General features: G+C 41.1%; 2 protein-coding genes and 1 long non-coding RNA gene across 3 annotated transcripts in view; all 3 read left to right on the forward strand.

Moving 5' to 3' along the window:
- LOC136885198 (uncharacterized) overlaps positions 1-16,159 on the forward strand; it is a 386,625-nt gene extending 370,466 nt beyond the window's left edge. The window contains exons 2-3 of the long non-coding RNA XR_010861499.2: positions 11,450-11,608; positions 16,041-16,159. This is a non-coding gene — a long non-coding RNA (uncharacterized lncRNA). The remainder of the gene's footprint in view (positions 1-11,449; positions 11,609-16,040) is intronic.
- Positions 16,160-32,606: 16,447 nt separating this feature from the next.
- On the forward strand, positions 32,607-56,797 carry LOC136885516 (uncharacterized). Its single transcript, XM_067158117.2, has 4 exons — positions 32,607-32,690; positions 39,851-40,009; positions 46,586-46,744; positions 56,242-56,797. Exons 1-4 carry the CDS (start codon positions 32,607-32,609, stop codon positions 56,509-56,511), a joined length of 672 nt encoding a protein of 223 aa, XP_067014218.2. The 3' UTR covers positions 56,512-56,797.
- Positions 56,798-63,551: 6,754 nt separating this feature from the next.
- Positions 63,552-113,331, forward strand: LOC136885468 (uncharacterized). The gene is made up of 4 exons (XM_067158031.2): positions 63,552-63,635; positions 101,335-101,493; positions 107,815-107,973; positions 112,976-113,331. The coding sequence occupies exons 1-4, from the start codon at positions 63,552-63,554 to the stop codon at positions 113,243-113,245; spliced, it is 672 nt and encodes a 223-aa protein (XP_067014132.1). The 3' UTR covers positions 113,246-113,331.
- The last annotated feature ends 26,108 nt before the right edge of the window (positions 113,332-139,439 follow it).

Here is a 139,439-nt window from a genome sequence, read left to right on the forward strand (position 1 = left end):
ATCCATCCATCCATCCATCCATCCATCCATCCATCCATCCATCCATCCATCCATCCATCCATCCATCCATCCATCCATCCATCCATCCATCCATCCATCCATCCATCCATCCATCCATCCATCCATCCATCCATCCATCCATCCATCCATCACTACTAATCTGCATTCAGGCAGTCGCCCAGGTGGCAGATTCCCTGTCTGTTGTTTTCATAGCCTTTTCTTAAATGATTTCAAAGAAATTGGAAATTTATTGAACATCTCCCTTGGTAAGTTATTTCATTCCCTAACTCTACTTCCTATAAATGAATATTTCCCCCAGTTTGTCCTCTTGAATTCCAACTTTATCTTCATATTGTGATTTTTCCTACTTTTAAAGACACCACTCAAACTTATTCGTCTACCAATGTCATTCCACGCCATCTCTCCACTGACAGCTCGGAACATACCACTTAGTCGAACAGCTCGTCTTCTTTCTCCCAATTCTTCACAGCCCAAACTTTGCAACATTTTTGTAACGCTACTCTTTTGTCGGAAATCACCCAGAACAAATCGAGCTGCTTTTCGTTGGATTTTTTTCCAGTTCTTGAATCAGGTAATCCTCGTGAGAGTTCCATACACTGGAACCATACTCTAGTTGGGGTCTTTCGTTGGCTGAACGGTCAGCGTACTGGCCTTCGGATCAGAGGGTCCCGGGTTCGATTCCCGGCCGGGTCGGGGATTTTAACCTTAATTGGTTAATTCCAATGGCACGGGGCTGGGTGTATGTGTTGTCTTCATCATCATTTCATCCTCATCACGACGCGCAGGTCACCTACGGGTGTCAAATAGAAAGACCTGCACCTGGCGAGCCGAACCCGTCCTGGGATATCCCGGCACTAAAAGCCATACGACATTTCATTTTTTTTAACCAGAGACTTATACGTACGTATGCCCTCTCATTTACATTCTTACTACAACCATAAATACCCTCATAACCATATGCACAGATCTGTACAGATCTTTCCTTATGACTTTGGTTAATCCCTGCTACCCCCTGTGGGTGGGGGTGGTAGAATAACACCCACGGTATCCCCTGCCTGTCGTAAGAGGCGACTAAAAGGGGCCTCAGGGGCTCTGAACTTTGGAGCGTGGGTTGGCGACCACGGGGTCCTCAGCTGAGTCCTGGCATTGCTTCCATTTACTTGTGCCAGGCTCCTCACTTTCATCTATCCTATCCGATCTCCCTTGGTCAATTCTTGTTCTTTTTCGACCCCGACGCTATTAGGTTTGCGAGGGTTAGGGAGTCTTTCATGTTCATGCCCTTCGCGGCCCTTGTCTTACTTTGGCCGATACCTTCATTTTTCGAAGTGTCGGACCCCTTCCATTTTTCCCTCTGATTAGTGTTATATAGAGGATGGTTGCCCAGTTGCACTTCCTCTTAAAACAATAATCACCACCACCACCTCCCCTGCCTGTCGTACGAGGCGACTAAAAGGGGCCCAATGGGCTCTGAACTTTGGAGCGTGGGCTGGCGACCACGGGGACCGTTCCCCCTGTGGGTGGGGGCAGTAGAATAACACCCACGGTATACCCTGCCTATCGTAAGAGGCGACTAAAAGGGGTCCCAAGGGCTCTGAACTTTGGAGCGTGGGCTGGCGACCACGGGGACCGTTCCCCCTGTGGGTGGGGGCGGTAGAATAACACCCACGGTAACCCCTGCCTGTCGTAAGAGGCGACTAAAAGGGGCGCCAAGGGCTCTGAACTTTGGAGCGTGGCTTGGCAACCACGGGGCTCTTAGCTGAGTCCTGGCATTACTTCCACTTACTTGTGCCAGGCTCCTCACTTTCATCTATCCTATCCGACCTCTCTTGGTCAACACTTGTTCTTTTCCGACCCCGACGCTATTAGGTTTGTGAGGGCTAGGGAGTCTTTCATTTTCACGCCCTTCGTGGCCCTTGTCTTTCTTTGGCCGATATCTTCATTTTTCGAAGTGTCGGATCCCTTCCATTTTTCTCTCTGATTAGTGTTATATAGAGGATGGTTGCCTAGTTGTACTTCTCTTCAAACAATAATCACCAGCACCACCACTAATCCCTGCTATGAAATCCAAAACAATGCTGGAACACTTGTTGTGTGCGTTATTGTTGAGGAGATATTCCAATGTATTTACCTCTGTGACAGTTTTTGGATTCACGTAGTGCGTGACCCAGAAATGACTCCGGAAGTAAATGTTAGTTTTTTGTACATTGATCTGTTTTTTATAGGAATATGATAGGCTTATGTTAATTATTTTCATATTATGCTTAGTAGCAAAATAATATCACAAAAGACGAGGCTGAACGTAGGGTCGTCATCAGTAAAGCCCGGATTTTTATGCAGTAACAGATTAGATTGCAAAGTAATTTGATTAGTAGGAAGAGTCAGCCACTCGCTCTTCCATAATGTAGCAAGAGTAACATAAATTACAGGGGTTCTGATAGGCCGTACCCCTATGTTTTATGCAGACCCCATAGCATAATCGTTATGAAGGTAGAGTACATTTGCTACTCGCTTCAGTAAGTTTGCATTCTAACCTATTAATGCATAAAAATCCGGGCTCTAGTCATCAGATACTGAAGAGAAATCACCGTCACTGTCATCACTTTGTTTCAAATCATCAGTAATTCGTGCGGGATTCAGTGTCGTCCTAAATCTATTTCTTTTCCGTGCCACTGGTGTGTCAGAAGGTGAAGGCTCCATACCTAGCAAAAAGGTCGTAAACTTGCTTGTAAATATTATCTAAGGAAGATAATAAACATATCAATAACCACTCCAATAAATAAAAGTCTGAAAACTTACTTCAGCTTACCTGAGAGCGATGTAGAAAAGAATAGGTTACAAGAAATGTCAGAAAGGTGGTACCCCTCGTAGTAAATAACAATCTTCCATCTAAAGGCAGCAACATTGTAGGCTTCATTCACCGTAACCACCTAAGTGTTCCCGCGTAAAAATATAGCTTAGACAACAATCTAAACACAGAATGACCCGAAGAGATATGAATGGAAGATGCAAAAATAAATCCTCGGGTCACCGGTGGGCCGATCGAATCTAGCAGTATGTCTTGATCCTTTACTTCAATAACAATAATATGTTGCCATTAAACCAAACCCCACCGCTGCTCAGCCCGAAGGCCTGCAGATTACGAGGGGCCGTGTGGTCAGCACGACGCATCCTCTCGGCCGTTATTCTGGGCTTTCGAGACCGGGGCTGCCATCTCACTGTCAGATAGCTCCTCAATTCAAATCACGCAGGGTGATGGGATCTCGAACCAGCCCTCAGGTCGAGAGAAAAACCCCTGACTTGGCCGGGAATCGAACCTGGGTCCTCCGGGCGAGAGGCAGGCACGCTACCCCTTACACCACGGGGCCGGCAATATATTGCCATTACTTATCGGAAATTTGTAACTAGGACGTAGTTACTTACACCGGAATTTTAGGGAAGTTCGCACCGAGAGATAAGCATAACATGCTTCGGGATACATGGTGATCCGAACCTCAAGGAACGTGATAAGAAACACAAGCAAATAAATTAAAGGAATGAAATTTTTGACCTCTGCACTTAAGAACTCACCTCACAGTTTCGAATTGTAGAAATGGAAATGATGAAAGTACTGTAACATTGTCGGGAAACACGTGCCACACACATTAAAATATCGTTACCACCCAGAGATCATTATGAATGGATTGTATTGTGTTGTGTTATTATTTCGTGGTGTACACATAATGTAATACCAGTGGATACAAGTGTAATCTAATAACCATTATCACCACAATTGTGTATATAAAAGGCCGGTGCCACGAGCTATATTCTACATGAACCAACTCCAAGTAGCAACGATGAATTTCTCTATTGGTTTGAAGGGAATATCAGCGGGACTTGTCCTAACATACTTGATCGTTCTCCTCAATGCAGAAGTGAGTATAACCATCTCTGATTCATTATTTTCCCTTTGATGTGTACTTGTGGCAGTGGTACATATCCTTACGGAGTGCGTGGACCTGATCGATCTGCGCCGTAGTCTAGAACTTCCGAGTATCATCACTAAAGCCCGGATTTTTATGCAGTAACAGGTTAGATTGCAAACTAATAGGGAACATGCATGATCCGGGGTTTTAATTAAAAATATGCTAATCTGATTCAAAATTTCATGCAGAATTCAAAAATGAGATCAGAATGTACAAATAATAACTCCAAACATGATAAAAATCTACGAAAATGTCACGTCACGCAAGTACGCGATCTCATTGGTCTGACGTCATCGTACAGGTTGACTGAATTAGCAGACGAAATAACACATAGTGTGCTGTGAGAAGCAGGATACACTTCGCGTATTTCTACTTTACGTTAGTGTCTAGTATGGTTAAATTCGAGGTCTATACATTGGATAATAATCTGAGTGGTATATTTTAGACTTAAAATGAATCCTGCGCAGGCAGTGAGGCAGAAAACTTATAAATGGTGTAGAGTTCCGATGTGCAATAGCACATCGCATACCATACCAAACAAATTGTTTATAAATGTTCCAAAGACGCTAAAACTAGGGAGAAATGGATTTTGGCGAGCCGGAGAAATGCTGGTGATATATCGGAAAAGTCTACAGTTTATTTTTTTGAAGATTTTAACGTATGATGAATTTGTTTGAATTTTCAAATCACTTTTCCATGTCAGCTGTTCTAGTGGTAAAACTTTAAATTTTAATGTATGATGTTTTATTTAAATGCTTCAATTACATCTTGGAATATGAAAGTAATAAACAGTACATTAAATAATGCTGATTATTAAAGTATTCTCCAAACCTAACCTATGTTTTGGGTGATCCATGTCAAGATAATAAATCAAAGGGGTTATGAACCATTTTGACAGCTCTAATTCTACCAATATATCTTGGCATGGGACAGTTATGTATGTCTTTATTGAAGAGCTTAATTGGTAAAGAAATTTAGGCTATATCTAAATACTCTATAATGTAACAAAGAATAGGCGTGTACATCATGAAAGGAAACAACGTGAATTTAACAAATGTATAACTCTACACAAAACCAATGCTTGTCTGTTGGGGTCTTATAAGTTAACAATGCTCAGTTATAATAATTATCATAATATTAATGAAATAAATAACATAATTGCACACAGGTGAAAATAGTGATGTAGGTGTTTAAAATATTATCCAACTTAGCCTAAGTTTCAGGTTATACAAGCCAAGTCAATAAACCGAAGGGTAAAAATACCGCGCGAGTTGGCCGTGCGGTTAGGAGCGCGCAGCTGTGAGCTCGCATCCGGGAGATAGTGGGTTTTGAACCCCACTGCCGGCAGCCCTGAAGATGGTTTTCCGTGGTTTCCTATTTTCACACCAGGCAAATGCTGAGGCTGTACCTAAGGCCACGGCCGCTTTGTTCCCATTCCTAGGCCTTTCCTGTCCCATCGTCGCCATAAGACCTATATGTGACGGTGTGACGTAAAGCAAACAGCAAAAAAAAAAAAAAAAAGTCACAGCACCCAAAGACATTCCTGTATTGAGCGACTAAAATGTCACCAGGACACTTTTCTTTCCTGATATGCTCAGCTTGTTAAAAGCCAAATGTAATTAATGTTATTGGCTTCACGCCCCGCTAACTACTTCTACGATTTTCGGAGACGCCGATGTGCAGGAATTTAGTCCTGCAGGAGTTATTTTACGTGCCAGTAAATCTACCGACACGAGGCTGACGTATTTGAGCACCTTCAACTACCACCGGACTGAACCAGGATCGAACCTGCCAAGTTGGGGTCAGAAGGCCAGCACCTCAACCGTCTGAACCACTCAGCCCAACTTGTGAAAACTAGATGAAGTCATATTTATCTTTATCATGTTTAACTTTTTCCCTCCACAAAGATATTTAATTATCTTTCATGGGCCCGGGAAATGGGTAGGCCAGTTGCCCCAACACCACAGAAGCGGACTAGTACTAAAATGCTACCTATATGTTTATGTTAGTGCTGAATTCCGATTTCTTACTTTACTAATGCTGAAAGCCCGAAAATGTAATGTTATTCTTTAATAGGGGAATCAGTCTAGAAGGAAATGTTGAAAGTGATGTGAAATCTATCCAGGTTCGTTGTTATCCTAATACTATGGTTTACAGTACATTGCACGTATAGAAGAACGCCACTTACAAACTTGCTTGTTATCCGCTAATTTCTGCGGCCACAAAAGTCACATTTTTCAAGAATGATGACATCTACACATGGTAGATTGTCTGACTGTGCTGTTTTGAACCTTTCTTCTGTCATTTCGAAGTTATTCGCGATCATGAATAATAAACAATCGGCTTTTAGCAACGGCTGATGCACAACGGCTGGCAGAGCTCCATGCGGTACTGGATCGTGACGTCACAGCGCGCCGCTTACGTCAGAGGCCGTTTCACTCGCCTTGCGGAAAGGCACTATTAAATATTTTTTAATGGTAGAAAACAAGGCAACATACCACAATGTAATACGTTTACGTACTATTTCATTGGTGTACTTTTCAAAAAAAATATTTTTGAAAATGATGCATGTTCCCAATTTGTTTAGAAAAAAGTGTCGGCCACCCGCTCTTCCATAATGTAGCAAGAGTAACATAAATTATAGGGGTTCTGATGGGCCGTACCCCTAAGTTTTATGCAAACCCCATAGCATAATCGTTGTGAAGGTAGACTGTACTTGCTATTCGCTACAGTAAGTTTGCATTCTAACCTATTAATGCAGAAAAATCCGGGCTCTAGTAATAGTGATTTTTTTTCTGTGACTTGATCCATTTTCTGTGGTTCCTTTTTTAATCCAAATTCCATTTTCGTACTTCGGGCCGACATTTTTTGAGAATTTTGCTCTCTTGTGTTTTATTTATGACCTGCCACCAGGTATTACAGTTTTGAATGTCTCTGGTTTTACGACTATTTTGTATTGTAGCAATTTTGCCTTTTTATACAGCATTTTTGTTCCAGGTGATTTTGTGAGCTCTTTGCGGTTTAGTAATAGTTTCTTTATTTGCTTCCTGATTTCTCCATGATGGCTAAAGAATTTCGCTTAGATACTTCTGTGGTACCTGGAAGATATTTCCGAATTTGGTGATTTTGATAGTTTTTAAAGCCGGCCCCGTGGTGTAGCGGTAGGGTGCCTGCCTCTTACCCGGAGGCCGCGGGTTTGATTCCCGGCCAGGTCAGGAATTTTCACCTGGACCTGAGGGCTGGTTCGAGGTCCACTCAGCCTACGTGATTAGAATTGAAGAGCTATCTGACGGTGAGGTAGCGGCCCCGATCTAGAAAGAAAAGAAGAACGGACGAGAGGATTCGTCGTGCTGACCACACGGCACCTCGTAATCTACAGGTCTTCGGGCTGAGCAGCGGTCGCTTGGTAGGCCAAGGCCCTTCAAGGGCTGTAGTGCCATGGGGTAATAGTTTTTAAAAGTTTTAATAGGTGATCTTACCTAACCTTATCCCCCTGTGGGTGGGGGCGGTAGAATAACACCCACGGTATCCCCTGCCTGTCGTAAGAGGCGACTAAAATGGCCCCAGGGGCTCTGAACTTTGGAGCGTGGGTTGGCGACCACGGGGCCCTCAGCTGAGTTCTGGCATTGCTTCCACTTACTTGTGCCAGGCTCCTCACTTTCATCCCCCTGTGGGTGGGGGCGGTAGAATAACACCCACGGTATCCCCTGCCTGTCGTAAGAGGCGACTAAAAGGAGCCTCAGGGGCTCTGAACATTGGAGCGTGGGTTGGCGACCACGGGGCCCTCAGCTGAGTCCTGGCATTGCTTCCACTTACTTGTGTCAGGCTCCTAACTTTCATCTATCCTATATGACCTCTCTTGGTCAAATCTTGTTCTTTTCCGACCCCGACGCTATTAGGTTTGCGAGGGCTAGGGAGTCTTTCATTTTCACGCCCTTCGTGGCCCTTGTCTTTCTTTGGCCGATATCTTCATTTTTCGAAGTGTCGGATCCCTTCCATTTTTCCGTCTGATTAGTGTTGCACCATCCTGAGGGGGTTTCTTTCTTTTTTTTAAAAAAATGCTTATTTTCATCATTTACAAATTGATATTCTGTCACTATCACGCGTTTCTTCTGATGTTATAACGTTAGCAATCGCACGTAAGTTCCAAATATATATCAGCTCAAAATAGCCATATCAAATATATATAGTTCCTTAAATGAGAAATATTGGTCACCTTGACCATGTCATTTGGTTAAAATATTCAAATAACACCTTTAAATTAAATGTAGGTATCGTGTAAAGAATAATTATTAATCGTAGTTCAAACAAAAATTATACCTAACATGATTTATGATTTTAACCATATCCAATCAGATATCAAAAATTCCGTAGGAATGCATTTGGTAACCTATTTTATTTAATTGTGGTAGAGATTTAAATTATGAAATTGTTCTATGAATTAAATACATTCTTTCAAATAATATTCAGTACAACGTTGATATACTCTCTATGAAGACAACAAGTTTCCCTTCTTTTATTTCTTATTTGGATATTTAATCTGAAGACAGTTTACGGTAACCCATATACGAAATCTGCGATGTATTTCATTGTATTCGTGTACCACTAACCCAATATATCTCGCATTACCATATTAATATCTTGCCGCATATGTCAAACATCACCATTGGCCAGTAATACGCCGTATTTACCGCCAAAATTATCCATAAGCATATCTATCTCTCCATTTACCAATATTAATTACCATAATATAACATTATTCATTCCCACAAACATATCTCAGCGAATAATTATTCGTAAATCCACATCAACATGCCACTCAAATCATAACTTCCCTACGTAAACATTTGTCATTTCCAACAAAACGGCAAATCATCTTAACATATCATTAATGTACTGCAATGGTATACTTTTGGGTTAGATTTCACATATAATACACATAAACACGTTAACCTGAAAATGAAACACATATATAAACCAAACAAGTTAATATTTACTCACATGTCATCGCGTCGTAACAGCAACCAGAAATTAGTTACTCAGAAATCAACTATCTTCTTTAAAAATATTAAATTTGGGATACGTCTCTTTGTATACGATGTTTCAATCCCATAATGGTTGAAAATCACACTCTAAATCTCTCCTTGTTCAATTATAAACATTCCTATATTATGACATTGATTGTAAACTCTGGAAGAAATACCTACTCCCATATTAATAAATCAACAAGGACAATCTCATTGCAAAGATGGCATCGACTGAGATTTTATCACGAAGAACTACGTAAAAACAACATACCAATGTTCACTACAAATATATGAATACTACATCTACGACACGTTAATTTCAAGATAATAAAGTAATTCTTTGGAACTTAGCTTGCGATCACTGACGTTAGATGACTGGCTTTGGCTTCGATGTTGTCACCTTGGGACTGCGTAGATCGTCTCCAACATCCGTTACGTCACCATCAGGTTGTAGTTTTGGGACCCGGGATAGTAGAAACAGCTGGGCGGTCCACGTCGGAAAGTCGGCTCCATCTCCGATTTAGCCTCTCATGTTGTAGCCGTCAGTCATATGTGAAAGAAACATTTCCAAAATGGCAATTAATTTCACGTCCATACTCTTGAGAATGAGAATCTAGTTTATGTCTTTGATTCAGGTTATTAAGACAGTAATTCAATGTTAATTCCTTGCGGCAGTTTAACAGGTAAAAATCATCAAGTTAGCTTTCTAAAAATTTCTTTTGTCCAGCTAATCAACCTATAATGCGTTAAACTCGACTTGATTTCTCGTAACGGCCTTCGGTCAATACTCCGACTACTGTTCGGATATTTTTCTACTTGCTCTGATTTTCCGTCACGATATTTGTTCAAATATAGGTGTGATTTAAATATTTCTTCGCTGTGCAGGTTCTTCAGCTCGTAATAACTGCAATATCTCCCTTCTTCTTTATGCGAGGATTATTTTTTTCTCGTGGATAAATTTACGTAATTTTGCGTAACAGATTTTTTTATTGTTCACCTACTTCTTCTTTTTTAACAATTTTAAAAACCTTCTATTTTTTTTATCACGGCCGCATAGATCCTTTATAACTTTCCGTCTCACTCCGTAACCTAGGCATACTCAATTCGCCAAATAAACATCTTTGCCGTCACGTGCATGGCCTTCTTGATTTTATACGTTCGTATTATATATATATTCCGAAATCACGGCCTATTTCACTTAATATATGCGTTCTTTTCAGATGTGTGGCCCAATTACGTAATCTTCGCGATCTCATTACCGTGCATGGCAAACTTTTAATGTCGTATGACAACCTTTATTCCGATATCAGGATGATGAAAACGGTACAGTGTTATATAGAGGATGGTTGCCTAGTTGTACTTCCTCTTAAAACAATAATCACCACCACCACCATTACCTAACCTTATGTATGCTGAGTTCAAATTTGCTTTCCATTTCCCCATATCACGTAAGGCGGTTTCACAGTACTGTAGCCTCATCATTTTTTTAATATCATGATTTTGATCACCTTTCACTAAATTCTGACACTCCTTAAAGATCTGCAACAAATTGTCTTAACAGGTGACCGTGAATGACTTGCCAGCAAAAAATTTTTTTTTCAGAGATCTAAGATGATACAGGTGATTGTAAATAATTATAACACACTGAATTCAGGTTTTCTTACAGTATACAAAACATCCAATACAATATCATATTGTTGAGGTTGTATTTTATTTTCACTTAGGGGTGCATTACCCCCCCTACTGACCTAGTATTTTTTTCAGATAGTACGTCATAATATTATGTATTTTACCAATTGTTATGACTGACGATTTTTTTGTATGTGATAAAATTATTTTCATATTTCCGTAAATTTGCATAATATAAGAATTTGGGATTTCTTTTCTTTATTGATATCTTGTAAACGGTTCAGGATAAATCATTTCTGTTTTTTCTCCACTGAATTCTATACACTAATATGAGTGATTTTCATGTATTTAGATGCCCCGTAAAACATTTGAAACATGATGATATGAACTCATATTTCTTTACATTTACATTAAATCTCGAACATCGATACATATAAAATATATAATTTCATAAAATCTGTACGTGTTACGACAAAATGGTTGGTGTTTTCGAAATCAGGACTTCGTTCCCATATGAACCACCTATTTTCACCAAAATCGGGAAATCATTACAGGCTAGTGTAATCGAATGTTTATTTAGTTCCTCCCATGCACTGTGTCTTTTGAAATGAAATTTGGAGTCTGTTTTTGACCGCTATTTCATGAAGTTGTTCTATCGAATGGATTGCTTCTTGTCTGTTGTTGGAAATGATTGCAAGGTAATTTGCAAAAGCTAAGCAATCGGGGTGTATTTCTTTGTCAAGAAGTCTGCCAATGTTTATCCCTTCAGTTTGTATCATTATTATTGTTATTATTATTATGCTGCTGCAGCGTGATTACGAGATCCTAGTGAAGGACATGGATTGGTGCATCAGTTCCGAAGAGTCCATATTCCAGATCACCAAACTGAAGGCCATTAAGTGCGGCGACAACCGGTATTGTACCACGGTGGAAGGAGACCTGAATATAGATTTTCCGGAAGATGCTACGGTAAGTATGAAGGATAATATCTTTATCAGGTGTAGTACTCGTCATTGACATAATTATTATTCTTTTTTTCAGTATAACTGCATCGTTTGTGCAGAGTTTCTTCTTCCATACGAGTCTGTCGTGTACTATATCCTTCTCAAATACGTGCAGCTCCATGCTGGTTTTCTGGGACGTCTTCTACTCCTTTTTACTGTTTATGACATTTCCAGCATCCTCCTTCCTACATACGAGGGGCGTACTATATTGTTTTACACTTTATTTTTTGTACGTCCGGGTATAGTTCACATTTCGCGTTTGAAGGTGGTGACGTGTACCTAGTGTCTTGTTCCACCGTTTGGTAGCAACACGCGCACAGGGGCCAACGAATACACTCACCATAGCCATTTCATAACAACACTGTTAGCGGAGGAGCAGACAACATGGAAAGCAACCGTCAGGGACAGCGCTATACGACTTGGTTCCTATGGAAAGAAGGCGTGGCCACTGCAGAAATTCATCGGCGCTTGGTGGCAGTCTGTGGAGAACATGCGCCGTCACGGGAAGCAGTTCACAACTGGGTGGAAGTTTGGAAAACAGGGTGCTCATCGGTGGACAAGGGAGCTAGTTCTGGAAGGAATATGACAGTGTCAACACCAGACAACATTGCCCGGTCGAACAGGCCATCCAAGGAAACAAATGCATCACATATACGGAAATGGATGCAGCCACGGAAATTAGCCGAACACCCTACAGCGGATCATGCACGGCCACTTACCATTGGGGAAGGTGTCATCCACGTGGGTGCCTAGACTCGTGTCTGCAGTCGAAAAGCAGAGGCGTGTGGACGTGTGCAGAAAACTTTTGCAACGCCATGATCAAGATCCAGACAACTTCATGGCTAGGCTTGAGGACTGATGATGAGAATGGCTCCATTACCATGAGCCACAAACGAAACAGCAATCGATGCAATGGAAGCATAAGGGCAGTCCAACGCCAAAGAAATGTCGAGCAGTGATTATTACTTGTTCGGGAACATGAAGAAACTTCTGCGTAGTCGCCGTTTTGCGGATTTTGCAGAACTGAACACAGCTGCCAAGGCATGGGTACGCAGCACTCCGAAAGAATGGTTTCAGAAAGATCTGGAGAGACTGACACGTCGATGGCAAAAGTGCGTACGGTTACAAGGAGATTATGTTGAGAAAGTGGACGTAACAACTGATGTGTAATGTCCTTCATTTGGATAGAAAAAATAAAGCGTGAGACAGTATAGTACGCCCTTCGCATTTCTACGTGAGCCCAGATTTCCTGAAATTTTCGGATTCTTGAACCACTTTCAGCCTTCGTCTCACAACTTGGTTTCGTACTTTATCAAGCCTTGTCTGTCCAGTGCTGCAAATATCGTTATTCCCACCGTATTTTCTTATTATAGATAAGGTTTTTTCTCCGTAAGTTAAAGCTGTTCTGACGGCTGTCTTGTGGATTTTCCATTTCAGTTTGTCTAGCAACTCACTAGACACATTCTTCCATTTCCACCATGGGAACTGTATTCTAATTTCTACCTTGTTTCCCCAATTAGCCTTCATGTTGGAAAAATTAATCAAGGTATCTGAATTTCTTAGTCACTGAGATATACGTTCTACTTTTCTTCACACCTCTCATATGAACTATGTCTTCGTTCTCCTTATCCTTATTCCTCTACTTTCCAGAACCTCTCTCTATTCTTACAGCCATTTCTCTGTACAGAACACCAGGTCATCAGGGAACGTTACCAACCGTACTGCCTCTTTCCTTACACCCTCACTAAACACATTCATAAGTATTGTAAATAATAAGGGACCGAGAACAGAACCTTGAGGAACGGCTAACAAAAAATATGGTTGTCGTCCCACCTACCCATCTGATTATCGTTCGTCTCTTCTCTGGCACCAGCTATCGTCACTGGCATATCCAGATTTCTGATCTTCGCACACTACCATATGGATTCTCATGGCCAATAAAGACCATGTCCTACATGCACTTTTCTACTTGTCGGTGACATTAGGATCATTTGTATCAATAAATACTGTATTTACTCGAACCTAATGTGCACCCCAAATTCAAAATGCTTGCTATAAAAGAAATATTTGCTGGAGATTGAAATGCTCATATGCAAAATTTAATTTTACTGCCTACAACAATGAGTTCCATTTATGGAATTTAATTTTATTACCAGTATTACAATATACTAGTACTATTTATTGCATGCTATTTATTTATTTATTTAGAAGACTCTTCCAAGCACTTAAGCTGCTCTGATTGACAGAATATACTAAAAATCTTGGTACAAAAGATTATAAATAATGAAACCTGATATGAGCTTGATCCAGTGTGTTTCTTTCATTGATATATCTAAGTCTCATCTTTGGTAATATGAAAGTGACTGGGGATGACTGATGCCATTCCACATGCAGCCAGTTCCTGTTATGAATGAAGTGAAAGTATCTCTTGAAGGCACATTTCAGTGGGTTTGACAGACTGATATGTAATAGCAGTTTCTGACTCGGTAAGGAAAGTAACACGAAGTTAACTCAGTCCTCATTTCTCTAGCATACTTCTTTGTCCGTTACGGTCTTCTAAAGACTACGAGCCAATTTCATTGCCCCATCATCCTTTGTTGTTCCTTCTTCTTCCTCCAATACTCCTTCATCTTCTCACTATGGCTCCTTGTCCTCTTCTCGGACCATTTTGAGCCTGCTTTCTCTCCCTTTCGACCTTCCATTTTGAACACTTTCTTTCTAAAAATCTCTTCTCTCTGTTTCTTCTTCTTCTTCTTCTTCTCCTATAGTGTTTCTTTCCAAATCTTTCTTGACTTTATGATACCAGGTTGATGTTGACTTCTTGTTCCAAAGACATTTGAAGATGATCTCTTTGGTTAACCTGTTGTCATCCATTCTGTATGAATGTTCAGAAAATTGTTAATCACCTCTTCCTTATTGTTTATGTTATGTTTTCTATGTTATGAAATATTTCATCTTTACTTCTTGATTTCCAGAGTTCTGTAGTTCTTAGCGGACCGAGTATTTTCTGTATAACTTTTCTTTCCAGTACTTCTAATTTATTCAGCCTGTAATTCAGTACTAGACACTCACACGCGTTTAGGCATTCCGGTTTGACTACTGTGTTGTAGTGTTGTATTTAGAGGTTTTTAGATAACCTTGTGTATAATTTCTTCTACAGCGGGTTTTTCTAAATTGATTTCTGGAATGATTTCTCCCAAATATTCTTCTTCTTTTCGTTTTGGTTATCTGAGGACCACGTTAATTCGTATCAGCTTCGTTTCTTGTGGTCTCTCTCCTTGTCCAATATTCTTTCATTCTCATAATTTGCCCCCCCCCCTGTGGGTGGGGGCGTTAGAATAACACCCACGGCATCCCCTGCCTGTCGTAAGAGGCGACTAATAGGGGCCCCAGGGGCTCTGAACATTGGAGCGTGGGTTGGCGACCACGGGGCCCTTAGCTGAGTCCTGCCATTGCTTCCACTTACTTGTGCCAGGCTCCTCACTTTTATCTATCCTATCCGACCTCCCTTGGTCAACTCTTGTTCTTTCCGACCCCGACGCTATTAGGTTTGCGAGGGCTAGGGAGTCTTTCACTTTCACGCCCTTCGTGGCCCTTGTCTTCCTTTGGCCGATACCTTCATTTTCGAAGTGTCGGACCCCTTGCATTTTTTCTCCCTGATTAGTGTTATATAGAGGATGGTTGCCTAGTTTTACTTCCTCTTAAAACAATAATCACCACCACCACCCTTCGTGGCCCTTGTCTTCCTTTGGCCGATACCTTCATTTCTCGAAGTGTCGGACCCCTTGCATTTTTTCTCCCTGATTAGTGTTATATAGAGAATGGTTGCCCAGTTGTACTTCCTCTTAAAACAATAATCACCACCACCACCACCACATAATTTGCAACCTTCTTCGTTCTTATGTCCATGATGATTTTTTTCTGGTCCTAGTTCTGTCCTGAAAACCTGTGCAAGCCTGAATTTTTTATTTAAATATCACTCTGTTGTATATCTCCAGTCCCTGTATTCCAATGTCTTCTAGATCCCTTTGTACCTCTCGGATCCAGCGTACTTTGGTTCTCTTGTTCACGTTCCTTCTTTTCCGTATGATCTGCGAGATTTTCTCTATCTTCGTACACAGTTCTTGGTTCGCTCGTCTTCTAAATTGAGCGTCCTCTGTTCTTCGCGGTCCCAATATCTTCCTGAGAATCTTTCGTTTCACCATTTCTAATCTCTTAAGTAGTCCTGTTCTTACTAGGTTAAGAGTTTCTGCTGCCTATCAGGCTTCAGGGTGGATCACTGCCCGGTAATATCTCAATTTTGCATTAATCGAAATATTATTCTTATTGTAGATGTTCATAGCTAGTTTACATTTTATTATTGTAGTCATGACTGTATTCACTTATCTTCATTTCAGTGCGAAGTCCAAGGTTTTGAGAGGTACGGCAATGACTATGGTAGAAGCACCCTTAATCTCCCCGCCACGAAATGTTGTGATCTGATAGCTAACGACACCTGCTTCTATCCCACTGTGGTTGAGAAGAGCAACCTGCCTACAGCTTGTCCAATAGCAGCGGTAAGTACAACTTGATATTCTAAAATTATAACAAATTTTCTATTCCCAAGAGAAAAATTAGAAAAAGGTATGACTATTCTTGAAAAGTAGCTCATATATTAAATATATAAAAAAATAGAAAATGATCAAGCTAAATTTGTAAGATTTCTGTATCTCTAAACCCAGTGAAAAATATGCGGCATATAATGATTTAACAATACGTGCCAGGCTCCTCACTTTCATCTATCCTATCCGACCTCGCTTGGTCAACTCTTGTTCTTTTCCGACCCCGACGCTATTAGGTACGCGAGGGCTAGGGAGTCTTTCATTTTCATGCCCTTCGTGACCCTTGTCTTCCTTTGGCCGATACCTTCATTTTTCGAAGTGTCGGTCTCCTTCCATTTTTTCCCCTCTGATTAGTGTTATATAGAGAATGGTTGCCTAGTTCTACTTTCTCTTAAAACAATAATCACCCCCGCCACTTACGGATGCGAGCACACAGCTGCGCGCCCCTAACCGCACGGCCAACTCGCCCGGTCATTAACGAGTTTAAATACCTAGGGAACATTGAATTCTGAAAGGTAAAGCAGATAACCGAGAATAACTACACCAAATAAACCTGTATGCACCGTTAGGAAGTAACATAAATAATTTAATGACACATGTACTTTCGATTATTACATATTAATCTGTATCACTTTTATTAAAATATTTTGATATGGTTATAGTTTACAACTTAACTTTAAATACTTGAATACTATATTTTGGACTGCGTAATAAAGAAAAGATAACTATTTTAAAGAATACGTGGACCTCGAACGGATGGCTTCGACTAGACAACACTGCACGGCCAGCGTTGCCAATCTCCGCTCAGAGGTGACCGACTCTCGACAATCTGCGCCACTGGTTTGGTGTACATTCAGTGAGTTTCTCCCATCGGTTGGCCGGCAGGAGTGCCCAGCTTATCTGCCTCCCGTTGACTCATCACTGCCCGCTCCACGGTATAGCAACAACGACAATACTTCGCTCACTTTAGCCCCAGGGGCTCTTAACTTTGGAGCGTGGGTTGGCGACCACGGGGCCCTTAGCTGAGTCCTGGCGTTGCTTCCACTTACTTGTGCTAGGCTCCTCACTTTCATCTATCCTATCTGACCTCTCTTGGTCAACTCTTGTTCTTTTCCGACCCCGACGCTATTAGGTTTGCGAGGGCTAGGGAGTCTTTCATTTTCACGCCCTTCGTGGCCCTTGTCTTTCTTTGGCCGATACCTTCATTTTTCGAAGTGTCGGATCCCTTCTATTTTTTTTCTTTCTGATTAGTGTTATATAGAGGTTGGTTGCCAAGTTGTACTTCCTCTTAAAACAATAATCACCACCACCACCATCGCTCACTTTATCCGTGCATGACTTGAGATAATTAAAATTAACAAAATAAGTAATTAAGAATTATGACAGGAGATGCTGGAAATGTTCTCCTTATATGGTTTCAATTTTAACATTTTCGCAGACCACCAAATAAACCTGTATGCACCGTTCGGAAGTAACAGAAATAATTAAGGACACAGGCATTTTCGGATTACATATTAATCTGTATCAGTTTTGTTAAAATATTTTTATATGTTATGGTTTACAACTTAACTTTAAATCCAGGCATCTTGTTCAAGTTGTCTTAGAGGGATTTTATAGGGGTATGTTCTAACCTTTCTGTGATTTAATTGACTTTTTCCTCGTTAAGTACACGTTTTTTTAACACTTCGCTTCTTATCGTGTAAAGAACCCGTTCCTCTCAATTTGTTTACAAATCGCCTAACGACTTCCCTGTAATACTCTGTTTTCACATAATTATCGTACATAAATACCCCTACCTAATTATGATAATTATACCCTGAAGTAACACTTCACAACTCGAGAACAGTTAGAGCGACAGATCAACCCTTAATACACGTTCTAAACACGGACCTGAACTGCGAAGTGCGGGCATTCCAGAGTTGCCAACTATTAAGTTCAAATTCCCCCATATCACTTCTAAAATCTCTCTAAATGAAACAATAACACCCCAAAATAATAATAATAATAATTGGAGAAAAAAGAGCGCAAAATTGTGAGAGGAATCTTGGGATCAAACTACAGAAATGGAATTCATCAAAAGAGATCCAACGAGGAAGTCTGCAGCAAAATATAGAAAATTACCGACACAATCCGAAAAAGACGGGCGCGATTTTACGGTCATCTGAAAATAATGGACGGAAGAAAGTTAACTAAAGAGATCTTTCACTTTTTTTTATTCAAAGCCCGAAACTACAATTCCTTGGTTTAGAAATACCAAAGAAGACCGGCAAATGCTACATATCTCAGCTGAAGACGCCCTTAACAGAGATCGCTTCCGCAAGAAAACATTGACGAACGGGCTAAACCGAGACGAGCAACTGCCCCTTGGACAGAGGAGCGTAAGCAGGCCCATTCACAAAGAATGAGGGAAATTTGGGCTCTAAAGAAGGCCAAGTTCAGTGTCAAATGAAACAAGACTTAACGTGGTCCTTGATGGCCTCAGCGAATAATAATAATAATAATAATAATAATAATAATAATAATAATAATAATAATAATAATAATAATAATAATAATAATAATAATAATAATAATAACACTATCATTATTCACAATCAGGATAAATCACTCCACAGAATTATTCACATGTCACAGATATCGCGTTACTTTGTTAACACAGCACGCAAATGACCTTACCATTGCACAGTGAAAACTGCATGGAGTTACGTTATCAGACTGCTACGTGCACGTACTATGGGCATTTCCCTCCTACATGACGTTTAGTCTACAAGCGGAGCAATTAACTATGTGCGAGACCCGAAGTGCTTAATTCCTCTTAACATCTACCAGAAACGCTCCTGCAGTTACCGAGAGATATGCAATGCATGTCTCCAATGTTTTGATGAGTCAACGTGAGGCAGATAAGCTCGGCGGCCTGCCAGCCAACCGATGAGAGGAACTCATTGTAGATGACGAACATTGGTTACCATCGTTATAATGGTGTCGGGAAATGATGATAATTCCTGATAGATCAAAAACATATCCAATTTAAAAGTGGACTCAAGTCCTTTCTGCAATCATCAATTCATACAAATTGTATTCCTTCTCCTGACAGGGCCAATATTCCGTGGAAGATTACGTCCTAGACGTCTCGTGTCTCCCTGACTCTATCCCTGGCTCTGACCAATGGAGGTTCGATGCTCTGGTAAAGGATGGCGAAGGCAACGTGAAATACTGCATCCAGCTCTTCATCCAGTTCGAGAAATTGGACGATTAATAAGCAGTTCTATTGGTTATTGGTTCATCTGCACTGTCAGTAATGTATATGTTTTAAATAAAGGTATTCTCACTTCTATTTTCAGTGTTATTTCCTTTGTTTTATGGGCCAGACTTCATCTACAGGGTGTCCCAAACTGAACGCACAGTGTTTTATACTCTGGGCTACGGCAGCTGGAATATGTGAGGTGCGCGTGTAGTTCTTGACCCTACAAGCAGTCTGTACGTGCTCTATCTGGCCAGCATGAGTCGCCAGTTGTTCAACTTAATGGTCGTGTGAACAGTCGTAACTCTCGCTATTGGTGTACAGATAATCCTAATGGTGTTCACGAAGTCCCTCATTATGATAGGAAGATTGGTGTTTGGTGTGCTGTTAGTGCAAGACGAATAATTTGGCCTATTTTCTTCGAGACGACAGTAAATGCAGAAGAGGTATCAAGATTACATTTTGATGCCGTTCCTCCATCACTGGGTTATTCATGCTATCCGTTTGTACTGAAGATTTCAACTTACAAAAGTTGTAAATAAAATAGTGGCATTACAGTTAGAATGCAATATTTAATGAACGAACAAGTACACCTGCATTACTGTAGTCACCCGCCAAGTCTGTTAACTTTTGCCAAATGTCGGGAAGCCGTTGAGGACCGTGGCAAGGTGTTCTCTGTTGATAACAGCAATGGAGCGCCCTACCTCGGGGAATACAGATGTAATGCCAGAAAATCGGTCGCCTCGGAAGCGATTCTTTATAAACAGGTCGAAGTCACAAGGATTCATGTCCGGTGAGTACGGAGGGTATTCTAAGACCTCCTAATACCACTGTTGCAATAAGAGCTTGACATTGTTTGTGAGATGATAACGCACGAAAGGGCGATCGACCCGCAATAAACATGGACGTTTGCGCCGCACAGCCGGACACAGTTGTCGCTCCAGAAATCCCTCGGGCACAGCATGCGTAAGAATAACACCATCGTAGTCGTATGCCACAATCAGTATAAGCTTCATCCGACTGGGTTCCTGTCGAAATTTCTGTGGACGTGGCGTACCTGGGTGACGCCATTCATTCTATTGACGCTTTAATTCAGGCTTGTACACTCGTACCCACGTCTCATCAATGGCGACAATACGCTGCTGAAATGCGTCTCGTTCGTTGCGATATCTGTCCAGGTGGATGCCAGCCAGTGCATACCGGTGCCATTTCTGTACGTCGGTGAGTTGATGTGGTACCCAACGGGGGGCAACTTTCCTCATTTTAACATATTTTGTCAGTATGTTCCACACTGTTTGATGGCTCAAGCCAACCTCTACGGATAATTCTTGGGCAGTCCATCGATGGTCTACGGAAACGAGACCACTCACGATGTAAATCTGATCTTGCGGCGCAAATCTGCAGTCTCTTTCCGACCCGCACGAAACGCCTTGACCCATCGTGCAGCCATCTTATGTGGTAATGCATTCTCGGCACAGGCCCATAATCCTTGATAACATTCTGATGCATTTTTGCCACAGGCAACCTCGATTGCAATCAACGAACGCTGATCACCTTTTGAAGACATGCTTTAGAGCGGTGAAAATGACACTCTTCACTTCAACGCCACACAGCAACGACAATTCCAACTGGATGCCCGATCTCCTGCGAGTGTCTGGACTACGTTGCTACTACTTTAATTACACCCCCCGCACGTTGGTAGTACTGCAACAATAATGAGTATCTTGAGGAAAGGTACCTTACATTCATTCATTTATACATTTCAGGTGCGTATGTATTTTTATGATGACCGGGTGCCTCTCATTCGTCCAGCCCTCCGAAAACTTTAATTTCCTAAAAAGCCAAATGGACATAGTGCCCCCGCCCCACATAAATATTTCCCACTAGCTGATGTACCCGGGCTTCGCTACGGAATTCTATATTGTATACAGAGTTGAAGGTTAGGTAGTGTACACGTTGTGAGCAAGATTGTATTAAATTGCATAGTTCTTAACGTTACCCTAGAAATGCGACGGAGAAATCACCAAACGTCTTCATATGAAGACTGCGTTAGGGAATTTTCATTGTAATGGTAGGCCCGCTTGCCTACCATCAATCACAATCAGGTTGGAGAATTTCATTATAATGTCAGACACTTACTCTCCACCTGCCTGTTTACATCATCTAAAAGACTTTCTGGGTGGTTTTCCCAACTGAAATGAACATAGGTCATTACAATGACGTTAGTAGGAATGGCGCGAGTAAAAGCAATAATTTCACATGAAATACCCAATGAAATGAAAAACAACACATTTTCTGTCTTCTAACGAACAGTACTACTCTGCCGATCTAACAGTCAAAAGGCCGCAGACAGCCGTGGTCCGTGAGCACTCTTAGTCTTTTCTCCGTGGGGGGTGGGGTTCGAATAGTGGAGTGTCCCAGGGCAAAACCTATGGCCTTTTACTAATCTGTTTCCTAGAAATACCCGATGAGGCGGAAAATCTCAATTCACTATACTGGCGGCGAAAAAATCTATCTGACTTGGAGGCAATTTTTTCCTCTAAGCCAGAGGAGAAACACCCTTTTCACTGCTAATTTTGAATAAAATGAATGTAGAATTTAATAAAAGTGAAGAGGAAGAAGCTCTTTTTAAGAAACGGCTCTTTCCAGGGCTGAATTTTGAGTTATTTAGTGAACTGTGGTGCTATATTTAGGAATGTGCCTAAAGTGTAATTTTTCACCAGGTCATACTATTACTGCTACTATTACTACTACTACTACTAGGTGATCCTCTGCCTTAAGTGTGCACACTGCTCATTCAAAACAGCGCGCCAGAGTAGGAGTGAGTAGCTGAATACTATGATGAACCAGTGAGTTACGTACCAGCGGTACGGTATCAGAAAATTTATGAACCAGAAGAATGACATGCTAAAGAAGAACGTTTTCTAACTCCTCAGCTATTTTTCCTCCGGTGGAGGGGGCGGTAGAATAACACCCACGGTATCCCCTGCCTGTCGTAAGAGGCGACTAAAAGGGGCCTCAGGGGCTCTGAACTCTGGAGCGTGGGTTGGCGACCACGGGGCCCTAAGCTCAGTCCTGGCATTGCTTCCACTTACTTGTGCCAGGCTCCTCACTTTCATCTATCCTATCCGACCTCTCTTGGTCAACACTTGTTCTTTTCCGACCCCGACGCTATTAGGTTTGCGAGGGCTAGGGAGTCTTTCATTTCCACGCCCTTCGTGGCCCTTGTCTTTCTTTGGCCGATACCTTCATTTTTCGAAGTGTCGGACCTCTTCCATTTTCCCTCTGATTAGTGTTGTATAGAGGATGGTTGCCTAGTTGTACTTCCTCTTAAAACAATGATCACCACCACCACCACCTCCGTGATATTTACAATGTTTTCTGATGTTCTAAGGACTAGAAATTGTGAGAAACTAAACTTCCTACGCAATGTGCCACTAAATTTGTAAAAAGGTAAATGCAACGCTTAGTAGTGTAAATTAGCAATTTTATTCTGTAAATAATACATATAGTAATCATATACCAAATCAAGATATATCTTAAGTCTCTAAAAATACATTATTTTAATATCCTGAATCGTAGTTTCTTGTTTTGCCCCGATATTCCATCCGGGTCTGTTAGACCCAGAGTAGCTATAGAGTTCCATTTTCCATACAGTAGCAACGCAGGGTTAGCAGACACACTGATTTAAAGTCTGCAGTCATAAGCGTTACTTTGTTGTCAGTAGTCCCCATATACGTAACAAACAAAACTCATCATTGGACGTTATAGCCGATACATTCCTCCGAAAATACGGCGTATTATACAATATGTCATAATAAACAAAGTCGTACTAAACAATTTTTTAAATTAAAAGTTTTATATAGGCTATAGACGTGACCTTTAGATTCGGTCAATCAATCAATCAATCAATCAATCAATCAATCAATCAATCAATCAATCAATCAATCAATCAATCAATACTGATCTGCATTTAAGGCAGTCACCCAGGTGGCAGATTCACTAGTCCTTTCTTAAATAATTGCATAGAAATTGGAACATGTATTGAACTTCTCCCCTGGTAAGTTATTCCAGTCCCTAACTCTTCTTCATATAGAGGAATATTTGCTCCAATTTGTCCTCCTGAATTCCAACTTTCTCTTCATATTGTAATCTTTCCTACTTTTAAAGACACTACTCAAACTTATTCGTCTCCTAATGTCATTCCACGCCATCTCTCCCCCCTGTGGGTGGGGGAGGTAGAATAATGCCCACGGTATCCCCGGCCTGTAGTAAGAGGCTACTAAAAGGGCCCCAGGGGCTCTGAACTTTGTAGTGCAGTTTGGCGACCACGGGGCCCTTCGCTGAGTCCTGGCATTGTTTCCACTTACCTGTGCCAGGCTCCTCACTTACATCTATCCTATCCGACCTCCCTTGGTCAACTCTTGTTCTTTTCCGACTCCCACGGTATTACGTATGGAGGCCTAGGGAGTCTTTCATTTTCACGCCCTTCGTTGCTCTTGTCTTCCTTTGGCCTATACCTTCATTTTTCGAAGTGTCGGGCCCCTTCCATTTTTTCTCTCTGATTAGTGTTATATAAAGAATGGTCGCCTAGTTGCAATTCCTCTTAAAGCAATAATCACCACCACCACCATGCCATCTCTCAACTCCAACTTTATCATCATATTGTGATCTTTCCTACCTTTAAAGACACCACTCAAAGTTATTCGCCACCTAATGTCATTCCACGCCATCTCTCCACTCCAACTTTATCATCATATTGTGATCTTTCCTACTTTTAAAAACACCACTCAAAGTTATTCGTCTCTTAATGTAAATGCACGCCTTCTCTCAACTCCAACTTTATCATCATATTGTGATCTTTCCTACTTTTAAAAACACCACTCAAAGTTATTCGTCTCTTAATGTCAATGCACGCCATCTCTCAACTCCAACTTTATCATCATATTGTGATCTTTCCTACCTTTAAAGACAACACTCAAAGTTATTCGTCTACTAATGCCATTGCTCGCCATCTCTCCACTCCAACTTTAACATCATATTGCGATCTTTCCTACTTTTAAAGACACCACTCAGAGTTATTCGTCTCTTAATGTCAATGCACGCCATCTCTCGACTCCAACTTTATCTTCATACGGTGATCTTTCCTACTTTTAAAAACACCACTCAGAGTTATTCTTTTACTAATGTCATTCCACGCCATCTCTCCACGTACAGCTCGTAACATACCACGTAGTCGAGCAGCTTCTATTCCGTCGTTAAAAGCGATGTCGCAATGAACGGTTTCGATAATATTCTGCAATGAAGAAGCCTTTAACAAAGGCGCAACATGTCTCCTTGAATAAATAATACTCCACCTAATAGTTTTGGTTGGATGTAAGAACTTAATCTAAGAACAAAATCTCTGCCACTATAAATAGACCGTGAGAAAATGAAGTGTTAGCATGCAGGCATGACATTTATCAGCAGGTTACCTCATGAAGAGACCTTGCACTGGCAATAGAGGAAGCAGGAAGTGGTTGTTTCCATTGCTCCTGCTCACAGGCCTGCTCAGTGTCCAAGGCTTAACACGATGTCACTGATAGCGGAATATCTAGAGCACTATTAATTACGATCATTGTTGTACTCCACAAATTTTGCTGGAACCAAACTCGCAAAGCCAAAATGTGTATTGTTTTAAACAATCATTCACTTCTCATCTGTATTTAGGGCAGTCGTCCAGGTGGTAGATTCCCTATCCCCTATCTGTTGTTTTCCTAGCCTTTTCTTAAATGTTTGCAAAGAAATCGGAAATTAATTCAACATCTCCCTTTGTAAGTTATTTCAATCCCTAACTTCCCTCTTATAAACGAATATTTGCCCTGATTTGTCCTCTTGAATTCTAACTTTATCTTCATATTGTGATCTTCCCAACTTTTAAAAACACCACTCAAAGTTATTCGACTCTTAACTTCATTGCACGCTATCTCTCCACTCCAATTTTATCTTCGTGTTGTGATCTTTCGTACTTTTTTTTTTGCTCACATGACCCCACCACCGTAGCGGGTTTATGCGTACAACTTCATTTATCAAGTTCATTCCTAACTTAGCCTTTATCTCCTAATTCCGAGGACCCTCCTGCCATTGTTCCACCTGTTTGTACCAGCAATCATTCTCGCTACTTTCATGTCTGTTACTTCTAACTTATGAATAAGTTATCCTGAGTCCACTCATCTTTCACTCCCATAAAGCAAAGTTGGTCTGAAAACAGACCGATGTAAAGATAGTTTCGTCTGGGAGCTGACTTCCTTCTTACAGAATACTGTTGATCGCAGCTGCGAGCTCACTGGATTAGCTTTACTACACATTGATTCAATCTCACTTACCATATTACCATCCTGGGAAAACACGCAGCCTAAATACTTGAAATTATCTACCTGTTCCAGCTTTGTATCACCAATCTGACTATCAGTTTTGTTGAATTTCTTTCCTACTGACATTCATTTAGTCTTCGAGAGGCTAATTTTCATACAATACTCATTGCACATATTTCTAAGTACCAAGATGATTAGACTGCAGACTTTCGGCACAATCTTCCATTAAGACCAAGTCGTCTTCATAGGCCAAACTGCTTACTACATCTACACCTAACTGAATCCCTCCCAGCCACTTTATACCTTTCAGCAGATGATCCATGTAAACCACGAACAGCAAAGGTGAGAGATTACAGCCTTGTCTAACTCCTGTAAGTAACCTGAACTAAGAAATCATTCTACCATCAATTCTTACTGAAGCCCAATCGTCATCATAAATTCCTTTGATTGATTTTAATAATCTACCTTTAATTCCATCGACCCCCGTATGCTGAACAACATTTCCTACAGTACACTGTCAAATGCTTTCTCTACATCTACGAAACATAAACACAACTGTCTATTCCTGTCGTAGCATTTTTCAATTACCTGGCGCATACTGAAAATCTGATCCTGACAGCTCCTCTGTGGTCTGAAACCTTACTGGTTTTCATCCAACTTCCTCTCAACCACTGATCGCACCCTCCCTTCCAAGATGCCAGTGAATACTTTGCCTGGTATACTAATCAATGTGATATCTCTATAGTTGCTGGAATCCTTCCTGCTCCCTTGCTTATAGATAGGTGCAATTACTGCTTTTGTCCAATCTGAAGGTACCTTACCAACACTCTATGCTGATCTTACTATTCTATGAAGCCATTTCATCCCTGCCTTCCCACGATACTTCACCATTTCAGGTCTGAATTCATCTATTCCTGCTGCTTTATGATAATGGAGTTTATTTACCATCCTTTCCACTTCCTCAAGTGTAAATTAATCAGCATCAGTTTCCTCCTCTCCATGAGCTTCGCTGTTTGCGACACTACTTTTACGTTAAGAAGATTTACAAAATATTCCCTCCACCTGGCCAGTGATACCCTGGGATATATTATGAGTTCTCCTGAATTACCCAAGACACCGTTCATTTCCTTTTTCCCTCCCTTGTTAAGATTCTTTATTACTGTCCAGAAAGGTTTCCATGCTGCTTGACCTAGCCTTTACAGGTTATTACCAAAATCTTCCCACGACTTCTTTTTTGATTCAACAACTATTTGTTTCGCTCTGTTTCTTTCATCTATATACAAATCCCTGTCTGCCTCGGCCCTTGTTTGGAGCTATTTCTGATAAGCCTCCTTTTTACTTTTACAAGCTGTCCTCACTTCATCATTCCATTAAGATGTTCGCATTTTTTCCCCCCATCTTTACACACAGTCGTCCTTAGGCATTCTCTTGCTGTTTCTACTACAACATCCCTGTACCCCACCCATTCTCTTTCTATACCTGAACCTGCTTACTATCTACTGTTCGAAACTTCTCACTAATGATATCCATGTATTTTTTCCCAAAATCCTCGTCCTGGAGATTTTCTACCCTTATTCGTTTGCAGACAGATTTCACTTTCTCTACCCTAGGCCAAGAGATACTTAGTTCACTACAGATCAGATAGTGGTCTGTATCATCGAAAAATCCCTGGAAAACTCGTACATTCCTAACAGATTTCCTGAATTCAAAGTAGGTTAAGATATAGTCTATTATGGATCTGGTACTCCTAGCCTCCCATGTGTAGCGGTGAATAGCCTTATGCTTGAAGAATGTATTCGTAACTGCTAAACCCATACTAGCACAGAACTCCAGCAAACGCTTCCCATTCCCATTAGCTTCCATATCTTCCCCACATTTACCAATCACTCTTTCGTATCCTTCAGTTTATTTCCAACTCTCACATTCAAATCGCCCATTAGCACTATTCTATCCTTGCTGTTGACCCTGACCACGATGCCACTCAATGCTTCATAAAACTTGTCAACTTCATCCTCATCTGCACTCTCACATGGTGAATACACTGAGACAATTCTCGTCCTAATTCCTCCCACTGACAAATCTACCCACATCATTCGCTCATTTACGAGCCTAACAGAAACTACGTTGCGTGCAATGGTATTCCTGATAAACAGTCCTACTCCATACTATGTCATTTTATAATCTCCTATCTCTTCCTCGTTATCTCCCCTTACCCGAATATCACTTACTCCTAGCACATCCAGATGCATCATCTTTGCAGACTCAGCCAGTTCTACTTTCTTTCCTCCATAAGCCCCGTTAATATTGATAGCTCCCCATCGAATTCCATTTCGTTCGCCAAGTTGTTTCCAAGGAGTCCCTCGCCTGTCAAATGGGAGTGGGACTCCGTTACTCCCATAGGTCCAAGGCTTGCTTAAAAATTTCTGAGCTCGGAAAATTTATGAAGCAGGATGCTACCCTACTTACTCATAGTCCGAGTGAGGATCTCTCCTCTAACGGGTTAAGGACCACCGGTGGATTGTATAGTCCTAGCAGTCTAAGCGCAAAGTGGGCCATGAGTCAGAATATGTCCGAGATGCCCACTCCCATTCCATAGCAACTGGTATCCCGACTCTCAGGACCACTTACTAGGCCACTCAGCCGTTGCCCATGGTTCACGAACTAGGACGTGACTACAGTAACCCACACCATGAACCATATATACACTTCCTGAGGAGTTGTGGCCCACGCTTGCTGCACTGCACGGATCAGTTGTTCCAGAGTTGTGGGTGGCTGAGGACGGTTAGCCAGTTGTCGACCCATCATGTCCCACACATGCTCAATAGAACTGAGGTCCGGGGATCTGGCGGGCCATTCTAAGGTTGTGATGTCGTGGAGAGCTTCTCTGGAGATGCGTGCAGTGTGAACCAGGGCATTGTCCTGCTGAAACATCCCATTAGCACTGTTCGCCATCATAGGGACAACCACTGGATTGAGTACCCTATCAACGTACTGTCGAGCAGCACTAATTGTGATTTCACATTAAAGCCTATAGCTCCCCAGACCATAATGCTTGGTGTTGGCCCTGTGTGCCTCTCGACAATAAGATCTGGGCGGCCCCTCTCCCCGGTGCGTGGGCGCACACAATTCCGGCAATCACTGCGGGCAAGACAGAAGCGCGATTCATCACTAAAGACGACCCTATGCCATTCGTCGACCCACGTCCATCTTTCTCGACACCTGGCCAGCCTTACACGTCGCTGTTGTGGGGTCAATGGAACACCTTCTGCAGGGACACGGGCTCGTAAGCCTTCTGCACGCAGGCGATTACCAACTGTTTATTGTGTAACGTGGGGTGCCACAGCTGCTAGAATTTGCTCTGCTGTTGCATGGGGTTCCATCCGGGCCATCCGAATGATGCGGCGATCCTCTCTCGCAGTTGTCTGTCGCGCTGGGCCTGTGCCAGGTCTACGAGTGTGGGTACCTTCATTTGACCACTAGTGTTGCCTACTGAATGCATGATTCGAAGCAGTGTATCGATTCATTCAAGTGTCCGAGTGAATCGTTTCACAGCAACGGCGAGCTCACGGCACACGATTCAGCTTACTCCCAGCGAACAGTGCTGAGTGGCGCACTCACTGGACGTTGACGGGGAGCCGAGCTTCCGCTGCAGCGAGACAGTGAATGATGGCACATCGAAAGAATCGTGAACGAGCGCGGCTCAGTGAGACACAAGATACACACGGCTCCTTATCGGCTCACTGGACACGCGGAGAGCCGAGCTTCCGCTGCAGCGAGACATACAGTGAGCCATAGCACCCCGAAAGAATCGTGAACGAGTGCGGCTCAGTGAGACACAAGATACACACGGCTCCTTATCGGCTCACTGGAGAGTTGGACACTGGCGGGGAACCGAGCTTCCGCTGCAGCGAGACATACAGTGAGCCATGGTACAGTACACTGAAAGAATCGTATGCTATAACGGATTCTCGAGCTCAACTCATTTGAAAATAATACCCATTTGCATTCACTGTCCTCTTCTTACAGGGAGGTTTAAATTATATATGGATTTATTTGCAGTGTTAAAAAGGTAGTCAAAACATAATTCTGAAGTAGCTAGTAAGTAGGTAGGCTATTAGGTTATACTATTTATTAGTTTAATGAATCTTAGTATTATAACTTAAATGACATTTGACAATAAAACTCTACTCTAGCCTGCCCTATGACTATGAGTCATGCTCATGACCACTCAAAAATACCTGTTTTATATTGCGAAGAACGGCTCAGTATTCTCTCAGTTCATATGTCACATCGTTGCTCAAGACTTCAATCATATGTCGACAGACGCAATAACTTAACCAACAGTAAGCTGAATCAGAAAACCAGCGGGCTACTGTACATCTCGGGTAGCCTATACAAAATATGACGATTTTAAGAAATCCTCAGCTGATAGAAAAATACATATTTTCAAAAATGACTGAGCGAGTTGTCGTGCGGTTAGTATCGCATAGCTATGCGCTTGCATTCGAGGGATGGTGGGTTCGAATCCCACCGTCGGCAGCCGTTAAAATGGTTTTCCGTAGTTTCCCCATTTTCACACCAGGAAATGCTGGGACTGTACCTTAATTCAGGCCATGGCTGCTACCTTCCTAATCCTAACCTTTCCCACCCTGCGTCGCCGGAAACCTTCGATATATTAGAGTGACTAGCATTTTTGTTCTAATAAAGGAGTTCATAGTATGAAGACCAGATGGCAGCTGCGAGCACTGAATGCTGTTGCTGCTGTCTTACCAGCACATACTACACAGATGCAGTAGGAGCGGTGACTAATGTGCCGTGAATCAGATCACTGTATCGAATCAGTAAAGTGAACGGAATCAAATGAATCGATAAAGAAAAATGAATCGAATGTCCCATCACTATCGACCATTGCTGCCATACACATTGTACCGTAGATGCCCGTCGGCCAACACGTGCAGCGACAGTCCTTAGCGATAATCCAGCCTCACACAGCCCCTCCCCCTGTGGGTGGGGGCGGTAGAATAACACCCACGGTATCCCCTGCCTGTCGTAAGAGGCGACTAAATGGGGCCTCAGGGGCTCTGAACTTTGGAGCGTGGGGTGGCGACCACGGGGCCCTTAGCCGAGTCCTGGCATTGCCTCCACTTACTTGTGCCAGGCTCCTCACTTTCATCTATCCTATCCGACCTCCCTTGGTAAACTCTTGTTCTTTTCCGACCCCGACGCTGTTAGGTTTGCGAGGGCTAGGGAGTCTTTCATTTTCACGCCCTTCGTGGCCCTTGTCTTTCTTTGACCGATATCTTCATTTTTCGAAGTGTCGGTTCCCTTCTATTTTCCCCTCTGATTAGTGTTATATAGAGGATGGTTGCCCAGTTGTACTTCCTCTTAAAACAATAATCACCACCACCACCATCACACAGCCCAATTATCCGAGCCCTCTCAAACGGCACTCCCCCTGTGGGTGGGGAGGTAGAATAACACCCACGGTATCCCCTGCCTGTCGTAAGAGGCGACTAAAAGGGGCCCAGGGGCTCTGAACTTTGGAGCGTGGGTTGGCGACCACGGGGCCCTCAGCTGAGTCCTGGCATTGCTTCCACTTACTTGTGCCAGGCTCCTCACTTTCATCTATCCTATCCGACCTCTTTTGGTCAACTCTTGTTCTTTTCCGACCCCGATGCTATTAGGTTTGCGAGGGCTAGGGAGTCTTTCATTTTCACGCCCTTCGTGGCCCTTGTCTTTCTTTGGCCGATATCTTCATTTTTCGAAGAGTCGGACCCCTTCCATATTTTCCCTCTGATTAGTGTTATATAGAGGATGGTTGCCCAGTTGTACTTCCTCTTAAAACAATAATCACCACCACCACCACTCCAAACGGCGACAGTTGTTGATAGCGTACTCTTCTCTATCGTCGAGGCATGTTTGACGGGGAACACTTCACTGCACAGACTGCAAGTCAACTACGCTACACCAGAGTCCCTATACCGGAGTTGATTCCTCCACGACCAATCACGTGGAGAGACCTGTAGCAACAATCCAATGGATCTGAAACTTTGATCGTTTACATACCTACGTAGCATCGTTCCATATCTTGGAAATTAACACAAACGACCAATGCCTTCATGGTGTTGCAGTTTCCATTTTCTTCAGTGTATCAAATTACGAAATCATTGCGAGCGAAGTCGCGGGTGACGGCTAGTTTTATATATATATAGATTTTCTTCTTCTACATGTAAGGATTGTCTCCTGAAAGCTTGATCATGACTTATTTTTACACCCTACATAGAAGACAAAATGAACTGTTAACATTGCACATTATGTTCAAGTATCTTATAAATGGACTTACCAAATTCACCGCCATCGACATACGAAGGGATTCGATAGAAGCGCATTTTGTTAATCTAGATACGACTTTGAACTCACCAGAATAGATACAGTCCATGTTAACCAGATCCATAAGTTCGAAATATCCTGTGGGTAGTAAAGGTATTCAGCAAGATTTATTTGGTGATTTATGAAATGGCTATGTACTCCAAATGAAATTAAAAACATTCGCTTTAATATGCTGTACAAGCAGATGATATTAATATGCATTCAACCTGCCTGATATTTATCGCATAGTGCCTGCCAGGAAACCATTCATTACCTGTAATCTTTTGTGTTATTGTAATACGAAATCAAAAGGTACCTGTTCTTTTAGGTCAACATAATTGCGGATAGCGTTGGATATAAAAGAAAGAGAAGGGACAGAGATTCGGCCATAGTTTTAAAATGAGTGTCGTACGTGTGTTATATCGAATATTATGTGCGAGTTTTATATCCTTGGCGATATGGGACCTGGTCCAAGGTGGCGATGTAAGTACTAATTTTAAAACCTAAGTGGTGTGAAAGGAACAGTATGGATTTCGTTATTCTTTTATTTATAACCACGGTCCATTTATTCTGAATATTACAGACTACCAACGTCAGTTACTTTTGCTATTATGTTACATTTCCAATATTCGGATAATTCCATTTTCTCGGATAACGTTCACTGCTGAATTCACCACAGAATTCCTTATCTCGGATTACCAAAACTAAGTTTTCGTTTCGATCTGATTTTTAACCTTAAGTTTTTCATACTGAGGCACGGAAAACAAAAATGACTACGAGCTTCTGCCATTGTCGAAATATAAGCAAGTTTTTGATTCCTTTCGTAAATAATGTCCGCTACTGACTAGAAACGGAAAAAAGAAGCGTAAGTTGAATTTCCAAGAGAATGGATTCTTATTGAATTAGGTGGGCGAAAGCATTAACATAATCGAGAATAAGCAAACACATTATAACCTACACTGTGTGCAGGGACATTATTTTATCGATTCAGGGAATTGTCGTTCACCCGGTCGCCTGCGCTGCGAGCCTGTCTCCCGCCAAGCACTTTGCCGTAATGCGCTACTCAGCGCCAGAAATTCCCTTGTTTTGCAGGCGCTTTATCAGGTTCAAACGCGATCACAAGAATTCCGGGTGGAAAAGGAAACAGGTAACGTTTGGGCGAATATTTTGGCCAACCCTGAGGATGAAGGAGAAGTAACCAAGGCAACGTCACATGTGTTCGTCCTCCACGAGGTGTGGCTTGCGACTCAAAGGTCACTACCAACTTCATTTTTTCGGAAATTGATTACGAAGTTTCTATGGTTGAACATTCAGGCTATACTAGCTTCTTCTAATCAAGGAAAACAATTAATCAACTGTAATTTAATTGATATGAAGTATGCACGATGTAATTCCCCCGCCCAATATATGCTATTTAATTGTTTGATCAGCGCTGACGATAACTTGATAGCAACGGTTTTCCAGACGCTCTTGCGTCTCTGACAATCATAATTATTTAATGCCAGGTTATTTTTACTTTGGTTTATGAGGATGGAAATTATTATTATTATTATTATTATTATTATTATTATTATTATTATTATTATTATTATTATTATTATTATTATTATTATTATTATTGGTAGTAGTATTTAACAGGGCCTATATTGACGAAAATAAGGGTCATTCTTTCTTACAATGGTTGAGCGCGATGCCATTTGGTAATGAAGTCATAGTCGAGACCGCTAACAATTCAGCCAAACCTCGCACACAAGAATTAGAAAGAAACTGGAGAATTTGACCCTCATTGAGTTCACATACACATTACGTCTGTTGCCTTGAAGAGGGGGTCTGGTTCCTCCCTTCATTTTTCCCTGTGGGTGGGGGCGGTAGAATAACACCCACGGTATCCCCTACCTGTCGTAAGAGGCGACTAAAAGGAGTCCCAGGGGCTCTGAACTTCGGCCCCCTGTGGGTGGGGGCGGTAGAATAACACCCACGGTATCCCCTGCCTGTCGTAAGAGGCGACTAAAAGGGGCCTCAGGGGCTCTGAACTTTGGAGCGTGGGTTGGCGACCACGGGGCCCTTAGCTGAGTCCTGGTATTGCTTCCACTTGCTTGTGCCAGGCTCCTCACTTTCATCTATCCTATCCGACCTCTCTTGGTCAACTTTTGTTCTTTTCCGACCCCGACGCTATTAAGTTTGCGAGGGCTAGGGAGTCTTTCGTTTTCATGCCCTTCGTGGCCCTTGTCTTCCTTTGGCCGATACCTTCATTTTTCGAAGTCTCGGACCCCTTCCATCTTTCCTCTCTGATTAGTGTTATATAGAGGATGGTTGCCTAGTTGTACTTCCTCTTAAAACTATAATCACCACCACCATCTGAACTTCGGAGCGTGGGTTGGCGACCACGGGGCCCCCAGATGAGTCCTGGCAGTGCTTCCACTTACTTGTGCCAGGCTCCTCACTTTCATCTATCCTATCTGACCGCCCTTGGTCAACTCCTGTTTTTTTCCGACACCACTGTTATTAGGTTTGCGAGGGCTAGGGAGTCTTTGATTTTCACGCCCTTCGTGGCCCTTGTCTTCCTTTGGCCGATACCTTCATTTTTCGAAGTGTCGGACCCCTTCCATTTTCTCTCTGATTAGTGTTATATAGAGGATGGTTGCCTAGTTGTACTTCATCTTAAAACAATAATCACCGCCACCATCCTCCCTTCATTCCTATCTCCCTTCATTGTCGAACCAGTGGAACGTGTGGGCAGGCTGGGAAGCAAGTACCTTCCCCTCCGCGTGTGTTTCATTCATGCTAGATATCCTCGTACTTCCGTTTTCTCCACCTCCCCTCACTCTTCAGATGTGTGCATGTGTTAACGCTTCTGATGCATTTGACCATTGAGAGAGAGTGTGTAAGCAGGTACTGGGTGGTTCTGAGGGCTGTACTGATTTCTTGCCTGAAATGAATATTTCTGGCCACTATATACTAAAGATTTCGAGTGTACAGCAGTATATACTAGGAAATGGATACATGATATATGTTTAGTGATCAACACGACATAGTGGGTCATTTGACAGTGTTAGTCAAACCCTCACTCAGGTCCGTATTCACCAACGGCTGTTACTTTTGCTTTGACCTTAGATTCCGAATACGAATTACTTCATATAACGCTCACTTCTGTATTCACCACACAATGTATTATCTCTGTTTACCGAAACTAAGTTTTCGTTCCAGTCTAAATTTGAACCTTAACCCTTTGTTGCCTGATGCTACTTGAAAGTACCATATCATATTTCACCCCCCTGTGGGTGGGGGCGGTAGAATAACACCCACGGTATCCCCTGCCTGTCGTAAGAGGCGACTAAAAGGGGCCCCAGGGACTCTGAACTTTGGAGCGTGGGTTGGCGACCACGGGGTCCTCAGCTGGGTCCTGGCATTGCTTCCACTTACTTGTGCCAGGCTCCTCACTTTCATCTATCCTATCCGACCTCCCTTGGTCAACTCTTGTTCTTTTCCGACCCCGACGCTATTAGGTTTGCGAGGGCTAGGGAGTCTTTCGTTTTCATGCCCTTCGTGGCCCTTGTCTTCCTTTGGCCGATACCTTCATTTTTCGAAGTCTCGGACCCCTTCCATCTTTCCTCTCTGATTAGTGTTATATAGAGGATGGTTGCCTAGTTGTACTTCCTCTTAAAACTATAATCACCACCACCATCTGAACTTCGGAGCGTGGGTTGGCGACCACGGGGCCCCCAGATGAGTCCTGGCAGTGCTTCCACTTACTTGTGCCAGGCTCCTCACTTTCATCTATCCTATCTGACCGCCCTTGGTCAACTCCTGTTTTTTTCCGACACCACTGTTATTAGGTTTGCGAGGGCTAGGGAGTCTTTGATTTTCACGCCCTTCGTGGCCCTTGTCTTCCTTTGGCCGATACCTTCATTTTTCGAAGTGTCGGACCCCTTCCATTTTTCTCTCTGATTAGTGTTATATAGAGGATGGTTGCCTAGTTGTACTTCATCTTAAAACAATAATCACCACCACTATCCTCCCTTCATTCCTATCTCCCTTCATTGTCGAACCAGTGGGACGTGTGGGCAGGCTGGGAAGCAAGTACCTTCCCCTCCGCGTGTGTTTCATTCATGCTAGATATCCTCGTACTTCTATTTTCTCCACCTCCCCTCACTCTTCAGATGTGTGCATGTGTTAACGCTTCTGATGCATTTGACCATTGAGAGAGAGTGTGTAAGCAGGTACTGGGTGGTTCTGAGGGCTGTACTGATTTTTTGCCTGAAATGAATATTTCTGGCCACGAGATACTAAAGATTTCGAGTATACAACAGTATATACTAGGAAATGCATACATGATACATGTTTAATGACCAACACGACATAGTGGGTCATTTGACAGTGTTAGTCAAACCCTCACTCAGGTCTGTATTCACCAACGGCTGTTACTTTTGCTTTGACCTTAGATTCCGAAAACGAATTACCTCATATAACGCTCACTTCTGTATTCATCACACAATGTATTATCTCTGTTTACCGAAACTAAGTTTTCGTTCCAGTCTAAATTTGAACCTTAACCCTTTGTTGCCTGATGCTACTTGAAAGTACCTTCTCATATTGCATGGCTTTGGAATTATTCAGTAAATCCTACCCTTGTATTTTCCTCATGGAACATTCAAGTAACTAATTCTTAAAACAGAGATATTTCATTTTTGAGGTTGGTATTGATGAAAAACGCGGGAGATCGTTTTATTCTTAGGAGTGTAGTCATAGTGTTAGCACTGTAAACAAATGACATTTTGATTGATTATTTCTTAGCTCCTATTGTTACAGTCGACCTGCAAGTAATCTTAGTACATGTAAGTTTGCTTCTGTAATGCAATAAAATACTGAAATTGATGAAATTTGCAATTGGTGTAGATATATAGCTAGTAAATGGCGAGGTACTTAGAAGTACCGTTAGGCCATATGGAGTGTCTCATGTTAGTCATATCCAAAACCGAAAGTAAAGCTTTCCTTCGATGGACATCAGTGTTTTTCTATGGAAAGACAGTAAAAAGGTGTGTGCTTAGCACCTAATTTCCATGGAACAGAAGCCACAACTGTTTCTAGGAAACAGAAGGATGGAAGTAATGTTACTGTTGATTGCCCGGTTGTTGTGCAAGACTACAATGCACACATGGGTGGAGTGGACCATGCTGACAGACTTCGAGTCGTATATGGTTTAGACCGTCGATCCTAAAATGGTGGCATAGATTATTTTGGGGAATGATTGAGATAGCATTTGTCAGTGCCTACATCATATACTGTAATCTGCATGAAAAAGTCCCTCTAATGGCATTCCGGCGTAATGTGGCCCTAGGACTGATGAACCAGAAAGAAATTCCTCTTCCAGGAAAACTTTCACGTCATATGAGGTCACCAGAGCAAAAATGTCTACAAAAATCAGGAAAACAGAATATTCTGTGCCCAGTGATGTCAGACTAAGTAATCGTGGAAATCATTTTGTTGTTTTTGTAAAAAACCGTGGTCGATGTGAGGTGTGTTCGAGAAAGAAGGTGCAGTCAAGACCGCATTCAAAGTTTACTACATGTAGTGTTTTTCTTTGCTGCAATGAAAAAGAGAACTGTTTTGCAGAGTATCATAATCTGTCAGCTGTATTGGATGTATGCAAGATGTTCTACATATGAACAATAATATTACGAAACTTATTACACATATTTGCTTTAAATTTTGCTTTTACATTTTTGTAATAGTTTCAGGTGTGAAAAACATGTTCTACTAATATTTTGAGACAATAAATGTAATATAATTCCAAAATGTGAACATTCTTATCCACCCAAATATGAAGCCTCCTATATGCCTGACGGTACTTAAAAGTATCAGGCCCCCAAAAACATATCAAAAATTAAAATTATGATTAGAAAGTATTAGCATGTACTATTTGAACATATTCCATTAGAAAAAGGTGAAAAAAATCTAGTATACTTATTATTTTTCACTATTCAGGCAACAAAGGGTTAAATTGTTCATACTCGCATACACAAAACTACCATACTCAAAAATAAACAAGTTTTTAAGAAGGTTCGATGTTTGCAAATAATTTATCATGAATTATGTCCGTTATTGACCAGAAGCGAAGGAATAAGCCTAATATTACGTTTCAAGACAAAGGATTGTTATTTAATTTAATGTCTGAAAACATCGGCATCATAGAGAATAAGAAAACAGGCCTACACATTGTCTGCTTCATTCAAGAAATATTCCTTAGTTATTCATTACAAATGATGCACAATCGTGTACCACACAGAATATACGAGGGGCGTACTATATTGTTTACACTTTATTTTTTGTACGTCAGGGTATGGTTCACATTTCACATTTGAATGTGGTGACATGTAAATAGTGTCTTGTATCACTGTTTGGTAGCAGCACACGCACAGGGGCCAACAGATGCACTCGTCATAGCCATTTCATAACAACAATGTCAGCGTAAGAGCAGACAACATGGAAAGCAACCTTCAGGGACAGCGCTATACGACTTGGTTCCTATGGGAAAAAGGCTTGACCACTGCAGAAATTCATCGGCGCTGTGTGTGAAGAACATGCGCCGTCACAGAAAACAGTTTACAACTGGCTGGAAGGTTGGAAAACAGGGCGAACATCGGTGGACAAGGGAACCAGTTCTGGAAGGAATGTGACAGTGTCAACACCAGCCAACATTGCCCGGGTCGAACAGGCCATCCAAGGAAACAAATGCATGACATTTACGGAAATGGGGGCTGCCACTGGAATTAGCCGAAACACCCCACGGCGGATCGTGCACGGCAGACGAAAAGCAGAGGCGTGTGGACGTGTGCAGAGCGCTTTTGCAAACGCCACGATCTAAATCCAGCCAACTTCATGGCTAGGCTTGTGACTGGTGATGAGACATGACTCCATTACCATGAGCCACAAACGAAACATCAATCGATGCAATGGAAGCATAGGGGCAGTCCACCGCCAAAGAAATGACGAGAAGTGCCGGGAACATGTTCGGGAACATGAAGGGACCTGTGTGTAGTCGCCCTTTTGTGGATTTTTCAGAACTGGACACAGCTGTCAAGGCATAGGTACGCAGCACTCCGAAACAATGGTTTCAGAAAGGTCTGGAGAGACTGACACATCGATGGCAAAAGTGCATACATTTACAAGGAGATTATGTTGAGAAGGTGGACGTAACAACTAATGTGTAATGTACTTCAATTGGGTAGAAATAAATAAAGTGTTAAACAATACAGTACGCCGTTCGTAAGATATTATCGAGGATTCATGTTACCTATTTGTTGGGAACTTGAGGTTATTTTCGTTCATGGATAAGAATGACGGTGTCCAGGCTTTAGATAACCAAACTTCTTTTTTCAAAACAGTGTCATCGCAGTCCTAAAAGTATGTAGCACATTCTTTTTATCAATCGAGCTGCCATCTTGAAGCTCTAATTATCTTACATTTTATATTATACCATCCACCCTTCCTCCGGTAAAATTTCAATCTGAGATAATGTTGTTGGTGAAATTAAATTTAACTCTTATCTCGGTTTTGCGTAGTATTAAACCACGATTAAAGCTTGTACTCGCGTAGGTCAATACAGACCTGAGTGCTAATGGACGAGTCTCTTTTCATTCCAGCCGGAATATGAGTTGAAGTTTGTGAAGCTGAAGAACTACCTGAAGGCAGGGGAATCCCCTATCGACGTGATCCAAGCTAAGGCAGAGCGCTTCAACAGGACTCTCATCATCACGAATGTGTCGGTAGAGTTAACAGAGGATCTTTGTCCCGAGGCTATGGTAAGTACCAGACCAGAAGTTGCTATTGATTTATGATATGCCGTATATCTGTAAAATGAAAGTTAAATTTAGACATAATAATAAGCTCTTGGTCTGTTTCTGTGTCAACAAAACAAGGTGAAATTCCCCATTACTGGGGAAGTCTTCCACATGATCAGTCGATATTTTCTTCTGAAAACGCAGAGCAAAGTTCTCTGTGAAAAGTAAAGAACTTCACCTTGTTTTCTGGACACGACATATGCCCAAAAGTTTATTATCCTAAGCATTAATCCAACAATTATGTTTGTTTGTTTGTTGGTTATACAACTCTACATTCCTCCACTGATCAGTATCAAAATCTGCATCTAGACTCGTGAGTACGGCCTGGATCTGTATGACCTAAAAATCTTAGAAAACCGAGCTCGATAGCTTCAGTCGCTAAAGTTCGGCCAGTATCCAGTATTCGGGTGATAGTAGGTTCGAAGCCCACTGTCGGCAGCCCTGAAGATGGTTTTCCGTGGTTTCCCATTTTCACACCAGGCAAATGCTGGGGCTGTACCTTAATTAAGGCCACGGCCGCTTCCTTCCAAATCATAGCCCTTTCCTATCCCATCGTCGCCATAAGACCTATCTGTGTCGGTGCGACGTAAAGCAAATAGCAAAAACAAACTTAGAAATATGCAAGAATTTATGACCTAAAACTTTTACAAATATGCAATCATTTATGACCTGAAAATTTTGAGTAGGTAATATCTAGATAGGGGTGACGATGGAAAACCTTGTAATAAAGAGGAATTCTGTGGGAGAAAGAAAGCTGAGAGAATAACTGTAAAAAGGTTCAATATTATAGGGAAGGATCCACCTTTCAATACTCCGTAGTAAGTTGAACTAAAAAGTAGTTACAACCTGTTTGTTGGTACCGGTTTCAACACATTTCAAGTGTCATCATCAGCCAATTAGCGAAGATCTTAGCTTCAACTTAATATTTATACAACCTTTTTACATTTAAAGTTAAAAACTTCATGATTGTTCCGTATTGAATAGAGAAATAAGAAGATGTACAATATTATAGGGAAGGATCCACCTTTCAATACTTCGTAGTAAGTTGAACTAAAAAGTAGTTACAACCTGTTTATTGGTACCGGTTTCAACACATTTCAAGTGTCATCATCAGCCAATTAGCGAAGATCTGATGACACTTGAAATGTGTTGAAACCGGTCCCAATAAACAGGTTGTAACTAATTTTTAGTTCAACTTACTACGGAGTATTGAAAGGTGGATCCTTCCCTATAATATTGTACATCTTCTTATTTCTCTATTCAATACGGAACAATCATGAAGTTTTTAACTTTAAATGTAAAAAGGTTGTATAAATATTAAGTTGAAGCTAATGTGTAATCAGTGAGTGGATTGTAGAGTATAAGACGAAAACACGGTGGAAGAACTGTAAGAAGACGGTGTAAATTAGAAGAGAAGTAAGGAAACTATTATTATGTTTATAAAGTCGATGTTGTGAATAAAAATGTAGTCTTCAGAGAAGAGGTAGTAAGATTTTGACGAATGTGTTATATTATATACAGTATAATGTAAATACGGTAAGAAGAGTTTTGTATATATTGGTAAAAGAATGTATGAAGAGACGAGTAAGTAATATCTAGTTAGGGGTGAGGTTGGCAAACCTTGTTATAAGGAGGAATTAGATAGGAGAAAGAAAGTTGAGAGAGTATAGGTAATGAGGTGGTATAAATATGAAGTTTATGGTGCTGTTAAGGAAATGTGCAACTAGTGAGTGGATTGTAGAGTATGAGAACTAAACAAGGTGGAAAAACTGTATGAAGTTGGTGTAAATGAGTAGAGAAGTAAGGAATCTATTAGCATGTCTGTAAGATCGGTGTTGTGAACTGTGAACAGAGGACGAGGAATGTTGGTTGTGTATTTAGAGTAGTCGGATAGGAAGGTGAACTGAGTAAGACTTGGATAAGGAGGTAGAGTATCTTGCCCAGAGGAATGGTGATACTCACTGGAGCAAGATGATAGTAGAATGAGTGTTATATTTATACAAGGTAGATATTATAAGAAAAGATTTGTAATATTGGTAATGGAATGGATTAAGTGTCTAGCGGTAATATTAGGAGCGGGGGGATGTGAAAGACTCTGTAAAAGTAGAAAGTAGAAAGGAGAAGGGAGTCTGAGGGAGCAAATGTAAAAAGGTGTATTATTATTAAATTCATGGCATAGTTTAAAGGAATGAGTGTATAAATTGTAGAGGACAAGATGTAAACAAGGTAGAAGAAGTGCACGGTGTAAGGGCAGACTGAAAGATATGGGAAGGGGTGTGGGAGGCATAAGAAGTGAAAGGGTGGGGTGGGACGGACCTACCCCAAGGTTAAATAGATTAAGCATGTCCGCACGTGGGGAAACATGAGAAGCAAGGATGGGTGCTGACAATGTGAAAGAAAGGCGACTATTAAAAAGAAAACAAGCTGGTTAGTAGATAAGAACGTGACGGGTCACATGATGGATTGGCTTCCGCCTCATGTGATCTACCACGCAAAGAATGGAAGGAAAACGCATTGCCAGCTAGCTGTTGGTGGGGAAAGACATCTGACCCACGAGGCGTGGCTGGGAGTGGTGTCACGGGCAGGAAGGGCAGTTTTCCTTACCACGGGGATACCACGACCAGCCAGTTCTTTTAGATTAGTAGTAGATTAAGTTAGGGGTGGTGCCTTACATAGTGTCTGGTTTTCCGCCCGTGTGGGGGCCACCAAGTTAGTTGTAAGATTAGAGGGTGGTAGGGTGGACCCCTGCATGTGGAATGGCCATCCTCCTGTGTAGGATTCCGCTCAGAATTACGTTTTTGACTAAATTAGTTGTAGATTTAGTTGTAGTGAAGCAGTTAGTCTAGACATGTAATGTTGTTTCTTTATTTCCCTATACCGATGGTTTGTAACTATGGTGGGGTAAAGATGTAATGTAAATTCTCAGTATTGTTACTCAGACATGCTGAATTAGCTAAGTAATCACCTGAAAATTTTACAAATATGCAAGCATTTATGACCTAAAAATGTTAGAAATATGCAAGCATTTATGACCTAAAAAGTACTAAAATCTATTTATATAAAAACGAATGTTTGTTTGCACAGTATGTATGTCTCGAATGGACTCAAAAACTACTGGAGCAATTTGGCTGAACATTTCACAATTTGTTCTTCTTACTCCTGGGAGGGTTAAGGAAGTGGTTTGAACGAAATTTGATGGGAAGTTCGGCATAGGGGGTGAGAAGGATTAAAAAAATGAAATAGGGAAAGACAAGATAACCTCATGACAAGTATGTTCAGTGGGTTGCCTGACGAACAGTATGCGAAGATTATGATGTGTTTCTTAAAACTTATCTTCTTCTGCTTCTATAAACGGTATATGAAAAGTCCAAGTTCAGATCCCATGGCATAGGGGGTGAGAAGGTGTGAAGAAAGAAAATGTCGAGAATGACATAGAGATTACGGGTGAATATGTGTGTATTTTTCAGCATAGCTCTCAACCAAACTAGATACACATGTAACTTAATATCTGGGAAGATTACTGTAAGGGCAAGAAATCCCTAGCACGGCTAAAGGAAGAGGTGAAATATAAAAATAAATTAATGATATTAGTGGCGAGTTCATAATCTTTGGAGTTGCTGAGGTGAACCGTGGCACTCTGGATGCCGTTTGAGTCTAAGTTCATCCCCAATCGGGATGGAGGTTGGATGGGGTGAAAGGAATGTCCAAAATGACCGAGATCATGGATGTACACGTGTGCATATTCTAGCATAGCTCTCAACCAAACATGATACTCATGTGGCTTACTGGTTGGGAAAGAAAACTGTACGGGAAAACACCCCTACAGGCTGGGGGGTGGGGTTGAAAGGGGGTGAAATATTAAAATAATAGAAAACGACAAATATTAAAGGTGAAAAAGATGTATGTTAATAAATACAGTTCTTCTTTTGCATTTAATTAAACGGGTTTAACACGCTTGAATTAATAAACACGGGCGAAGCCGCGGGCACCGTCTAGTATGACAATAAATACGACTTTAAAAAAAATTTTGGTCGAAATCTTGAAAATCTTGCCCGCTGTTTAAATTATTATATTGAAAATATACTTTTAAAATATAGAACATTCGATAATAATAATAATAATAATAATAATAATAATAATAATAATAATAATAATAATAATAATAATATTTTATTAATGTATTTTGAATGTACTTAATTACTCAATCCAGAGGTAACTCCGACTCTGCACATAGTGAAATAAATGCCACATTTTCATGGGGGATCAGAAAGAATTACAATAGCAAATTACGTACGTTTTAAAGTTATCAAATAAGAACGATCTTCTATTTTCACCCAACATTAACTTGTAACGGGGAAAACGACCGCTCAGCATCTCAGGATAGTATTGGGGCATATTTGAAATACGTCAAATCATTAGAGTTCAATCGCTATTCTGTCGCTTTATACGCATCTGTCTCTTTCTATACAGATGACCCTCCTAATTTACATAAATATATATTTCTAAGAGAGTTAATTGTAAATTACAGACAACAATTCGGAGATGTGAAAAATCCATCTTTGAGAGGAGTGAAAGCTAGTATGCGAAACTGGAATAAAACGATTAAAAAAATGAATTAAACACGAAAATTCATGATAAAATATAACAATAATATGAAGAATTACAGGAAAATGACAAAACATTAAAAGAGCCGTAATATGACGTTATATGACCTGTGAAAATTGCATCATTTTAGTCACCGTAGGTAAAATCACCCTTAACTTGTATTTTCTATGGAATTAATATAAGGAAATGTCATAAACATTTCCCCCTGTGGGTGGGGGCGGTAGAATAACACCCACGGTATCCCCTGCCTGTCGTAAGAGGCGACTAAAAGGGCCCCAGGGGCTCTGAACTTTGGAGCGTGGGTTGGCGACCACGGGGCCTTTAGCTGAGTCCTGGCATTGCTTCCACTTGCTTGTGCCAGGCTCCTCACTTTTATCTACCCTATCTGACCTTTCTTGGTCAACTCTTGTTCTTTTCTGACCCCGACGCTATTAGGTTTGCGAGGGCTAGGGAGTCTTTCATTTTCATACCCTTCGTGGCCCTTGTCTTCCTTTGGCCGATATCTTCAGTTTTCGAAGTGTCGGACCCTTTCCATATTTTCCCTTTGATTAGTGTTATACAGAGGATGGTTGCCTAGTTGTATTTCCTCTCAAAACAATAATCACTACCACCTGCCACAAACATCCGGGCCGTACTCATGGGGCACTCGGACGAGTCGTAGAGTTAATCAAAGATGTAATAAAAAAATTGGTCATAATGTATGATGTACGGGTAAAAGGTTCTATGTGTTGGTGACATTTTTGTTACCAAAGTTCTTAAGGAATAGACTGGGCCTACGAAAACCGTGGTTATCTTTTTCAACAAATTAATTTGTTTATATTTTTTATTTCTTTTGAAGATATTTAACTCTGCAGTAAACATATTTATTGCCGTTTCAGTAGATTATTGGCAGCTAACCACCTCTTTATACAAGTCACACATTAGAAATATTGTTCTCCCGTTAGCTGTTATTCATCTCTTTGACAACTTCAAGAACTGTTTAAGATTTCTGAAGACAAGAAGACTTACTACCCTAGTGTAAACATCAGGAACTTTATAAATTGAAGTGTTCCATTTTATCATCATCCAGTTGGACCATGAAGTCTATCTTCAAGATAGGAATAGTGTATCATATGTCAGTCGTGCATATCAATCCTCAACATAATTTCAATTGTTTTTAATTATTACCATGTTTTAATAATATGTTGTAGAGGTAAAAATTCCCCTGTGTAAGAAAGCCTTTGAGGACAAGAAGCAGCTCTTAATTCATAAATCCTTAGATACTGAACAAAAGAAATTGTTTATCAAAACATTCATTTGGAGTGTGCTGCTATAAGGCTGTGAAGGATGGACTCTCTTGAAGGAGGTGGGAATGTGGCTATGGAGGAAAATATAGAGAACTACCTGGATTGAGAAGAAAACTAATGAAGCAGGGCTTCGAGAAATTAACACCTAGAGACAATTAATAATAATGATAAAAAGGTGAAAAGTGTCGGACTTAAGTCACATTCTCCGTCATAATGACGTCATAAAGAACTAGTTCGAAGGCAAGGTGATGGGAAAGAAAGGCAGATGGAAACCACGGAAGAATATCTTTGAAGAGGTAGTTGAGCTGATGGGATGCCAAAGTTATGGAGAGATGTAAAGGATCGCAGAGAGAAGAAATCAATGGTTGCAGCGACAAGGCATGAATAATATGTTCTTCTGAAGATGGGCCAAGTTAGGAGAGGAACATGCATAGATTTTAAAATAATCTTCTTGAGTGTCAAAACACTTTACTGTACTGAATAGTAAGAAAGCTTTTTAATGAATTGTTATACAACTAAGTTAGGTGTCAATCTATAAATCATGACATTTTAGTCTTGTGGTATCTGTGTAGTGTGATGTAATAGATATTTACAAAAAATAATCTCTGTTGATGATGATGTAGTTGTTGGTTGCTCTGTGTTTCAGTGCAGTGTGACCGGCTTTGAGAAGATGGGGATAGAGTACGGAAAGAGCACACTCAACATTAATCCCACCAGGTGTTGTGAGCTCATGGAGATCGAGTATTGGCTGTATCCGGCGATCGTTGAAGTGAGCAACCTCCCACCGACATGTCCAGTGAAGAAGGTAACATTACTCTTAAACCATATAAGTAAAATTGTTTCATTCATTTTTTCAAATATATATCATCAGTCGTATTACTCATTACTGAGTGTCGTGACCCCATTGTTTTGTCTCTACAGAATTACATGCTTCACAAAGTGTCGCCATCTAACTCAATCTTCAGCATTTCTTAGGACGTTCTGAAGAAGAAGGACAGTTATCTTCCTGACCTGATCTATCCACCTGCTTGATGTCCTTCCACGTGGTCTTTTGACTACTATGATAGACTTTTCCAGGTTGTTTCGATCACTCCTTAAGGTATGTCCAAGGAACCGAACTGAAGTATTCTTTCACTGACACGTGTAGAGAGATATTTCTCTATCGTCAGCTCTTTAATGGTGGACTCATTTGTTCTCTTTTCGGTCTAAGCTACACGTAGCAATCTACGCCAACACCACATCTCATAGGCATCGATGTGGTCTTTGTCCTTAGCCTTTACGGTCCATGTCTCACAACCGTAAAATAACACGAAAAATACTAGTGCTTCAACCAATCGAATCTTCGTGACTTTGGATATTGCTCTGTTCTGCCAGATCTTAGTTTACTCATGGCTGCACGTTTTAGGATAGTACGCCTCTTTATCTCTTTCTCGCAATTTTCTGTGTCACTTATGCATGGCTCAAGGTATACAAGGTCATTAACCAACTCCAGTCCCTTAAATCGACCTGTGAGGTGCACTTGATTTCCGCTATCTATGATCATAAGTTTAGTCTTCTTCAAATTGATCTCTAATCCGTAAAGGATATCCTTTACTCTTGTAAGTAAATCTGCAAGCTCATCTTCACTACTGGCAAGTAGTGTGGTGTCGTCAGCAAAACGCAAGTTGTTGATTTTTCGTCCAGGAATTGAGATGCCACCAGACCATCCATCAAGCGCTCTCCTCATGATATGCTTGGCATAGATATTGTAGAGCTGGGGAGACAATACACAGCCTTGTCTTGTTGCACACCAACAATCGCAGAAGAGGGCAATCAAACAACAAGCGGCACAACACCGCAGCCCGAGTCCACGGTTGTTAGCTCGACCACCAAAGAGATAAGAGGCTCTTCCCAGCGTGAATCACGCCAGCTACTTAGAGAAGGGCCTCAATAGAACACCAACACAGGAAATGGGCAGCGATGGGAATCTGGGCGAAGCCAATAGGTTAACAACCATAACAGATGGTGGAAAGGGTATGAGGTAGAGCAATTCCCAATAATGACACACTCAGTCACACTTAAACAGACCAAAATATAATGTAATTTAAAAGAATAATAAAGGTGGGTGGTGCAATTAATATATAAGATAATAAAAACAAAATATTATATTTTAAGAAAAGAGAAAACTGATGACAAGGCTCATTTACAGGGGAAAAGCAATCGTAGTCACCATACCAATAGTTACAACTAATTTCCCAGACACAATTAACTTCGGTAGATTGAAAAGCTTCATTACAATGTACTTGTTCGTGACAATTTACCTGTTTGTGACAATTTATTTGTTCGAGCTCAAACCCATCTTTCCTTAAGCGAAGTCATAAATAACTCAGGTGCACCAGATGTGGGTACGCGCGTCCCAATAAAATTCCCCAAAATGATAACTTATTACATATTTGAAAATCCTCAGTGAACCCGGAAGCGTTTCAAATTTAAACCTTCAACCGCGTCTTCTAACACACTGACAATGTCCTCAAGAAACATTAAGGAAAGCAAAAAAATCAAATTAAAAATTAATAAAGAGCCGACATCAAAAGAAAAACAAAGAATTATGGAAGGGAATCAATAATAATAATAATAATAATAATAAGGTAGCACAATAATGTAGAAACAATTAAAACTCATCTTGTGACCAGTTCATCACATCACCAACATAGGCAAGCCATGCAACAACGAACGTCTGCACGTCACGAGTATTGTTAAAACACTCACTCCGCTACAATGCAAACTTATCACACCGTTATCAGAAAAACAAATGAAAGCATATCAACAACAATGGAATAGAAATGGAGTGAAGCTCCAGATCAGTAACATTAATCAAAATTCAGGGAAAAGAATATTTCAAAATAATAATAATAATATTGAAAATTAATTTTAAAAATAAAATAAAATTAATTTCACTTCGATCCAAAGCACGCTTCAGTATTCACTAGGGTTTAAAATAGTTTTAAATATTCAGTCGCCTTTATGAGGCTAATGATACAAGAGACTACACACACCTTCACTGGTCACAGCTCCAGTTTAAACCACACTGTTCCGTTGACGCATAAGTATGTGCATCAATATAAATTATCACTTGTTTAAGTATAACATAATTGGGAGGGCATATTTAGATTAGCGGAATCCAATAATGGAAGATGCGACCGAGAATCACAATAGTATGAACATTAGCAACTTCCGTATACTTCAGAAGGACGAAAATATAATGAATCTACCTAAAATTTCACTTTAACCAATGTAAACATGAGAGAGTGTACAACAGCTAATATTTTTAACAAGTAGTTTCGAAAACATTGCATTTATTACTGCCTGGAAACCCATCTTTATCACATCACCAAGATGTAGCACAATATAAATATTAACACAAGCAGATTTGGGAGAAGAAACCCACAAGAATGCTTCCGAAACGAGCACGTAGCTCTCGACAAGATTTTATGAGTTCTCGACAGTAAGCAGTTATTATTATTATTAGTGCCACATTTAAATACCAGCGTATCAAAGGGGTTTCACACGAGAATCTTCTCAGAACATAATTTGGCGAATAGACATTGCTCTCCTACAAGTAGTATGTCGAGGTTGTAGTTCACAAGACGTCTCCCAAAGAAAAATTAATTCAAAACATCGATGAAGGTAGCCATGTTGGCGTCTTACACACTGCAGAATAATTCCCTGAAGATAACATGGAAAGTCTGTTGGGGTAAATATCATGCCAGACGATCACTTACCGGAGTGTTGAACACATTTTTTAAGTACTCACTTATACAGTTTGGTTCAAAATATTCCCAAGAAAAATATACTCAGCTGCAGGCACTCGTAGTCGTGAATAAGGTTGCATTCCACATTTACTTACAAGTTAAAAGTACACCACCACATATAAATGTCATTACACAGGCCTACGCCTTCCTTCACAATCACCTTACGGTGGTTTCAAATCATTCTTGCCTGCCATAGTGGCTGGCAGCAAGCCAAGCGACATGACGCCTGCACTCGCCAAGCGCTGGAACAGGAGTGCTCGTTTGGAATAATGGCCGCTAGGGCGCGCCATGCAGAACAGTTGACTATCGAGCAGCGGAGCTACCCAATAACAAACTCATAAACAACAACGTTCAATAAAAGTCCAATGGCGAAGCAATTGCCCACAGTTATATTACAATTTGCACCAATAAGAATCCCAACGGCCAACAATTATTTATCGCAGATTTCCCTACTTTTGGGCAAGATTAAACGATAGATTCCATTCCCCTTTTTAATGAATTCCACACGGGCAAATTTTCGGTGTAGCGGTGTTCTCACATAGTCCTTAAATTATACCGCTACAGACTTACGCCTTTGAATACAGTGAAAAAATTTGAGGTATCACCATCCACCCTTACAGTCGCCAAGTTACTGTCATAAAGACCTTTCACCAGTGATATGAGATGTGCTGGAACACCGAATTCATCTAATACTTTCCATAGTTTGTCCCACTCAACACAGTCAAAAAGCAGATAAAATATGGTAATTTTAGAATATGGATGTCCATGATCGTTGAAGTGTTTATATGGTGAATACCGTGGTTAGCAGGGTGGTGTCCCGTTGGTCGAAAAAATTATCACCACCAGGGCCCTATTTCATAAAAGTTACAATTTTATACTGACAAGTGACGGTAAATTATCAGTCAGGTTTACATTTTGAGAATTTTGTGTTTCATAAAATCTTAACCCCCTGTGGGTAGGGGCTGTAAAATAGCACCCACGGTATCCCCTGCCTGTCGTAAGAGGCGACTAAAAGGGGTCCCAGGGGCTCTGAACTTTGGAGCGTGGGTTGGCGACCACGGGGCCCTCAGCTGAGTCCTGGCATTGCTTCCACTTACTTGCGCCAGACTCCTCACTTTCATCTATCCTATCCGACCTCTCTTGGTCAACTCTTGTTCTTTTCCGACCCCGACGCTATTAGGTTTGCGAGGGCTAGGGAGTCTTTCATTTTCACGCCCTTCGTGGCCCTTGTCTTCCTTTGGCCGATATCTTCATTTTTCAAAGTGTCGGACCCCTTCGATATTTTCCCTCTGATTAGTGTTATATAGAGGATGGTTGCCTAGTTGTACTTCCTCTTAAAACAAAAATCACCACCACCACCACCATCATAAAATCTTATAAAGAATGCGAGGGAGGGAGAAGGGAACGTCATAAGAGAGAGGGATAGGGCGGTCCTATCCCTAGTATGGTGAACACGTGTTAATAGATAAGAGGTTGAGAAAGGAGAGAGAGAGAGAGAGAGAGAGAGAGAGAGAGAGAGGCAGGATACATGTGGAACTGGGTGCTAGCACCCGTGTGATGGTGGTGGTGATTATTGTTTTAAGAGGAAGTACAACTAGGCAACCATCCTCTATATAACACTAATCAGAGGGAAATAATGGAAGGGATCCGACACTTCGAAATATGAAGGTATCGGCCAAAGGAAGGCAAGGGCCGCGAAGGGCGTGAAAATGAAAGATTCCCTTGGCCTTCATACGTAATACCGTCGGGGTCTGAAAAGGACAAGAGTTTACCAAGGGAGGTCGGATAGGATAGATGAAAGTGAGGAGCCTGGCACAACTAAGTGGAAGCAATGCCAGGACTCAGCTAAGGGCACCCATGGTCGCCAACCCACGCTCCAAAGATAAGAGCCACTGAGGCCCCTTTTAGTCGCCTCTTACGACAGGCAGGGGATACCGTGCGTGTTATTCTACAGGCCCCACCCACAGGGGGTAGCACCCGTGTGACCTGCCGCCAAAGGGAATGGCGAAGATAAACATTTGTCAACGTATGGGGCCAGACGTGTTGTTCCAGGGAGGGTGGTTCCTTTTTATCCTCACCAGGGTGGAACAGCACGCCCGGTCAGCTGCTAGAGGTGTGGCGCCTCGCATGTGGATTGGTTGCCGCCTGTGTGTGGGGTCACAAGATTAAGTTAAGATATTTAGTGTTATAGGGGTGGAGCTCACATTAGGCACCGTTTTCCGCACATGTGAGTGTCCACATAGTAGATTTTGCATTTTATTTTATTTTATTTTATTTTAATTTATTATTTGGTTTCAATGGGAACATGTATTTGGGCTAAGGGCTGTGTTGTTCAGCATATAAATTGAATTGATTAAATCTTGCAAGTTTATAAAATTGTCATGACAATGTTGTTTTTTACGACAATTTAAGAAATGTGTGTTTCATTGAACTTTTAAACTGACAGGTAAAAAGCTGACAAATTTGTTAAATTGTAGACTACATATATTGTTATGAAACAGATGTACGTCATGTTTTTTTGACATCTCTACAAATTTGTAGAAATGGGTTGCTCGTCGTGTTATGTCAAGCACGATGGTTCATTCGTATTGGTGGAGAAAATATTTCTTTTCGCGAAATATGTTATTTTGTTAATTCCGCACGCGTGATTCAAATTGACCAACTCGCCGAATTTGCTACGACAGAGCACAAGTCGCTGCCGACTTCAGGGAAGGGGAGTGGAGTGTATGTTGGATACAGAGATAATGCTCCGTGCGTATGCTCAAGTTTTTCGTTCGACTCGCACAGGCAATATCCAAAGTTCGTTTATTAAACAGCTGTAACTGCGCACACACACAGTACAAGAACACACTGTATTTAAGACACACTTGTTAGTCAAGGAATGCACCAGATCGTTTCTCCTCTCGCTTGATGGTCGCAGTAACGTTCTTTATTATTTAACATCCCTGAAAATGCAAATTCCTTCATTCACAATATTGTGAATTGAATCATATACTGAAGGGAGGAAACAAAACGCCCAGTGGTGTGATTACAGTGGATGTACAATATGCCCCCCTCCTACTTTGATGCACAATTCGCAGTGAGCTTTGGACTCTGTTCAGGATGTGTGGTGTTGGTGGTGGTGATGAAAAATGAAATGTCGTATGGCTTTTAGTGCCGGGATATCCCAAGACGGGTTCGGCTCGCCAGGTGCAGGTCTTTCTATTTGACTCCCGTAGGCGACCCGCGCGTCGTGATGAGGATGAAATGATGATGAAGACAACACATACACCCAGCCCCCGTGCCATTGGAATTAACCAATTAGGGTGAAAATCCCCGACCCGGCCTGGAATCGAACCCGGGACCCTCTGAACCGAAGGCCAGTACGATGACCGTTCAGCCAACGCGTCGGACAGGTGGTGGTGATTATTGTTTGAAGAGGAAGTGCAACTAGGCAACCATCCTGTATATAACATTAATCAGAGAGAAAAAATGGAAGTGACCCGACACTTCGAAAAATGAAGGTACCGGCCTAAGAAAGGCAAGGGACAGGTATGTTATATATTGGGTATTCAGCCCGAAGGTTGATTTGATCCTCCACAGTTCCGCCAACAACTGCCATAGATAGCTTAGGCGTCACTGAAAAGGCATGCTGGGGAAATGAGGAGTGAGGTAGTTTCCCGTTGCTTTCTTCACTGAGCCAGAAGTTGCTATTACATATCAGTCTGCCAAGCCCACTGAAATGCATGCACCAACCGAATCTATGAGCGATATTTTCGCACCATTCATAGCAGGGACTGGCTGCATAAGGAATGGCATTACTAGCATTGCTCATACCTCAGTCACTTTCATATTGTCAAACCCAAGGATGAGACTGAGACAGGTCAATGAAAGTAACAAATTTATTCTATCCCATACCAGAAGCCATAATGCACTGTAAACACTACATCTCGCCAGCAAAGGGCGTGAAAATGGAAGACTCCCTCTGCCTCTAGTGCTTTATTACCGTCGGGGTCGGCAAAGAAGAAGAGTTGACCAAGGGTGGTCGGATAGGATAGATGAAAGTGAGCAGCCTGGCACAAGTAAGTGGAAGCAACACCAGGACTCAGCTAAGGGCCCCTTGGTCGCCAACCAACGCTCCAAAGTTCAGAGCCCCTGGAGCCCCTTTTAGTCTGCTCTTACGACAAGCAGGGGATAGCATGGATGTGTGGTGTGTCGTGCATTAGTTCTGCCTCACACTTCTTACTTCCCTTCCCTTCCCTTCCCTTCCCTTCCCTCCTCTGAAACACAGCAACAGACAGAGGCTGGCTCTCTGGAATAGCAAGTACGGCGAGTTAAATCGTACGTCCGAAAGGAACAAAGTACCCTCATTTTATTGAAAAGAATAATTTTCTCCGCCAATCTGATAGCAACATTGTTCTTAACATGAAGAGCTTCCCTATTTTTTTTGACGGTATAGTTACGATGCATCCTGTATAACTAGGGAGTTTATTTTCGTGAATGTTCTGTAGTTTAATATCTCTTGTGAATAACGAACCCTAAAAGCAGCGATTGTAGCAGTAATGAAGAAACTGAAATGAGACCGCGCCGAGTTTTTAGACAACAAATTAACCTAGCCTTCAATTGCGGTGTATTTATAGACAAAATAAATATATTAGCAAGACATCAGCTGAATACATTATACAGTAAATCCTATGGGACAGAAATTGCAGTCACAAGCACCTAAGTTATTCATTCACACATCAAGAGCAAAATTTGTTTCCTCTGTTTAAAATCGTAATATTATCAAAATTGCTTGTTATTCTGTCTGAATGAGTAGGAAAAAATGTAGGTTAAATTTAAGTCTTGGATTTTACTGCTTTGTAATAACAGTCGACAGTTTGTGCATCGCATTCAGTGATCGCTATCGCTCTTCAGAGCCATCTAGAGCGAAATATATTAAATTTCAGATCTGACACACAATTGTCGCATTTATGAAACAAATTCTACACGTAACTATACTTTGCTATTCACGTAAGAGAAGCATGTAGCATTTATGGAACAAAGATTGTTATGTATATCAAACATAAATGTCCAATTACAGTGCCTTGTGGAACCCCCTCTCAATCATTATAGGATCAAAAAATGTTCTGCTTATTTTTTATCCATAAATTTAGCCACCTTTTCAATCATGGGCTTTTTAGTCCAATATCCGTCATGCGTGTATACTTTCACTATTTTTTTTTTTACTTTGTGTACCGGTATTTATTATCGATTAAACAAGGTGAGCATTATGAACGAGTGTAAGACCAAATTATGCCAAAATTCTGCGTTCAATGTCTGAATTCATGTGAGTAATTTTTAAATCTCTCCAGATTGCATTCAACGTAGACTAGTCTTAACGAAAACAGTCTGCGTCATTCCACAACCAGCTTTCTTCCAAGGACACGCTGTAATCTTCTTCTTCTCTTCGTTTTGGCCATCTGAGCATCACGTTAATTCGTATCAGCTTCGTTTGTTCTCGTCTTTCTCCTTGTCCAATATTCTTTCATTCTCATACTTTTCAACCTTCTTCGCTCTTCTCTCCATGAAGCTTTTGTTCGGGGCCTAGTTCTGTCCTGAACACCTGTGCAAGCCTGAATTTTTATCTAAAAATCACTCTGTTGTATATCTCTGCTTCTTCCGTTCCATTTCTTCTCGATTCCTTTATACCTCTTGGATCCAGCGTACTTTGGTTCTCCCACTGTGGGTGGGGGCGGTAGAATAACACCCACGGTATTCCCTGCCTGTCGTAAGAGGCGACTAAAGGGGACTCTGAACTTTGGAGCGTGGGTTGGCGACCACGTAGTCCTTAGCTGAGTCCTGGCATTGCTTCCACTTACTTGTCCAGACTCCCCACTTTCATCTATCCTATCCGACCTCTCTTGTTCAAATCTTGTTCTTATGCGACCCCGACGCTATTAGGTTTGCGAGGACCAGGGAGTCTTTCATTTTTCATTTTTCGAAGTGTCGGACCCCTTCCATAGTTTCCCTCTGATTAGTGTTATATATAATATGGTTGCCTAGTTGTACTTCCTCTTAAAACAATAATTACCACCACCACCACCACCGTACTTTGGTTCTGTATTATTTGCAGTGTTAATCTCGACCGGTCCATTCTCAGGATGTGTCCTATGAACACGTCCCCTTCTTTCCCGTATGTTGTCCGAGATTTTCTCTTTCTTGGTATACAGTTCTTTGTTCGCTCCTCTTCTAAATTGACTGTCCTCTGTTCTTCGCGGTCCCAACATCTTCCTGAGAATCTTTCGCTCCACTATTTCTAATCTCTTAAATACTCCTGTTATTACTAGGTTAAAAGTTTCTGCTGTGTATAAGGCTTCAGGGCGGATCGCTGCCTGGTATTGTCTCAATTTTGCATGAATCGAAATATTCTTCTCATTGTAGACGTGCATAGTTAGTCTATATGGTAAATTCATTTTCCTTATTCGAGCCCCCGATGCTTTTTTTTTCTGTCAGCCCTGTTTATTCATATCGGTCGTATTTTTTTTTTCAGGGTAGATATGACGTGCTAAACTTTTACCTGGACAGTACGCGGTTACCGGAGAAAGTGCCGGGGGCAGATGACTGGAGGTTCGATATCCGTGTGACTTGCTCTGCTGGTGATGTCTACTCTGTTGGGGTTTGGATTAACTTCGATCGCTCCGAGTTCCGTAAGCGTCAGGCAGAGAAGGCCGCCAATGGGGACGCGAGCCCTGACGATGAACCTCCAGATGATGACGCTCCTCCAGATGGGCCCCCTCCACCTCCAGGTCCTGGACGATGAGCACCGCTTACATGATCATCAGCTCTGTTGCAGCTTGGATTGAATTATAAATGTATATGAATAAATAAAACAGTGTTTAATTGTGAATCCTAAAAGGGCACCCTGTTGACGTGGACCAAATAGTAATTTCCAGGCTTTGGATAATTTTGCACTTAAAATGTCAAAATATGCACTGAAAATTTGGAAATATAGATTAAAAACGAACATATATCTGATATCAATTAGCGGATTATATTATAAGAAATGAATGTTTCACTTTAAGCATCGCGAATATAAAAATATAAAAATTTACATACCGTACCACAATAAAATGCTCCAGTTTGTCAGTGAAACCCAAACATATTGATTTAGGACAGTCGCCCAGCTGGCACATTCGATATCTGTTGATTTCCTAGCCTTTTCTTATATTATTGCAAAGACATTGGAAATTTATTGAACATCTCCCTTGGTAAGATATTCCAATCCTTAACTCCCCTTCTTAAAAACGAATATTTGCCCCAGTTTGTCCTCTTGAATTCCAACTTTGTCTTCGTATTGTGATCTTTCCTACTTTTAAAGCCACCACTCAAACTTATTCGCCTACTGATATCATTCCATGCCATCCCTCCGCTGACAGCTCGGAACATACCACTTAGCCGAGTAGCTCGTCTCCTTTCTCCCAAGTCTTCCCAGTCCAAACTTTGGAATATTTTTGTAACGCTACTCTTTTCTCCGAAATCATCTAGAATATTTTCATTGGATTCTTTCCCGTTCTTCTTGAATCAAGTAATCCTTGCGAAGGTCCCGTACTCTGGAACCATACTCTAGTTGAGGTCTTACCAGAGATCCCCTATGGGTGGGGGCGGTAGAATAACACCCACGGTATCCCCTGCCTGTCGTAAGAGGTGACTAAAAGGGGCCCCAGGGGCTCTGAACTTTGGAGCGTGGGTTGGCGACCACGGGGCCCTCAGCTGAGTCCTGGCATTTTTTCCACTTACTTGTGCCAGGCTCCTCACTTTCATCTCTCCTATCCGACCTGTCTTGGTCAACTCTTGTTCTTTTCCTACCCCGACGCTATTAGGTTTGCGAGGGCTAGGGAGTCTTTCATTTTCACGCCCTTTTCTTCCTTTGGCCGATATCTTCATTTTTCGAAGTGTCGGATCCCTTCTTTTATTTTTTCTCTGATTAGTGTTATATAGAGGATGGTTGCCCAGTTTTACTTCCTCTTAAAACAATAATCACCGCCACCACCACATAATCCACCCTATCAAATGCCTTAGATAGGTCAATCGCGATACAGTCCGTCTGACTTCCTGATTCCAGGATATCTGCTATATCTTGCTGGAATCCTACAAGTTGAGCTTCAATGGAATAACCTTTCCTAAACACAAGCTGCCTTCTATCAAACCAGTTATTAATTATTAGTTATTAATTTCGCAAACATGTCTAATATAATCAGGAAGAATGCTAACCATTTAGCCATGGAGTCGGATATTTCTCGACTGACAGCTCGGAACATACCACTTAGCCGAGTAGCTCGTCTCCTTTCTCCCATTTCCTCCCACCCTAAACTTTGCAACATTTTTTAACGCTAATCTTTTGTGGAAAATCACCCAGAACAAATCGAGCTGCTTTTCTTTGGATTATTTTCAGTTACGGTTGTTCAGTTCGTGTTAAACTAAAAGCACCCTGATTGTATGTAGAACATCGAATTCCTCAATCAATCAATCAATCAATCAATCAATCAATCAATCAATCAATCAATCAATCAATCAATCAATCAATCAATCAATCAATCAATCAATCAATCAATCAATCAATCAATCAATCAATCAATCAATCAATCAATCAAACAAACAATCAATCAATCGTTTACGTTCCTTCGCGTAACGCCATGAAGAAAGCAAATTTCGGTCAACACGTGCTAATGTTTATGATAGACGTCAAACGATCAGCTACCAAAAGAGCAAAATAGGTAGGAATACCATAGGTTCTTTTTTATTTCCTCACTGTGTTGGTAGGGTGAAAGTAACTCACGGGGATGACTGTAAGTTCTGTGCGGCGCCTTCGCTGAATGGTCAGCGTAGTCGGGGACTCGTGTTCGATTTCCGGCCGGATCGAGCATTTTAGTCGGATGTGAATAATTCCTCTCAGTCGGGGATTAGGTGTGTGTGTTTGTACCAGTATACTCAAAACACGTCATACTGCCAATCAACCAACCCAGGAACATGCAATAGCGAATACATCCCCCACGGAAGAGGCGCCAGGAAGGGCATCCTGCCGTAAAGCGGAACTCTACCAGGATTAGGAAAAAGTGATGGTAAAATAAGAAGAGTTTAATTGGTTGATTCATCGTTTTAATATACAGAATGTAACAATAAGTTATGATCAACCCGTTTGATTATACAGGGTGTAACAATATATTATGATCAAACTTTAAAGGCACATCCCTCACACGTAGGAGAAGAAAATATGTTATATGAACATGGGCTCGGAAACGCTTTATTTCCATGTTAGGACACATTCTCTACAACTCTACATAGTACATGAATCATGGGACATGCGCAGAAACAGAACGTACACTCATGCACAGAAATGGTGTCCCGACATAAACATTCAACACTGCCCCACTCCAGTCCTGGAAAGAAGGGAAGGAAATGAAGGGGTAGTGTTGAAGGCAACTCCAGTACCGAAAAGGAAGGGAAGGTGGTGAACAGGTGGTGCTGAAGGCACAGTGTGTGTACCCCAGGGGCTCTGAACTTTGGAGCGTGGGTTGGCGACCACGGGGCCCTTAGCTGAGTCCTGGCATTGCTTCCACTTACTTGTGCCAGGCTCCTCACTTTCACCTATCCTATCCGACCTCCCTTGGTCAACTCTTGTTCTTTTCCGACCCCGACGCTATTAGGTTTGCGAGGGCTAGGGAGTCTTTCATTTTCACGCCCTTCGTTGCCCTTGTCTTTCTTTGGCCGATATCTTCATTTTTCGAAGTGTCGGATCCCTTCCATTTTTCCGTCTATTTAGTGTTATATAGAGGATGGTTGCCTAGTTGTACTTCCTCTTAAAACAATAATCACCACCACCACCACCACCACAGTGTGTGTATTGCTATACATCCACCACTTATTATTATTATTATTATTATTATTATTATTATTATTATTACTTCCTCTTAAAACAATAATCACCACCACAGTGTGTGTATTGCTATACATCCACCACTTATTATTATTATTATTATTATTATTATTATTATTATTATTATTATTATTATTATTATTATTATTATTATTATTATTAGCGTATGCTGTGTACATAACAATCAATATATACAAACATAATACAAAATATACAATTATACAAGTTGGTGACAGCGTCAGGACTTCACTTTTATATTTTAATGTCCAATATTTTTATCCCTGTAATCACTTCCAGTGTTACTTCAAAAAATTCCTCCGCAGAACCAGGAAATGGACGTAGGGGGCACTCTAGAACTATGTGATTGATAGACTGCACTTGAGCACCACAGTCACAGCAGGGAGAATCTACCCATCCCCATAGATGTAAGGCTGCGCCAGTTCTACCAACACAACATCGGATCCTGTTCAGGGTTGACCAAACAGCACGGAGCTAACTGAAGCCAGCCAGTTTAATGTAGGGGTTGGAGATATCACATAAGCCACTGGGAGACGACATCCTCCACTCTTCTCTCTAGGCATTCCTGGGATTGAACCGAGGACATGACAGGTCCAAAGCTGTCTTCCACGCTGGTTTTCTTGATTTCAGCCTAGTTATAGTGTGCTGCCTTATATCTTGATGTATAGGAAGGGCCTCATTCTTCACTATTCTGCACCATAAGTTAGTACGTGCTTGTTGTTCTCTTAAATGAGGTCCCCCTGTGGGTGGGGGCGGCAGAATAACACCCACGGTATCCCCTGCCTGTCGTAAAAGGCGACTAAAAGGGGCCCCAGGGGCTCTGAACTTTGGAGCGTGGGTTGGCAACCACGGGGCCCTTTGCTGAGTCCTGGCATTGCTTCCACTTACTTATGCCAGGCTCCTCACTTTCATCTATCCTATCCGACCTCTCTTGGTCAACTCTTGTTCTTTTCTGACCCCGACGCTATTAGGTTTGCGAGGGCTAGGGAGTCTTTCATTTTCACGCCCTTCGTGGCCCTTGTCTTCCTTTGGCCGATATCTTCATTTTTCGAAGTGTCGGGTCCCTTCCATTTTTCTCTCTGATTAGTGTTATATAGAGGATGGTTGCCCAGTTGTACTTCCTCTTAAAACAATAATCACCACCACCACCATCTTAAATGAGGGGGAAAGATATTGCAAAGGACAGGTAACCATTGCACTGGAGTTGAATACAGCGTGCCGGATACAATACGCATAGCTTGGCGAAGTTGGATATCGATTAGATTGCAATGAGAGCTATTTAACCATTTTTCTATGTGACTTCGATATGTCAGTGATCTGTCTAATGTTACACCTAGGTACTTTGGTGTACTGTTGTATTTCAAAATTTGCCCCCCTGTGGGTGGGGGCAGTAGAATAACACCCACGGTATCCCCTGCCTGTCGTAAGAGGCGACTAAAAGGGGCCCCAGTGGATCTGAACTTTGGAGCGTGGATTGGCAACCACGGGGCCCTTAGCTGAGTCCTGGTATTGCTTCCACATACTTGTGCCAGGCTCCTAATTTTCATCTATCCTATCCGACCTCCCTTGGTCAACTCTTGTTCTTTTCCGACCCCGACGCTGTTAGGTTTGCGAGGGCTAGGGAGTTGTTGTATACAAGTAACTTGATATACAAGGCACAACATAAAAGTTTATTGTTTGGAGATTTTTATACAGTATGTACACAAAAAAGAACGAAACTGCACACGTTCAATGCTAACATAAAGTAGTAGACTGAGGGTCTGAAAACTAATTAAAGTTAATACGCCTATGTACATTCAGTTCTTATCTTGATAAGATAGTCTGCTCAAATGAAGGAAAGTCCTTGATAGTTGACAACTATCTGTAGTTAGTATAATGACAAGCGGCACTTGTAGGAAGTCCGTATTTGCAGAATGCTAGTAGGAGGCGTAGAACTTGCAAGGAACTTGCGTTAAGGTTCATAAATAGCAGAATGCTTGGATTGAAGTCGGAGCACTTGTAGGGGACTTGTGTGAGTAGCAGAATGCTTGGATAGGATGCTCGACGGTGCTACGGGAGGCAGGATGCATGAGGCAATGTCCTGAGGTGAAACCTCCCGGCCACCTCTTCAGAACACTTATTTAAGAGGGTACCTCCGTGTCTGACTTGTGGTGTAGTCGGGTCGTTGGACACTGTGCCTGGAGAGACGGAAACGTTGCTCAATTTATAGTGCTGGCTGACGTCACAGACGATTACGTCAGAGCAGTGCAGTCCACCTCGTGGTCTCTCGAAACGTCGATGCCGGGAGGGCTGCGGAGCTTACAGGCGCGGAGGACACACACAACAGGAGTCTTTTACCATCACGCCTTTCGGGGCCCTTGTCTTCCTTCGGCCGATAACATTTTTTGAAGTGTCGGATCGCTTCATTTTTTTCCTCTGATTAGTGTTATATAGAGGATAGTTGCCTAGTTGTACTTCCTCTTAAAACAATAATCACCACCACCACCACCTCTCAGCTCAGTCCTGGCATTGCTTCCACTTACTTGTGCCAGGTTCCTCAATTTCATCTATCCTATCCGACCTCACTTGGTCAAACCTTATTCTTTTCAGACCCCGACGGTATTACGTATGGAGGCCTAGGTTGTCTTTAATTTACATGCTCTTCGCAGCCCTTGTCTTCCTTTGACCGATACCTTCATTTTTCGAAGTGTCGGACCCCTTCCATTTTTCTCTCAGGTTAGTGTTATATAGAGAATGATTGCCCAGTTGTATTTCCTCTTAAAACAATAATCACCACTACCACCACCACTGCACATGTAGATGGCAGCAATGCCAGGACTCAGCTGAGGGCCCCGTGGTCACCAACCCACGCTTCAAAGTTAAGAGCCCTTGGAGCCCCATTTAGTCACCTCTTTGGACAGGAAGTTGATACCGTGGGTGTTATTCTACCACCCCCACCCAATGTTCGATTCGTATGGAGGCCTAGGGAGTCTTTCCTTTTCACGCCCTTCTTGGCCCTTGTCTTCCTTTGGCCGATAGCTTCACTTTTTGAAGTGTCTGACCCGTTCCAATTTTTTCTCTCTGATTAGTGTTAAAGAGAGTGGTTACCCAGTTGTACTTCATCTTAAGACAATAATCACCACCACCAACATCGCCGGGATTCAACTTGACGGCGGATTTTCACATCTATCAATGCTTACCGAGGGCATTTTGAACATTCCAAGTGGTATGTTCGTGCGTTCTGTTCCTGTGTATTTCCCGTGATTAATGTACTGTGTATCGTTGTAGAAAATAATTTATAACGTGGAAATAAAGCGTTTCCGAACCCATGTTCATATAACATATTTTCTTCTTCTATATGCAAGGAATGTCTCTTTAAAGTTTACTCATAACTTATTGTTACAGCCTGTACATTGAAAACAAAATGAACTGTACACATTGTACATGTAAAGTATCTTATAAAGGAACTTACCAAGAACGTGGCGACATACGAATGGATTCGAATGAACCGCTCTCTGTTAATCTAGATACAACTTTGAACTCACCAGAATAGATACAGTCCATGTTAACCAGATCCATAAGTACAAAATATCCTGTGGGTCGTAAAGATATTCAGCAAGATTTATTTGGTTATTTAGGAAATGGCTGATGACTGTCTACTCCGAATGGAATTAAAAACATCCGCTTTAATATGGTGTGCAAGCAGATGATATCAATCTGCATTCAACCTGCCTGATATTTATCGCACAGTGCCTGCCAGGAAACCATTCATTATCTCTAATCGTTTGTGTTCTATTCAAAATTATATGTGATAAGGTGAGTTATTGTAATACGGAATCAAAAGGTACCTGTTTTTAGGTCAACATAAATGCGGATAACGTTAGATATAAAAGAAGGAGAAGGCACAGAGATTCGGCCATAGTTTAAAAATGAGTGTCGTACGTGTGTTATATCGAATATTATGTGCAAGTTTTATATCCTTGGCGATATGGGATCTGGTCCAAGGTGGCGATGTAAGTACTAATTTTTAAAACTAAGTGGCGTGAAAGGAACAGTATATATTTCATTTTCCTTTTATTTATAACCACGGTCCATTTATCCAGAATATTACAGACTACCAACGTCAGTTACTTTTGCTGTTATGTTACATTTCCAATACTCGGATAATGCTCTTTTTCTCGGATAACTTTCACTGCTGAAATCACCACAGAATTTATTATCTCGGTTTACCAAAACTAAGTTTTCGTTTCAATCTGATTTTGAAACTTAAATTTTTCGTACTGAGGCACGGAAAACAAAAATGATTACGAGCTTCCGCCATTGTCGAAATATATACAAGTTTTTAATTCCATTCGTAGTCTGAAAGTAATTTATCATAAATAATGTCCGCTATTGACTAGAAACGAAAAAAAGAAGCCTAAGTTGAATTTCTAAGGGAATGGATTCTTATTGAATTTGGTGGCCGAAGGCATTAACATAATCGAGAATAAGCAAATACATTATAGCCTACACTTTGTACAGGGACATTACTTTTTCTATTCAGGGAATTGTCGTTCACCCGGTCGCCTGCGCTGCGAGCCTGTCTCCCGCCAAGCACTTTGCCGTAATGCTCTGCTCGGCGCCAGAAATTCCCGTGTTTTGCAGACTGTTGAGCCCTTTATCAGATTCAGTTTAGTCAAGTGTTCAAGTGTTTAGTCTCAGTGTATTGTTCTAATACCATTTTCATTACGTGAGCGAGTGCATATACATAATACCTTCATAAAATACAAGAAATCTTGTGCGGAAACACTGCACGACTCAGTGCCGGGCGAGCGCTTGCCGCAATACGGCAAAGTGCTTGGCGGGAGATAGGCTGACAGCGCGGGCGAGGGGGCAAGTGACAATCCTCTGAATGGATAAAATAATGTCTCTGCATATTTAATTAAAATTAGGCCGTATTCCTTAATTCTTCTTTAAAAAGTCATCCCGTCGTGTAGCGTACAAGAGATAAGCTATAATCGAGAATTCATCTTAGGCCTACCTATGTGTTGGAATTCCAGGTTATGTTCGATCATAGATAACACTGACAGCGTCGAAGATTTAGTTAACCTAAAATATGTTTCAAAATCCGTATCATCGTAGTTTTCAAAGTATGTAGTTAGTGCCTTTTCTAGGACATTTTATTATATAATCTTGGTCATATTCCTCGACGTAGACAAGGAAGAGGGAAGGAAGCGGCTGTGACCGTAAGTTAGGTAGCATCCCGGCATTTGCCTGGAGGAGAAGTGGGAAGGCACGGAAAACCACTTCCAGAATGGCCGAGGTGGGAATCGAACCCACCTCTATTCATTTGACCTCCGTAGGCTGAGTGGACCCCATTCGAGCCCTCGTACCACTTTTTAAATTTCGTGGCAGAGCCGGGAATAGAACTCGGGCCTCCGGAGGTGGCAGCTAGTCACACTCACCACAGAGGCGGACATTTATTATTTTTCTTCTTAAAGTATAAATAATAGGGCAAACAAGGTCATAAATTACTATTTAATGTTATTGTATGCGACCATGGGGATTTGGCTGCCCCATTCCCGTATAGGGGTTTGTGAGGACGTCTTTACAGCTACACTGCTACGGTCTCTGCCCAAGTGAAAGCCTCTTTCCGCACCCTTCCTCCCCCGAAACCGTCCACCTGCGCGCTTCCCCCTCACATCTCAACCCGTTCACTCACACTATATCCTCGGACGGAAGCTAGAGGGCCCGTGCCTTACCTTCAACGTGAATACTTTTACTACTGAACTGCGCGCTGAAGGTCAGTTCGATAACTTATTGGCGAACAGTCTTCTTTCTTGATGAAAATTTACGGTTTTACACGCTATTTTGCTATCGAGCCGGATAAGTGCCTTAGTGAGATTAATGAAGGCAATATAAGCAGGTCTATTTTGTTCTCCGCATTTTTCCTGAAGCTGACTAACTGTGAATATCACATCTGTGGTTCCTCTGGAAGGCGTGAAGCGGCACTGGTTCTCTGGTAGTATTTCCTTCACTAAGTGTAGTATAAGATTTTACAAAATTCTAGCAGTAAGCTTTTTCCAAGGAAGACAGTAATGATACTCCCCGATAGTTATTACAGTCTGCTCGATCACATTTCTTAAATATTGGAACTATAAGATTGTCTCTGAAATCGGAAGGCATTTCTTTAGTGTTCCGGATTTTAACACTACGTGTCTTATGAGTTCCTCACCACCTTCTATGAGAATTACGCAGGCATACCATCAAGACCGGTGGCCTTGTTTGGTTAACAGCGCGCTTCACTTCATCCAGTGTTGGTAGAGAGCCAGGTTCTTCTTTGATGGGTGCTTGTCTATTGAGACATACACTTGTTCATCAACAAATGTTTCCTGATTCCTGATTCCTGATTCCTGATTCCTGATTCCTGATTCAGGAGACCGTTCACGTGGCGACGAGGAAAGGATTCCACTATTACCTTTCACACACTGATGATTTCCGTGAAGATTGGAAGGCATCCACGCAATCGCACTCCGAGAAAAGTATACAACCTTCAGTTTTACAAGTAATATGTCAATGTTTACGCTGTCAAAAGCTTTGCTATAATCTAGTAGCAGCAGAACTGTGAATCTTCCTCTGTGTATTGCTTGTCGAACGTCCTCACTCGCTTTGATTAAGGAGGTTGTGCTTTCGAAGGTGCTGAGGCATTTGTGTATGGACTATATACACTAGAACCCCGTTTATCCGAAATACAGGGGGCAGAGCCACTTCGGTTGACGCATATTTTCGGATGACACATGGTAAATATTTTCGGGAGTTAAATGTGGAAATAAACATACATAAACCCTGTTAGGCAAATGTGCATACTGTATATTAACATTATTGCATAATGTCACTCATTGTATAAAATCAGTGATTTTCTTTTGAATTTTCTTGGTGCAGCGCTGTCGCACCACTGTTTAATCAACAATACATCAGCTGGTGTAGATTCATCGCTTTGTTCATCAAAGATCAAAACAATCTGAAATAATGAAACAATTTCTTTTGCAATGGAGTAAGAAAAGCATTGGAACTACAATATAAAACCGCAAGGCCAGTGGAACGATTTTGGCTGAGAGAAAAATATGAATTGAGAAGGGTCACTGGACTTCCCTGGTTTCCTAACAGAAGCTGCAGTATAGTCCGAGCAGTAAACAAGATGAAATTTATGCAACTGAAGCAATGTTAACCACAGTCTACATGATCTTCATGACGAATTCAGTAATAATAATAATAATAATAATAATAATAATAATAATAATAATAATAATAATAATAATAATAATAATAATAATAATGCAGTAATAGTAATAATCCCTCCTTGTTCAAGAAAAAATGTATCATGGAACGAAGTAGATGGTAAGAAACTGCTTTTTTTTATGCTATACGTGCATTTTGGTATAAGTCATGATATAAAAATAGGGTTTGCCAAGTAGCTCTCAGCATATATAGCAAGAGAATTACTAATATCGACGGCTAAGAACGAGGGGGTAAAAACAAAGTATTCAAATACAATTTTGTCAGAATATTTCGGTTAAGCGAAGTTCGGTTAAGCGGGGTTCTACTGTATTCTAATATTTTAGATAAAGTTGATAAAATACAGACTGCGCGATAGTTTCCCTCGTCCGAAGGCGTTTGACTTTACGGAAGAGGTAACATAATAGCCTTCTTCCAGAGAGATAGATGCGTGGCGTATATAAGAGAGAAATTGATTATATGTGTTGAGGTTGAAAATATAAAATCAAAAATTAGGTTGACCATATGTCAGTTTCAATGTCATCAATTCTTTGCGATTTTTTGCTTATCCTAACAGGACTGTATGTCAAGGGCGTACTGCGGAGTAATCTATATAAATAAAGTTGTAGGGGTCCACTGTCTGTAATTTCTTTTGTTTTACCAATTTTTCAGATATATCCGTTTTAGGTCAACTCAAGACCGAATCGGTGGTTTTTGCTTTTCGTGTCTGTCTTTCTGTTTGTCTGTTTGTCTGTTTGTCTGTTCCACCATCACGTCGAAACGGCTGGATAGATCTCAACACTCATCCCGGGGAAGGTTTCGATTTGCATATCATTTTAAAATCTTTCAAATCTTTCAATAGACGGGGGGTTTATAGGAAAACCAGAACGGTTTTCCTCCATTTTCTTTTATACTATTGATTTTCTGTAAACTCCGTGGACCGTACGTGAAACGTCTCTTCATTATAAACAACTTTCGTTATGTTCATAATTTACCTTACACTTCACATGACGGAGTAATTTACCATTTTCTGCGGGTATCATGCTCTGCATTGAGTGATCGACAGACAGACCGACAACGAACCTACAGGTTACCATGGAAACGTCTCTGACTGCTTGTCATCAGGGAACTAACGTATTGTCATTTTCCTCATCATGCTTTTAAATTCGTGGTTGTTCCTTGGGTAGAAGGTAAGAGAGGTGTCAATCGGCCTATCTGCGGGATATTGGCGGAATATCGTTGGAGGTTATAACACCATTAGTCATCTACGTATCTGTTTGCATAAAAATCACTGCGCCTAAATTTCTCCTCTATTACCGCCTTATTAAATCCATAACTCACACCAGCATAATTTATTGAGGGGCATTTGATTTTCCAGTACATTCACTTGGCATTTACATATTTGTCGTTATCTAGTTGTCCTCAGTTATAATCCATTTTCTATTAATTTCAACTTTTTAAACTGTATTATTTTCTTCCTTAATTACTCCGTATGTACGCGAGTGCTAGAATCTACTGGATATATTTCCACCAAACTTCATATTTAGAATCCACCTGTCCTTGGGTAGGTTTTAGGGCAAATATTGTTTCTAAATCCCTAAACCGACTGAGGGTTTATACGAAACCGAAACCGTGATTTTGCACTCCCACAAAATATACACAACCATACTTAATGGAAATCTACCTGCCTTAATGGAAATTAATTTCTAAACCTTTTTTCTCATGTGCATCATTTCTATACGAGGATTAATAAGGGAGATATCATTAACGGACCGTTTTTCGGTACAAGTCCCATCGGACTTAATTCAAGAGCGGGTGCGTGTAAAGCGTATTTCTTACAACTTGAAAACTACTGAAGATATTCGAACCAAACTTTATATATAGCATCCACCTGTCCAAAAGTAGGTTTTAAAGGTCAATAACATTTCATGTTCCCGGAATGGACTGGTGGTTTATAGGGAACAGAAATGGTGATTTTACTTTTCCACAATATATACAGTACAAGACCAACCTGACTGGAAATTGACCCAACGTGATGGAATTCCATCTCTAAAACATTTTTTTCATGTGCATTTTTGCGTCAGGGGGATTAATAAGGGAGATATCATGAATGGTCTGTTTTGCAGGTTAAGTCCAGCGGACATAGCCCAAAAGGTGTTGTACGTGGAGCAGATTCCTTATCTATCTATATAAATAAAATCGTAACGACTGTGTGCCTCTACATTGACTATTTTGGCGAAATTTTCGCACAGCTACCCGTTTAAGGGGCAATAATGACCATCTGCATATTTTTTGGTTTAGTTTCCTGAGTGTCCCAATTTTTACCTTCCTCGCCCAAAATTCAGATTGCGGCATAATCTGCCAGACGAAAAAGAAAATGGAAGTTTGACAAAATTATACGTTTTAGCCTGTAACGGACGGAAAATTTAAATTTTTAACTTTTTATCGCCGAAGAATATCGAAATATGGAGGCAATTTTAATGATGGTGCAGACCTTCGGGAAGTCCTATCACATAACGGATTGCACAATTTCCGTTCAATTTGGAATGATCTACAACCTTGGTCTTATGACTTTTTGTCGTATCTGTATCCTTTTTACGTTTGATTTTTCTCTATTAATCGATGTTAAGTAAATTTGGACTTTTCACATGCATAATTCATACTTTCAATCACTTATAGGAAATATAGAATCATCAAACTCTTCACGAAAATTGGTCTACCCAGTAGCCATATGTGAGCCAAATGTAACTGTCACATAATTATGCGAAAAGTAATGCAATGTGAGATAATCTTACAAAAACTTTACCCTATTCAACGTTTCTAACTCAATCTGACCCAAGGAAAGATGAGATTTCATAGGACCAGCCATTTAGGCCACTAAATCCGGCGTCTTATGGTACAATCCTTTGTCGATATGACGTACGTTTAGCAGCAGTTAATCTGTAAATGAAGGTCTGCAATATTATAAACACGGATATACTTTCGTATGTCGATCTATATATATTCACTGATGTCGATTTGTAGCGATCGAGAAAGGGTGTGTCTGCTATTGTAATGAGTACTCCCCACACCGACTTTGACTGGCAGTAGGAATGGGGTCCTTCTCCAACTCCTGTGTGACTGGCATTAGTAAGGAAAGCCTACCATTGTAATGAATAGTTCACTTCTCGATTTGACTTGCAGAAGGCAAGGGAGCATGCAGTTCTGTTTAAAACTCCCCTACCCGATTGTGTTTGGCAGTAGGCAAGGGTGCCCGCAATTATAAACAAATGACTTCATCTAAAATGTGACTGGCATTAGGCATAGTGGCCTACTATTTTGATGGAAACTCACTGGCAGTAAGCTGGCTGGCAGTAGGAAAAGGGGCCTTACATTATAATATTAACTGCACAACTCAATTTCGACTGATAGTAGGGTAGTTTCCTGCCATTATAATAAAAACTCCTCAACTGTTATCTGTCTGGAAGTAGGAAAGGGGGACTGCCGTTGTAACGAAAACTCCCCAAATCGAGTAATGTAAACTTACCAACTCGATTGTGAATGGCAGTAGGCAAGCGAGCCTGCCGTTATATCACAAATCCGTAACAAACACTTTACATTGGAAACAACGTATGGGGACCTCCCCATGCTGTTTCTCGGATAACGCTAAGAGACATGCAATTTTAAAACAATCTTATTTACTGCATGCACAGTATTTACTTCGATATTCGAATACAATGGAGAATACCGTGGCAAAGCACGGGTACATCAGCTAGTTAGCGATAAAGTACTACTTAAGAGTTGCGACTGGTACTCACTAATCGGCGACTTGTACAATTAAGTGACAATTAGTGTGACACATGCTAGTTACTGAAGAGAGTTAAGGTATAGATAAGAATTCGCCAGAAGGTATTTCAAGGGCCTTACTCTTAGAAACTCGCAGCTAGCAACCAGGCGCGTTCAGTTCAGGAGAGTGACATCAGTATGTCACATCGAATATTTTATACAATTTGTTTTATGTCTTTGGCGATATGGGAGGTATCCCAAGGTGGCAATGTAAGTATTTTTCTCAAACTAACTGACTTTGAAAGAAGCGGTACGGGTTTCATTATTCTTTTACTGTTTTTATTATTATTTTATTGTTTTACAAGAGTCCTTTCCTTCAGAAGACCAAGGGTGGCTGAAATTTGACTAACAGTAGTATTATAGCTTTATTTGTCGTTTAACAATCGTCAATTATGCAGCTGACAATGCCTGCCAGGAAACCAGTCATACGTAATCGTCCTATTCTATTCAAATTTATACTTATTTCTTTATTTTTTACGTCGCTCCGACACAGATAGATCATATGGCGACGATGGGATAGGAAAGGCCTAGGAGTGGGAAGGAAGAGGTCGTGACCTTAATTAAGCCACGGGCTGCCGACAGTCGAATTCGAGCCCACTATCTCCCGAACGCAAGCTCACAGCAGCGCACCCCTAACCGCACGGCAAAATTATATTTGTACGCGATATGGTGAGATATTGTATTCTAAATAATATGAACTTCCTATCTCTAGTCCAGGGCCTCTCAGGGTGCATGCACTGTGCACGGTGAAAAAGACGACTTCGCTTAGTTGACCGGAGTGCAGACCCTCACTCCTCGATTTGGAGCAATAGCGCTGTCTCTCTCTTTCCCCACGCCTGTCTCGCGCGCTCCCACTGTCTCCCTCTTCCTCACCTGCTCCGTAGCGCTCCAAATCCAAGCCGAGTTGAGCCGAACTTAGCCGAGTAGCCCAGGGACGAAGCGTTGTCCGAACCGAGCCGAGCGGGACCGATGCACTGTGCACAGGAACTCTGCGTAGCTGTTTGCACGTGTGAGATTTTGGGCGTTTGAGAGGCGCTGCTCTAGTGTTCTGTTTTTCTATGAACACGAGTGTACTTCAGTCAGTCAGTCAGTCAGTCCTCTGTCGCACGGGTCGCAGGTCTCCAATGATTAGCATTAACATTTAACAACAACATGTTAAATGTTTAAAGTGTTAAATGTTAACTGGTGACACTATCAACATGTTAAATATTAAATGTTGAGTACTGTTTCATTTAACATTGTGTCCACACTTAATAAACATGTTAAACTTGATTTCCCTTGTTTGTATACAGGTAAGTCATCATATCAATTTGTGGTAATACATTTAGGCGCTGTCTAGTATTTTCAAACAAGGACACTGGACTCAGATGAAGAGGATTTGGCCTTTGTTATTGCCACTGTTGCTTCTTGTTCATTATCATCATCATCATCTGTTTACCCTCCAGGTTCGGTTTTTCCCTCGGACTTAGCGAGGGATCCCACCTCTACCGCCTCAAGGGCAGTGTCCTGGAGCTTCAGACTCTTGGTCGGGGGATACAACTGGGGAGTATGACCAGTACCTCGCCCAGGCGGCCTCACCTGCTATGCTGAACAGGGGCCTTGTGGAGGGATGGGAAGATTGGAAGGGATAGGCAAGGAAGAGGGAAGGAAGCGGCCGTGGCCTTAAGTTAGGTACCATCCCGGCATTCGCCTGGAGGAGAAGTGGGAAACCACGGAAAACCACTTCCAGGATGGCTGAGGTGGGAATCGAACCCACCTCTACTCAGTTGACCTCCCGAGGCTGAGTGGACCCCGTTCCAGCCCTCGTACCACTTTTCAAATTTCGTGGCAGAGCCGGGAATCGAACCCGGGCCTCCGGGGGTGGCAGCTAATCACGCTAACCACTACACCACAGAGGCGGACTGCTTCTTGTTATGATTTAGAAATGCAGTTTTATTAGGCACATTTCCTCTCCTCATCCTGCTCATTGCTTCAAAAGCAAACCTCTTTGAAGTATAAACTTTGTCCGCTCCCGCTCCCGACTTCCAACTTTTCTGAATTTTTTTGCAATTCTCGACTGTACTGGGAGCGGAGGGACGCTAGTTTTTTTTTTTTCGATGCACTCGTGGGAACAGTTATAGATAATTTCGAGTTCCTGGAAACTGTCGGCTTTCTTCGCTTTATCTCTGTATTCACCTGATGAGACATTCCACTAACAAGGCCTTTCAATGATATCATTAATTAAGTCCAGAGTAATCTCTTTGCTTCTAGTCCGGCCGCGCGGTCTAGGGGGAAACGCGTTCGCCTGTCACCTGACGGCCCCAGGTTCGAGTCCCGGCCGGATCAGGGGTTTTTAATTGTAAATGATTAATATCCCTGGCCTGGGGACTGGGTGTTTGTGTCGTTTTTAACGTTCCTTTCCTTACATTCAACACTTTACACTTCCGCCATTTACAAAATACACGCAGGTTCCTCGCATATGGTGCAAGTAGGGACAAAAGATCTTTCTAGGTCGACGCCCCGAACAAATAGCATTTTAAAATAAAAAATATATATAAAATAAATAAAATCTCCTTGCTCCACTCCATTTCTGACTGTAAATTTTAGTATAGCGCAGAGAGAACGACACTCGTCCACGTGCGTGCCCTTGCCTGTATTTGTAGCTGATAACAAAGAGGATGAGTGTTGCGGTGTGTTGAAACTATAATCCTACTTCACGAGAAGCACGTCGTTTGCGTCGTTTAGGCTATCTGTTGGCATGGAAACAGCACGGAAGTTGCCGACATCTCCAAACAACAAATTCACTTGACATGTCAACATGTTAAAACTGTTAACCTCAACATTCTGAGTTAACATGCAAAGTCAATTGGAAGACGCAATTACAATATAGGTCTACATGTCAATTATTTAACATGTTGGTGTTAAATGTTTATCAGTGGCCTTAACTTCTTTAAATGTTTCCAAAGAATCTGGAAATTATCCGAATATTTCCCTTGATAAATTATTCCAGTCCCTTTTTTTCTCTTCCTGTAAATGAATGTTTACCCCAATTTGTCGTCTTGAATTACAGTTTTATCATCATAATGTCCGGCTCCATGGCTAAATGGTTAGCGTGCTGGCCTTTGCTCACATGGGTCCCGGGTTCGATTCCCGGTGGGGTCGGGAATTTTAACCATCATGGGTTAATTTCGCTGGCACTAGGGCTGGGTGTACGTGTTGTCTTCATCATCATTTCATCCTCATCACGACGCGCAGGTTGCCTACAGGTGTCAAATCAAAAGACCTGCACCTGGCGAGCCGATCTTGTCCTCGGCCACTCCCGGCACTAAAACCCATACGCCATTGAATTTCATCATCATAATATGATCCTTCCTGCCTTTAAAAGCTCCGTCCAACCGTATTTGTCTACTAACGTCATTCCACGCCAGCTCTCAACCTGTCTAAGGCATTTGATAGGGTAGATAGTGGGATACTAGTGGCAAAAGTGAGTGCAATTGGACTAGACAAAAGAGTGACTGAATGGGTGGCTATATTTCTAGAAAATAGAACTCAGAGAATTAGAGTAGGTGAAACTGTATCTGTCCCTGTAATAATTAAGACGGGAATTCCTCAAGGTAGTATTAGTGGACCTTATATATATATCAATGATAGTGTAAAGAATTGGGATCAGAGGTAAGGCCTTTTTTCAGATGATCTTATTCATAGAGTAATAAATAAGTTACAAGATGGTGAGCAACTGCAAAATGGCCTCGATAAGGTTGCGAGATGGACAGTAGGCAATGGTATGTTGATAAACAGGGTTAAAAGTAAGATTGTTTCACAAATAGGAAAAGTTCTCTCAGTTTTAATTACTGTGTTGATGGGGTGAAAGTTCCTTATGGGGATCATTGTAAGTACCCAAGTGTTAATATAAGGAAAGATCTTCAATAATCACATAAATATGATTGTAAATAAAGGGTACAGATCTCTGCACATGATTATGAGGGGGGTGTAGCAAGGATGTAAAGGAGAGGGCATATAAGTCTCTTATAAGACCCCAACTAGAGTATGGTTCCAGTGTATGGGACCCTCACCAGGATTACTTGATTCAAGAACTGAAAAAAAAATCCAAAGAAAAGTAGATCTTGTGTCATGGCATGGAATGTTGTGTGCTGGATCAGCTGCCATATTGTTGGACGTAGATCTTGTGACATGGCATGGAATGTTGTGTGCTGGATCAGCTGCCACATTGTTGGACGTAGATCTTGTGACATGGCATGGAATGTTGTGTTCTGGATCAGCTGCCATATTGTTGGACGTAGATCTTGTGTCATGACATGGAATGGTGTGTGCTGGATCAGCTGCCATATTGTTGGACGTAGACCTTGTGTCATGACATGGAATGGTGTGTGCTGGATCAGCTGCCATATTGTTGGACGTAGATCTTGTGTCATGACATGGAATGTTGTGTGCTGGATCAGCTGCCATATTGTTGGACGTAGATCTTGTGTCATGACATGGAATGTTGTGTGCTGGATCAGCTGCCATATTGTTGGACGTAGATCTTGTGTCATGACATGGAATGTTGTGTGCTGGATCAGCTGCCATATTGTTGGACGTAGATCTTGTGACATGGCATGGAATGTTGTGTGCTGGATCAGCTGCCACATTGTTGGACGTAGATCTTGTGACATGGCATGGAATGTTGTGTTCTGGATCAGCTGCCATATTGTTGGACGTAGATCTTGTGTCATGACATGGAATGGTGTGTGCTGGATCAGCTGCCATATTGTTGGACGTAGACCTTGTGTCATGACATGGAATGGTGTGTGCTGGATCAGCTGCCATATTGTTGGACGTAGATCTTGTGTCATGACATGGAATGTTGTGTGCTGGATCAGCTGCCATATTGTTGGACGTAGATCTTGTGTCATGACATGGAATGTTGTGTGCTGGATCAGCTGCCATATTGTTGGACGTAGATCTTGTGTCATGACATGGAATGTTGTGTGCTGGATCAGCTGCCATATTGTTGGACGTAGATCTTGTGTCATGACATGGAATGTTGTGTGCTGGATCAGCTGCCATATTGTTGGACGTAGATCTTGTGTCATGGCATGGAATGGTGTGTGCTGGATCAGCTGCCATATTGTTGGACGTAAATCTTGTGTCATGGCATGGAATGGTGTGTGCTGGATCAGCTGCCATATTGTTGGACGTAGATCTTGTGTCATGGCATGGAATGTTGCGTGCTGGAACAGCTGCCATATTGTTGGACGTAGACCTTGTGTCATGACATGGAATGGTGTGTGCTGGATCAGCTGCCATATTGTTGGACGTAGATCTTGTGTCATGACATGGAATGTTGTGTGCTGGATCAGCTGCCATATTGTTGGACGTAGATCTTGTGTCATGACATGGAATGTTGTGTGCTGGATCAGCTGCCATATTGTTGGACGTAGATCTTGTGTCATGGCATGGAATGTTGTGTGCTGGATCAGCTGCCATATTGTTGGACGTAGATCTTGTGTCATGACATGGAATGTTGTGTGCTGGATCAGCTGCCATATTGTTGGATGCAGATCATGAGGCTACATATTTCTTTCGATTTAATGGAACTTTTTATCTCGCCTGTGGATGTTGATGAAAGGATTCATTTTATCTGTACCCCTCCATGTCGTAAGTGGCTACTAAGAGGGGAACAACCAAAGAAACTTTTCTCGCTCTCTCGTCTTCTAAGCCCAAAACCATATCAATCATTCTGCACTTTTTGTATAGCGGAGAAATTCACATAAACTGTGTATATTTTTAAAATCTTAATAAATGTGAATTCTGTGTTCTTCAGCGTGCTATAATATATTTTTCGGGCTCGTTTTTTCGAATAATCCATTTTCTGTGAAAAAAACAAAGTTCTTTTATGTACTGAATATTTTCAAAATAACATTTTTCTGCTTTTCTAATTACTATCTATATTGTGCCCTTTTCAAGGCATGAGTGGCGGTGCTCCTCTTGATAGACTGTTGCTCCGGCTGCTGCTGAAAAATAAAACTACTCACCACTCACGTAGACTCTCTCCTCGGGTGTGGAACGTCCCTAGGTTTTCCTCGTTGTCGTAGGGCCAAAATAATGGGGTGAGGAAATGTAATAACGACGGGTCTAACTATCTACAAATAAAGTTACCCAAGACTGAATGGAATTTAAATGAATGTAATTTATTAACAAAAGTTGCAACAAGCAGGATTAAAATGAAAGTGAAATAAAACAAACTGGATTAAAAAGTAAATAGCTAAAATAAAATAAAAACTCAAAAGTTTTCCAACTAAAATGCCACAAATAAGTTGAATGTAGGTAAAATTTAAATAATAAACACCATGAATAAACAAAATATACGTCGATAGACGCTTATACAAGAACCTGTGGTCTTCCAAGTTAGACTCAAAACTCGTAAACATAAGTCTCAGATTTTAAAATTTTAAAAAATGTAGATTGTAAATCAGATGAAATTAATTAATTAATTAATTAACTAATTAATTAAAATAGTCTGAGACAACTCACATGTTTGCTGATCTCACTACTCTTGAATTTCATACCTTAAAAGTTACCCAACTGTTAAAAATAAGCTTAAAATGAAAAAGAACCATGAACACTCTTTCAGCTGGATATTACATTACATTTAATTATATAACTTTGCCACATAATTATATCCAGTGGCTGAAAGAAAATCAAAAAGGCTGTGTTTACATTGAAATAAAATTAAATGTTAGAAATTACTTATTCTGCCATGATAAAACTTAAAATTTAATTACTGTGATAGCTCTGGACAAAACAGTATAAAAATAACAGGCTAAATCCCTCAGTATTTACATGAGCCAAATGAACTCGCCTTTTAACATAGTTCTATTCGCCGCTTGTTACCCTTAACCTAAACAAACCAATTGTGATACATTTCATTGTTGATGGCAGCAGATTCCACCTTGTTAGATTAACTTGCGGCATTAATTTCATAACATTCTACCAAAGGTCGGTTCATTTGCAGAATTTAACGTTTATTTACCCAAATTTGTAGTGGTACATTATTTATTTGTGGTGCCTTCATGTAAGCGTAAAGAACTTGATGTAATTTATTGACTGTGAATACCAGGTGGTCCTACTAACCTAACACTTGAAATTTATATTTACAAGATATACACAGCACTGTCCACATAGTGCCCAAAACAAAAGAAAAAGTCGAAACACTAATAAATCTAAGCTACACCTACAATGAATTTTACAAAAATAATCTGACATCCGCGTACCTTCAATGTAACTACGCTTAAATCACGGTAAATCAAACAAAAAATAAAATAAAAGGAAAATCAATAATATCAAATGAACATAATACTCGCCTAGATCAAAAATTAAGTACACGATTAATCAACTCCACTCCGATGTACATTATTAGCTTTAGAAACGCTGAGGTGCTATTGGTGGCAATCACATTACATAAGACACTTACCTATGGCTGATACACCAAAACTCTAAACTGGAAATACACTTCCACAATAATCACAACATAAGTCCCAAAATTCATTGCTAGCCCAGTCGGATTTCATGCTTCAACTCGGCCCCATATTTGGAATATCTCCGAGTATCTCATCATCCCTGCTAATATTTGCGTAATTAACATTTTCCGTCCATGATTATCATATCTATTTTACCGTAGGCTTAAACTCACATCTCTTGAGCTGATTTTTATGAATTCCATTTATTATGTTAAGAATTAAATAACTGGAAAGGAGGTTCAACCTATTCAATACTCAAAAGAAAGAAACGTAGCAATCACATTTCTATTTAAATGGGACCGGTTTCGACCTTAGTCTAGGTCATCATCAGCCATAAAAAACATGTAAAATGTTTATGAATGTTGGAGGTCAGTTTCACACTCTGTTAGGCACAAAGACACGACACCACATTCTGTCCTGCACAAAGTCACAACACTACCAATCAACATGCGAAGATCAAAAAGGCTTGAATTCGCAGACGAACAGATCTGTAGTAGAAAGCCGCCAGCTCCCGGTGACCAGCGCGGCACACTCAAGGTCACGCGCTGCGGCTAAACACCAAAGTAGAGTGGAGAACGTTTCGAAGGTCCAGAACCTGTCACGGCTGCGGGAAGCCAAGTACGTATATAAAAATATACGACGCCAATTAGTACAACCGAATGAGCACCCGTACTCCAGTTAAGTTCTTGGTAAAGAGTTGACTTGAAAAAACAATTGTAGAGAGAAGAAAAAATGTAGTAAAAAGCGCAATATCGGAAAACAAATGAAAACTTATATGCACAGTGCGCTATTTTTTTAAAAAGAAAAAATTTTTAGGTTATGATTGAAGTAGTCGAAGTTGGCGCAAGACAAAAATTTTTGAAAGAGGAGAATAAATTAAACGAGGAAGAGTGATAGTGAAATAAGAGAAAGAATTTCAATACGGAACAATGAAATTTTTATCTTTAAATTCCATTTATTATCTCATTTTTATCAACGCATCATCGCTCTATTACACATGAGCTAAATGATCTCACAAATTCATTCTGTCGTTCTCATAAGCACAATACGACATTCACTGGATATGCACGACATGGTCCTCAAGACTCTATTCTCTCACCTCACAATTGTTACTATCAGGGACGTTATTTCATACTTGTTTTTATATTCCCATATTTCTTTCATATTCCATCAATCGCCGTACCTTTCAACATGTCAAACCTAAACTGGTCAGCAATGACTCCTCACTTAAACCTGAACTTAGAACCATGATTGCCTGCCAATATTTTACTATCCAATTTCAACTATGCACCAAAAGAAATCACGCATTCCAATCGTGCATCAGCACAACAAGAAAATCCATAAACTCATCGTGTGACTGTTATTACAATTAGACCTAAATATTCACATAATTCAATACAACATCAACGATACATTAATAGCTTGCTGGATTATACCACCTCAGCTGAATTTAAATGACTTGACAACATATCAACATTATTATTATTATTATTATTATTATTATTATTATTATTATTATTATTATTATTATTATTATTATTATTATTATTTTGATTCGTTGTGCCCAGCTGTGGAGCGCGTTTGAACTTATTTTGCACAATGTTTCTTCTTCTTTTCTTCCCAATATCTCTTCATTTTTTCACTGTGTTCCTTTCTCCGTGTTTCTGTCCAGCCTGTATTTTTTCTTGTTGGTTTCTCTGCAAATTTATGTTTGTTTACTTAGCTTCTAAATTTCATTCTATCTTGAATGGTTTCGTCTTCAATACCCATTTCTTGTAGATCTTCATGAATTTCTGCTAACCAATTGTTGCGGATTTTCAGGGTTAGAGCTAGATTTAGAATTTTCTTTGTCAGCCTGTTGTTATCCATTCTGTGTAGGTGTCCGTAGAATTTTAGTCGTCTCTTTCTGATGGTATCTGTGATTTTTTCTGTGAATTGAAAAATTTCGTGTGGTTTCTTTTTCATCCAAATTCCATTTTCGAACTTTGGTCCTAGGATTTTTCTGAGAATTTTCCTCTCTTGAGTATTATTATTATTATTATTATTATTATTATTATTATTATTATTATTATTATTATTATTATTATTATTATTATTGCCTCCAGTGTGCCTGCAATAAACCTGGACTTTAAATTCATCCCAAGGTCAAGTAAATATCTGATTGATCAACAACAAAAATACTTGCATCATTCAAGCACTCAAACTTGATTATATTTGATACTTCACATTATTATTATTATTATTATTATTATTATTATTATTATTATTATCATCGAGCGCGGGACATTCACATTCCGATCGTTGAATCTGATTGCTCCGGCCTCGATCACGGATTACGCTACGAAACTAATTTAAATGCCACTCTTCTTCATATCAGGTACGCGAATTTACATATTTAAAAAAAATCTATGGAATCATAACCTAACCGGACCACGCGTTATTCACGTCATTTTAATTACATTAGATATAAATACAACATGCTCTTTTATCTTGTGTTGAACGTGGGCTGCACCCTCTTAGTCCGCGCTTTGGATTTGAATTAATCCATCTTGGACATGGTGATAATATTACACAACACTTCGCTCGCACACGCGGATTGGATCCATTTTTAATTACATAGCACTCGCAGGTAGGTTAAATCACACGCATTCTTCAGTCTTAAATTAAGACACAATTTACATAACATAAACAGAATTTACACACACAGAGTTTGGCTTCCGTTTGTACTATAGAAACAGAAATGCTTTACTTGACGTGTGCCTTCCACATTGGCTGCAATTAGCCCGTCCCTTGCTTGTTTGTATTGGGGATTAAAATGTCATTCACCTGGTACCGGAATAGAAAGGATACGCCCAGGCCTGCCTCTCTCCCGTTACTTGCCGTGGCTGACAAGTGTCTTCGCCCTTGAATATGTACACCTAGTCCGCCGACTCCATTGTCCCAACTAACATTGTCTTTAATGTAACGTCGATCATCTCGGGTACATTACTGATCACAAAAACTCTTGCTTAAATTTATCCTTCTGAGTTTTGTGAATTTCCTGAGCAACTCCTACTACGAAATTTACATGTGAGCTTGTAATTTGCTGCAAATATAAATGTTCTGGCCGCTATCACCCTGGAAAATAGTATAGTTCATCTGTGTACGCCGTGAAATTAACACTTTAACGTCTATTGGTGACAAATAATATTGGAAATTCTGCGATATTGCAACCATACTAAGTGCCCCAAAAGTTCATATTCTACACTAGCTCGTAATATCATAATAGTTCTCCAAGATCCATCTCATAATTTAACTCAACTATACTAGACTTAACTAAAGTTGGCGTCTGACAGGTAAGGTTGGAGGGAGGAGCACTGCACGTGTCATTTCACGATGTTGCCACATTCCACCATTCCTTTCTACATGCTCTTACCCCTCGCTTCCGGCTCACTTGTTCCCTCCTTCATTCTGACCGCTGTGATCTGTTGTAGACTACCTGGCCAGGCGGTGTCGTCCCATTTGCGATCACTCTTATACAAACAATCAGGTTCTTATCAGTGACAGTGACAGGTTTGGCAACTCCCAGCAAGACGAGCTGCCCTGAAGTTTTATCTCCATGGCAACCGCAGTCGCCCCGCCCTCGTTTCCATGGCAACCACACAGCCACTCCCTTTATCCCGCCCCGGCAGGCAGTAAACGGAACTCCCTCTAAGAAATGTCAGACACCAACTCTTATTATTAGCAGTATACATACGCGACGCGACTGCACATACAACGGCGGGTTTAGATACACTTGAAAACTTCACTTTCCGCTGCTCGTCTGAAGCTTGACAGGAGACTCTGAAATTGGAACTAAGACTGGATGTTCGATAGAACTCCACCGTTGGTTTTGTAAATTTTGGAAACCACGCCTCCGGAGTTGGCCTTGGGGACGGGGTATGGCGCAGTGATATCACACCCTGACGTTAACTTTCCAAGTGTCCATAGGTTAATTGTTCACTGAAGAAACTCTGACGACTTAAAAAATCGGTGTGGTTTAAACGTTGCACTAGAATATAAGAAATGATCGTTCATTTTTCCACAGATTCCATAGATTTTACTGATTAATAATGGCGGTTTCCCGCCATGAGACTCAGTCTTGTGGGTGAATCCATTCTTCAGAAACTTTCGACGTAAATGCGGATAATTTCTTTCTTATAAAATAATTTATCACATAACCACACAAACAATTCCTTAAACTTTAGTCCAAGACTGGAGCACAGTACATTTCCATTAACTCTCTTCTCCAAATCACAAAAGACTAAATAATATTTCCGCTAAAACAGGGCGGTTTAAATTTGTAATTTTCTGATTGGTCGAAAACTGCCTCGAGCTGTACTGTCGTACTTAGACAAGGGCTCAACCATTTTCACAGAGGGGTATCAGGTATAACTCTGTCTCATGGGCTGTCTCCGTCCCTCATTAAGGTGTGGCAAATTCCAATGTCCTCTTTCTCCTGGGAAAAGTTCGGCTGAGAGTTTCACATTATCGGGACCATAAAACTTTATTGGAGAGGGCTATTAGGAAGGGCCTTCTTCAGACATGCTTTTAAACAAGTTGAGGGGAAGTATAATCTCTCCGTGGGCTCTCTTTGTTGTCACTTGTGAAATATCTGCACTGACTTGCCATTTGCAATGTTCACATGTATAAATTAATAATTTAATCAATGCATACATCTGGCCATTCGTCTTATGGGTGCATTAAAAATAAAGTCTACCGTAACGACTTTGTGTCTGAATAATTATTTTGTCGAAATGTTCTTATAGTTATCCGTTTCAAGCATAATAATGACGATCTACATAAATTTTAGCTTTGGTGTCTGTTTGTTTGTGTTCTAATAACTGAAAACCTACTGGATATATTTCAACCAAACTTCATATTTAGAGTCCATCTGTCCATGGGGAGGTTTTAGGGTCAGTATCATTTCAAAATCCCGGAGTGGACTGGGGTCTTATACGAAGATCGAAACAATGATTTTACTTTTCCACAAAATATACACGAGCAACTTTAATGGAAATATACCAGCCTTAATGGAAATCTATTTCTAGGACATTTTTCTCATGTACACTTTTTCGATAGGAGGATTAATAAGGGAGATATCATTAACGGAATGTTTCACAGTGTAAGTCCTAACAGACATAGCCACAAGCGGGTGCAAGTAGAGCAGATTCCTTTTAACTGGAAAACTACTGGAAATACTGGATATTAGTTTGTAATTTTATCATGAGCCCGCCTCTGTGGTGTAGTGGTAAGCGTGATTAGCTGCCACCCCCGGAAGCCCGGGTTCGATTCCCCGCTCTGCCACAAACATTTGAAAAGTGATATGAGGGCTGGAACGGGGTCCACGCAGCCTCGGGAGGACAACTGAATAGAGGTGGGTTCGATTCCCACCTCAGCCATACTCGAAGTGGTTTTCCGTGGTTTCCCACTTCTCCACCAGGCATATGCCGGTATAGTACCTAACTTAAGGCCACGGCCACTTCCTTCCCTCTTCGTTGTCTATCCCTTCAAATCTTCTCATCCTGTCACAAGGACCCTGTTCAGCATAGCAGGTGAGGCCGCCTGGGCGATGCACTGGTCCTCCTCCCCAGTTTTATCTCTGATACAAAGTCTCACACTCCAGGACACTGCCGTTGAGGCTGTATAGGTGGAATCCCTCGCTGAGTTCGACGGGAAAACCGACCCTGGAGGGTAAACAGATAAAGAAGAAGGAGAATTTTATTATGAGATAATTGTAAATATAAATTTTCAGTTATGTAACCATACGCTAAATAAATAAATACTGATAATATTTTATCCAAACTTCATACGTAGAATCCACCTATCCAAGTGACGTTAGTCTTCCACAAAATATACATTAGTAACCTTAATGAAAATCTTCCAACCTTAATGGATATCTATTTCTAAAACCTTTTACTCATGCACACTTTTTCGGTAGGTGGATTAATAAGGGACATATCATTTACGGATTTTTTTACAGTCTAAATATGGGTTGCTAGAACACACATGCCTTTATCCCCCTGCGGGTGGGGGTGGTAGAATAACACACACGGTATACTCTGCCTGACGTAAAGGGCGACTAATAGGGGCTCCAGGGGCTCTGAACTTGGAGCGTGGGTTGGCAACCACGGGGCCCTTAGCTGAGTCCTGCTTACTTGTGTCAGGCTCCTCTCTTTCATCTGTCCTATTCGCACTCCCTTGGTCAAGTCTTGTTCTTTTCGACCCCGACGCTATTAGGTTTGCGTGGGCTAGGGAGTCTTTCATTTTCACGCCCTTCGTGGCCCTTGTCATCCTTTGGTCGATACCTTCATTTTTCGAAGTGTCGGATCCCTTCCAATTTTTCCCTCTGATTAGTGTTATATAGAAGATAGTTGCCTAGTTGTACTTCCTCTTTAAACAATAATCACCACCACCACCACAGCCACCACCACATGCCTTCATTCCTGCGTTACTTAATGCATCTTTACTTTGTTGGTCTTCGGGAGTTGCAGATAACACATCTATCACTCCATTAGTTATTAGCCGTTGCCAAGCGGATAAGTTTTTGCTTGTGAGCGTAATTATTATTTGTAAATTTAAAAAAAATTAACGCTCACGAAAATGCAAATTTGTAAGTACTCTAAGGTTTATTATGTTATTCATTATTAGTTATACAACTATGCTGTAATTGACTTTCTACCCTAATTCATAATTCACTTTGGCTACTGCTATAAGTACTGAAGTGGCAAATTCACTAATATACTGTACCCTACAGGGCATAAACAACAATGCATAATCGAACTTACCTTCTTACCTGTTACTAGAAAAATGCACCAGCCTAACTGCAGTCGGCAGAAGGTCGTTTACAGGGTTCTTGTGACGAGAGTATGGGTTTTAGGAAATTATACTATTACATTAAATTACGAAATGAGGAACACTGTCGCTTTAAATTTTTTTCGAGCATAAGTTTCTGTATTCATAAATCAGTTTTTCTTTACAATTTGATTGCACTAGTAGTGCTAAAATGAATGCCCCAAAGGCTTACATCTATAATTCCAAAGACAAAAAACATATACAATAGCTTGATGATGCTGTGTCTTGCAGAAATAAAGCCATTGAAAGGGTCCCCACACATATTTGGGGAGTACACACAACAAATAGCAAGTTCGAATCTACTACTACAGGCATATCTTTCCCTATCTCGCACAGAAATATATACATATGGATGCTAACACAGGTCCATTTAACAATCATTATATTTACAGGATATACTAATTAAACTAGTTCCTTAGTGTCCCAGTTCCTACATAAGACACCTCTATTAACAAGTAAAAAAAAAAAAAGAAAGAAAGAAAGAAAGAAAGAAAGAAAGAAAGAAAGAAAGAAAGAAAGAAAGAACCGCTGTCACATACCCGTCATGCGGGCTGGGGGAATGACCTCCAAGTCTCGCCAGTGAAACCTCCCTCACTACAAAAGAAATGTAACACGGCCTAGTTTCCAAGCGCTCAGAGCTCCTTCACAAAGGGCTTTTACCCTCGTCTACTCATGACAAACTAATAGCCATATAATGAGTGAGGAATCACATCACATTCTATATATCCAACACAAGTAACAGACCGCCATGGGTCTCATTTATAACATATAAAGTACTTTGCCCTGTTATTCACATAAAACATCACCGTCAATCCATATGACGTGTTCCTGCTAACCCTCAAGTCTAGGGTTCAAACCCTTAGTTGGCAGAGTAAAACGGGTCGCAGATATTCATGACACAGCCGACGGTGTAGTTTCATTACACCCACAGTTGATCAAATAAAAGCAAGCATTGAAGTAAACATCCAATCCAGGCAGCATGCATGCTCTACGTTACGCAGATCAGACTACCCTTCCCAATATAGAGAAATGGAATACTGTCTTAAGTAACCCATAGTTACAAGCAGACTTTTTTTGACGCCAGACCCCAAGGAACACTGGTCTAAGCTCATAAACAAGCTCCTGTACTACAATGTATACTACATCCTATCACACAAGATAACTTAATCCTTGCTTCCTACAATAAAAATATATATGCCTTACACTTGAATATATATAAAAGTAACATTTCAATGAATGGCCTGATGAGCCGTAATCATGTCTCCTACTATATTTACAAATTTAATCACTGTATTTCTGCGTAACAACCCCCGATCCTACACATGCGTATTAATTATGGTTCACTTATCTATCATCTTGGAGATCTCTTCCTCTCCTTCCGGGTTGACAGTGGTTGCTTAAGCCATCATGGTGGTGGAATGGTCCTGGGTCGATCCTCTAGGTCCAGTCTCCAGGTGTAGCTCGTTCATGATGTTTTCTTCTGTCTGGGTGGCCCGTTGATCGTCCTCTTGGGGTTCTGGACGGAAGTTCATAACACCCGTCTCCTGCACACAGCACCGGTCTTCTTCTTCTTAAGCCGTCGTCTCCAAACGGAGGTAGACGATCCACACGGCCAGCTCCGATCTTGACGTTGCAGCCATGCCATGTGGATTATTGGAATATCTCTCAGGATATTTAATGCAGTGGTTTCCCGTTGCCTTCTGCATCCTAATGCCGTTGACCAAACTGGTTCCTCCGCCTTTGGGAACAATTTCTTGTCCCCAGAACAATAGAGTGCCCTTACCCATACCCGCTCATCCACTCTCAAAGAGACTGTTGGCACTTGGTATAGGGGATCTCCTTATACCGGGAGATAATCGGTCCCTTCATTCGTTAGCCGCCTGCATATAAAATATTATTTTTATATGCAGTCGTTGCCCCCTCTCTTCCGCGGGGAGGTGAATGTCAGGATTTCACCGTCATTGAAACAAGGACCAAATGGCATTTCCTTGTTTCTCTGGTTCTTTAGAGAGGCGGTCTTCACTAGAATGAAATATCTACTTTATTCACGGAACACCATCTCCCGATATATTTTATTCCCTTTTGACATGGGAATCGGTACTGGCTATCTGTAACCTCAAAACTGAAAGCAACACTGAGTCATTCGTAGCAATTAACTATTTCCTGCTCCTCTGATCTAGTCTTCTAAGTCTAACAGGAATAATACCAATTATTCTAGCTTATTGTTATTGGTACTTCCTTTGGACTTCGCCACTTCACCCTCACCGCTTCATAATGAAGTCTATAAATACAGCATTCTTTAGCGTATATTAATTAGGCACTCGCGATCGCACTACAAAGCGTCTAAATATTGTCATACACTTGAATTGCTACCGGGAAGTTTATAAATCCCCAATCTACTGAATCAAAGTTATCACAACTGCACTTATTATTCACAATCTTTGTCTTAGACAAAGGTTTCTGTCGTAAATATCAGCAGAGACGCGACACGCACGGACAGCGATCTTATCATCGAATGAATCCCCTCCTTCCACACCTCTCAGCTCTTATAGAAGGCAGGAACCCACGCGACGCCCTGGGAAGCCCCTGGAAATAACTTGAGATTGGTATGCGGCCTCTAAATATTTTCTCACGGTGGTCGGCTTACTACGTAGCTATTAATCGCATTATTTGTTAACAGCATTAGACGTATCGTTGGCTTCGTAAAATTCTGGAGATAATTTCCACCCTTTTATCATCCAGGAAAACCTTCCGATAGAGGAGATATCACTCGATTCCCGTGATGTGGTGAACCTGACTGCTCCCGCTTAAGAATTTTTGTTAGGATGGCATGCTTCTCCCCCGAACAAGTTCTTATCTCTTTTTCTCCCTTCCACACATTCTGTCTTACTCATGCATCGCCTAGAGAAATCACCTTCTGGATTCCCGCATTCTATATGGCATCACGCCCTTCCAGTTGGCGTCATGTTGCGCAATATTATTTCTGCGTTAAATATCCTTTGTTAGTGACTGGACAGAATGGTACAATACTTCTAACTAGTATTTATGATACAATTTTATACACATGATGTTGAGTATTCCCTGAGAGTTTAGAAACTTTCCCTTCTGTGGTACACTGAAAGCATATATCAGGATGTAAGAATGGCTTTGGTGTGCAAATATTACAATAATAAATAGCCTATTTTTTCCTTTTTAGGCCTTACAGACAACACAGGCCACAGGACTATTTTTTCATTGTCTATGTCTGCTCTGTCACTTATTATTTTCGCACTTACTTGCAACGATTTCACTTTCCTCACTTTCCCACCCATTATCACTCATTTACAGGTATTCATCATCATCATTAATTTAATAATTGTGACTCTACTTCACTCTCCGTTTGAATATGCTTTTTATGTTTACATTTTCAAATTCTGTTTATAGTGGTTAAGTGTAAGAGAGGGCCGTGAGCCCTAACTTCGCCACAAATGTAAGTCAGGAATAAATAAATAAATAATAAATAAATATATTTTCGCGACATAACGTATAGAAAAGGCAAAAGACGAACTTTCACAATGTCAACAAACTTACATGAAGTACACCAGCATGGAAACCGCGCTTCGGAGCAAACACTTCTTTAAAACATTCCAAAGGCCTGTGTTTAGCCTAAATAAAGGTTCTTTCTATACGCTCCTGGTATCTATCGGCTAATATTTCAACCCTATGAGGAAACATACGGTCGCAAAGGCGCGTAACTCAAAATTCCCGATAAACAATTCGATCTCTCGCGCGGGAGTAGGCGGGTTCCGGATAAAGACGTGTAACGCTTGGCTAAGGTTAAATCATTTTATTTGTTTTCTATATTAATATTTTCTACAATAAAGTAATGTATGGTATTTGCTTTACTTACTTTACTTATTTCCTGTTGCTCCCTCTGGAGCATAGGGCCTTGGCGAAATTTCTCCACACAGTACGGTTCCTGGCCATTCTCTTCACTTCGCTCCAGATCTTGTCAACCTCTGCGATTTCCTTTTCGATCGTCCTCTTCCAGGTCTTCTTTGGCCGACCTCGCTTTCTGGTGCCTTGAGGGTTCCAGTCCAGCACTGCCCTCTCAACAGCTCCATCCGGCTTCCTTAATGTGTGGCCGATCCAGTGCCATTTCCTCTCCTTGATCTGAATGTCAATCGGCTGCTGATTGGTCATGGTGCAAAGATCTTCATTAGAGATTATGTCTGGCCACCTCACACTTGTTATGCGACGCAGACATCTATTTATGAACACCTATAGCTGGTTATTGATCTGTTTTGTAACTTTCCATGTTTCACAGCCGTATAGAAGAATCGAATTTACATTGCTGTTGAAGAGGCGAAGCTTAGTCTTCCTGGAGATGTTTCTATTCTTCCACACGGGATAGAGCTGGACAAACGCACCATTTGCCTTCCGGATACGGCTTCGAACATCTTCCTCTGCTCCCCCATCCGTTGTAACTATACTTCCAATGTAGAGGAAGGATTCAACTCGCTCAATTTCCTTTCCATTTACTGACAGTAAATGGTTTTTGCTGGAGTTGATTATTTCGGGTTTTAAATTCGATTTATAAGATTTCGGTTATACATTCAAATGAAGCAATAACACGAACTCTTAAGCCTGTTGTACACGATCAGAGTTTTGTCAAATTCAAGACTTCAAAAGAATTTTCAGTACGTCACAATTTACTTTTCAAATCACTCGAAATACTTGAGAAGTCTTCAAAGGACTTGAAAGTGAATTAGAACATGTTCTAATCGATCAAAAAATTGCTAAGTCTTCAACAGAATTGACCAATGGAATTCGAGTATTAACTGTGTGCGCTATGCCGCTAAGCATGCTGGGATTGCCGGGCAGGGAATCATAACAACAAAAAATGGCTTCTTCTTGGCCGAGGGATGTTTTCTGTGTATTAATTGCTTAGTATGAGGCAAATCACTGCCTATATTAAGTGGAATCCGTAGAGTACCACAATAAAATGAATAAAAGGGCGGCGTACGAGGAGTTTACAAGAGAAATATCTCAAGGAAGTGGACAGCTTTTATGTTTATTAGCGTACAATAACCTATAAGTAAACAACGCCACCAAGGATCGATTAATTATGATGATCTTTGCATATTATTGTTATTATTATTATTATTCATTCAGTCATAATTGTTTGCCCTTATGGACAGTGTTTGAACTCAAATATCTCATGATGACACAATTTTCACTTCTTTCCCTTCTTCCTCTTCTCTTCCCAAAACCTCTTCATCCTTTGGCTGTGTTGCTGTTTCCTTTGTTCTGTCCACAATGTTCCTGTCTTCTTCTCGTTTAGTATAAATTTTGTTTCTGAATTCTTTTCTGTCTCCTATCATTTGCCTGTTGATCCCAACCTGCCTTAAGTCTTCCTCTGTTTCATGATACCAATTTGTTTTCTTGCTTGAACTGTTTACTGCATCAACGATTTTCTTTGTAAGTCTGTTGCTGTCCATTCTCTGTATGTGAACATAGAACGCTAGTCTGCGTTTCCTGATCATGTCTGTGAGTCTGTCAGTGTGCTGGTACAGCTCTTCAGTAGGTTGTTTCATCCATGTGCCATCTCTGTGTATTGGTCCAAATATTTTTCTGAGAATTTTACGTTTTATTTTTTCTGTCTCTATGATGCCTGATGCTCCAATTGTGGTCGTTTCTGGCGCATACAATGCTTTTGGTAATACGACTGTTTTGTAGTGTCTAAGTTTGGCCTGTCTTGATATGCTTTCCTTATTACAATGTGACCATGTGAGTCTGGAGTTTTTCCGTTCTTTCTGTGTTAGACGCCTTGTTTGATCCTCCTATTTGGATGTATTACCCTAAATATTTAAATTTTTCGACTCTTTTAACGGATACAGTATGCATGGTGCGCACATTGTTCTGTCGTTCCATGTATTGGGTCTTTCGTAAGATATCTGCAGACCTGTTTTGGCAGCTATTTCATTCAAGCGTTCCAGTGCTTCCTTTGCCTCCTGTGTATTATTCCTGAGTATGGCTATGTCATTTGCAAATGCCGGACATTTTATGATTGTTTTTGTTTCACGTGTTCTTCCCGGCTGTATTCCTTTAAATTGTTCCTCCCACTGCTTGATAATTTTGTCTAACGCCATGTTGAACAAGATTGGTGAGAGCCCGTCTCCTTTTATTAATAAGATAGTAATTTCTGTTGCATTGCTATCATTGTTTTCAATTAATGCGAGTAAATGCAATATAGTATCACCTGTGCAAATTATTTTACAATAGTAAATACATTGAAGATAACCACATCAGTGGCGGCCGGTAGACTCTGAGGTCGGGAAGGGTGGCTACAGTACTTTTTCCCCACAACGCTTTCTTTGCTACTGATCAGTACCACCACACTCATTCAAGTCTTGCGTGCGGAAACAAACTAATTCACTGCTGCAACCCTCACAAAACGCGGGATGCAAACCAGAGGCCTATTTTGAATCAAAATTCCTGGTCTCAAATATTACATTTCAATATAATTATTTATTATTTTCTTCTTAAAATATAATTAATAGGGCAAACAATGTCATTAATTAACGTAAATAAATAAATGAATATTGGATTAAAGCCACTACATTTATTTAATGAAGCCGAGCTTTCAGCCAAATTGCATTGGCCTTCATCAGGGCATGTTAAGTTCTGCTTTCGACTGAGCAAAGAAATTCGAAGAAACATGGAAGTCATAACCGTAGTATCCACGGTCTACCCCCACTAATTGGACTCAAGGATCGTCGTGCTGTAATTCACCGCCCTCTGTCGACGGTTTCGTGAGTGCGTCTCGCTGTTCCATGGTGGTGTTACGCATGTATTTCTGCAGTACAGGTTTCCATGTATTTGATAACTTGAAGCCATCTTCCCTGTTGATGTTATTTGGGCGCAGCTCTATCTCTATGGCTTCTCTTACCAGTCGAGCATAGAAGTCTTTTACAGGCGCGATGACCTTCGCCTGGTCAAAGAGGATTTCAGAGTCTGTAAGTTACTGTAGAAATGTTCTGCTATGGCAGACTGGCTTATGGTATTCTCCGTGGAGGATGAAAGAGCGACATTCTTTACCGACCTAATGTGTTCTTTCACTCTGGTGCTGACAAGCCTTTTCGTCATGCCAATATATGAGCAGCCACAGCCACATGGAACTTCATACACGCCCGGTGTTTCAAGATGTGGTTTTTCTTTGAACGGTCGAAACAGGGATTTGAGCTTCCAGTCTGTGATGAAAACTGGAATTATATTGTGCTTCATAAGAATGCGCCCTATTCTGTCAGGTATACCTGCCACGTAAGGAAGTAATACTTCCTTCTTTTTACTGTAGTCCTCGTTGGTACTATTTCTGTTAGGCTCCTTGATCTTCGCAGCTCGTGCTATGTCTCCTGACGTACAGCCGTTTTTCTTCATGGATCCTGTGAGTTCTCTTAATGCACTTGAGCGGTTATCAACGGATGGTGATGTGAGGACTTTTGAAGGTATTTTTCAGAATGTGTAGGTTTCTTGTACATTGCATGGCCTAGTGTACCATCATTCTTCATTATTTAATGTTATTGTATGCGACCATGGAGATTTGGCTGGCATATGCTCGTATAGGAATTTGTGAGCACATCTTTACTGCTACACTGCTACGGACTCTGCCCAAGTGAAAGCCTCTTTCCGCACCCTTCCTCCACTCCGAAACCGACCACCTGCGCGTTTCCCCCTTACATCTCAACCCCCTCACGCACACTATATCCTCGGATGGAAGCTCGAGAGTCCATGCCTTATCTTCAACCTGGAAACATTTGCCAGTGAACTGCGCCTTTGATAACTTATTACCGAACAGTCTTCCTTACTGTTGAGAATGTACAGTTTTGCAATGAAATGTAATTTTCTTCGCATTATTCAAGTACAATGTTTGACTTCGAATGTCGAGAGAAAATAAATTTTTTTAAAAAAATTTCGTTTTCTTGGGAGGACACCGTCCGGGAGTACAGAACCACTTTAATATTTTCCCCATCTAAATTATGGCTTATTGTGCGTTTCTCTTCTTTTTAAGAATATATCCCACTGCTATTTCAAGAATCACAACTACTGTTTGCTTTTCTTCCATGTTAAAACAAAATGCTATCAAACCTTGCCAGATCTTTTCAAATCTTGTTGAACCTTCAGCAATGTTGAACAATCTTTGAGAAGATTTGACACGTTTTCTTGTGAGGTATTGCGAACTGAAAGAAAAAAATTGATGGTGTACAACGGGCATTATATTCATGAAACGGGAGTACAAGGCCGAATTTCTGTCTCACTCTCTCTATCAACATTCTAGTATACCCCTCCACTCTTCTGCCTTCCAGTGCTAGCTCACATCTTGCTCATATGGATGTTACAACTTCCTGGCCCTACTCTAGTTGTAGGTAATTCACCTTGTACAATCGCGATCACAAGAATTCCGGGTGGAAAAGGAAATAGGTAACGTTTGGGCGAAGATTTTGGCCAGCCCTGAGGATGAAGGAGAAGTAACCAAGACAACGTCACATGTGTTCGTCTTCCATGAGGTGTGGGTTGCGACGTTACGCACTCAGAGGCCACTCCCAACTCCATTTCTTCGGAAACTTTTTTGCTAGGGGCTTTACGTCGCACCGACACAGATAGGTCTTATGGCGACGATGGGATAGGAAAGGCCTAGGAGTTGGAAGGAAGCGGCCGTGGCCTTAATTAAGGTACAGCCCCAGCATTTGTCTGGTGTGAAAATGGGAAACTACGGAAAACCATTTTCAGGGCTGCCGATAGTGGAATTCGAACCTACTATCTCCCGGATGCAAGCTCACAGCCGCGCGCCTCTACGCGTACGGCCAACTCGCCCGGTTCTTCGGAAACTGATTAAGATGGTTCTATGGTAAAACATTTTGGCTATACTAGCTTTTCCTAATCAAGGAAAACAATTAACTGTAATTTAATTGCGATGAAGTGTGCACGATGTAATCTCACCTCAATATATGGCATTTAATTGTTTGATCAACGCTGACAATATCTTCATAGGAATGGTTTTCCAAACGCCTTAGCGTCTCTGGTAATCGTAATTATTTAATGCCAGGTTATTTTTACTTTGGTTTTTGAGGATAAAAATTAGTATTATTATTGGTAGTACAGTAGTAGTAGTAGTAGTAGTAGTATTTTTTTTTGCTATGGGCTTTACGTCGCACCGACACAGATAGGTCTTATGGCGACGATGGGATAGGAAAGGCCTAGGAGTTGGAAGGAAGCGGCCGTGGCCTTAATTAAGGTACAGCCCCAGCATTTGCCTGGTGTGAAAATGGGAAACCACGGAAAACCATTTTCAGGGCTGCCGATAGTGGGATTCGAACCTACTATCTCCCGGATGCAAGCTCACAGCCGCGCGCCTCTACGCGCACGGCCAACTCGCCCGGTAGTAGTAGTATTTAACAGGGCCTATATTTATTTATTGACTTGTTTCATATGGCGTGGCTCAGCCTATGAAGCCTGCTGTTATGCCAAACCATTTCATATGTACTACATTGTACAAACTACAGAGTATTAAGATTTCTAATTACATCTAATTAATTATAAAATTAAACTTAAATAATAGTTATAAACAAAAGGTAAATTTATGAGAGTAACTATTTTAAAAAAACATTAAATACTAATTTCTTAAGTCTATGAACCATTTATAACATATTTTTTAAAATACATTTCTACTCTGTATGTCTCTAATTACAGACGGAAGGGAATTCCAAGAGCGTATGGTTGCAAGTATGAATGAGTTGCCGTACCCGGTCGTGCGGTAAATTGGGAAGCTCAGCAGGGAAGTTTTTTTTTTTTTTTTTTTTGTTGATATCTAGTGGTCGAGAGCCCCGGGGCAACAGAAGGCCCCCCTACTCGTCTGTATCTGCGGCGTTCCCTAGAGGCGGGAAAGAAATCACTGATCTCAATTTACACTAGTGGGGGAGAAAGCAATCTGTCGGTGGAGAAAACTGGTTCGCCACGTCAGAGATGAAAACCCCCCTCTTCGCTATGCTATTAGTTTTCTAATTTAATAGTGCTAGGTGGCAGGGTCTTGTTGCTGTTGGTTACCTGGTTAGAAAGAGAGAAGGCAGTCTAGTGAGGATAGGAGTCTTGTCAGGGCAGGAGTCTTGACAGGGGATGACAGGGTAGTTTAATGAACTATCAGTTGTCTGCTTGGCATTGGTGGAGCTTGAGGGGATAGTTGGGAGTAGAGAAGACTTAGTAGCAGGTGGATAAGTGTGGAATTGTCGTAGCTGGGAGGTTGAACGGTTGGTGAGAAGGATGGAAGGGTGGAGTGGTTTGGTGGTGCTGAGGGTTGGTTAAGATGATTAGCGTGCCTGTAGTGTGAGCGGATTGCATTTTTGAGGAAGGGGCACCCGGGGTAGGAGGCGGCGTGATTGCCCCCACAGTTTGCACACCTCGGCTGTAGTCGAGGTACCTGGCAATCAGTGTGACGATGTGGGCCGCCACACCTATTGCATCTGGTAGAATCGGTACATGTCGCAGCTGTGTGATTCAGCTTAAGACAGTTATAGCATTGAATTATTAGGGATGGGTGTGGGCTGGGGGGCATTGGTGGTTGGGTGACCTGCTGGGGGCGTGAAGAGGGCTCCAGTGTTGGTCTTCTGCGGCGTCTTCTTCGTGTCTGTGTGGCGCTGGCGGTGAGGTTGGATGGCGGTTGAGTTTGAGAGGTTGTAGGTTCTGGCTCAGGCGGAAGAGTTATTTGGGTAGGCGGTTGCGATGGCAGCGGTGGCGGGGTTGGTGGGGTAGGTTCGGTTTGGGCTTCATGGGAACTATTGGGAATATTGTCAGTTTGTATAGGCTTATCGTTGGTGATAGGCGCTTGGGTACTGCTATCGGGAAGGGCTCTTCTGCATGAGTTATTAGCGGGATCCATTAGAATGGGAGGGGGGATGTCAAGGGGTTTCAGTCTGTTAAGGATGGTAGGGATAGATTTGTTTCGGAGGGGAGTAATTAGGAGGTGATTGTTATGAATTTCTTCAATTATAGCTATATGCTTGCTCATGATTGGTTCTATTGCCTCAATAACTGTTTTTCTAGTGAGTGGAATGGGTCCAGGATTTGTGAGGGGGATTATAAGGAAGCTGCATTTAGAAGCAATGGGGAAGGCGGTGTCAGCAGGGAAGAGGTTTCTGACCTTGTAGGTATACTGTTTGGAGATGACAAGTATTTAAGATCCATTCTCAGATAACTTGGTGTGTCTGTACGGAGAATGTTGTGAACAAGCGAAACAGAGTGAAGGATTCTTCTCTCCGCCAAATATAACCACGACAGCTGTTCAAGACAAGGTGATATATGGCAATACCTGGGCATATTTAATACAAAACGGATGCATGTATTATAAGCCCGCTGAAGTTTAGCGTTAAGTGTGGTGTTTAGGTTGTTGTATATTACGTCACCATAATCGAAGATGGGTAGAATTAAGCTTTGAACAAGTAACGTTCTCGTATTTAGAGGAAGGAGATCCCGTAAACGTTTAAGAGAGTGCAAAGAAATGAATACCCGTTGGCATATTTTCGTCGTGTGCTCCGTCCAGTTTAAGTACTTATCAAAAATGAGGCCAAGGTTTTTTACAGTTTCGTTTATTTGTATTGGTGTTGCGTGGAACAGGACTGGGGGAATTTTAACACTTTTCAGTTTGGTATGATTACTTTTGAATCCAATTATGATTGCTTGCGATTTGAATGGATTGACTTTAAGAGAATTATTTTTAGTCCAGTATTTTATATTTTCCAGGCCATCGTTTAGTTTGTTAATGTCTAGTTGGATGTTTTTCGGGTTTGATTGTATGTAAAGTTGTATGTCGTCTGCGTAGAAATGGTATTTACACGTTTTTATATGTTCTGGTAGGTCATTTAAGTACAGTGAAAATAGCAGTGGCGCTAGAACACTGCCCTGAACTACACCAACTTCAGTTTGTTGCCAGTGTGACACTTTCGTACCTGCTGAAACGCACTGCTGCCGCCCAATTAAATAAGAGTGCAGCCACGTCAGTGCGCTTGAAGAAAATTTTTGTGCTTGTAGCTTAGCTAATAATATTTCCCTGTCACCAGTGGCGGCGCGTGGATAAAACGTCTGGGGGTTCACTGCTGTGGAAAATAAGGTGTTCAGATTATTATTGTTACATATATGTAAAATAGTGACATTGCTTGATTAGAAACATGACTTTGCTTTGCAGAGACACGGCTACAGCTTGAAGAAGTTACCAAAACAATGAAGAATGAAAGGCAGAGGATATGAGGTGCAATTACTTTAAGCTGATCCAATTTCCCCTCATTTTGAAGACGTTGCTTACGTAGGAATAACTTCAAGAACGTGTTAGGCAGACTACTGTTATTTATTTGTTGACGTATTTTGCTGTTTACTTTTCATAAAACACGTATTACTAATGAAAAGTTTCATTTGATTACATAAACTTATGCTACTTACGCCTATTGATGCTATACAAACTGTAGTTAGCAAAATATTCTGGCTCATTGCGGTTAATTACATCAGAATGGCAAAATCGCCAAATTAAAATCCCTTCAAAACCTACCACATACGGCAAATTTTAACCGCGCGCTCTGACAATGCTTCGGCTAATTTCGGAACTGCTCGATGTAACTCGTGTCTATCGCTGGTCCAGTTGCCAGCGATTCCTGGGCTATGTTTTCCCTGCTCCTCACAGCCCCTCGCCGTGCGCACCTTCCTTACGTCTCACGGCCCCGCGCGTTCAGACCTGAAATTGAACCTCTTCGCTGGTTCCGGAGAGCAACCGAGTGTTGATGTCAAAAATACCGCTACGCGCGCTGATATACAGAGCAAATTTAAGGAATAGGCTCTGATAAATCATTTTACCTAGACTTATCTATTTCTAGGGGGTTCACTGAACCACTGAACATATAGAACGCGCCGCCACTGCCTGTCACACAGTCAAATGCTTTACTTAGGTCTAAAAGTACAAGGATAGTCATTTGTCCGTTGTCCATGCCTGCTTGAAGGTCATTTGTAACTTTTAGTAGTGCTGTGGTTGTGCTGTGGTTAGGTCTAAATCCTGACTAGTATTTGTCGAGTAAATTGTGTTTGTTAAGGTAATTTGTTATCTGCTTGTGAACGACCTTTTCTAATATTTTACTAAGACAAGGAAGTATGCAGATTGGTCGAAAGTCTTCGGGTTTTGTTGGATTATCGATTTTTCTTATCGGTCGTATTATGGCACTTTTCCATATATTGGGAAAGATTCCTGTCATGAGTGAGGTATTTATTATGTGTGTAATTGTTGGGAGAACAATTTCAGTGAGTCTTTTAATTAATGTCAAATTTATTCCGTCACATCCTGCAGCCTCTGACTTTATTTCATGAATTGCTTCTCTGACATCATTAAGAGTTACATGTGAAAAATAAAATTCTTCTCCATCGTGTTTTGTTTTCGTATGTAGTCTGTCGATTGTTTCCCTTTTAGTTCGTTCGTCTGTATGTGAATTTTGTGAGAAAAAACATTTATTTAATTCGTCTAATGGCAAGTCAGTGTTGTTTTCGTCGATTTTATTTTTTGTCAAACCAATGTTCCGAAGAATTTTCCAAACATTGTCAGAATTGTTATTTTTTAAGATTTCATGTGTGTGGCGTATCTTAGCATTCCTGATGGTCTGAGTTGTTGTGTTACGCAGTTTTTTGTACTTTTCGAAATTGTCTGCGGTTGGATTTTTTCTATAATATTTGTAAGCTGCATTTCTTTCCTCCATTTTAACCGTATGTCTTGCGTCAGCCAAGGTGATGGTTTTCGTTTCACTCGTGCTGTCCGTATATTGACGAAAATAAGAGTCATTCTATCTTAGAGTGGTTGAGCGCGATGCCATTTGATAATGAAGTCATTGTCGAGACCGCTAACAGCTCAGCCAGACCTCGCACACAAGAATTACAAAGAAACTGGAGAACTTGACCCTCACTGAGTTGACAGACACATTACGTCCCTTGCCTTCAAGGAGGCGAGTGGTTCCTCCCTTCATTCCCCTCTCCATTCATTGTCGAGCCAGTGGGACGTGTGGGCAGGAGGGGAAGTAAGTACCTTCCCCTCCGCTTGTGTTTCATTCATGCTAGATATCCTCGAACTTCCGTTTTCTCCACCTCCCCTCACTTTTCAGATGTGTACATGTGTTAACGCGTCTGATGGATGTGACCAATAAGAGAGAGTGTCTAAGCAGGTTCTGAGAGCTGTACCGATTTCTTGCATGAAATGAATATTTCTGGCCACGAGATACTAAAGATTTCGAGTGTACAACAGTATATACTATGTTTAATGATCAACACGACATAGTGGATCATTTGACAGTGTTAATCAAATTCTCACTCAGATCCGTATTCACCATCGACTGTTACTTTTGCCTTGACCTTAGATTCCGAGAACTAATTACCTCACATAACGCTCACTTCTGTATTCACCACACAATTTGTTATCTCTGTTTACTGAAACTAAGTTTCCGTTCCAGTCTGAATTTGAACCTTAAATTGTTCATATTCACGTACACAAATCTACCCTACTCCTACCTCCTTGATAAAAAATTAAACAAGTCCTTAAGAAGGTTCGGTGTATGCAAATAATTTATCATGAATTATGTCCGCTATTGACCAGAAGCGAAAAAATAAGCATAATTATGGCGTTTCAAGAGAAGGAATTGTTATTGAATTTGATGTCGGAAAACATCGGCATAATAGAGAATAAGAAAACAGGCCTACACATTGTCTGCTTCATTCAAGAAATATTCCTTAGTTAGTCATTACAAATGATACACAATCGTGTACCATACAGAATATACGAGGGGCGTACTATATTGTTTACATTTTATTTTTTGTACGTCAGGGTATGGTTCACATTTCACATTTGAATGTGGTGACATGTAACTAATGTCTTGTATCACCGTTTGGTAGCAGCACATGCACGGGGGCCAACTGTCAGGGACAGCCCTATACGACTTGGTTCCTATGGAAAGAAGGCTTGACCACTGCAGAAATTCATCGGCGCTTGGTGGCACTCTGTGAAGAACATGCGCCGTCACAGAAAACAGTTTACAACTGACTGGAAGGTTGGAAAACAGGGCGAACATCGGTGGACAAGGGAACCAGTTCTGGAAGGAATGTGACAGTGTCAACACCAGCCAACATTGCCCGGGTCGAACAGGCCATCCAAGGAAACAAATGCATCACATTTACGGAAATGGGGGCTGCCACGGGAATTAGCCGAAACACCCTACCGCGGATCGTGCACGGCCACTTACAGTTGGGGAAGGTGTCATCCACGTGGGTGCCTAGACTCTTGTCTGCAGACGAAAAGTAGAGGCGTGTGGACGTGTGCAGAGAACTTTTTGCAAACGCCATGATCAAGATCCAGCCAACTTCATGGCTAGGCTCGTGACTGGTGATGAGACATGGCTCCATTACCATGAGCCACAAACGAAACAACAATCGATGCAATGGAAGCATAGGGGCAGTCCACCGCCAAAGACATGTCGAACAGTGCCGGGAACATGTTCGGGAACATGAAGAGACCTCTGTGTGGTCGCCGTTTTGCGGATTTTTCAAAACTGGACACAGCTGTCAAGGCATAGGTACGCAGCACTCCGAAAAAAATGGTTTCAGAAAGGTCTGGAGAGACTGACACATCTATGGCAAAAGTGCATACATTTACAAGGAGATTATGTTGGGAAGGTGGACGTAAGAACTAATGTGTAATGTACTTCAATTGGGTAGAAAGAAATAAAGTGTTAAACAATACAGTACGCCGTTCGTAAGATATTATCGAGGATTCATGTTACCTATTTTTTTGGGAATTTCAGGTTATGTTCGTTCATGGATAAGACTGACGGTGTCCAAGCTTTAGATAACCAAACGATTTTTTTTTCAAAATTAGTGTCATCGCAGTACTAAACGTATATAGCACATTATTTTTATCCATCTAGGACGTTTTATTGCATCATATTGATCATATTCCTTGTCGTTTTGAATTTCTCTTTCAGTTAAATATTCTAGCCGTCTACGAGCTGCCATCTTGAAGGGCTTATTATCTTACATTTTATATTATACCATCCACCCTTCCTCCGGTAAAATTTCAAGCTGAGATAATGTTGTTGGTGAAATTAAATTTAACTATTATCTCGGTATTGTGTAGTATTAAACCACGATAAAAGCTTGTACTCGCGTAGATGAATACAGATCTGAGTGCTAATGGACGAGTCTCTTTTTGTTCCAGCCGGAATATGAGTTGAAGTTTGTGAAGCTGAAGAACTACCTGAAGGCAGGGGAATCCCCTATCGACATTATCCAAGCTAAGGCAGAGCGCTTCAACAGGACTCTCATCATCACGAATGTGTCGGTAGAGTTAGCAGAGGATCTTTGTCCCGAGGCTATGGTAAGTACCAGACCAGAAGTTGCTATTGATTTATGATGTGCCGTATATCTGTAAAATGAAAGTTAAGTTTAGACATACCGTAATAATAAGCTCTTGGTCTGTTTCTGTGTCAATAAAACAAGGTGAAATTCTCCATTATTGGGGAAATCTTCCACATGAACAGTCGATATTTCTCCTGAAAACGCAGAGCAAAGTTCTCTGTGAAAAGTACAGAATTTTACCTTGTTTTCTTGACACAACATAAGCCCAAAAGTTTATTATCCTAAGCATTAATCCAACAATTATGTTTGTTTGTTTGTTTGTTATACAAATCTACATTCCTCCACTGATCAGTATCAAAATCTGCATCTAGACTCGTGAGTACGGCCTGGATCTTTATGACCTAAAAATCTTAGAAATATGCAAGCATTTATGACCTAAAAATTTTACAAGTATGCAAGCATTTATGACCTAAAAGTTTACAAATATTCAAGTATTTATGACCGAAAATTTTTTAAAATATGCAAGCATTTATGACCTAAAAATTTTACAAGTATGCAACCATTTATTACCTAAAATTTTTACAAATATTCAAGTATTTATGACCGAAAATTTTTAAAAATATGCAAGCATTTATGACCTGAAAATGTTAGAAACATACAAGCATTTATGACCTGAAAAGTACTAAAATCTTATATGTATAAAGCCACAAGGCTGACTGACTCACTGACATTAATGTTTGCCCACTTCCAGGTGAGCTAGGAACTTGAAATTCGGCAGTCTGATAGCTTTTAGGCTGCAACCCAAGGAAAAATTGCAAAAAGTTCAAATTTTTCATATTTAGCCCCCCCCCCACGAAACACTTAAATTTCGTTTTAGACCCTTCCAGATGAACTAGGAACTTGAAATTCGGCAGTCTGATAGCTATTAGGCTGCAACCGAAGGAGAAATTCCAAAAGTTCCAATTTTTCATATTTAGCCCCCCCTCCGTCCCATTCAATATATCGGGCTCAAATTTGGTGTTAGAACCTTCCAGATGATCCAGGAACTTGAGATTCGGCAATGTGATAGCTATTTGGCTGCAACCCAAGGAAAAATTCCAAAAAGTTCAAATTTTTCATATTTAGCCCCCCCCCAACGAATCGCTCAAATTTCAGGTTAGACCCTTCCAGATGAGCTATGAACTTGAAATTCGGCAATCGGACAGCTATTAGGCTGCAACCCAAGAAAAAGTTCCTAAAAGTTCAAATTTTTCATATTTAGCCCCCCCCCCCGCCCAATCAATATATCGGGCTCAAAATTCGTTTTAGAACCTTCCAGATGATATACTAGCTTGAAATACGGCAATCTGATACCTATTACACTGGAATCCAAGGAGAAATTCCAAAAAGTTCAAATTTTTCACATTTGCCCCCCCCCCACGAAACACTTAAATTTCGTCTTAGACCCTTCCAGATGATCTAGGAACTTGAGATTCGGCAATGTGATAGCTATTTGGCTGTAACCCAAGGAACAATTCCAAAAAGTTCAAATTTTTCATATTTAGCCCCCCCCTAACGAATCACTCAAATTTCAGGTTAGACCCTTCCAGATGAGCTTGGAACTTGAAATTCGGCAAACGGACAGCTATTAGGCTGCAACCCATGGAAAAATTCCAAAAAGTTCAAATTTTTCATATCCCCCCCCCCCAACGAATCACTTAAATTTCAGGTTAGACCCTTCCAGATGAGCTAGGAACTTGAAATTCGGCAACCGGATAGCTATTAGGCTGCAACCCAAGGAAAAATTACAAAAAGTTCAAATTTTTCATATTTAGCCCCCCCCCCCAACGAATCACCTGGAATTTGGAAATATTATGGCTATTAGCCTGCAACCTACATAAGAATTCCTTAAAATTCAAATTTTAATTTTTGCCCCTTCCCTCCCAAACAATATGGCGGACGCCATGATGCAGTGCCCTACGAAATTAATATTTGGCAGTGCTCTACATCCAAGCCTGTAACCGATTAAGAAATTGCAACAAGTTCATTTTTTAATATTTAACCCACTGAAAAATCGAAATATGAAGCCAAATTTAATGACGTTGCAGACTTTCGTTTCGAGCAATCTTGTGTGTGAAGGGCAATTGCTATCAATAAAGGGATTGAACTTTCTTGCTTAAAATGATGAGTCCTTCAACTTTGGCCTATGACGTTTTATCGTATCTCGATCCTTTCTACCTTAGATTGAGCTTCATTTCCCCGGTTTTGGTCAATTTTGTTAAATTTCCATATATTATTTTACTGATTAACACACCGATAAGACAGATAGATGCACTAAGTTCTGCACGATCCCTGGCACGACCATTGGCCATATGCAGACCGACTTTCATTATTCTACTGCCTTGAATGCATGGGAAACTGAAGGAATATGTAGAAACACTAACCTAATTTCAGCATAATGTATGTTACTTAATCAATTTATTGTGAAGACGATGGAGATACGGCAAAACCTCAAATAGCCAAAATTGTAAGTCTTTGCATTGTCGTCCAATGTGCCAAGTTTCAAAGCTATAGCTGTCTGCTAAGTTGGCAAAATCATTTTACAACTTGTTTAAAGCAGACGAAATTTGACATGAATCGAAAAGTTCACCTCTTTCTTTGGTATACGTAGGCAAGATACCAGAAAATGCCTAAGACACTAATGTAGACGACTAAAGGGGTCGTCTGATGGCGCAATCCGTACTTTGATAGGACGTACCCTTTTGCCGCAATAAATTTCCAAATGACTGCACTATTTAGCGTGCACATTGCCTGGCTCTATATTATAATATATATATAAAACCGTTTGGCTCACTGGCTGACATAAATGTTTACCCACTTCGGCACGAGCTAGAAACTTGAAATTTTGGCAATATGATAGCTATTACGCTGTATTGTGGATAAGTTCCAAATGTTGATTTTTTGTTATTTTTACTTCCCTTCCCTTAAAATAAATTATAGACGATATGTTGCAGTGATCCTGAAAATTAAAATTTGTCGCAGTTACAACTTTGGACTGCAACCAACTGAGAAACTCGAAAGAGCTGCATTGTTTAACGTTTTTATCTCCAGAAAATATCGAAATCTGGAAGCAATTTTCGTTATGCTGCTAACTAACGTTTCGAGGATTTTGGTGGCTAAACTGTAAATCCTACCACCAAATGGACAAGACGTTCGGATCCGATCATGAAGAGATCTAAAACTTCTGACCCTGGAATTTTTGTCGTATCTTGCTCCCTTATGCCTTACATAGAGCTGCATTTTTCAGATTTAACGTCAATTTTTTACATATTCCGTAATTAATTTTACTGTGCTTGATGCACTCACAAGACCGATAGATTCATGAAATTTTGCAGGCTCACTGGAACGTTCGTGGGCCACACGTGAGCAAAATGCATGATTCTAGCACCCTGTAAAAATGGAAAAACGAAAGTAAAGCGGAATATGTACGCGAATATACGGGCAGTCTGGTGGCGCAATCCGTTTTCCGTAACGAAGTACCGGTTCGTCACAGTAATTTTCCATGTGACCACTTGTAATGTAGAAGAATGGGGGGTTTGGGGGCGCAGCCCCCAACGAGCGAAAGCGAGTCTATTTATATAAAAACGAATGTTTGTTTGCACAGTATGTATGTCTCGAATGGACTCAAAAACTACTAGAGCAATTTGGCTGCAAATTTCACAATTTGTTCTTCTTACTCCTGGGCGGGTTAAGGAAGTGGTTTGAACGAAATCTGATGGGAAGTTCGGCATAGGGGGTGAGAAGAATGGAAAAAAAAATGGGTAAGGCAAGATAACCGCATGACAAGTCTGTTCAGTGGGTTGCCTAACCAACAGTATGCCAAGATTATGATGTGTTTCTTAAAACTTATCTTCTTCTGCTTCTATGAACGGTATATGAAAAGTCCAAGTTAAGATCCCATGGCATAGGGGGTGAGAAGGTGTGAAGAAAGAAAATGTCGAGAATGACAGAGATTACGGGTGAATGTGTGTCTATGTTTCAGCATAGCTCTCAATCAAAGATGATACTTATATGGCTTACTGTTTTGGAAAGAAAACTGTAGGGGAAAACACCCCTACAGGCTAGGGGGTGAAAGGGGGTGAAATATTAAAATAATAGTAAACGATCAATATTAAAAGTGAAAAAGATGTATGTAAATAAATATATAGTTCTTCTTTTACATTTAATTAAACTGTTTTAACACGGTTGAATTAATAACACGGGCGAAACCCCGGGCACCTGCTAGTATGACAATAAATACGACTTAAAATATTTTTGGTCGCATGTTTGAAATCATGAAAATCTTGCCCGCTGTTTAAATTATCATTATGTTGGAAATATACTTTTAAAATCTAGAACATTCGATTATTATAATAAATAATTAATAATATTTTATTAATGTATTTTGAATGTATTTAATTACTCAATCCAGAGGTAACTCGTGACTCTGCACATAGTGAAATAAATGGCACATTTTCATGGGCGATCAGAAAGAATTACATTAGCAAATTACATATGTTTTAAAGTTTTCATATAAGAACGATCTTCTATTTTCACCCAACATTAACTTGTAACGGGGAAAACGACCGCTCAACATTGCAGGATGGTATTGGGGCATGTTTGAAATACGTCAAATCATTAGAGTTCCATTGAGGCTCACTATTCTGTCTCTTTCTATACAGCTTACTCTCCTGATCCACATAAATATGTATTTCTAAGAAAGATAATTGTAAGTAATTGCAGACAACAATTAGGAGATGTGAAAAATCCGTCTTTGAGACGACTGCAAGCAGATATGCAAAATGGTGTATAAATATATGACAAAAACACGAAAATTCATGGTAAAATATAACAATAGTATGAAAAATTACCGTAAAATGACAAAACGTTAAAAGAGCCAACATATGACTTTATATGACCCGTGAAAGTTGCATAAGTTTAGTCACCGTGGATAAAATCATCCTTAACTTGTATTTTCCCTGGAATTAATATAAGGAAATGTCATAAACATCCGGGCCCTACTCATGAGGCACTCGGAAAGTTGGTCATAATATATGATGTACGGATAAAAGGTTCTATGTGTTGGTGACATTTTTGTTACCAAAGTTCTTAAGGAATAGACTGGGCTTACGAAAACCGTGGTTATCTTTTTCAACAAATTAATTTGTTTATATTTTTTATTTTATTTTGAAGATATTTAACTCTGCAGTAAACTTATTTATTGCCGTTTCAATAGACTATTGGCAGCTAACCACTTCTTTATACAAGTCACACATTAGAAATATTGTTCTCCCGTTAGCTGATATTCATCTCTTTGACAACTTCAAGAACTGTTTAAGATTTCTGAAGCCAAGAAGACTTACTACCCTAGTGTGAACATAAGGAACTTTATAAATTGAAATCTTCCATTTTATCATCTTCCAGTTGGCCCATGAAGTCTATCTTCAAGATAGGAATAGTGTATCATATGTCAGTCGTGCATATCCATCCTCAACATAATTTCAATTGTTTTTAATTATTACCATGTTTTAATAAAATGTTGTAGAGGTAAGAATTCCCCTGTGTAAGAAAGCTTTTGAGAAGAAGCAGCTCTTAATTAATAAATCCTTAGACACTGAACAAAAGAAATTGTTTCTCAAAACATTCATTTGGGGTGTGCTGCTATAAGGCTGTGAAGGATGGACTCTCTTGAAGAAGGGCGTGAAATGACAATAGGCAGTGGAAATGTGGCTATGGAGGAAAATGAAAAGAACTAGCTGGATTGAGAAGAAAACTAATGAAGCAGGGCTTAGAGAAATAAACACTCAGAGACATTTAATAATAACGATAAATAGGATAAAAGCGTCGGACTTTGGTCACATTCGCCGGCATAATGACTTCATAAAGAACTTGTTCGATGACAAGGTGATAGGAAAGAAAGGCAGAGGGAAACCACGGGAGAAGATCATTGAAGAGGTAGTTGAGATGATGGGATGCTTAGGTTATGGAGAGATGAAAAGGATCGCAGACAGATGAGATCAATGGTTGCAGCGACAAGGCAAAGCCTTTAGATAATGATGATGATGAATAATATGTTCTTCTGAAGATTGGCCACGTTAGGACAGGAACATGCATAGATTTTAAAATTATCTTGAGTGTCAAAACACTTTACTGTACTGAATAGTAGGAAAGCTTTGTAATAAATTGTTATACAACTAAGTTAGCTGTCAATCTATAAATCATGACATTTTATTCTTGTGGTATCTGTGTAGTGTGACGTAAATGATATTTACAAAAAATGATCTTTGATAACGATGTAGTTGTTGGCTGCTCTATGTTTCAGTGCAGTGTGACCGGCTTTGAGAAGATGGGGATAGAGTATGGAAAGAGCACGCTGAACATTCCTCCCACGAGGTGCTGTGAGCTCATGGAGCAGGAGTATTGGCTGTATCCGGCGATCGTTGATGTGAGCAACCTCCCACCGACATGTCCAGTGAAGAAGGTAACATTACTCTTAAACCATATAAATATAATTGTTTCATTCACTTTTTCTTCAAATATATATCATCAGTCGTATTACTCATTACTGAGTGTCGTGACCCCATTGTTTTGTCTCTAGAGGGTTCCATGCTTCACAAAGTGTCGCCATCTAACTCGATCTTCAGCTTGTCTTAGGACGTTCCGAAGAGGAAGGCCAGTTATCGTCCTAGCATGATCTAGCCACCTGCTGTCCTTCCACGTGGTATTCTGTCTTCTATTTTGCCTTCTATGATAGAATTTTCCAGGCTGTTTCCATCCCTCCTTAAGGTATGTCCAAGGAACAGAACTGAAGTATTCTTTCACTGACACGTGTAGAGAGACGTTTCACTATCTCCAGCTCTTTAATAATGGACTCATTTGTTCTATTTTCGGTCTAAACTACACGTAGCAATCTACGCCAACACCACATCTCAAAGGCATCGATATGGTCTTTGGCCTTATCCTTCACGGTCCATGTCTCACAACCGTAAAAGGACACGGAAAATACAAGTGCTTCAACCAATCGAATCTTCGTGACTTTGCATATTGCCCTGTTCTGCCAGATCTTAGTTTACTCATGGCTGCACGTTTCAGGACAGTACGGTTCTTCATCTCTTTCTCGCAATTTCCTGTGTCACTTACACATGACCCAAGGTATACAAGGTCATTAACCAACTCTAGTCCCTTAAATCGACCTGTGAGGTGCACTTGATTTCCGCTATCAATGATCATAAGTTTAGTCTTCTTCAAATTGATCTCTAATCCGTAAAGGAGACTTGCATCCTTTACTCTTGTAAGTAAATCTGCGAGCTCATCTTCACTACTGACAAGGAGTGTGGTGTCGTCAGCAGAACGCAAGTTGTTGATTTTTCGTCAAGCAATTGAGATGCTACCAGACCATCCATCAAGCGCTCTCCTCATGATATGCTCGACATAGATGTTGTATAGCTGGGGAGACAATACACAGGCTTGTCTTACGCCTTTGGATACACTGAAAAAGTCTGAGGTATCACCATCCACCCTTACGGACGCCATAAAGGCCTTTCAGCAAGTGATATGAGATGTGCTGGAATACCGAATTTATCTAATATTTTCCATTGTCCCACTTATCACAGTCAAAAGCCTTTTTTGTAATCTACAAAGCGGATAAGAACATGGCAATTTTAGAATATTGACAGCCCACCTGGTGTCCATGATCGTTAAAGGGTTTATATGGTGGACACCGTGGTCAGCTGATTCATGTCCCGTTGGTCGAAAAACATTGTCACCTTCAGGGCCCCAATTTATAAAAGTTACAATTTTACAGGTGACAAGTTTACAAAATTGTCATGACGATGTTGTAGATTTTTACGACAATTTTACAAATGTGGCCAGCCGTGTCGAAATACCGGATTCCGTGAGATCTCCGAAGTTGAGCAACATTGGGCGTGGTCAAGATTTGGATGGATTACCACGCGCTGTTGGTTGGGGTAAGGAAATGGAGGAGCGAAAAGGAACTGGCCACCCTACCGTACGTAAATTCCGGCTCAGGAACACCTCTGTGGAGGTTCGGAACTACTTTCGGGCAGAATACACCCTTGATATGTGTTGCATTAAACTTTTGAACTGACAGGTAAAAAGCTGACAAATTTGTTAAATTATAGACTACATACAGTGTTATGAAACAGATATACGTCATGAGTTTTTGACATCTTCACAAATTTGTAGAATTGGGATGCTCGTCGTATTCAGTCGGATTGGCGGAGAAAATATTTCTTTTCGCGAAAATAATGTTACTTCCATGCGCGTGATTCAAATTGACGAGCTGACCGTACTTGCTACGACAGAGCACAAGTCGCTGCCGGCTACAGGGAAGCGGAGTGGAGTGTATGCTGGAGACAGAGACAATGCTCCGTGCGTATGCTCAAGTTTCTTCGTTCGACTCGCACAGGCAATATCCAAAGTTCGTTTATTAAACAGCTGTAACTGCGTACAGACACAGTACAAGAACACCCTGTAATTAAGACATATTTGTCAGTCAAGGAATGCACCAGATCGTTTCTCCTCTCGCTTACTGGCCGCAGTAACCTTCTTTATTATTTAACATCCCTGAAAATCCAAAGCTGCCGCCCCACGGTTGTGTATTCCTTCATTCACAATATTGTAAATGGAATCATATACTGAAGGGAGGAAACAAAACGCCCGGTGGTTTGATCACAGTGGATGTACAATATGCCCCCCCCCCTCCTACTTCGATGCACAATTCGCAGTGAGCTTTGGACTCTGTTCAGGATGTGTGGTGTTGGTGGTGGTGATTATGGTTTTAAGAGGAAGTACAACTAGGCAACCATCCTCTATATAACATTAATCAGAGAGAAAAAAATGGAAGTGACCCGACACTTCGAAAATTGAAGGTATCGACCGAAGAAAGGCAAGGGCCAGGTATGTTGTATGTTGGGTATTCAGCCCGAAGGCTGGTTTGATCCTACACAGTTCCGCCAACAGCTGGCATTGATAGCCTAGGCGTCACTGAAGAGGCATACTAGGGAAATGAGGAGTGATATAGTTTCCCTGACTGAGCCAGAAGTTGCTATTACATATCATTCTGCCAAGCCCTCTGAAATGCATTCACCAACCGAACCAATGAGCGATATTTTCGTACCATTCATAACAGGCACTGGCTGCGTAAAGATTGGCATTACTAGCGTCGCTCATACCTCAGTCACCTTCATTTTGTCAAAGCCAAGGGTGAGACTGAGACAGGTCATTGAAAGTAAGAAATCTATTCTAGCCCATACCAGAAGACATAATGCACTGTAAACACTACATCTCGCCAACAAAGGGCGTGGAAATGAAAGACTCCCTAGGCTCGAGTGCTCTAATATCGTCGGGGTGGGCAAAGAACAAGATTTGACCAAGGGTGGTCGGATAGGATAGATGAAAGTGAGGAGCCTGGCACAAGTAAATGGAAGCAATACCAGGACTCAGCTAAGGGCCCCTTGGTCGCCAAACCACGCTCCAAAGTTCAGAGCCCCTGGAGCCCCTTTTAGTCTGCTCTTACGACAAGCAGGGGATAGCATGGATGTGTGGTGTGTCGTGCATTACCTCTGTCTCCCACTTCCCACTTCCCCTCCCTGCCTGGCTCTCTGGCATAGCTAATACGGCGAGTTAAATCGTACGCCCGGAAGGAACAAAGTACCCTCATTTTATTGAAGAGAACTGTTTTCTCCGCCAATCTGATAGCAGCATTGTTCTTAACCTGAAGAGCATCCCTCATTTTTTTGTCGGTATAGTTACGATATATCCTATATAACTAGGGAGTTTATTTTCTTGAATGTTTTGTAGTTCAAAATCTCTTGTGAATAACGCACCCTAAAACAGCGATTGTAGCAGTAATGACGAAATTGAAATCAAACCACGCCGAGTTTTTAGACAACATTCTAACCTAATTTCAATTGCGGTGACTTTGTAGAAAAAATAAATATATTAGCAAGACATCAACCGAATACATTATACAGTAAATCCTATAGGACAGAAATTGCAGTCACAAGCACAAATATTATTTATTCACACCTCAAGAGCAAAATTTGTTTCCTCTGTTTAAAATCGTAATATTACCAAAATTGTTTGTTATTCTGTCTGAATGAGTAGGAACAATATGTAGGTTAAATTTAAGTCTTGGATTTTACTGCTTCGTAATAACAGTGCATCGCATTCAGTGATCCCTATCGTTCTTCAGAGCCATCTAGAGCGAAATACATTAAAAATAAGATCTGACATACAATTGTTGCGTTTATGAAGCAAATTCTACAAGTAACTGTACATTGTTATTCACGTAAGAGAAACTTGTAGCATTTATGAAACAGAAAATTGTTATGTACATCTGGAAACACAAAGGTCCAATTACAGTGCCTTGCGGAACCCCCTCTTAATCATTATGGAATCAAATAATGATCTGCTTATTTTTTATCCATAAATTTAGCCACCTTTTCAATCATGCGCTTTTTAGTCCAATATCCGTCATGCGTGTATACTTTCAATATTTTTTTATTTGTGTATTTGTTATCGATTAAAGAAGGTGAGCATTATGATCGAGTGTAAAACCAAATTATGTTAAAATTCTGCGTTCAATGTCTGAATTCATGTGAGTAATTTTTAAATGTTACCTGATTGCATTCAACGTAGAATAGTCTTAACGAAAACAGTCTGCATCATTCCACACCCAGCTTTCTTCCGAGCTTGGCTTGTTCTACTATTTAAACGACACTCTGTATTCTTCTTCTCTTCGTTTTGACCATCTGAAGATCACGTTAATTCGTATCAGCTTCGTTTGTTCTCGTCTTTCTCCTTGTCCAATATTCTTTCATTCTCATACTTTTCAACCTTCTTCGCTCTAATGTCAAGGAAGACATTTTTCCGGACCTAGTTCTGTCCTGAAAACCTGTGCAAGCCTGAATTTTTATCTAAAAATCACTCTGTTGTATATCTCTGGTTCTTGCGTTCCGTTTCTTCTAGATCCCTTTATACCTCTTGGATTCAGCGTACTTTGGTTCTTTTGTTCACAAGAAACTGTATTATTTGCAGTGTTAACCTCCCCTGGTCCATTCTCAGGATGTGTCTGAAGAACACGCTCGTTTTTTTCCGTATGATGTCCGAGATTCTCCCTGTCTTGGTGAACAGTTCTTGGTTTGCTCCTCTTCTAAATTGACCGCCCTCTCTTCTTCGCGGGCCCAATATCTTCGTGATAATCTTTCATTCCACCACTTCTAATTATCTTAACCACTCCTGTTCTTACTAGGTTAAGAGTTTCTGCTGTGTATAAGGCTTCAGGGCCCATCACTGTCTGCTAATTTCTCAATTTTGCATGAATCGAAATATTCTTTTTATTTGTAGACGTTCAAAGTTAGTCTGTATGATAAATTTATTTTCTTTATTCGAGCTCCCATTGCTTTCTTTCTGTCAGGCCTGTGTATTCATATCAGTCGTATTTTTTTTTAATTTTTCAGGATAGATATGACGTGCTGAATTTTTACCTGGACAGTACGCGGTTACCGGAGAAAGTGCCGGGGGCAGATGACTGGAGGTTCGATGTCCGTGTGACTTGCTCTGCCGGTGATATCTACTTTGTTGGGGTTTGGATCACATTCGATCGCTCCGAGTTCCGTAAGCGTCAGGCAGAGAAGGCCGCCAATGGGGACGCGAGCCCTGACGATGAACCTCCAGATGATGACGCTCCTCCAGATGGGCCCCCTCCACCTCCAGGTCCTGGACGATGAGCACCTCTTACATGATCATCAGCTCTGTTGCAGCTTGGATTGAATAATAAATGTATGCATAAATAAAACAGTGTTTAATTGTGAACCCTAAAAAGGTACCCAATTAGTAATTTCCAGGCCTCGGATAATTATGCACTTAAAGTGTCAAAATATGCACAAAAATTTTCAAATTTGCATTGAAACAAACATATATCTGATATCAATTAACGGCTTATGTTATAAGAAATAAATTGCACTTTAAACATCGCCAAAATTAAAAAATTACATACCGTACCACAATAAAATGCTCCAGTTTGTCAATGATATCATCCCCTGTGGGTGGGGGAGGTAGAATAACACCCACGGTATCCCCTGCCTGTCGTATGAGGCGACTAAAAGAGGTGCCAGGGGCTCTGAACTTTGGAGCGTGAGTTGGCGAACATGGGGCCCTCAGCTGAGTTCTGGCATTGCTTCCACTTACTTGTGCCAGGCTCCTCACTTTCATCTATCCTATCCGACCTCTCTTGGTCAACTCTTGTTCTTTTCCGAGCCCGACGGTATTAAGTATGGAGGCCAAGGGAGTCTTTCATTTGCACGCCCTTCGTGGCCTTGTCTTCCTTTGGCCGATATCTTCATTTTTCGAAGTGTCGGAGCCCTTCCATTTTTTCTCTCTGATTAGTGTTATATAGAGGATGGTTGCCCAGTTGTACTTCCTCTTAAAACAATAATCACTACCATCACCACCTGCCAATGAAATCCAAGTGTATTGATTACACGTAATCACTCAAATGTATTTAGGGCAGTCGCCCAGGTGCCAGACTCCCTATTTGTTTTTTACCGGGTATTTTCTCAAAAAAATTGTAAGGAATTTGGAAATGTATTGAACATCTTCCTTGGTAAATTATTTCAATCCCTAACTCCCCTTCCTATAAGCGAATATTTGTCCTCTTGAATTCCAAATTTACCTTCACATTGTGATCTTTCCTACTTTTAAAAACACCACCCAAATTTATTCGTCTACAAATGTCATTCCACGCCATCTCTCCACTGACAGCTCGGAACATACCACTTAGTTGAGTATCTCGTCTCCTTTCTCCCAAGTCTTCCCAGACCAAACTTTGCAACATTTTCGTAACGCTAAACTTTTGTCGGAAATCATCCAGAACAAATCGAGCTGCTTTTCTTTGGATTGTTTTTCTCTAGTTCTTGAATCAAGTAATCCTAGTGAGGGTCCCATACACTGGAACCATACTCTAGTTGGGGTATTGACAGATACTTATATGCCCTCTCCATTACATCCTTACTACAACCGCTAAATACCCTCATGGCGATGTGCAGAGGTTTGTACCCTTTACTTACAATACCTTTTATGTGGTTACCCTACGACTGTGCTACGTTATTTGTAAAACAACACACTTCCATCAGTTGAAAGGTCTTGAAACTCGCGTACACACGCTTTCAATACATCACCAACAGCTCTCTTCCCCTTGGACATTATAAATTAAGTAGCAAGAATAACGCCATGAAGCTGTTTCAGCTCAATCAAAGTAAGACTGACAATAACTAATTGTGGATGAAAAGTAACTATTTACGAAATGAGGAAAAGGCAGCCCTGCTGTAACAGAAATGCCAAGAATCAGTACCCACCTATAATTACACTGCAGATAGACAAGGCCATGGCCGTTGTTTAGCTGGTGTTGCTAAATTTAAATGTACTCTCGACGTAGGACCGAGGGATGGTTTTTATTCCCCTCCACGGAGGGGAGGGGCGGGCCACCTAGAAGGTAACGCCTTCTCTCTGGCCAGGACGTACTGTCGACCTGTCAAACAGCCTGCCTGGGGATAACCAGCACAGCTTATCACTTCAGTTATCTCAAATACATGTCAAACTTTCCAGTAATGTCCTGCAGAAGCTGATGCCTACACTCAAGACGGAGAATACTTTTGAAATATGCCCTAACAGAAGGAAAATCCCAAAATATGCACTGTTAAGGTAAAGTTGGGGACAAAACATGACGGCCTCAGTTTCTAGAAGCGAGCTGGAGGCAGTAGTAAATCACACCCTGCACCCTGCTGAGTTAACAAGTTCTAGGTGATCTGTGTTCGTTTTGGAGAGGTTGCCAAACCACTTTCTTCCTCACTCCCTGTAGTATTTACCCTTTCTTCGTGTAGAGTGCAGCAGCCGATTTGGCAACTCTGGCTGCAGTAGAGGTATTGTTGGGAGATCAGAAGAATGCATATGCCCGGCGTGGCACGGGGCGAAGGGGTTTTCACCAGCAGAGCCGGTGACGCAATGGTTACCATAGCAACTCCGCTACTACCCAGGCGACTTTATATTATCTTCTACTGGCAGCTCTTCTCTTTTATCAGTTGTAATCCAGCAAACTGCAAAGTGTGAGTCAATGTTTTCGTGTAGCAGATAAGAGCCGATCTGTCTGGGCAGAACAGGAAGTTCGTGCTTGCAGGCCGCATTCCTCATTCTTGCATTCTTCTCATCTCTACACAGTAGTAAATCCTATAAGTCGCTAATAGACATGATTTGTCCCTAACTATAAAACTGCTCCAAATATGCAAATGCATAATTATTCGAATCCCGGTCATTTCTATAACGTTTCGATTTCGTGGTACAGGAAAGGAAAAATGGAATTTAGAGCACTAGTTCTCAAACTGTGCTAAGCGTTCCCCTAGCGTAAAATCATTTTTAATTTTTTGCTTAGTGCACTAACACACCGAAAGTTATCGGCGACGGAGGGATGGGAAAGGGCAAGGATTGGGAAGGTAGTGACCGTCCGCGTAGTTATAAAATGCGCAGCATTGCATACGTGCAAAGGAGAACTTACTTAATATTGTTTTAAGAGGAATTACAACTGCGCAACCATCCTCTATATGACACTAATCAGAGAGAAAAATGAAGGTATCGGCCAAAGAAAGACAAGGGCCACGAGGGGCGTAAAAATGAAAGACTTCCTACGACCGTCACGGTCGGAGAGGAAGAATTGACCAAGGGAGGTCGGATAGGATAGATGAAAGTGAGGAGCCTGACACAAGTAAGTGGAAACACTGCCAGGACTCAGCAGAGGGCCCCGTGGTTGCCAACCCACGCTCCCAAGTTCACAGCTCCTGGGGCCCCTTTTAGTCGCTTCTTACTACAGGCAGAGGATACCGTATGTGTTATTCTACCCCTGCCCCCACCCGCAGGAGGAGCAGAACACATAAGTTAGGTAACATCCTCTATTAAACATTTTGCCGGAGCAAAAAGAAATAGGCCCCAGGGGCTCTGAACTTTGGAGCGTGGGTTGGCGACCACGGGGCCTTCAGCTGAGTCCTGGCAGTGCTTCCACTTACTTGTGCCAGGCCCCTCATTTTCATCTATCCTATCCGACCTGCCTTGGTCAACTCTTGTTCTTTTCCGACCCCGACGCTATTAGGTTTGCGAGGGCTAGGGAGTCTTTCATTTTCACGCCCTTCGTGGCCCTTGTCTTTCTTTGGCCGATACCTTCATTTTTCGAAGTGTCGGACCCCTTCCATATTTTCCCTCTGATTAGTGTTATATAGAGGATGGTTGCCTAATTGTACTTCCTCTTAAAACAATAATCACCACCAACAACAAGAAATATTTTGTGGGCTGGTGCAAAAATTGGTTGGAGAAGTATTTTCTTCTGAAACTACTAGTGCTTGACAGAATTGACTGCCATGAAGAGAAAGATCAGTTTCTAAGTCCTTATTCTCTTTTTACAACTTCATTAGCCACGTGTGTGCTAGTGTGCTGCGTTTCCCACCACTAAGACCACATGTACTGTGTTCAAAGGGTCACATATAAATACACGATTAATCTTACGATATTGAATTTAAATCCACTGGCAATTTTATTATTTCCTTTCGGCCGAGGGGTGGACTAGAAGGGAGGAAGGGTCCCTCCCGCCTGTGTTTATAAAGCGAGACTCGGTTAAGGCCAAGAATTAACGGGGAAGTTTTAATCAAAGTCAGCTTACAGCGTGTCTGCAGTAATCAAATTAGCGAGTAATCCACTGTTGGCCCTCTCGTACATGCAAATCACCTTTGTATGGGGCAAGGTAGGCTTCAGGACACGTTTAAATCAAACGAACAACGAACAGCCCTCTGAGACTATCTGTTAAATGGCTTCAGACAACAGAAACGTATAATATATTCCGTGTATACTGAGGCTCTGTTTTTGAAGAAACGGCATCTATAGAATCAATACATACATTCGAACTTTGTGTTGTTCTTTGAGTAATCAGTCCATAGACTATTTTGATACAGCCCTCTATACCACCCTATCCTGTACTTCATAACATCATGGTTGTTCCCTGTTTACTTTAACTAATTAATTAATTATTCCTTTAAATGGAATGATTTGTATTTCCAACATTCATTACTTAGATATAACCCTCCCCCCGTGGCACTACAGCCCTTGAAGGGCCTTGGCCTACCAAGCAACCGCTGCTCAGCCCGAAGGCCTGCAGATTACGAGGTGTCGTGTGGTCAGCACGACGGATCCTCTCGGCCGTTATTCTTGGCTTTCGAGACCGGGGCCGCTATCTCATCGTTAAATAGCTCCTCAATTCTAATCACGTAGGCTGAGTGGACCTCAACCAGCCCTCAGGTCCAGGTAAAAATCCCTGACCTGGCCGGGAATCGAACCCGGGGCCTTCGGGTAAGAGGCAGGCACGCTGCCCCTACACTTACATATATTTAACATATTTAAAACACAAAAATTAATTTCCAGCGGTCATATTACTTAATAGAACTCGATTCCTCCTACAAGTGGTGGGGTACAAATGCTGGGGTACACGGGATATATTAATGGTACTTCTTTTAATGGCAAGAAGCACTTGATATCTGTGTGTTCTTAAGCCATATTCACGAATTCTGTCATTCCCTGTCACCTATGGACCAGAACGCACACTAGAGCTCTATTATACAAACAGACTGGTGTCACCATCATAAATCATGTATAGATTAATTTTAAACATGGCAACAAGTGGGAACCTAATTTTCCTAGTTCTGCTTATGAAAAGTAATCGAAGAAAGAAGAAAGAGTTTGGCATACATCCAATGTTCCTTCGATGCAAGAAAAAGGAATATTCTACAGTCTTTTCGGTCAATTTTATGCAGACGACAGTATATCTATATATTAAAGGAGTTTACTAATCCGTCCGTTCTACTCGACCGATTTGCTTTATTTTCGATTTTCCTCTCCAGAATTACCTGCTGGTGAATCATGAGACATTAATAGGTTTCTAAGTTCAGTCAACTTTGAGTAATCATAAAATAAAGTCATTGAATGATCACTCCAATAAGTGCAGGCGAAGGCTTACCCTAGACCGCAATACATTCTATACTTGCAGGTTGCTAAGCGGCTTAACACTTTCATTAATATTCTCATATATGTTATTTTCATCGTTAGTAATGCCATTCATGCAGCCACGTTTGATTACTACCTGTCAATCCAGAGAGTACATACTTTCTCTGATGACGGAAGAATACTATTTTCTGCTGGATACACTTTGATTCTCTGACCTTCCCCAGCTTCTGAATATAATCAACAGATGGCAGAACGTTCCTAATAATTGCTAAGAGAAAAGAGCCTACGTACGGACTGGAAGGTATCAAGTCGACTAGCCTTGTGTATGACCATTAATAAAGCGCAGGGAGATAGTCTACTTACCCGAACCAGTATTCAGCTCCGGCCAAAGTCTACTTACCCGAACCAGTATTCAGCCCCGGCCAAAGTCTACTTACCCGAACCAGTATTCAGCCCCGGCCAATTGTATGTTGCATTACCTCGGGCAGGATCGTTTGAAAATGTTAAGATCCATAATTGCTCGAATGGCCAAAGCACAGTGAATATTTGTATGGAAAGAAGTATTAAAAATAGAGCTCGGATTTTTATGCATTAATAGATTAGAATACAAACTTACTGTAGCGAATAGCAAGTATAGTCTACCTTCACAACGATTATGCTACGGGGTTTGCATAAAACTTAGGGGTACGGCCCATCAGAACCCCTATAATTTATGTTACTCTTGCTACATTATGGAAGACCGGGTGGCCGACACTTTTTACTAACTAAATTTTTTTGCTAGGGGCTTTACGTCGCACCGACACAGATAGGTCTTATGGCGACGATGGGATAGGAAAGGCCTAGGAGTTGGAAGGAAGCGGCCGTGGCCTTAATTAAGGTACAGCCCCAGCATTTGCCTGGTGTGAAAATGGGAAACCACGGAAAACCATCTTCAGGGCTGCCGATAGTGGGATTCGAACCTACTATCTCCCGGATGCAAGCTCACAGCCGCGCGCCTCTACACGCACGGCCAACTCGCCCGGTACTAACTAAATTAGTTTGCAATCTAACCTGTTACTGCATAAAAATCCGGGCTTTAATTATAAACTACACAACAAATGAATCAGTTATGTACCGGTATTAAATGTGTATATTACTACGGAAAAGGGCAGGCAAAGCAATATGACTGCAACAGACGTATCAAGACGAGTTATCTGACCTACTTATACCGAATGCCGTGGAGCAACACGTGTCCAGTAGAGTTTTAATTAATTTCGTATGTCAAAATTTGTTTTGTCGTTGTTCAGCTTTCAATATATTTCAAAAAGGACATAAGAATATTTGATACAAGAATGAAGAAAAGGATTACACCATATGTCGTCATATGAATACAATTAAAAACAAAAACTTATTTTGAGAACAGTGCAAATGGAAATTATTGAGGAATAAGCGAATGGAGAGGGGGAATGGGTCACCACCATCTCTCGCTATCAGCGTCCTAGTATGATAGGTTAGATTTCGATAAAGCACAGCGTGTGTCCTAGGGACTTGCCAATTTACACGAGTGTGCTGTGATTAATTGTAATTAATCTATGAGGCATTTCTTGTATTCAGTTTCCGTTTTAAAATGGTAATGAGAAAATACCTGAATGTAAATACCTAATGTATACGATTACGTAAGTATGCTTTGCAGTTTTAGAACCAAATTTGCTGAGTCTCCGTACCAGTGTTTTATAAATTCCTGTTCAACAAAATGAAAATGGTGGTGGTGGTGATTATTGTTTTAAGAGGAAGTACAACTATGCAACCATCCTATATATAACACTAATCAGAGGGAAAAAATGGAGGGGATCCGACACTTCGAAAAATGAAGGTATCGGTCAAAGAAAGACAAGGGCCACGGAGGGCGTGAAAATTAAAGACTCCCTAGGCCTCGAGTGCTCTATTATCGTCGCGATCGGAAAATAACAAGAGTTGACCAAGGGAGGTTGGATAGGATAGGTGAATTTGAGGAACCTGGCACAAGTAAGTCGAATCAGTGCCAGGGCTTAGCTAAGGGCCCCGTGGTCGCCAATTCACGCTCCCAAGTTAAGAGCACTTGGGGCCCCTTTTAGTGGCCTCTTACGACATCCGGAGAGAATTCCGTGGGTGTTATTTTAGCGTCCCCACCCACAGAGGTAGACGAAATTAAAACTGGTATATTAACTACGTCGACAGTGATCTTAGCGGTCGACATAACGCACTTACAACGAGTGAGGTGGCTTTGGTGATTGTGGGTCAGGAGTTTGAGAAGAGGGACTTCGTTCTTCACGACAGAGACACGAAGTTGGTGCGGATCAATGAAACTCACCTTGCTTATGACACTTTCCAGTACCCTCTTATGATCGGCCGTGGAGGAGACGAATATTCCATTAGCTTGATCCAAATTCTGAAGCCTCTCTTAAGAAAACGTTTTCAGCTTCAGATTTTTACTCTTACCGAATCATGGAACGAGAGGCATCTACGCAACTCAATTGTGAATGGCAGTAGGCAAGGGGAACTACCATTATAATGAAAACACCACTACTCTCTTGTGACTGGCAGTAGGCAAGGAGAACTGCCATTATAATGAAAACGCCACAACTCTTTTGTGACTGTCAGTAGGCAAGGGGAACTGCCATATAATGAAAACACCACAACTCGATTGTTACTGGCAGTAGGCAAGGGGAACTGCCATTATAATGAAAATACCCCAAGACGAATGCGACTGAAAATAGGAAATGGGACCTGCCTTTGTAATGAAAACACCCCATACCGATTTGGCTGGCAATATGCACGTGGTGGTGGTGATTATTGTTTTAAGAGGAAGTCCAACTACGCAACAATCCTTTATTAACACTTATAAGGAGAAAAACAGGAAGGGTTCCGACACTGCAAAAATGAAGGTATCGACCAAAGAAAGACAAAGGCCACAAATGGCGTGAAAATGAGACTCCCTAGCCCTCGCGAACCTAATACCGTCGGGGTCGGAAAAGAACAAGAGTTGACCAAGGGAGGTCGGATAACGATAGATGAAAGTGAGGAGCATGGCACAAGCAAGTGGAAGCAATGTCATGATTCAGCTGAGGGCCCCGTGGTCGCCAACTGACACTCCCAAGCTGAGAGCCCCTGGGGCCCCTTTTAGCCGCCTCTTACGACAGGCAGGGGATACTGTGTGTTTTATTCTACTGCCCCCACCTACAGGGGGATCACATGACTTTGGAACACACTGTGACAATATCCCAACTACTCACAATTTCTCTTTTAATTCCGTCATTAGACGAACTCTCCACGTCATTATCATCATGATCATAATCCGTAATCTCACTAATGAGTATTTCAATTTCATTATCGTCAACATAAAATGTGTAATCATGTTGGCAACGACATAAACAGACGCTAGTTGCTTCACTGATGATACCTTGATGTGTGAAGATAAAATAATGTCTGCCTTCCAAACAAACGCTACTAGCGATTCACAAATACCACCAAAAGAAAGATAAACCTTCCAGCTAGCCGCTAAACATACTACTCCTGCCATCTGTTGTGTATCTCACGAACTACGATGATTTACCCACAATCCGCGTTTCTTGGGTTTATTTTCTACTGGATTTGTTAAAAATGGTTTAACATTTTTAGTGATCCTGTCATCGCTCATTCTCAAAATATGTCCGAAGAATTTAATTCTTCGTTTCCCGATTATTATTAGTCTGCTTTCCCTCCAGGGTTGGGTTTTCCCTCGGATTCTGCGAGGGATCCCACCTCTACCGCCTCAAGGGCAGTGTCCTGGAGCGGGAGACATTGGGTCAGGGGATACAACTGGGAAGGATGACCAGTACCTCTTCCAGGCGGACTCACCTGCTATACTGAACAGGGGCCTTGGCGGGGATGGGAAGATTGGAAGGGATAGACAATGAAGAGGAAAGGAAGCGGCCGTGGCCTTAAGTTAGGTACCATCCCGGCATTTGCCTGGAGGAGAAGTGGGAAACCACGGAAAACCACTTCCAGGATGGCTGAGGTGAGAATCGAACCCACCTCAACTCAGTTGACCTCCCGAGGCTGAGTGGACCCCATTCGAGCCCTCGTCCCACTTTTCAAATTTCGTCGCAGAGTCGGGAATCGAACCCGGGCCTCCGGAGGTGGCAGCTAATCACACTAACCACTACACCACAGAGGGGGACATTATTATTATTATTATTATTATTATTATTATTATTATTATTATTATTATTATTATTATGCCGTGCGCGTAGAGGCGCGCGGCTGTGAGCTTGCATCCGGGAGATAGTAGGTTCGAATCCCACTATCGGCAGCCCTGAACATGGTTTTCCGTGGTTTCCCATTTTCACACCAGGCAAATGCTGGGGCTGTACCTTAATTAAGGCCACGGCCGCTTCCTTCCAACTCCTAGGCCTTTCCTATCCCATCGTCGCCATAAGACCTATCTGTGTCGGTGCGACGTAAAGCCCCTAGCAAAAAAAATATTATTATTATTATTAGGCCTATCATTTTTATTACAGTCTAATATAATCCGGCGCCTTTGCTGGCGAGACCTGGTATTTACAGTGTACTGTGTTTTCTGGTATGGGCTAGAACGAAGTTGTTGCTTTCACTGTCTTGTCCCAGTCTCATCTTTGGTTCCAATGTATGGGACCCTCACAGGATCCCCTGTGGGGCGTAGAATAACACCCACGTATCTCCTGCCTGTCGTAAGAGGTGTCTAAAAGAGTCCCCATGGTCTCTTAACTTGGGATCATAGGATGTTTTTCATTTTCACGCCCTTTGTGGTCCTTGTGCTTCTTTGGCCGATACCTTCATTTTTCGAAGTGTCGGACCCCTCCCTTTCTGCCCCTCTGATTAATTTTATACAGAGGACTAGCTGATGTACCCATGCTTCGCTACGGAGTTAGCAGAAAGACTGTCTTTTTGATTTCCCCAACTGAAGTCGACATGGGTCATTATATGGTTGCCTAGTTGAACTTCCTCTTAAAACAATAATCACCAACTCACCAGGATTGCTTGATTCGAGGACTGGGGAAGATCTAAAGGAAAGTAAGGGAGTAGTACATAGTTCCGACAAGACAGTAAGCTGTGGTATGTTCCGAGCTGTCAGAGGAGGAAGAGTGGAATGACATCAGTGGATGAATACCAGGTATATGCATACGTCTTTTCCGGTTTCACTAAGAGATGGCGCCAGCGGACAGTACGCAGAGTATGAATTTGACACATACGTCAGTTTGTTCGTCTGACATTCACCTACCGACGCACACAAGTTGAGTCCGTCAAACACTAGCGTCTGTGTTGTATCGTTCAGTGATCATGTCGACGTTTGTGCCTGAAAAAGAACATTTGCGGCACGCATTGCTTTTCTTATTTTTTTTATCAAAAGAAAAAGGCTGTGGAAAGTCATCGTTTAGTGGTAGAAACATATGGTGAACACGCCCCTTCAATTAGAACATGTGAGACATGGTTTTCACAATTTAAACGTGGTGATTTCAATGTGAAAGACATTGCGTGCTCTGGTAGACCACATCCCCCTGTGGGTGGGGGCGGTAGAATAACACCCACGGTATTCTCTGCCTGTCGTAAGAGGCGACTAAAAGCGGCCCCAGGGGCTCTGAACCTTAGAGCCCGGGTTGGCGACCACGGGGCCCTAGCTGAGTCCTGGCATTGCTTCCACTTACTTGTGCCCGGCTCCTCACTTTCATCTATCCTATCAGATCTTCCTTGATCAACTCTTGTTCTTTTCCGACCCCGACGCTATTAGGTTTGCGAGGGCTAGGGAGTCTTTCATTTTCACGCCCTTCGTGGCCCTTGTCTTCCTTTGGCCGATAACTTCACTTTTCGAAGTGTCGAGTCCCTTCCTTTTTTCCCTCTGATTAGTGTTATATAGAGGATGGTTGCCTAGTTGTACTTCCTCTTAAAACAATAATCACCACCATCTGGTAGACCACAAAAGTCCGAAGAGGAACAATAGCAGGCGTTACTGGATGATGGCCAACTCAAACTCACCAGCAATTGGTACAAGCATTGAATGTAACAGATGTAAGGCTTTCCAGGTGTTTGCTCTACTAACCAGGGTTTCGTCTTAGGTCTGACACTAAACTCGCCAGAATGGGATGCGTCAGACCCTATCTACTGACGCTGGGTGTATGCAGGCGAGCTTATCAGAAGCCCTATATATGAGGCACAGTCTGATAACTGCATACGGGAGATAAATCTCCACAATGGAATTATTGCCCGCCTAGCAATTCCGAATGGAAAATTCTAAATTCCCATGGAGGGACTTAGATATTTTTCACCAATAGAGCATGTCAAAAACATAACAGATGTAAGGCTTTCCAGGCGTTTGCTCTATTAACCAGCGTTTCGTCTTAAGTCTGAAACTAGAGCATTTAAGCATTGAATGTGTCACAAGAAACAATCAGCAGACGTTTACGAGCAATGGGGAAGATCAGAGGACATGGCAAAGTGATTTTTTCACATGACAATGCGCCGTCACACACAGCAAAACCAGTGGAAGACATCTTGAAATCGCTTGGCTAGGACATCCTTCCTCACCCGCCGTACTGCCCTGATCTGGCGCCATCTGACTATCAACTCTTCGCATCAATGGGGCACGCGCTCGCAGAGCAACACTTCAGCACTTTCAAGGAAGTTGGAAAATGACTCGACGAATGGTTTGCCGCAAAAGACAACCAGTTTTTCTGGCATGCTATTCATGACTTACCTGAAAGATGGGCGAAGTGTATAGAAGCCGATGGTCAATATTTAAACGAATTGCCCTTGAAAATTAATATTTTCTTTACCAAAAAACCCGGCAAGAACTTATGCATACACCTGGTAAGCCTTGGTGGAGTTTATAAAGTGGGAAATATCACAGTATTAAGGTGGAATTCAAAAGGACGATTAGGGGCAAATATATTAGTTTATAGAACGAGGATTTATGGATTCGAATAAATTATTAAGGAAGTATTTGATAAATTTCCAAGTTCTTTGTTATCATTTAAGAAAGGGCTAATAAAACAATCGATAGGGAATCTCACATCTGGGTGACAGCACTAAACATAGATCAGGGTGACTGAGGTATGGGGCTCTCAACTTCGGACCGTGGATTGGCGACCACGAGGCTTTTAGCTGAGTCCTGATATTGCTCCACTTCCTTGCGCCAGGCTCCTCCCTTTCATCTATCCTATCCCACCTCCCTTGGTCAACTCTTGTTCTTTTCCGACCCCGACGGTATTAGAGCACTCGAGGCCTAGGGAGTCTTTCCATTTTCACGCCCTTCCTGGCCCTTCTCTTTTTCTGGTCGATACCTTCAATTTTCGAAGTGTGGGATTCGTTCCATTTTTTCTCCCTGATTAGCGTTATACAGAGGATTGTTGCCTAGTTGTACTTCCTGTTAAAACAATAATCACAACCACCACCACCACCACCAGAGCGATGCTACAAATGCCGTTCCTTATGCAGCCTGTCCCAGTTATGAACAGTATGAAAATGTTGCTCATATTGTCGGTAGATGCAGACATATCAGTGGGCTTGGCAGTGCAACTTCTGCCTCGGCGAAGAAAGCAACGGGAAACTATCTCACTCCTTATTTCCCTAGTATGCCTGTTCAGTGACGCCCAGGTTACAGCTGACGGTGGCGCTGTTGAGGATGAATCCAGTCTTCTTCACGCCTTCTTTAATCGTGTACAGCGTATTTACTTACGAATGTTGACAGTCTTCCGTCAATTTAAAACGTAGATTAACTCACATACTCATTTTCGCTTATAAATACATTCCCTCAAAGAAATTACAATAGTAGGGCAAGAAAAATGCGACTTTAAATCCCTGTTTCTCCCGCTGTGACTCAGAGATAATATTCTGTAGCCATTACGCCTGCCCTACAGAATTACGAACGTGATTTAAGTGACTAATCGCGCTGTAGAGATTAAAGTCAGAAATCAGCTGTGTTTGTTCAACTCCCCTCACACAAAACTTAGTCTTAGCTACTGGACATTTAAATCTCTCAACGATTGTAGATGTCATGAATGAAGTTACTTGCACGGAGCTGATATTATCAAGTGGATTAAAGGAATATGGTACGATCCATTGCGTACGATGCATTTGTATACCCTTACCCTAGACAAAAAAGATTTCAGTACATTTCTCCGCTACATGACGAATCATAGAAACATGAATATGATATGGATATCATGGAAAGCAACGGGAAACTAAGACGAGAGAGCGAGTACAGATTCTTCGGTTGTACCCCTCTTAGTAGTTTCTTACGATATGTAGGGCGTACAGATAATGTATCCTTTCACTCCACCCGCAGGGGGAGATAAAATTGTTCCGATAAATGAAAAGGAATTTGTAGCATCATGATTAAAGCCCGGATTTTTATGCAGTGACAGGTTAGACTGCAAACTAATTTGGTTAGTAGGAAGTATAGGTCACCCACTCTTCAGTAATGTAGGAAGAGTAACATAAATTTTAGGGGTTCTGATGGTCAGTACCCCTCATGTTTATGCATACCCCATAGCATAATCGTTGTGAAGGTAGACTGTACTTGTTACTCGCTTCAGTAAATTTGCATTCTAACCTATTAATGCATAAAAATCCGGGCTCTAATCATGATCAATGTCCAACAACATGGTCGCTCATTTAGCACACTGTTTTCTGACCACAAATATTCGCAAGATATGTATTATGAGAAAAATTATGCTGCCTTCTGTGACGTTATCGTGTGTAAGTGTCTTTGCTGTGACCTAGACGAAACGTCAATCAAAGATAGTGGGAACTCATTTAAAACACGGTGTGATTTGTACCCACTGTATATAGAAGGCAGAGTTCTGGCACACGATATTAACGTGAGGAAGAACATTGGTTGCTGGTTAACCATGGTGTTGGTTTTCTGTACACGCATTGTCTATGCTAAACTGAGGACGCTACTATAATTCAAGATAGGTTGATTATTGTTTTGAGACAATGTCAAAAATGTCATTTTCGCTTTTGAGCTTAAAAGTCTCCAATCTTTCCTGAAGAATGTGGTGTATAAGTGTTTGTTCTGAAATTATATTTGAGGCAATAAAATTAGGTTTAACCCTTTAATGCTCACATTATTTTATGTTTAGTTTGCGTACATGAACAGTGGCTAAATATCTAGACACTTCCAACAAAACAAAGATGGCCTAGGCCACCGTAGCTCAACTGGTAGAGCAACCGACACGAAATCGGGAGGTTGTGGGTTCGGATCCCACTGGTGTCCGGTTGGCCATTTCTGTTCTGTACTTAACATCTCTTCAACACGTGCTAAATGTACGTAACACGACCGAATAGGTTGAAAGTCTGTTTCGATTACAATGCGGTTGTGAAAATTCATTATTCATTAAAGTTGAATATGCTTGACAGAAGCCATTGATTCTTTCTTCCTTTCTTTCTTAATCGGTTTACCCTCCAGGGTTGGCTTTCCACTCGAACTCAGCGAAGGATCCCACCTCTACCGCCTCAAGGTCAGTGTCCTGGAGCGTGAGACCTTGAGTCGGGGATACAACTGGGGAGGATGCCTAGTACCTCGCCCAGGCGGCCTCACCTGCTATGCTAAACAGTGGCCTAGCAGGGGCGTGGGGAGATTGGACGGGGTAGACAAGGAAGAGGGAAGGAAGCAGCCGTGGCCTTAAGTTAGGTACCGTCCCGGCATTTGCCTGGAGGAGAAGTGGGAAACCACGGAAAACCACTTCCAGGATGGCTGAGGTGGGATTCGAACCCACCTCTACTCAGTTGTCCTCCCGAGGCGTAGTGGGCCACGTTATAGCCCTCGTACCACTTTTCAAATTTCGTGGCAGAGCCGGGAATGAAACCCGGGCCTCTGCGGGTGGCAGTTAATCACACTAACCACTACGCCACAGAGACGGACCAGAAGCCATTGATATGGGTCCTTATTGAAGTTGGTGGTGTTTGCAGACATTTTGTGGCTTAATATTTGACCACTTTCTGTTCTTTGTGTCATTTCCTGCACTGTGCTGTCATTTGGGATGAAAGTGGCTAAATACTTAGACACTGAGTTCTTGCATACCTAGCAGTATCACATGTTATGTGTATTCTCAGTTTGTTCTATATATTGAGTGTTTCTGGAGTGATTGCTATATTATATCGCGATATTCATAATTTCATATAAACGTAGAGCCCGGATTTTTATGCATTAATAGGTTAGAATGCAAACTTACTGAAGCGAGTAGCAAATGTACTCTACCTTCATAACGATTATGCTATGGGGTTTGCATAAAACATAGGGGTACGGCCTATCAGAACCCCTATAATTTATGTTACTCTTGCTACATTATGGAAGAGCGGGTGGCTGACTCTTCCTACTAACCAAATTACTTTGCAATCTAATCTGTTACTGCATAAAAATCCGGGCTTTACATATGAGTATAATAATTTCTAACTATTGTTAATAATTCATGTGAAGCTAATAGCTAACCGTGCACATATTTAGCCACCAGCCTATTGTCAGTAGAAACGACCAGTGGCTAAATATTAAACCATCAGGTTCTGATTTTCGTTTGAAAGGGTGTTATACAATATCAAATCAAATGACATCCAACCAACCCCAGCCACAAATAATGTTCTACTAATAAACAATAAAATGAGATCACTCTGGGAAAATTCACGAGGCTAAACATTCAGCCACTGACCTATAAATGGTTAAAGATAGCTCTGCACGCAGAATATCATTTGATGCCAGCTACCAGTCAAATATTCTTTTTGAATTTTCCATAAGTCATATTTGTTGAAACATTGTGTACATTTTTCTCTGAAACTGTCTCATCAATGTATTTGAAACTTTGCAGTCTCTTAGACATTAAACAGTACACATCTGTTTGTGGAAGTAAATTTAGTCAGATACCTTGATTATTTCATGGAAGCCAGTTTGAAGAGCACTGAAAATTTCACAGAAAATTTCAGTTTCCAACTAGGATATAAAAAATAATTTCCAAACTCCTGTAAACAATAGGATAATAATTTTACTTGAGCAGCTCAAAAAGGTTTAAATATTATAAATGCAAAGTTTCTTGGGTCTGGTTTGAGTAGTTTCCCTCGGAAAAATGTACATCGGTTAAGGGTATTTTTAACAATATTTGTAATGTTCTTTCTGACACAAAATAATAAACATAGAAGCTTCATATTCTACCCAAATAACAATGAATGTACTCTGAATATGTCAAATGAACATTCAAGGAAATACCTATTTTAGTTTCGGAAATATGTAACAACATTGAAGTTATATTTTTCTACCGTTTCCCTGAAGAGGAAGTACAACTTGGCAACCATCTATACATATAAAATAAGAGTTTTGTCTGTACATTGCTCAGAATTTAAAAAGGATAGCATTTCTGTATCAGTCGTGTCCGCAGTAACAAGGAAATGCACTTTTTAATTTTTAGTAATGTCTGTCTGTCTGTCTGTCTGTCTGTCTGTCTGTCTGTCTGTCTGTCTGTCTGTCTGTCTGTCTGTCTGTCTGTCTGTACTAGCAAGATTATACTGAAATTTATAATTGAATGCTTAAAGTTTTATATATAATCCTCCGAAATTCGCGATATGACTCGTTTTCTGAGAGATTACGGCAAATTTCCTAAATTTTTAAATCTTTCTCTCCAGCAATCGATTTCGTACTTCCCGGGCTAGGTCAGCTGGGTCCCTAAATCTTTGCCATCTTTTCCTATAAGCATTTTTAATATGGATCAAATCCTTAAGGAGATCCGGCGTGGTGTCTTCTTGGGTGCTTTGGCGGTACTGAACCCGCGGCCGGACTGTATTCGTGGTCATTACCCGGCCAGGACCCGTTTCCAGGGCGGTCCGCACATTTTGACAACGGTCCAGAACGTTATTATTATTTTTTTTGCTAGTTGTTTTACGTCGCACCGACACAGATAGGTCTTACGGCGACGATGGGATAGGAGAGGGCTAGGAGTGGGAAGGAAGCAGCCGTGGCCTTAATTAAGGTACAGCCCCAGCATTTGCCTGGTGTGAAAATGGGAAACCACGGAAAACCATTTACAGGGCTGCCGACAGTGGGGTTTGAACCTACTATCTCCCGAATACTGGATACTGGCCGCACTTAAGAGACTGCAGCTATCGAGCTCGGTATTATTATTATTATTATTATTATTATTATTATTATTATTATTATTATTATTATTATTATTATTATTATTATTATTCAGGACCCCACAGCAAGATGCAAGACCGCTACTTGGCGGTAAATTACATCTGCTGCCATTGTCATTGCTGACTTTGTGACCAGCACCATTGTCGCGCGTAGGCAAGTGCGCGGGATTTCTGGCGATACGAATGATATACTTCCGTGCGTTATTGACCTTATTATAGAGGTGAACAATTGCACCGTCAATAGCATTCCTATCGTTTATTTCAAATATGTTTACATTTTTATTTATATGCCAGGAGAATCTACTGTAATCTAAGAACGTTCTCCAAAGGAAAAGATGGCTTTTGAAAACGAACCCAGGAAAGATTAAAAATGATCGGTTTATGATCAGAATAAGTACATTGAAAATTCACAGCCTGTTTCCAGTCATTCGACCGGGTCAGTGGTCTGGTGGCGAGGATAGAAATTGTGCCGGCTGCCGAAGCCTGTCGAACTCCTCTGGGGCAATGATTAATGAATGACAAATGAAATGATCTTGGAGAGTGTTGCTGGAATGAATGATGACAGGGAAAACCGGAGTACCCGGAGAAATAACATGTCCCGCCTCCGCTTTGTCCAGCACAAATCTCACATAGAGAGAGCGGAATTTGTACCACGGAACCCAGCAATGAGAGGCCGACGCGTTGCAGCCTGAGCCACGCAGGCTCCTAATAAGTACATTATGAACAGTAAAATCAATTGATCTCAACTCCTTTTTTTTTTTCACCCCGCCGCCTTTAAGTTGATTTACCCCTCCCCCCAAATAACAAAAAGAAGGCGTGTTTCTTTATGTTTAAAGAAGATTTCAAATAGCAATATTAACGTCTGTTACCTTCAGTTTTGAGATATAAGTATCTCCATAAAAATAATTCACTTTTTCACTTCTTTTCACAATCCCCCCCCCTTCCCTAAGTGAACTTTCCGGCAAAAATACTTGTTTCTTTATTAGTAAAGGATCTTCTAAATACCAATTATCACGACTCTAGCAACCCCCTGTGGGTGGGGGCGGTAGAATAACACCCACGGTAACCCCTGCCTGTCGTAAGAGGCAACTAAAAGGGGCCCCAAGGGCTCTGAACATTGGAGCGTGGGTTAGCGACCACGGGGCCCTCAGCTGAGTCCTGACATTGCTTCCACTTACTTGTGCCAGGCTCCTCACTTTCATCTATCCTATCCGACCTCTCTTGGTCAACACTTGTTCTTTTCCGACCCCGACGCTATTAGGTTTGCGAGGGCTAGGGAGTCTTTGATTTTCACGCCCTTCGTGGCCCTTGACTTCCTTTGGCCGATACCTTCATTTTTCGAAGTGTCGGACCCCTTCCATTTTTCCCTCTGATTAGTGTTATATAGAGGATGGTTGCCTAGTTGTACTTCCTCTTAAAACAATAATCACCACCACCTGCTCCGAATCTGACATACTTAAAATATTTCTGAACAATCGATGACGAGTAGATGACGATCGTATATAACGTATACGTATATCACGACATGAGTTACAATTTTCATGACATGATCGAACTTTTGCGCATAAAGCTTCTTGGTGAATAATACAATGATAAGAAAGAAATTTTGGAAATGATTCATCCTTAGCGCAAAAAGAAAGAAATCCATTATATCTACCAGTCATAGACGGTGCCCCATCTGTTGTTATAGCGACAAGCTTTGGCAGTGGTAAGTTACTCTCTTTGGTGAATTTTACGAACGCATTAAATATGTCTTCTCCCCTAGTGCGTCCATGAAGTGGCAATAGCTCGGCAAATTCTTCCTTTACTGTAAAATCATTAAAAACCATTCTAGCAAATACACACAACTCAGCAGCGTCAGACATATCAGCACTATCATCAAACTGGAGTGAAAAATATTCACACGATTTAAAATTCTGATGTAACTGAGATTCCATATTATTAGAAATCTTTTCAACCCGCCTAGCAACGGTTTGGTGAGACAACTGAAGTCCTTTGATTGAAGATATCAATTCAGATTTATCTATGTGAGATTCGAACAGAGATCAGCGGCATTTAGCATAGCTTCTTTCACTACTTCCCCATTACTGAAAGCTTTTTTTCCTTTTAGCTAGGACATAACAAACGTTGTAAGAAGCTATTGTCACGTTACGCGTTTGCTGAACTGGCATCTTAAACGCACATTGTTGCAATGCTAATTTAGATTTTAGGTCATTCACTTTGTGTTTTCTTAGTTCAGAATTAACAGGAAATTCACTGTCAAATTGTTTGTGATTAGTCAAAAAATGTCGCTGTACATTACTTCTTTTAGGAACAGACACGCTAGCATTACACAATAAACACACAGACTTTCCTTTGTTTTCAATAAAGCAATACTGGTCCTCCCATTCACTGTTAAAGTTATAATTTCTTTGCCTTTTGGCCATGTTAAAAAGAGTTATGTTTAATGATATATAACTGATTATAAACTGAATAATTTAAAGTTTAAATAGTAATGAAAGAAAGCACACGAAACATGTTGAATGTACAACTTACCACAACACAAGCCACTCAAAACGTATTCCATAAGCCCTGCATAAGCTCACAAGTAATACTGAATGTTCGCCTGAAAGCTAGGAACTGGGAACATTCCAAATGCAAGACTTTCATAAATCGTTTGTTCATTGTTTACGGCACAGCTTTGTTGGGATTAAAGTTACTTTGTGGACAAATTGGGTGTCCCATTGTCGTCCTGGTGAAACTCTGTCATAGTAGGTAGTTTATGGCATTGCAATCAAGTGAATCATAAGGAAGCAGTTCTGTTTGGCAGAATAAATATGCGGCTATATTTGGCTCCGTGAGTAAAGAGGGACTTATACCTGGCGCTAGCCCCCCGGTGAGAGATTTGTGGAGGATTTCCCTTTGTCGCAACTACCTACATGTCGAATAGCTCTCTTTCTGAACCTTTCTTCTATCTCTTCACTAACTGCGGACATGAGTCAGTTAGGCCTAGATCACATTTATGGCTTACTCAAAGCTCTTTGTGTATTTGGAGGTACGGATATAACAAATTCCCTGACTTTGAGGATGGCATTTTTAAGAGAAAAGTAAGAATATTTATTGAAATGCAAAAGTATTGTTTTCAAAAATTAAGTAAAATTTAATTTGGAAATGAATTGCGAAGGGCGCCATAAACGGGCACCTCGGGCGCCATGGCGCCCGCGGGCGCCGCGTTGGATAGGGCTGGAGTAGATCCTGCACGTAATGGCGATGTGAATGCTTAAATGGCCACTGGGAGACGCATAACTAAGAACTAAGCGGTGAGGAACACTCTTATAGTTTCCCCGATTACACACAAACTGAGAGAGACAAAATTCAAATGGTATGGCCACATGGACACAGCTGACGTATAACCTATCGTGAAACGAGCACTTACGCTCGACCCAGATGGACAGTTGCCTCGAGGCATGAGAGCTGAAGGTCTAGCGGACTCTGAGGACTGGAAAAATGGAGGACGAAATGCAAAGAGACAGGCCTCACTTAAGATGGGAAGAACACTAGTAATAGAATGAAGAACAGAAATCGACTACTTCTGCCAGTTTTGCACCTACGTTCTTATGATGCAGTGGCGGACAATCTACCATTAGGTACCGGACTGGGTGAAGGGGTCTAAACTAATATAAGGAAGAGGAAGGGTTTGTCATGCAGCTCCTGGGGATGCTTAATGAATACGGTAAATAAACCATCACTAAAATGAAAGGAATAAGGGAAAATCGGATATCCCAGTGAAAAAAGGTCCTGTCTCTGCCTTATCCAGCACAAATGGTACATGTAGTCACCGGGCTTGAACCGAGGACCAGCTTTAGAGCGATGGAATCGACACTCTTCACTTCAACGCCACACAGCAACAACGGTAATGCATTCTCACCACAGGCTTCACGTAAACCTCGATACAATTCTGATGCATTTTTGCCAGTGTCAACCTCGATTTTAATCCACGAGAGCTGATCACCTTTTGAAAACATGCTTTAGAGCGATTAAATCGACATTCTTCACTTCAACTGCACACAGCAACAACACCCCCAACAGGATGCCCGTCAAATGCACACTACACATGGACAGCAGCGCCATCTGACCGCTCCCATATACTATTTGCACATGCCCGATCTCGTCTAGACCACGTTGCCCTCGTATATTCGCCGGTTAATAAGAATTTCCTTCTAATATGAAAACCTACGAAAACGTTTTGGATTCCTTCAAGATGTTTAAATAGTTTTTGACAGCATCTTTTAACTTTTGCATTTACAGAAAACAGAGAAATTTGATTTTTAATCTGCAATATATTCTAAAGGTCCGCCTCTGTAGTGTAGTGGTTAGTGTGATTAGCTGCCACCCCCGGAGGCCCGGGTTCGATTCCCGGCTCTGCCACGAAATTTGAAAAGTGGTACGAGGGCTAGAACAGGCTTCACTCAGCCTCGGGAGGTCAACTGAGCAGAGGTGGGTTCGATTCCCACCTCAGCCATCCTGGATGTGGTTTTCCGTGGTTTCCCACTTCTCCTCCAGGCAAATGCCTGGATGGTACCTAACTTACGGCCACAGCCGCTTCGTTCCCTCTTCCTTGCCTATCCCTTACAATCTTCCCATCCCCGCCTCGGCCCCTGTTCAGCATAGTAGGTGAGGCCACCTGAGCGAGGTACTAGTCATCCTCCCAAGTTGTATCCCCCGACCCAGAGTCTGAAGCTCCAGGACACTGCCCTTGAGGCGGTAGAGGTGGGATCCTTCGCTGAGTCCGAGGGAAAAACCGACCCTGGAGGGTAAACAGATTAAGAAAGAAAGAATATATTCTAAATCTTGAGCCGCATTAGCCATTTAGCGTCCCAAACATAAGAAAGTAAGAAATAATATATCATAAGGGAAATACTTAATAAAAGCAGGCGAGTTTGCGGATTTACTTGATTATTAATCTTATGATTATATAAATCACGGGGCCAATAATTTTGTACCTTATATATGCTCATGATTTTGAGAGAAGATGCTCCCCGTGAGCAATTCTAAAAAAGTTTTCCGTTTTCACACCGTATATCTTAATTAAGGCTACTCTCACTACCTTCTTATTCTGGGATAATCGAATACTTTTAATATTCGAATAACCTCCTTCCGATTATTCAAATAATCGAATGAGTTTCAAATCTGATTCAGTTGTATCGCATAGAATATTCGGATGCATCATGAATCAATTTTTCGGTTTAAGTGTGTCGGATGGATAATCGATTGAAATAAGCGAATAGATGAACTCTTATGAAAAATAGAAATACGCCTTTCTCCAAACGTATCTCCAAATGTTGAAACTAAATGAGTGAATTAACTGGCTTAATAATATCACTCTTCAATCAATTATCTTGAATGCATTCACTATTCGATTGCCTCATTCATTCGCATGGAGTTTCGAATGAATAATCGAAAAAATAACCGGATGGAAAAAATATTCACTATTCGATTGCCTCATTCATTCGCATGGAGTTTCGAATGAATAATCGAAAAAATAACCGGATGGAAAAAATATTCACTGTTCCATTGCCTCATTCATTCGCATGGAGTTTCTAATGAATAATCGTAAATGGAAATCGAAAAAAATATTCACTATACGATTGCCTCATACACTCGAATGAAGTTTCGAATGGATAATCGAAAAAATAATCCGATGGAAAAATATCCACTATTTGATTGCCCCATTCATTCGCATGGAGTTTCGAATGAATAATCGAAAAAAATAATCGGATGGAAAAATATTCACTATACGATTGCCTCATTCATTCGCATGGAGTTTCGAATGATTAATCCAAAAAAATAATCGGATGGAAAAAATATTCACTATTCGATTGCCTCATTCACTCGAATGAAGATTCGAATGAATAATCCAAAACATAATCCTACGGAAAAAATATTCATTATTCGATTGCCTCATTCATTCGCATGGAATTTTGAATGAATAGTCGAAAATTAATCGGATGGAAAAAATGTTCACTATTCGATTGCCTCATTCACTCGAATGAAATTTTAAATGAATAATCCAAAAAATAATCAGATGGAAAAATATTCACTAACATTGACGTGCTATTAAAAATGAATAGGCCCGTACTATTTCAACCTCGCACGAGCAAAGTTTTATAAACACAGTTAGATATTGTAAAATTTTCAAGGCGTTGTGTGTAACGTTAATTTATAAATGTCATAAATTATTTTCAATTATATTTTGAAGGATTTTCAGGGAAGAATGCTTCCTTAAAGTCATAATAATGCTTGTGAAGTCCTAAATCGACGTAATTGTTTAAAATTAAATTAATTAAAATATTCTCGAGAATGTAATCTACTCACATTTTTGGTCAGAAATTATTTCAATATCAGTGAAATTTATCCACAATTAAGATGAAATGTTCGTGTAAATACTTTCAGCTGTATTTGTGAGATTTTTGCGACGCTATTTTCATTTTAAAATGTAATTAAGATAAAAATTTGCATTTTTCCTGAGTTGAAAATATGCTATATCGATGGCCATTTTCTGTTACATTCATGGTTCAAGAAGTTAATTTTGAATTTACTCAAGCCAGATGAAGGCTAATTGTGATTTTTATTCACATTTCAGTGTAATTCAGGCTTCGATGTGGAAGGACCAGAGAGTCAGAATTTTATAAAACAGTCTTATGAGAAGAAATGCAAAACATCAAACTTTTGTTTGTGAAAAATTGTTTGATTTGTGTTTAGAGGAGTGCTATTAGAAATAAATGTCAAACCTCGTTTTATAACTGTTTGTTTTTCCATTGTCGTCAATCCTTGTCTTGTTAACTGCCCCTAAAAATAAGCGATGTCATTTAACGAACGGCTCACCTCTGGGACTCTCGTTCACCGGCTGAGCCTGCCCGGGAAATAGGGGGCAATAAATGCTACACGCACACTGCGAGAGAAACATTAAAATGAAATGCACAACTGTCTTCTCCTTTAAAATTGTCTTACCAGCCAAACAGTCTGTAGAATTACTTAGATATTCCAAAGTTTGCAATACGCTAATGTTTGTTTTTAAAACAGTCGCTGAAATCAAAATGTTAAGGCCTAATTTCACGACACACGCTATTCCATTATTTATATCTCTAAATCACACTGGCAAGGAATGAAAATGCATTCCGAGACGTTGCACAGTTACACTTGATAACAATATCCGCATCTCTTCACATTAATGTTAAATTCCAAATACCATTTGATGAGTACTTACTGAAGTTCAGATGAGTTCCCAACAGACACAACTTACATCAGTTGCTGGGAGCTGTCGAAAGATACATGTTACTTTGTGGGAAATGAATATTCCATCGCTGAAAATGCGCCCACATAAATATTAGAAGATTTAATCCATAAGGAAATTTTCCGTTGTCACGAGTGAGTCAACGGCTCACTGCCGAGAAATGTTTGACCGCCATTTTTGTCTCGTTCGGCTGCTCGGAACAGACGGAACAGATGTCCTGTTTTGAATTACCTCCGCTATGGAGCGCCGTGTAGAACAGTTGAAGATAGAGCGACGAATTTAACCAATCACAGCCAATAGCTGTCTTGCAGTTTATGGTGCATTGTTAAATGATACATTTTAAATATTACACATACTAAAAGTAATAGTTGGCAGTTATTATACTAATCTCCTTTAAATCGTACCGCCACAAAAAGACTCTGGTAAAATAAAAATAGAGAATAATGACATCCATACCGTTTCTTTCTAGGCCATTTAGTTTATGGAAAATACTTACGCTCCCAGATCGCCAAAGACATCAAAGTAATTGTATATGATATTCGATGTAATATTATAAACTGGTCGTGCCTAATTCCTAGTTCCTAAGAGCAACGGTCATGTCACAACAGCCCTTTTCTAATCATGTTCGGCGAAGTCTTATCGATAACATCCTTGTATTTTTACGCGTTCAGAAAGTATTAATTGTCATGCTAATTACTGCTCACTTGTACATGTCGCCAATTAGTACCTCTCGTAACTGTTTACGAGTTCTATATCGCTAAATACTATGCAGTACGACCTCGACCAACAAGGACTTGTGAATCATTACGAAACACACTCCACCCCCGACAGAGATAAATTCTATTTCACAAACGTGACACCTCTCCAACTCGGAAGAGCATTTCTTTTGCACGAAAGCGAAAGTAATTGATGGCATTGGGACGGACATGGTCAAACTAATTCTTGATTTTATATTACCAACCTTAACACTAGAGGCGGAGCCAGGATTCCCTAAAGAGAGGGGCTAACTTTAAAAACACAGTTGTAGCCCTTCACGCAAGCAACTCAATGTTGAAAGGGATATGAGCAACGAATTTTAGTTAAATAAAATACACTGACTGACAGAGCAAATGCAACACCAAGGAGGAGTGGTTCGAAAGGGATGAAAGTTGGGGAAAAAACAGAGACGGCACGGACGAATAATTGATGTTTATTTCAAACCGATATGCAGGTTACACAATGCGCACGGCATTGACTCAGTAGGATGTAGGACCACCGCGAGCGGCGATGCACGCAGAAACACGTCGAGGTACAGAGTCAATAAGAGTGCGGATGGTGTCCTGAGGGATGGTTCTCCATTCTCTGTCAACCATTTGCCACAGTTGGTCGTCCGTACGAGGCTGGGGCAGAGTTTGCAAACGGCGTCCAATGAGATCCCACACGTGTTCGATTGGTGAGAGATCCGGAGAGTACGCTGGCCACGG

The sequence above is a fragment of the Anabrus simplex genome, chromosome 14 (assembly GCF_040414725.1).
Source record: "Anabrus simplex isolate iqAnaSimp1 chromosome 14, ASM4041472v1, whole genome shotgun sequence".
Classification (NCBI taxonomy): Eukaryota; Metazoa; Arthropoda; class Insecta; order Orthoptera; family Tettigoniidae; genus Anabrus; species Anabrus simplex.

What these genes read in the sequence shown, in the direction of transcription:
- LOC136885516 (XM_067158117.2), top strand. Translation starts at nt 32,607, where the DNA reads ATGAGTGTCGTACGTGTGTTATATCGAATATTATGTGCGAGTTTTATA. An exon ending in ACCTGGTCCAAGGTGGCGAT is followed by an intron (nt 32,691 to 39,850) that starts GTAAGTACTAAT and finishes TTTTCATTCCAG; the next exon opens with CCGGAATATGAGTTGAAGTT. An exon ending in CGACATGTCCAGTGAAGAAG is followed by an intron (nt 46,745 to 56,241) that starts GTAACATTACTC and finishes TTTTTTTTTCAG; the next exon opens with GGTAGATATGACGTGCTAAA.
- LOC136885468 (XM_067158031.2), top strand. Translation starts at nt 63,552, where the DNA reads ATGAGTGTCGTACGTGTGTTATATCGAATATTATGTGCAAGTTTTATA. An exon ending in ATCTTTGTCCCGAGGCTATG is followed by an intron (nt 101,494 to 107,814) that starts GTAAGTACCAGA and finishes TCTATGTTTCAG; the next exon opens with TGCAGTGTGACCGGCTTTGA. An exon ending in CGACATGTCCAGTGAAGAAG is followed by an intron (nt 107,974 to 112,975) that starts GTAACATTACTC and finishes TTAATTTTTCAG; the next exon opens with GATAGATATGACGTGCTGAA.